Here is a 144,179-nt window from a genome sequence, read left to right as displayed (position 1 = left end):
TATGCTATCCTGTCATCTACCCTTCATTCAATTCCTTAAATAGTATTGTTTTTATTTAAAAACAAAAGGTAACACATTCAGAAAAACTTTGTTGAAGCAGAAATCTGAAAGAAGACAAATTACTGGGTTTTGCTTGCTTTGGGCACCAGAATTTGGGCTCTGAAGTACAGGTAGGCTATATTCAGTTCAGTGACTGAATAACAACAGTGTGTATAACACTACCTACATGGATTATCTGACTTGATCTTCACAGAGCCAACAAAAGCTTACCTGGAACACCCTGAGCCCATGGTTTCTAAAGGCTGATCCATAGAATGGTTCTGGGCTGGCTCATAAGAATCACCAGGGAAAAATTTTAAAGTACAGATCATAAGACATGATCATCTGGATTCAGATTTCTTAGATTAAGGGTAAGATGTGAAATGGGCATTTTTTACAAACTTCCAGATGACCCTGATGCACTAGAGTTGAGTACATTTATAAGAATTCTGGATTCTGATATCCAATTTTCACTGTTCTACATTTATTACATGGTAATCCCTGCTTATTTAACTTATATGCAGAGTACATCATGAGAAACGCTGGGCTGCAAGAAGCACAAGCTGGAATCAAGATTGCTGGGAGAAATATCAATAACCTCAGATATGCAGATGACACCACCCTTATGGCAGAAAGTGAAGAGGAACTAAAGAGCCTCTTGATGAAACTAAAAGAAGAGAGTGAAAAAGTTGGCTTAAAGCTCAACATTCAGAAAACTAAGACCATGACATCTGGTCCCATCACTTCATGGCAAATAGATGGAGAAACAGTGGTAACAGTGTCAGACTTTATTTTTTTTGGACTCCAAAATCACTGCAGATGGTGACTGCAGCCATGAAATTAAAAGACGCTTACTCCTTGGAAGGAAAGTTATGACCAACCTAGACAGCATATTAAAAAGCTGAGACATTACTTTGCCAACAAAGGTCTGTCTAGTCAAGGCTATGGTTTTTCCAGTGGTCAGGAATGGATGTGAGAGTTGGAATATAAAGAAAGCTGAGCACCGAAGAATTGATGCTTTTGAACTGTGGTGTTGGAGAAGACTCTTGAGAGTCCCTTGGACTGCAAGGAGATCCAACCAGTCCATCCTAAAGGAGATAAGTCCTGGGTGTTCATTGGAAGGACTGATGCTGAAGCTGAAACTCCAATACTTTGGCCACCTGATGCGAAGAGTTGACTCATTGGAAAAGACCCTGATGCTGGGAGGGATTGGGGGCAGGAGGAGAAGGGGACGACAGAGGATGAGATGGCTGGATGGCATCACCGACTCGATGGGCATGAGCTTGAGTAAACTCTGGGAGTTGGTGATGGACAGAGGCCCGGCGTGCTGCGATTCCTGGGGTCGCAAAGAGTCGGACACGACTGAGCGACTGAACTGAACTGAACTGAATAACCACTACCATGGCATTTCCATAATGTATTCAACAGGACACGCTTTCTGTCAGATATAAACAATCAATATCTAAATAAGGTTTTATATTCAAAACGTTTGAGAAACACTGGGTTTAAATAAAGTTAGACTGCTTTTTTTACTTCACACAACTCTACAGTGTATTATACATCTCCACCTGGGAGGATATGATTGGAAGTATCTCCTAATTTATTTGATCATGGATCCTCTTTTTGGTGTGTCCTATCTAAACAGAACTGGTACTCTGTAGAACACAGGAAACCATCTTAACCAGAGTGATGAAGAAATAGTGTCTGGGATGCAGCTGCTTAGATCCTCTCCTATGAGCCCAGGTATTCCTGTCCCTTCTCCCCTCTTTCTCTACAGCATTGCGCTGTCTCCTTTCCCCAGAGCCCCTTGTGTCTGACTACAGATAGCCCTCATTCTTGTTCCACGGACTTGTTCATGTTGAGGATTAAATCCACACCATTGATTAGCATGAAAGTCTCTCTCCCTTCTAGTCAGCTCTGCAGTACTGTTGTGGCCATGATAGTTAGAGCTCACTGCATGTGTGTGTGTGTCTGTCTGTCTGTCTCTGTCCCTCTTTCTGTGTGTGTGTTTCTGTTTCTCTGTGTGTGTCTCTCTCTCACTGGAGGGCACGTTCTTTCTTCAGGTATCAGCATTCTTGCTGAAAGAGTAGTGGGAAAGGGGTCCTCCATTTGAGCTTCTCCATTACAATTCTTGCTCGACACCATTAACACCCTCAAATAACCACAGGATATTACAGTTTCCCTTCTTTGTGGCAAATGCTGTATGGGTAAAGCTAACACAGCACTACAAATGCAAGAACCTGTTCCCCATCAGCCACAATCTCTGAAGTCCTAGGAGGATGCAAGGAGACTTTTTTAGAATTTGGTATTCTTCACCATTACAATAGGACTCAGCCAATATCCAAGTCAGAAATAAATTTTACATGGAATTTATAAGTTCTAGTCCTTTCCCAATTCTACTCCCTTCCTATCACCATGGCAATTCATGAGACAAAGAGAGATTAGAGAGGTTTCTGATCCTATCTTGACCAGAGGTCCTTATATTACTTTGATGATGAAAACAGGTGGACACTACACATGAAAAATGTATATTCCTTGCATTTCCTAATCCTAATACTCCACAAGTATCTAATGTAAAGAATCAGAAGAGAAGGAAAAAAAAAATAAAGCAACACCCAGCAAAACCATCATGCAAGTGTACAGTCACTCAAAACCAAGTTGCCCTGGGGAGGGAAGGTCAGATAATAAGAGAGAGAGGAAATTTGAGAGCTTTTTACCCCTCAATGCTATTTTAATATCAGACCTCGTTTTGATGATTATTAGTGCTCTATGTGATTGATTCATAATTACACATAAAGAGAGTACAAGCCTGGCCTAAAATCAAGGTCTGTGAAGTCTGGGTCACCTCAGAATGGCAGTGAATGTTGACCCATGTGGCATCACCATGGTGACCACACCTCAAACTGTTCTTCCAAGGGTGACTTGACAAGGATAATAACAGTGCCATTAACAAAACTCCTCTAGGGGCAAATGGAATTGATGACTTAGTTGTAACTGCTGAGGACAGATGAAACCCTAAGGAGAAGACAGGAATTGATCTTCCCCAGCCTTTACAAGTGCTTATTATCCCTAGGTCTTTACATTTCTCCAAAGTGGAACTCACTGCCAGGTAGTAGTGATTAGCCACTGGAACTGGAGGTGCTTTCATAATTAAATATTTCTGAATTTCTGTTCCTTTGAATTCCTATATGTTGCAATATTTTGGAAGTGGCTGTGCCAGAGAACTTTAACAACAGTGAGGACTGTTCGCTAAAGTCCTATCTCTATTCCTCATTTTTTAAAATTGTTCTTTAATCCAACATTGGAATAACCAAAGACCAACGTGTCAGTTCCACGCAGTAAATGGTCATGAAGAAGTGAGATCCATGTTGTCTGGAATATTCAGTAAGCTGATGGCAAACACAAGTTAGGCCAAGAAGTTTGGTAGCATTATTGAATGAACTCAGTCAAATTCATGGAGGAACATATATGTCATTTAACTACAAACTAATCAATAAAAATTTAAAAATATAGGCCCTGCCCCCAGCACTGTGTATAGATAACTACAGTATGCTGGAGAGATGATGCACTTCTCAATTTCTGGGTGTGGATGCCATGTGAATGCACCAGTCAGCTCCCCTGTTGGCATGAGCACAGTCGATCAACAGCCCCAGCTGCACCCCTCCCCTCGGTATCCACCACCATGTCTGCACCAAGGTCATGCTTTCTTTCCCCTGGGCCCTCCTGAGTCTTGGTTCCACGTGGCAGAGGGCCTAGTGTAGGTCCATCTCGTAGGAAATGAAACTCCTCTGATGGGTGACAGGTTGGAGAACTCTTCATTGATTTGGTTGGCACACTCTTAATTAGACACGTAATGAACTCAGAGACTTTTCTGTCAAATTCTCCTCCTTTTCCCTGTCCTTCAAAAGTTTCTTAACTGCCTCACAGTCTGAAGAATTCCCCACCTACTCCAGCTTTCTCCCCTTTATCTTTAACATACATTTTCCCCAAAAAAATTCTCCTGCAAATCTGAACCCATTCTGGTGACTGCTTGTCAGAGAATTCAAAGTGTTGCAGAGAATTTACATGAACTAGTCAACATCTGAATAATTATTTTAACACCTTGAAAGTCTCTTTTTGTATACAATCTTTATTGGATCCATGGAATTATTTGTGAAGTTTTCTTGAGATCTTTCATGAATACAGAATTTCTTCTTCCTTAAATGAGTAATAATACTCTACCAGTGTCTGTGACCACACGCAGACATTAAGAATAAGCTGTTGGATTATGAGTGACTATATAAAAATAATGTATCCTGCCTGAGGACAGTCTTTGGATTAAACCCTCTGGCTAATTCTGTTATCTTGAAACATAAATTATGGGAGTAGGTCTGGTCTTTACAAGGATATATCCTGCCTGAGGACAATCTTTGGATTAAACCTCTGGCCAACTCTGTTATCTTAAAATGTAAATTATGGGAGTAGGTCTGGTGAGGTCTTCACAACCTCCAGACATTCTTTGGATTCACTGGAGAGTATATAACTCCATTGCTAACACTAGCAAAGGGGTACTCTTTTGCCCCCTTCTGATGCCTATGTCAGAAGCTTTCTCTATCTCCTTTATACTTTAATAAAACTTTATTACACACACACACAAAAGAATAAGCTGTTGTTATTCAACAAATATTCATTTCAGTAAACACTGAGTCACTTCCATGCACCCAGTGACACAGAGTCTGTGCTTGACCAAACTTTAGTCAGGCTTCCAAACACTTCTCGAAGCCTCATCTGTGTACTCCTTGTAAAATTCCGTTTAAACAAGAACTCTACTAAGTCATTTTAACAAGAACACCCCACCCACCCAATATTTGATAAAGTTCCTCATCATCTACCAACCACCAGGTGGTATCTGATCACCCTGGCTTATCTTCCATAAGACTCCTGTTATACAGGTGTAGCCAGAATTCCACCTTGCTCTTGATATTTTCCTTAGGGATTTTTCATCCACTGACCCCCATCCTAAATTCCCACTTGCCCATGCTCTATTCAGAGGTGAGCCCAATCTCTGTTCCTACTGCAAAATTCTATCAATGTGGCCCCTATATTTGTCACAACAAAACTAAATAAAATCTGCCTTACCATCTTTAACAAAAGCCATGAATAATTTCTTTTCACTGTCTTTAACACCATCTCTGTGCTGGACTCTCTTGGCAATACAGCCATGAGCAAGATGGAATTGGTACTTGCCCTAAAGGACTCACAATAAATAAATAAATAAACAACATATGTATATATGTATGTGTGTATATATACATATACATATTCTCAAATTTTAAAATTCTAACTAGGATAAGAGATACTCAGGAAAAGATTAAGGTGTTATGGTATTTTTTTAAAAAAAAAAGGTGTTATGGTATTAAAGAGGAGTCTAGGGAACCTACCTTTGAGAAATGACTTACAGAAGGCTTCTGTAAGACCTTACACTGAAGTTTGGTTCAGGATGAGCGGACATCATCTGGCTAAGGGTAGTCGAGTTAGTATTGGGGGCAGAGTGGTGCCATTAAGTAGATAAGGAAGGAGGAAAAGTCCTTAGGCAGGAAGCAACTGGAAGCATCCAGAGAACTAAAAAAGAATCAGTGAGCTTCGGAAGAAGAAAGTAAACAAGAGGAAAGCACCTGATAAGGCTGGAGAAAGGCAGATGGTGTGACAGTGCTTCTTAGCCAGAGGAGTTTCCAAGATTTACTTATATATCCCTTCAAAATAATGATGAAAAACTATGTACCATTCACCAGGTGTTAATTCACACCTAAGTTATTTCATCTTAAGTTTGCATGGTTGCTGTAATAGGGTAGTCAGGTGTATGTATGTATGTGTATATATATATATATATACACATATATATAATTTTAGCAAGAAATTGAGGCCAGAATACCTCAAATACTGGAGAATGAAATGGCAACCACTCCAGTATTCTTGCCTGGGAAATCCCATGGACAGAGGAGCCTGGCGGGCTACAGTCCATGAGGAGGTCACAAGAGTCAGACATGACTTAGCAACTAAACCACCACCATCACACATCAAATATAGACTTCTTCATCTTCTATATCTCCATACAATGTATGTAATGAACTTTATCATTTAGAATAATGATCCAGAATTTCTACAAGATCTTAAATTATCAAACATTTCACCATGTTCACTTAAAGTGAATATAAACTTCAATTGAGAATTTCAGTAAAGATTGTAATAAAACAGAGTTTCTGGATAAGAAAAATTTACATGGCTGCAAAGGATTTGATTTTTGGTATGTTGTAAAGTTGACATTTTAAAATAACGGAGTAATTAATATATCAAAAATATATAAATACCAAAGCTATTAATACCCAAATACTATGCATTGAAATATATATATTTATATGAACAAGCTGATCGTTAACACTTGTTGATATTGTAGAAATGTTGTATCATTCTTTATTCTCCTTGAACTTGTGTTTCCATTCCAGCTTTCCCACAGAATATCTTCTGTAAAATATTTTCATTCTTGAAAATCTTTTCCTGATGCAGTTTCATCTTTCCAGAATATTTCCTCCTAGACTGAATCATGATTATAATTATTACTAATATAGAGTTTAACAAAAGCAATATAATATAGATTTTAAACATAAAAGAAAGAATTTAGAAATTCTTTCATTAATGGAGTAGATGAGAATTTTTTTATCTCGATACATGTTTTAGTGGATGAATATTACTTATTGCTACAATGAGACTGGGTTCAGTAACAATTATAAAGTGTTTTTTGTGAGGTCTGAGAATCTTTGTTCACATATATAAGTAGATGGAATTGGAGAAAAATTTGTTATAGAAATATTCATCTCTGAACATCTTTTACTTTATATTCCAAAACCACACAATGGCACATCTTCAAATATTACTTTTGTGATCCACGAGTTAACAACTCAATTAGACATTCCTCAATTTTGTTGAAAGCAAAGAAACAGAAATCATCCTGAATTGTGAAGAGATTTGTTACCTATCATTAGAGACATCAGAAAGTTTTTTCTAAGACTGATCAAATAATTAACTATATCTCTTAAGCTTTCATTTAACATCATTTCCTATAGCCTAAGAACAAGTTGGGAAAACTAAGACATTGTTAATTATATTCAATATTGTTAATATATATTGCTTTTGTTAAACTTTCAATAAATTGACAAGTCTTCAGCTTGCGTATTTTTAAGAAAGGCATTAACAAAAGTATATCAAGAATACTCATCACATAACCTAATTATCAAAACTATTTCTCACTGTCAAACCAATAACCAATAAGCACCTGACTCTATTTTTCATTTCATAAAACTCTGCCTTCTGAATTTTAATTGTTGGTGTATAGGTAAACAAATCCTGGAGTTCTGCCTGAGTTTGTCATCTGGATATGAGAGGGGTGTGGACAGCCTCTGCTCTAGGAGCAAGGCTAGATATGAAAATTTTTGAACAGGTATCATATTTATTGTACTATGTAAGTGTAAAGACATTTACTGAGAACTTATAGAAATAGGCATTTACAATAAAATATTTACATTATTATTGACATGTTATATTCAACTAGGAATGCTTAATGATTAGGTTGATGGCATAGTTACAGGGTATGATCAAATAGAAAATCTTTTTAGATTCAATTCTTTAAAGTGGGAAAGGACAAAGGATGAAATGGATGAAATATTTATCATCTGCTACATGAAAAAGGCTGCAGTAGATTCCTGTGTGGTGATCAAGAACAGGGAGAATTTTTCATCACCTCAGTTCAATTTAATTCACTCATAAAACATAGTTAGTTCTCACCCAGCACTGCATCAGTATTGCATACAGAATAAGCTATGGTCCATGTCCTAGCAGAACTTACATTTTTACTGACTGGACAATACATATCCTTACCAATTTGAAATTTAAAAGGTACAGAATACATGCTATCCTCCAAAAGACAAAAGGAGTAACTATGAACCTGTATAATTAGGACAGGCTTCGGGGACCTTGATCTGTGCCTTGAATGTTCAATGGAAAGTCAGCATTTCAGGCAGAGGGGCATATATAAAAAAAAAAAAAGACTTGGAGATAGTTCAATGATCAATGAAGAAAGCAAATAGGCTGGTATGGTGGCTTTTGATTGGGAAACAATGTAAGTGGCTTACAAGGAGCCTGAAGTGAACCCATAAAGATGGGCTTGATTGTACAGGCAGTGGACAGCCATAGGAGCTTGCTGTACCGAGGAACACAAAATACCTTCTGTTCTGTAGATGAGGCTGTACAAGTGGAGAAACCAAAGACAGCTAAGAATGTACTGCAGTAAGCCAGGTCTCTGGTGGTGATAGCAATAGTTATGGGTGATGGATCCAAAGGGCACCAAATTGTAACAATTTCCAATCCCAGCTCTGCACTAGCTGGCTTAACAATCTTGGACAAGACACTTAATCTCTGGACCTTTGTTTAATAAAGTATCTTTGAAGGTGACAGCAAGCCAAGAAAAATGGACCAAACAGATAGAGGTCTACGACCTTCCTGTCTTCCCTTGCTTCAACCAAATCAGACTCAGCAGTAGCAACAGTGAGAGTGGTAATTTGGGGGCTTCCAGGTATCATTCAGAGAAAAGGTTCTGTTACTTAAATAAGTCTTGAAAAAACTGGACTACAGAAATTTTCTTCTAAGACATAAAAATCTGTGATTCTTTGAAGGATTTTCTTTTTAAAAGAGAAAACTTAGAACTATATTTAATATCTTGTAATAAACTATAATGGAAAAGAATCTGAAAAGAGCATATATATATTCATATACATATGAATATATGAATCACTTTGCTCTACACCTGAACCTAACACAACACTGTAAATCAACTATACTTAAAAAAAAATAAAAAGAAGATGACTTGATAGGACATGGTAACTGATTACATAGAGAAGGAAAGTATAAAAGATCTCAAAGAAGATCTAATAACTGGACAATATTAAGTAATAATAATCAAAAGGAGCAAGAGTAAGTTCCTGGGAGAAAACATTCAGTTTTGCCTAGAGCTTGAAGGAATAAACTAATATAAAAATAGGTGTTTTCCCTTCAAATATGTTACATCTCAAAGTAGATCTTTCTCTATAATATTCAACATTCAAACAGAGAAAACTTATATTCTAAACATACTTTAATATACTAGATATGATGCATTTTATTATTAATTAAAAATCAATACAATCTCCAATTAAAGATAAATTTTCTTTAATGTGTATTGAGGCAAAACGCTTTTGCTTCAGTAATATAGGTATTTGCATAAACCTTTCAGGCTTAAATTATTGGCTTCTGTTTCCCACATTTAAACAAACTCACAATCTCACAAAGTATTTTTCTCTTAAGATAATTCTGTTAACAAAAAAGGAATATTAATCTGACATATCCTTTTTTGAAATGTTACCTTTGCCCTGGGTTTTCATACTATATTCTAGAAGGTATAATATAGTCAAAAATGCTTTGAACAAGTGGAACTATAATCCTTCCATATGTAAAGTCAGCATATATTTTAATTTTCTTTCATAATCAACAGTATCACATGCAACTGGGAACAAAAGCTGCAGGGAACAAAGTGTAATGGATCGTGATGACTGTTTTAGAACAGCTTGAACCTCCTTAGAGCCTACAAGAAGGCTATGTGAGCTGAATTCAGAAGTGCTGAAAATGGATTTTACTGCAAGCTACACAGGTTTGGGGGCAAATATGCTTTTTTTCAAATATTTTTTTTTATCACTTATAACTATAGAAAGATTCTCAAGCAAAAGGATCATATCATGCCAATGAAAAGATGTTTTACTCCCTCACATTCTTCCATTTTATGTATTTTTTTTCTTAACAGAAAGCACACACATAATTGCACACAGAATGATTTCTAAACCAATATGTTTTGTTCCAATTGCTCACCATTAATGCAATAAATTGTGCATTTTCTGTCATTTTACTATGTGCTATTGTTCTTGAGTCTTATGAAGGGAATTATTACTGTTACAGCAAATAAATTAGATTTCAATGTTTTGAGGCAAAAGAGGTCAAAGAGTGATTTTGATTCATTGTCTCCCTCTTCTAAATGTATCATACTTACATTTGAAATAACTGTATTAAGCACAGAAAGGAGGAAAGAAGAAAAATGTACCACATTTCCATCCTATTCCAGCTTTCAATATCCTCAAGGGATACTGCCCTTGTCCTACATCCTGGGAAGTAATTCCCACTGAGTTCAGGGTCATTATGTTCAGATTAAACTCTTCAAGGTACACTCAGCTTCAGCTTAATGAACAGAAGCCTCCCACGTCCCAGAAAATCATGTCTTTTCGGTGAGACTGGATGACATCCTTCAACTCCTCACTGAGGGATTACAGGAATATGTATATGAAGAAGACTAAGGACCAAGGAGATGTGACATTTGGTAATGCTGTTCTGCCACTAAGGTGATCCCTCCCCCCAGCCTATATCACCTGCCTAGGAACCTGGCATGCTCGAACGGAATCTTTCATCAGGAGAGAATGCCACTGTTAAAAGCTATTTGGTTGTTTGAGAATCATGACACACAGAGATTTCACAAACATTAGTTCATTATTTTTTTCCTAGGAAAACAACAGAAAACTCTCTTAATTAATCTCATGTCTACTAATCCTGCCTTTCCAGGCAGAATCCTCATACTCCCATTTTTTTCCCCTGTGTCGTGACTCTCTAAACTATTTCTTATAGGAAGACTCAAGCAAACATTTAATGGTGCAGAACAAGCAAGGCAGCTCTCTCTGCAGTGTACCCCATCACAATAAGAGTGTGCTCTCCATGACTCAGAATGAATCAGATGGAGAGAGAAAAATAACAGCACAAAACTGCAGCTTAAGAAATAAAGGGCAACCTGTGATCTTAAGAAAGAAGACTGCACTGCCGATCCCAGTTACCCAAGAACTAGTTGCCCAGGCTTCGACATTCTTCAAAGAACAGGTAGAACGTACGGCAGGTTTCTCTTCCAGAGGAAATCAAAACTTCCTGTTGTTTAAACACACTCTGGAAAAATCAATCATTTATCTCTGTTCTCCCCAACTATGTTGTATCAAGAGCAGAGGTACATGTCAAAAACCTGTTCTTTACATTTGTATTTTTTATTGCCTCAATGTTCTGCCCTTTGTACTAGAAGTTTATTAGGTATACACAGACAGATACACACACTCAAACACAAAATGCATATGTGTGTTGTATATGTGTGTGTGTGTGTGTGTGTGTATATTTGCATTTCAAAATATTGGAAAGGGTAAGTTCTTCAGGTTTTACACCTACTTTCCTTTTCATTATTTCTAATCAAAACACAGGAAGTTCTTCACCAGGAACAGCCAGCAAATTTGCTTACATGTAATAGCACCTAGCCTGCACTCATCCATACCTACTCTCTTTCTACTAGTTACTGGAATCTTCCTTCCTTCCATCCTCCCTTGGGGGCTTTAATTTGCATTTCCTTCATGACTAAAGATGTGAAGCATCTTTTCATGTGCTTTCCTGCCATCCTTGTTGACGTAACTGTTCAAATCCCTTTCTCGTTTTCAAAAGTGAATTGTTTGCTTTCTTCCTGTTGAGTTTATACATTTTTAAATATATTCTGGATAGAAATAGCCAAGCAATTGAATAATTTTCAAGTAATTTTTCCATGCTATGACATAATTTTCATTCTCTTAACGGTGCCTTTTCAAAGAGCAAGTATTTTTAATTTTGATGAAGTCCAATACACTGATATTTTCCTTTTATGGGCCATACTTTCTGTGTTATGTTTAAGAACTCTTTGCCTATGCTTAGATAATGAAGACTTTCTTCTGTATTTTCCTCCAAAAGTTTTATAACTTGACACTGAAATCTACAATAAGTTTTGAGTTAATTTTTGTATGAGGTACACTACACTCCCTTTTCAGTTGCTCAGGCCAAAAATTTTGAAGCTACCTCTAACTTCTCTTTATCTCTTATACCCACTTCAAAGCCATTAGCAAGTTCTACTATTCTCCCTCCTCACCAGTTCCACATCTACAACTCTGTCCCCACCCACTTTTACCTCATCTGGATTTCTACATACGCCTCTTAATTAATCTCTATTTTCTGACCTTGTCTTGTACAGTTTATCCTCAACACAGCAGAAAAGTAACCTTTTAAAGCCTCTAGTACCTCCCATTTCTACACAATCTGCTCCTCCCTTTCCTTTTCTGACCACATATCTTAGGCCTTTACACTGCCCCCTGACAGGCTTCCTTGTGCTTTTTTGACCATGCCAAGCATCCTCTGGTCCCTTGACTGAAACATTCCTCCACCAGGTAGCTACATGGCTAATTCCCTCACCTCTTGTAAGACTGCTCATATATCATCTTTCCCATAAGACCTAAAATTTCCACCTGCTCCTTGTCACCTACCAGCACTCTCAATCACCCTCACCTTGCTCTATTTTTTATTTTCCATAGCACTTATCATCTCCTGATGCATCTCCTAAGACACCTATTGATTATATCTACTGTCTTACTGTTTGCCACCAGCCCTGCAAGAAAATAACCTCCATGAAAGCAGAGCTCCTTGTTTTGTCTACCAACACGTCCCATGCACACAGAAGTGCCTGGCAATAACAAGGATTCAGTAAATCTTTTTTTGAATGATAGCATCTCAAATTAAATTAGTGATTCTCAAAGTATGATCTACCAGCTCTTGGAGATTCCCAGATCCTTTCAAGGGAACTACAAGGTCAAAACTATTTACATAATAATTCTAAGTGGATATTTGCTGTTTTCACTGTATTGACATTTGCACTAATGATGCAAAAGCCATGAGGGTGAAGCTGCCGTTGCCTTAGCACCAATCAAGGCAGGGCACCGAACTGTTCTAGCAGTTGCTGCGTAATTCATTGCCATGCAGTCAGAGTTTAAAAAAGCCACCTTTACTTAAGAATGCCCTGGGAGAATGCAAACTAGTACAGCCACTATGGAAAACAGTGTGGAGATTCCTTAAAAAACTGGAAATAGAACTGCCATATGACCCAGCAATCCCACTTCTGGGCATACACACTGAGGAAACCAGATCTGAAAGAGACACGTGCACCCCAATGTTCATCGCAGCACTGTTTATAATAGCCAGGACATGGAAGCAACCTAGATGCCCATCAGCAGATGAATGGATAAGGAAGCTGTGGTACATATACACCATGGAATTTTACTCAGCCGTCAAAAAGAATTCATTTGAACCAGTCCTAATGAGATGGATGAAACTGGAGCCCCTTATACAGAGTGAAGTAAGGCAGAAAGATAAAGAACATTACAGCATACTAACACATATATATGGAATTTAGAAAGATGGTAACGATAACCCTATATGCAAAACAGAAAAAGAGACACAGAAATACAGAACAGACTTTTGAACTCTGTGGGAGAAGGTGAGGGTGGGATGTTTCAAAAGAACAGCATGTATACTATCTATGGTGAAACAGATCACCAGCCCAGGTGGGATGCATGAGACAAGTGCTCGGGCCTGGTGCACTGGGAAGACCCAGAGGAATCGGGTGGAGAGGGAGATGGGAGGGGGGATCGAGATGGGGAATAAGTGTAAATCTATGGCTGATTCATATCAATGTATGACAAAACCCACTGAAATGTTGTGAAGTAATTAGCCTCCAACTAATAAAAAAATTTAAAAAAAAAAAAAGAATGCCCTGGGAAAAGCACTGAAGGTTATTAGTTATCAAGCCTAGAGTACATTTCTTTTTAATATTCTATGTTACAAAATGGAAAGTACTCATAAAGCATTTCTGTTGTACACCAAAGTACAACAGCTGGCTAGAGGAAAAAAATACTTGTGTGAGTATTTAAGCTCCAAGTTGAACTATACATCTTTTTTTCAAGGAATTCCATATCATCTTGAAAAGACACTGAAAAAGTATGGTTATTCAGATTTGGGCACTGGTGGACATTTTCACTTTGCTTTCTAGTCACTTTAAAGAAAAGAACACAGCATTTGCTGCCAATCACAAACTCAGATCATAGGAAAAGCTAGAGAATTCCAGATAAACATCTATTTCTGCTTCATTGACTATGCTAAAGCCTTCGACTGTGTGGATCAAAACAAACTGTGGAAAATTCTTAAAGCGATGGGAATAGCAGACCACCTGACCTACCTTCTACAAAACCCATATGCAGGTCAAGAAGCAACAGTTAGAACCAGACATGGAACAACGGACTAGTTCCAAACTGGGAAAGGAGTACGTCAAGGCTGTATATTGTCATCCTGCTTATTTAACTTATATGCAGAGTACATCACGCGAAATGCTGGGCTGAATGAAGCAACAAGCTGGAATCCAGACTGTGGAGAGAAATATCAACAACCTCAGATATGCAGATGACACCACCCTTATGGCAGAAACCAAAGAGGAATTAAAGAGCCTCTTGATAAAGATGAAACAGAGAGTGAAAAAACTGGCTTAAAACTCAACATTCAAAAAACGAAGATCATAGCATCTGGTCCCATCATTTCATGGCAAATAGATGGGGAAACAATTGAAACAGTGACAGATTTTATTTCCTTGGGTTCCAAAATCACTGCAGATAGTTACTGGAGCCATGAAATTAAAAGATGCTTGCTCGTTGGGAGAAAAGCTATGACAAACCTAGACAGCATATTAAAAAGTAGAGACATCATTTTGCTGACAAACTTCCATGTAGTCAAAGCTATGGTTTTTCCAGTGGTCATGTATGGATGTGAGAGCTGGACAATAAAAAAGGCTGAGTGATGAAGAACTGATACCTTCAAAATGTGGTGTTGGAAATGACACTTGAGAGTCCCTTGGATTGCAAGGAGATCAAACCAGTCAATCCTAAAGGAAATCAGTCCTAAATATTCATTGGAAGGACTGATGCTGAAGCTGAAACTCCAATACTCTGGCCACATGATGCAAAGAACTGACTCATTGGAGAAGACCCTGATGTTAGGAAAGATTGAAGGCAGGAGGAGAAGTGGACGACAGAGGATGAGATGGTTGGATGGCATCACTGACTCAATGGACATGAGTCTGAGCAAACTAAGGGAGATGGTGAAGGACAGGGAAGCCTGGCATGCTGCAGTCTATGGGTTTGCAAAGAATCGGACATGACTGAGCAACTGAACAACAACAATCTTTGAAAATAAATTAGAATATTGGAAATTCATATTCTGCACCATGAGCTTGTCAGCTTCCCAATACTTCAATTTTTTCTTATTTTACTTCTCAAATGGTAAATCTAAATAGATGTAACATGCATAAGCAAAAGCTCTTTGGTTTCTTCGATAATTTTTAAGAGGGTAGTTCAGTTCAGTTCATTGCTCAGTTGTGTCCGACTCTTTGCAACTCCATGAATCACAGCACGCCAGGCCTCCCTGTCCACCACAAACTCCCGAAGTTTACGCAAAGTAATGTCTCTGCTTTTTAATATGCTGTCTAGGTTGGTCATAACTTTGTTGGCAAAGTAATGTCTCTGCTTTTTAATATGCTGTCTAGGTTGGTCATAACTTTCCTTCCAAGGAGTAAGCGTCTTTTAATTTCATGGCTGCAGTCACCATCCACAGTGATTTTGGGGTACTAAAAACAACAAGTTTGAGAATTGATGATTTGTCCCAATTATTATGTTACCGTCCTTGTGCTGTACAACCCTAACCCAAGAGTATGTGACACAACAGAATACACCCAACCCTTGCACTTTCACACTAGGACCCACTGGCACTCCAAATCATTCATTTTTGTTGTACATATAAGGGTTGTTTTTAAGGTAGGGCCTCTATAACTGAGATCATTGCTCAGTGGGAGGGAGAGGGACTGGTGATCAGGAGAGGCCAGGGATTTGCTCTAAGACTCACCAACCCCAAATGAACTTTTGAGATTTCTAAGGCCAGACATTATTTGATACCTCATGATTTTTGGACAAATTCCCAAGGGAATTTTAGCAAGCACCATTTGATTTACTGTATAGAGTAAATATTGCAGATCAACAAGTGCTTTTCACGCTTGAAATTCACCTCAGACCCTAATTCCCTAGCCTTGGAAGGAAAGCTGCACATACAAAATAAAATAATAAAAGAATATATATACATACACATGTGTATGTACATATATATATATTTTTTTTACATATATTCACTCTCCAACATTTGAAAACTAATTTGGAATTGGAGGTTAGGAGACAAAAATATCTGAATATCTGTCACCACTGGGCCCACTGAGTTCCCCTGGAAAAATAAGATGGAATCTAGATCAAGTTTAACCTCTTCTTTTGTGCTTAGACTAGTTCCACATACCTCTAGGGAGTCATACGCAGAGGCCTTAAGAGTTTCCGGTACAGAACTGCCACACCAACACCCCAAGTCCACACACACTGCACTGAGGAGCTGCTCCCCGCACCTCAATACAACATGGCCGCGACCAGCACCTCAGTCGGAAGTACTGAGACCAAAGCGCCTGCGCCGCGGGGCGAGCGCCACAGCCCTCTCCCCCGCCCCCGCCACAAGAGCTCCTCAGGGCAGCCCCGCGGAGGGCTTGTGTGGAGAGGGTGTGCCCAAGAGCCAAGCTCCTGCCTCTCCAATGCTAAAACTTTCGTTTCTGAACCGGACTAGATCTTGTCCTACTGGAGTGAGTGACACTGGGCAGGAGGATTCTTGCTGGACTTCGACTCAAAACAGTCAGTGACACATCCAGGAGTAATTTTCGTTTCTGAGTGCTTAGTCGCTCAGTCGTGCCTGACTCTTTGTGACTCACTGGACTGTAGCCCACCAGGCTCCTCTGACCATGGGGTTTTTCAGGCAAGAATACTGGTGTGGGTTGCCATTTCATTTTCCACAGGATTTTTCCGTCCCAGGGATCGAACCCGCATACCCTGTGTCTCCTGCATTGCACGTGGATTCTTTACCGGCTGAGCCATCCAGTGAGTTAGCATAAATATTAACCATCCTTTCCTCTCAGGGGTGTTGTAATGCAAGAGTCATTGAAAACATTTGTTATAAAAAGATGCTCCGACAAAAAGTTTCCCACTACATGAGACAGAATTTCTGCTTATCTGTACTTATCTGCTTATCTGTTCCCATAGTTGAACATCATCTTATAAAGACAATATGAAGTTTTTGTAAATCTGATGCAAAGAACTGACTCATTGGAAAAGACCCTAATGCTGAGAAAGATTAAAGGTGGGAGGAGAAGGGGACTACAGAGGAGGAGATGGTTGGATGGCATCACCGACTCAATGGAAATGAGTTTGAGCAAGCTCTGGGGAGTTGGTGATGGACAGGGAAGCCTGGCATGCTGCTGCCATGGGGTCGCCAAGAGTCGGACATGACTAAGCGACTGAACTGAACTGAGTGTTTGACTTATAATATTTTTCAGAATTATTACTCTATAATTTTTAAAGTTGTCTGATTTGAGGGAGTGGAGTAAACTCACACTAAACAATCAATTTCCTCTTGTTTATCCTATCCTATCTGACTATTCAAGAGATAAGAAATTCAAAATGGCAGTAAACCATTACAAAAATGGAGACAAGGTTGAGTTAGACAATTCACTGGATAACTTATGTGAGAAATAAACCACAGGTAAGTAGAATGTAAGGGTTTCCCAGGTAGCACTAGTGGTAAAGCACCGACCTACCAGTGCAGGAAATATAAGAGATGAGGGTTCGATCCCTGGTTGGGAAAATCCCCTGGAGGAGGGAGTGGAAACCTACTCCAGTTTTCTCGCCTGGAGAATCCTATGGACAGAGGAGCCTGGTGGGCTATAGTCCATGTGGTCACAATGAGTGGGACACAGCTGAAACGACTTAGCATGCACACACACAGGTTGAATGTGAACCCGTTGAACAGCAATTAAGTTTTTTTCTCCAGAAACATTATAGACTAATGTTTCCAGATGTTAGTATAGTTAAAGTCATAATTGTCTCTTAATTTGGTGAAAGGATTTCAATCCAGACTGGAACCAGAGTATATGAAGCAGAAAATCTCATGCATGGACCCTCAGGAAAATGAAACTTAATAACAGGAATAATGATTTCCCCTAGAAGCCTGATTTATAGAGGAATGGAAACTTATTTTCTGACCAATAAACATCCACCAAGAGTTTCTCATCCTACTCAAACCAATGGACTTACTGCTTGGACCTTGGCTGGATGACCTACTCTTTATATACCTTTTCCATAAATACAGTCTGCCCCAAATCCTCAACAGACATGCCTAAAGCTAGCTACAATTTGCATATCCTGAATTACAATTCCCCTTTTATTCCAGAATAAACTCTATGTCTGGCCATTTAAACTTGCCTCAGCTTACCTCTTTATTTAGGTTGACAATTTGTTCTCAAATGCAAGTCTACACATCATAGCATTCTCCTGTGATGGTCTCCAGCTGGAGGGGACACTGTTGGTGGCCCACCCACACCTTCTTACCAGCGTCACTTCAGTGCATACAACCTGTTAAATTGATTAAGCAAGGAGGCCATTAGACTAAGGCTTTAATGCCTTGGCGGCCAGCATAGGCAAACCAAAACCTAAGTCTGTAACGATCTCAAGGTTATGAAATGGAAACCTACAGATGACAGATCACAAACAGCCAAAAATGCTTTAAGCCATAGCCAATCAATAATGTCCTTAGCTTGCTTCTCTGCCTTTCTCCATAAAAGTCCGTCCTCCAGCTCCAGCTGGAGTGGTTAGAAAACCACTTGCAGTGTCATTGCCATATCAATTCTTTGATTAAACTCTTACTTTTAACAGGGCTCAGTTTATCTTTTAACATGACTTACTTCCACCTTACCAGGACCCCCATTTCTGTCCCTAAGGTCCTTCTCCCGCAACTTATGCACACAGTGCCCCACGTGGGCAAGTAGAAAGTACAGAGATGCTGGCATTTCATCAACTTCATCAGTAATCCTCGAGATTGCGGGGACTCTGCTGGCATGGGCTCAGCGGTGGACTGAAATTCAGTTGCCCAGGGCAGGGATGGGGAGGGTAACTACCTCAATAAACACAGACTCTTTTGACTACCTTCAGCTCTTTCTCTCAAGCCCACGTGACCCTGCCTTCACCTACCAATTAAACTGCAGTCAGTCCTCCTTCAATTTGAGGGGATTGGTTTTAGGACCTCTGCAGATTCCAAAATCCACATATGCTCAAGTCCTTATATAAAATGGCATAGTATTTGCATATAACCTATGCACACCCTCCTGAGTACTTTAATTCATCTTTAGACTGCTTATAGTATCTAATACAATGTAGGGGCTTCCCTTGTGGCTCAGCTGGTAAAGAATCTGCCTGCAATGCCGGAGACCTGGGTTCAATCACTGGGTCAGGAAGATATCCTCCAGGGATCTTCTCCAGAAGGGAAAGGCTACCCACTCCAGTATTCTGGCCTGGAGAAGTCCATGGACTGTATAGTCCGTGGGGTCACAAAGAGTCAGACACAACTGAGCAACTTTCATGCAAAAACTAAACTAAACAAACTTTGGGGGCTTCCCTGGTGGCTCAGACAGTAAAGCATCTGCCTGCAATGCAGGAGGCCCGGGTTCGATCCCTAGGTCGGGAAGATCCCCTGGAGAAGGAAATGGCAACCCACTCCAGTATCCTTGCCTGGAAAATCCTATGAATAGAGGAACCCGGTGGGCTACAGTCCACAGGGTCACAAAGAGTCAGACACAACTGAGTGACTAACACACAATACAATGTAAATGGTATGTAAGTCATTGTTGACCTGCAGCAGATTCAGTTTTGCTCTTGGGAAGTATCTGAAAATTTTTTCAAATATTTTCCATCTGAATCCATGGATAGAGGGCCGACTGTACTTTTATTGAGTCTTTAAATCTCAGGATCTGCTTCGAATACAAGAGACAAGCAGAAAAAAATAAAATGCCAAGTTTTGAGTGAGCCAACCAGGTTCATCCCACACTTTTAAGTACACAGAACATCCCCCCACATCTTTATGAGGTATAGTTGAGAAACAAGTATATAAGGTGTGCAATGTGATGATTTAATATTTGTACATACTGCGAGTTGATTACCACAATCAAGTTATTTAACACATTCATCACCTCACACAGTTACCATTTGTGTGTGTCTGTGTGGTGAGAACATGTAAAATCTACAGGTTCATCAAATGTCAAGTTTATAATACAGTATTATTAACTATTAGGGGCTCCCCAGGTGGCATGATGGCAAAGAATCTACCTGCCAATGCAGGAGATGCAAGAGATGCAAGTTTGATCCCTGAGTTGGGAAGATCCCCTGGAGAAGGAAATGGCAACCTGCTGAGGTCCAGCCCCGGCAGGACCAGGAATACCCAAGGGATGAGTGGCGTCGGCGAAGAAGAAGACAGACAGACAGACAGACACACAGACGGTTGCGTGGAAGAGGTAGCTTTTTTTTATTTTTAGGATAGCTCAGTTTTTAGAGAATGAATGTTACCTCCCCCTTAAGTCACCACATATTACATCAGACACTGGTTTGTGCTTCCGTCAATATTTTTTCCCCATGTTTTTCCCCTAAGCATTCATCTAGAATGTTTCCAATTACAGGGTTTATACTTAAATGTCCTGTACATAGTCTTCTTGCCTCAATGGCCTAACATTCTCACTCTAACAAAAACAATGTTCCACAAATCTCAGGTATAGTGTAAATTCTTTGGACAATAAAACAATACATGGGAAGGGTCACAGTAACATGTTTGACATTTCTGAAAATAGTACCATGAGAAAAACCTGATATTTTTCTTTACCTGAAACCACAAAATCTCAATTTACAACGATTAACCATTAAACAGCAAAAACACCTCTAAAAGAAGCAAAGCACCTCTATTAATAGTAAGATAATGGCAGTAAAGCTGGTTAATATAAATCTCCTTTTAAAATCCTATATACCCCATTTTCTAATTTTACAAAAATACCCGTAATATCCCGTGTTGTTTAAAGAAAGGGAAACGATGAACAAACAGCAGCAAGGAAATAGCAATGATGAAAACCCTTTCAACCAAGGAGCAAGTAAACTAAAGCAGTATATCTACTTCTAAATCTAAATACCTCTACTCTTTTCTATTCTAGAACATTATAATCTTTTAAGCAAGCAGCCAAACTATACCTGCGGCCTTTTCTTCTTTGACTTAATGTTTATGGTCGTGTCCTGAGCCAGAGCAATCATGAGCATTTCAAAAAGGCTTGGACTTTTCCAGCGAGGCCTTATTACTATATATTATTCTTTCTAAAAATTAATAGAGAGCCCAACAACAGTAAGACAGAAGGAAGAAAGGGACATACCGGGCCCCTGGGACAACCTCGAGGGGAAGAGCTGCCTTGCAGATTCCTTTCTCGTCCCGGCGGCTCCAGAGGGGACATATTGGGCCCCCGGGGCAGCCCCATGTGAAGAAGAGCTGCCTTGCAGATTCCTCTCTCGTCCCATGACTTTGTCACGGACTGGGTGCATCCCGGCGGCTCCCAACAGCAACCCACTCCAGTATTCTTGCCTGAAAAATTTCATGGACGGAAGAGCCTGGAGGGCTACAATCCAAGGGGGTGCAAAGAGTCGGACACAACTGAGCAACTGAGAACACACACATTATTAACTATAGTCACCAGGTCACCATACTGTACATTAGGTTCCCAGAATTTATCCATCTTGTAACTGCAAAATTTTAAAGTACACAGATCTAGTCCAGTAATGTACCCTGTCTCCAGAAGCTAGGCTTTTGCTATGTTTAATTAACTGGGAGACCTATAGGAACAAAATTGAGAAAACCTGTGATTATTAGCCCTTGACTCCTGCATGAAAGCATTTAGAGTCTCCCTTGGGCCCCTCTTCAAAACCAAAATGCCAAAGAATGTAAACGAAGCTAGTGAAGGGGTCAGCAAGTCTATCAGGTTCCCTGAATCAACCCTCAATCTTCCTGAGTTGAAATGGATAGGTTAGAAGCAAATGGGTGTGGGAGAGTGGAGGACAGGAGGAAAGAGGAGGCAGACTCGCCTTTGAGAGTAGGGCCCTACATTTCTATGTTGCTCCCTCCTCTGATCTCCTTGGTCTCTATGAATTTTAACAGATTTCAAGGACAACATCCCTGGATGAACTGATGTGCCTGGTTATCACCTGTAGGACACGTAGATTATATTCTATATGTTCTACTAAGATGACAGGAAATCTAATATTACATTTTTGATTGAAGTATAGTTGACTTATAATATTATATTAGTTTCAGATGTGCTGGGCTTCCCTGGTGGCTCAGATGATAAAGAATCCACCTGCAATGCAGGAGACCTGGGTTTGATCCCTGGGTTGGGAAGATCTCCTGGAAGAGGGCATGACAACCCACTCCAGTATTCTTGCCTGGGGAATCCCTACAGACAGAGGTGTCTGGTGGGCTACAGTTCATGGGGTCGCAAAGAGTCAGACATGATTAAGTGACTAAGCACATCAAGTGTGCTACATAGTGATTCAATACTTTCATAGATTATACTCCATTTAAAGTTATTAGAAGACATTGGCTATATTCTTTGTGCTATGCAGTATATCCCTCTAGCTTTTTAAATTTTATACATAGTAATTTGTACCTCTTAATTTCCTCCTGGATCTGATCCCTCTCCCCAAGTTTTAAGTTTAAAAAGAGTATTTTATTACTTGTTAAAAGAAAAAGGGCAGCTCTTGAAGACATAAGCTTGAGGTGTTTAGAAAACTTAATCTAACACATTCTTCCCCCCAAAGTCATAGAAGATATTTATATTGTGCTCTAAGATCATATTCCCTCCATTTTTTTTCATTTCCTCTTCTCAATTAAATATTTTTAAGCAAGTCAGTAAAGCCCCTGTGTTTCACATATAATATTAATCTAAGTGATGTTTGGCAAGTACTATTCTAAATGAGCAGTTTTGAAACAGAAGGTATTTTACTCACAGTTGCTCATAGATAATCAGTATATACAAACAAAAGCCTACAAATATTGTACCCCTGTCACAAATAATCACAGACTTTAAAATACCAATTTACCTTAATTGTCCAAGCAACTCATGAAAATTCATTGTCGGGGAGAAATGAAATGAGCCAAGAGAACAATGTGTTCTTTGTCTTTTACCTCAATTATCTTTATGTAATTCCTAATTTTGTGATGAGACATTTTAGAATCTTGATTGCTTTCTTAAAACTTTGCTGATTGACTCAGTACATGCCAGAAGTTCAGCTGAGTATTTAAGTACGCAGGAAAGAGAGGTTCCAGTAAATTACTTATAAATCTTAACTTGGAAAGATGGCAATCTTCTATATCTTAATTTTGATTGTAATTACAAATGCATTGTGTGTTCACTCTGTCATGTCCAACTTTTTGCAACTCTGTGGACTATGGCCCATCCTCTGTCCATGGGATTCTCCAGGCAAGAATACTGGAGTGGGTTGCCATTTCCTTTTCCAAGAGATCTTCCCAACCCAGGGGTAGAACTGACATCTCCTGCATCTCCTGCATTGGCAGGTGGATTCTTTACCACTGAGTCACCTGGCAATTACATAGGTGTATATATTGGTCAAGTCATCAACCCACATACTTAAGATATGTTAATTTTATTATAAATTATATATTAATTTTTTATTTAAAGAAAGAGTATTATTGAAAATGGATGCACAATATCTTTTTTACCAAAAAAAACCTTTTTTTAATCTCAATGTCAGTGATTCCATTCTCTGACGACCACTTCCGCCCATTCCCTCTGTGTATTACCTATGCATTGACGCCAGCAGGCCTTCCTGCTTTTCATTCTCCCTCACCTACCTGTGTCCTCCTGTTCTCCCTTATGGCACTAAGAGTCCTTTGTCTATCTTTAGAATCACTCTCTTGATTCCCTCACCATTTTTGCCCTGCACTTCAACTGGCTAAACAGTATCCCACACTAAATTATTCTACCTGCTCCACACCCACACCTACTCAGCTGAACATGGTTGGAAAGAAACCACACAACTAGGATGACTGAATTCATTTTAAATTCATGATGCTATGGTGGCCCATGGTACTACCAAATGGCCTTGGTTTCTCCTCTGCCTCACTTTCTTCAACAGTTATTTCTTATATTCTCATAAATAATCCCATGCCAAGGCTTTCCCATAATAAAGAGGGATTCTGTAACTAGAAGAGAAAGGGGGTACTGGTCAAACAAAAGCAAGTCTTCTATTTTGCTTTACTAAAAGACTGATACTTTGCTAAATTACCCTTTGATATCAAATTTCCTAGTATGAACATTAAAATTCCTAGTTCTGAACATTAAAATTATTCCCCCCTTATTTTCTTTTCTTCAGGTAAATTTCTACTTATTCAGCTCCTCCCAATCTACACTAAAACGTCAGAAAAGAACATTTTTAAAGGACTCAAAACCACAAGGACAAAGAAAAAAAGGAACAATTGCCGCATAATTTTGAAAAAAAGGGACAATTGCAAAATAATAGATAAATGGGAAAGAAGCTAAAGAAAGCTCAGTCCTAAACCAATAGTGGAAGAAGCCAAGAAGAAACTGAATAGGTTTGCAGAATCTGCAAAGATTCTGGAATTGGCAACATTAGGTCCTCTATTTCCTTCTTATTTATAAAAAGCATTTTACTTATAAATATTAAAATGACTTCTTGTTAACTCAGTTTTTGTTGCTTTATCTCATTCGTTGGATCTTTATCAGTTCCAGATTATATAATATTGTATTATATTATGATATTGCAGTCTTTCTTTTTTCCTTTCTTGGTTTCATATAAAACTTTCCCTGGACTTACAAAGCAATAAAGTTTTTACAACTTTTCCCAAAATTTATGCCTAGGAAAAAAATGAAAGTGTTATTTGTTCAGTCATGTCTGACTTTTTGCAACCCCATGAACTGTAGCCCACCAGGCTCCTCTGTCCTTGTGATTTCCCAGGCAAAAATATAGGAGTGGGTTGCCATGCCCTCCTCCAGGGGATCTTCCTAACTCAGGGATGGAACCCATATCTCTTACATATCCTGAATTAGCAGACAGGTTCTTTACCACTAGCACCACCTGGGAAACTCCAAGAAAAAAAGAGTATGTTCTATTATTCCTTGTTTCTATCAGGATTTTTTAAGTGACAAACAACAGGGTCCACCTTGGAAGGTTTAAATGGAAAAAAAACTAATTAAAGGCTGTATGTATCTCATGGGCTTCCCAGGTGCCGCTAGTGGTAAAGAACCCACCTGCAATGCAGGAGTCATAATGAGACATGGGTTCAATCCTTGGATTGGGAAGATCTCCTGGAAGAAGGCATGGAAACCCACTCCAGTATTCTTGCCTGGAGAATCGCATGGACAGAGGAGCCTGGCAGGCTACAGTCCATTGGGTTGCAAAGAGTCGGACATGACTAAAACAACTTAGCACTCATGCATGTGAGCACAGGTAGCTCACAGAAGCATCAAGAGGGTTTGAGAACCAAGTTTGGATGCTGAGTAGACAGGACCAATGCCCAGTTACTCTGCAGTGGCCACTGCAGCTCAGACACCCCTGGTACCACTGGTTGGTGCCTCCGCCTTGACTTGCACAGATGTTGTCCAGCTCATGCTGGTGATGCTCAGTAGATGCCAGAAACTCTGCAGCGATGCCCCTATAGAATAGAACCCAATACTACTGTTGCCATACTTTCCAGATGACAAGTTCTACAAGCCTCCTTTCTCCATTGCTCGCTGCTGATCAAAGTCATGTGCAAGAGCATCTGATTGTTGGAATCCAGGCCATATACACCAGTGCCCTTACAACAAAGGAACCTGGCAAAGTTAGTTTTCTGCTTCAACCTGGGCAAGTGGAACTCATAAGACAGGACTGCCGGGAGCCAGCACACGAGATCCCACGCATGACAAGGTCGTGAGGAGAAGACCTGACAAGCAGGGCAGATCAGGACCTCAGGGATTTCAAAAAGCTGCCCCAGCACTCACCTTAAAGATGATCTCTGTCTTTCTGATGCTTGCTATATTAGACTACTCCCTAATTTCTGTGACACAGGTAGACGGCCTTCCCCGATCTCTCTCCAAACAGAATCAACTTAGAACTTTAATCAGTATGTCCCCCGGACGGTGGTATCCTATAAGATTATCCAGGATGAAAGGAGTGTTTCAATTTAGACCCCTTTGCTGGCATTCTAGCCTGCTTGGCAAATGCATACTAATGTACACAACTGCCCACAACACCTTAATCATGAACAGCATAAAGAACCTGATCTCACTAAAGGCCCTAATAGGCACAGAGCCCTTCAGGGGGTGAGGAAGCCCTATTAAAGAACACAAAAATATTACTCTAAAAGTGGTTATAGTTAAAGATTTAGAAAAATAAGAGTTCAGAATTGTTAATTTTAATCAGGAATGCTAAACAGGGATTGCCTCACCGGAGCTGCAGAGTCTTTGTGTGGTAAACCTTTCAGATAAATTTAACTGATAACTTCTGCAAAAGGACTGACCTTTGTGTTCATTAAAGAATAGATTACGGGAAACAGCTTTGCATTCACCTAGGTCATAAAATGTCAATAGGCCCCATGGCCAGAAGATAATGTACAAGACCCTCATAAACAAAGAAGTATGCAGAAAACACCCTGGTTTCGTGAAGAACAAGTTGATGTAATGTTAAACTATCTTCCCCTTAGAAATGTACTAACTTAGGGTATAAAAGCTATGGTAAAAAGTAAAGATTTGCCAGACTCTGCCAGACTCTGCACCCCCTGTCTGGTCGCTCTCTCTCTCTCTCTTTCTCTCTCCCTCCCTCGCAGACTTGGCCCTATCAGTGTCCTCTCTGTCGCCAACACCGCCAACACCGTTCATCCTGAGGGTATCCCCTGGATCCTGCCGAGGCTGGACCCTGGCACAGGACGTTTTCAAAACATTAGAAGAATGTTCATAAGATGATAGGTAATCAGAAACGCCTTAAATAACAAATGTCCACAATAAGACCTAAAGGAGAGATTTCTCTCTGTTGGTGTGGCTTCCTATATCTTATAATTGCAACAAGTACTCAGAAAACCAACCGAAATGTAGACATGATAATAACTTGCCAAGCATTGCAGAGTGTCCTACTTCATGAAGGAATATGGTAGATACCAGAATAATCCAATTATCCTTCATCCCACTATATCCCAAATTCAGAGGCACTTCAATTATAATCCCAACTTTAAGACAATAATACATGCATGGAAAACATTTTGCAGAAATCATTCATTTGCACCAGAACCCAACCATTTTATAACTTGAAAAAAAAAAAGCTACTTCTTAACAATCAGATTTATCTCTTAATTTTTGATAGGTAGCATAGTCCTGACAACTTGAATCCCAAATAATTGTGCCTTTAACAGCTATTCTCGTATTTAAAAAATCAATAATAGTAATAAATTTCAATATGATCATTTCTATTCCCTTATGTAACACAAACATTTGCTCTTGTTCGCTAGGATACATATTTATTAATTCTCTGTGTACCTGTTGGCAGCACAAATAACAAACTTCCTCTTTTCACTTTTCTCTGTCAGCAGCTATCATATAAATCACACAGATCTTGGAAGCTCTGATTAAAATATAGAAAGTCGAGTTCATTTTTGCCTTTTGTGTTATATTATTGTCAAATGTTTTCTTTGTAAAATCACTGCATTGTTTTTCCTCATACATTAACCCTGATGGCCACGCAGCCTGGGTCACACTGCCACCTGGCGTGACTGGGACAAACTTCCTTCCCTTTTGTAGAAGATACCCAGCCGGGACAGCTTTGCTGAGTCATGTCGCAGGCCGAACTTCCTTCTGGAGTTTGTTTACAAGGAGAGAGGTTTACACCAATAGGCAGCACAAATCCTTTTATAGAGGAGGGGGAAACCGTACATATTCAGCATTTTTAATTCAGCAAGTGTTTAGTTAGGCAAGGTAAGGTATTTATGCAGGTAAGGTCTGCGCTTAATCCCACAGGTGACCCAGAACTGAGGAAGGCACAAACTCTGTTCCAGAGGATTTAGCAACACACGACAGGATACAGTATGAGTTAGCCGTGCAAAGTGCACAAGCGGGGAAGAAATCACAAGAAATGATACAAAAACAGAAATGGACTTCTTAGAGAACTGGTGTTTGGAACAGGCATTGAAGGAAATTTGGGTGTTTATGGGCTGCGACAGGAAACTGAGGAGAAAGGAAAAATACCTACTCAAAGTAACAAAATGATAAATTAAAAGCCCTTTTTATGTATTCATTTAAAAAAAAAAGACTCACTTTACTTTTATTTTGACATTCTATCATAGACAAAGTATAGAAGAGAAAATTTTTAGTTTTCACAGTCACTTGTGATTAGAATTTTATTATCAGAAGAGTGAGTTATTTAAATAGAAATACTGAAAGATTTTGCTTTCCCTGAAAAGTAATTCTTAAATGACAGGGTTGGATAACAATACTTCCATTAAGTTTTCTTCAAACCTCTTTTACATCCGAAAAAAAAAAAGACAAAAACCTTCCCATACAAATGTTCCATAATTTTAAGACAAGATTATTTACATTTTTCAAAAATTTAAATTATATATTTATCGTATTTATAATATTATATATTCCCTGACCATAAATGAATTAATAGTTATTTACTTTCAAAGCTTTTTATGAAAACAGTGCTTGAGGAAATGACTTCCCTGGAGGCCCAGTGGTTAGGATTCAGTGTTTTCACTGCTGGGGGCCAGGCTCAATCTCTGGTCAGGGAGTTAAGATCCCACAAATCCAGCAGCTGTGGGGGGTTGTACGGTGGGGGTGGGGAGGCCCGGAAGATGCTTGAGTAGTCAATGTTCCTTGACTTAGAAATTCAGCATAACCATTTCATTCCCCCATTTACTTACATGGTAAAATTAATACTTTTATACTTCACACATTTCTTTCCACAGCTTCAACTGAATTTCAATTATTTGAATTATAGACTAGGCAGATCTATCATGATATTTAGCAATCTTGAATTTAAAATTTGATTTTATAGAACAGCATGTTCTTAACATTCTCCTTTTAGAATTCTGAGGTGTTTACATAAATTTTATAACTGTTCAGTGTCATAAAAATAAAAAATGACTTGAATTTTTACTAGAATAATCTCTAAATACATGTCCACTAATCTTGAAAAAAATAATGATTTATGTAAGTTGAATAATAACTGCTGCTGCTAAGTCACTTCAGTTGTGTCCAACTCTGTGCGACCGACCCCATAGGCGGCAGCCCACCAGGCTCCTCTGTCCCTGGGATTCTCCAGGCAAGAACACTGAAGTGGCTTGCCATTTCCTTCTCTATGAATAATAACTAAAGCAAAATGATTTTAAGTATAAAATTCTATCAACCATAACTTTTAATATTTTATTTTATTATTTATCTTATTTATTTATTATTTATTTGGCTGCACTGGGTCTTCATTGCTGCTGACGGGCTTTCTCTGGTTGCAGCCCCAAGCAGGGGCAACTCTTTGCATGCACGGGCTTCTCATTGCAGTGGCTTTTCTCATTGCAGAGCACAGCTCTAGGCACAAGGGCTTCAGTAGTTGTAGCACATGGGCTTCAGTAGTTGTGGCTCATGAGCTTAGCTGCTCAGCAGCATGTAGAATCTTCCCAGACCAGGGATCAAACCTCTTTCCCCTGCCCTGGCAGGCAGATTTTTATCCACTGTACCATCAGGGAAGTTCCTCAACTCATTACTTTTAAAAATGAACTTTCCACTTTTATATTAGCAGAATTATACATACACACAGAGACACACACACACCCATATTTTAAGGTATATGATAGAGCATGCTTTATATAATATTAGGATTACATATCTTACATATCTTAAATGGATAAAAATGACACTTGAAGAATATTATAAAATCTCACTTTTTAATATCATTTCTCTTCTAAGAAATAAACAATCTTCAATTGACCTGGTTTTACTCATTTGCTTTTTTTCTTACTAATAAAAATTCTAAAATGCAAATAGCATTCTAAAAAATAATTCTATACTTTAGAGATAAATATACAACATTGTAATATGTAATAGTGGTTAATACGGCATCACATTTCCCCATATATAATCAAACTAAATTTTTACTTCTTCTCCCATGACTTAATTATGCAGAATTTTGTAACAACTAATAGCAAAATATACGTTAAATGGTCCAGCAAATTGTTTGATACATAACAATTACTCAAGTACTTTTGGGGTTGAATATTCCAAAATGTAAGAATCTGCCCTTACTGTTTGAGTGGAAATTACATCTGTTATTAATGTAACATTTTACTATTTTGTAGTAAGTAAGAAGCTCACCTCAAACCTAAATTATCTACCCAAGAGTCGTCTATACGTGGGTAGGACTGGAGGTGCTATGAGGTACAGCATCAGTAGTATCAGAGTTAAAACTTAGGTAGCAGTGATGTGTGCTCTAGCCAGGAATGAGCACTCTGTCTCTTTTGGTCCATAGAACCCTCACAAGAATCTTTGAAAGTAAGTAATGTTATTGCCCCATTTTGTGGTTCCGACAACCAAGACACACAAAGGTTAAGTAACTTGCCCAAGGTCACACAGCTAGTAAGGGGAAGAGCTGGGTTCAAATCCAGGCACCTTGTCCTGGAGCCTTTGAGCCAAACTACTATTCTAGAATAACAGGAGTGTTTCTAGAAAGACCTTTGAAGAAGTGCTAAGGGAGTCCAGGTGCAGAAAAACTTGCCAAGGACAAAAGGCCAAAGTGAAAGGAGAAGTGAAATTTGGAGTGTTGCCCGTGATGCATTCTGTGCAGAGTTGTACGAGGGTTCTAGGAAACGAAGTCTCAAATAGAATAACTTCAGGGAGTTGAAAATCAGTCTGGGTAATGGTAGCTGCTGTACCAGTAAACATCAAATTTCAGTAACTTATCACAGTAGCAATGTATTTTTTAATTGTGATAAACCATACATAGCATGCAATTTACCATTTTAAATGTTTTAAAGTGTACAGAAAATGTTGGGTTAGCCAAAAAGTTTGTTTGGCTTTTTCCGCAACATCTCATGGAAAACTAGTTTTCTTCCTTATAGAAGAGTCCGAGGCGGATGTCCTTTTCCTTCCATCCTATACTGTGACATTGCCTGAGGTCTTAGAGCCAGCCAGAGGGAAAAAAGAGAAAAGAGGCACGCCTACTTCTTAAACTCCTTGGCCTGACGATGATGTACATCACCTTCCGTTCACATTGTGGGCAACCAGTTCCAGAACTCCACTGAATACAAAGGCGGAGCAGGGAGTTCAGAAAAACATTAAATGCCTATGCAGAGACTTCTTGGCACTAATTCTACACAATGGAATTCTGGGAGGCAGATAGCCATCTCTTCCAAAGGCTCCTTCACTGAATTCTCTCCAGTCACAGGGCAATATCAGGAAGTACTACCTGGGAACCCAGGTAAAAAGCATTGGGCAATAGATACAAAAGGATCCTTGCCACTTTATGGGGACTTCCCTGGTGGTCCAGTGGCTAAGACTCTGAGCTCCCAATGCATGGGGACCAGGTTTGATCCTTTGTCGGGAAACTAGATCCTACAGGCCTGCCGCAACTCAGAGTTTGCATGCCGCAATTAAAAAAGATCCGAAAGGACTCAATGAAGATGGAAAATCCTGAGTGCTGCAGCTAAGACTCGGTGCAGCCGAATAAGCTAATTAATAAATAATATTAAGGCTCCTTTCCACGTTAGCAGAGAACCTATTGTCTTTATCACATGAAAGCCACCATCTTTTTCCGCATCAACAGGCGGGCCCCTAGCAACTCTGCCCGCAACAGGGCCAGTGCATTCAGCAAAGACATTGGCAATTTTGACCGGCCCTGTTTTGCCCTCGCTGTAGCAGAACGGCCAGCAGTGCCTCGGCAGGGGTCTGAGGGAGCAGAGCCGCGGGGACAGGTGGGTGTGGGGGTGACGGCACGCTGGGCGGCCCCAGTGTCTCTGGGAAATGTGAGGTCTCAGCAGCAGGTCATTTGAGGACGGGGATGGTGGAGGCAGGGGGAGAAATCCTGAGTGAGAAAGGAAGAAAATGGCAAAATCCTCCATAGTACCTGACAGGAGGCTCTTTGTGACTCAGAGAAACCAGCTGACAGGAAGGCTTTGTCATCAGGTTGGTGGGGACCAAACAAAAGAAATATTATGGAGATCTTGGCTTTACTCCAAGGCTGCTGTGGGCTTGAAACTACAGCTCTGAAAAACCATTTCTCAGAGAAAGGTCAACATATGAGTGATGAGACGTGGGAAGTATCTGAACTTATCTGGGAGCCAAAGCTGAAGAACTAGTCTCCCCAGAAGCCAGTTCACAGCTTCTATGATGGCAGCTCTGAGGCAAGGGACAGACGTCTGACTAAAAGCTCTTGGAAGGAAAAGCGGTGACACGAGCTGGCTTTCAGGATCACATATCTGTCACAAACGGGATGAACTAAGACCTGGTGCAACTTAGAAGAGGTGGCGAAAAGCTGCACTTCAGAAGACTGGATTTGCTGGGGGTTGGACGTGCCACAGGCAACTGAGAAGAACAGAGGAAACTGGGATGAAGAGAGAATGGAACCTCCAAGATTCAGAACACCAGAGATCTCCTAGGTGAGCAGCTATCAGAACTGGGGCTCCACAGTCTTTAGTCTGGAAAGGTATCTTTGGGACTTAGGAAGAAAATGAACTTCAACCTGCAGAGGATCAGATACGAAGCTTGGAGTGTCCAGGGCAGAGCCATAGAAATATCTGACTGACAGGCTGGGAAAGGCTGAGACTTGCATCCAGAGAGCATGCGGCTCACACAGGGGGCAGGACAGGGCAAAGTGTGGCCCCCAGGCCCGCAGCATCACGGCACCTGCAAGCTCTTTTGAAATGTGAGTTCTTGCCTCCCTGCCCCCGCCCCTTAGCCCACTTAAACAGAAAATCTGAGAGTTAAAGCCCAGCAAACTGTGTTTTAGGAAACCATTCAAGTGATTTTGATGCTGGCTAAGCATCTCACATGCTAGTAAAGTAATGCTCAAAATTCTCCAAGCCAGGCTTCAGCAATACGTGAACCATGAACTTCCAGATGTTCAAGCTGGTTTTATAAAAGGCAGAGGAACCAGAGATCAAATTGCCAACATCCGCTGGATCATCGAAAAAGCAAGAGTTCCAGAAAAATATCTTTTTCTGCTTTATTGACTATGCCAAAGCCTTTGACTCTGTGGATCACAATAAACTCTGGAAAATTCTTAAAGAGATGGGAATACCAGACCACCTTACCTGTCTCTTGAGAAATCTGTATGCAGGTCAGGAAGCAACAGTTAGAACTGGACATGGAACAACAGGCTGGGTCCAAATAGGAAAAGGAGTATGTCAAGGCTGTATATTGTCACCCTGCTTATTTAACTTATATGCAGAATACCTCACGAGAAACGCTGGGCTGGAAGAAGCACAAGCTGGAATCAAGATTGCCGGGAGAAACATCAATAACCTCAGATATGCAGATGACACCACCTTTATGGCAGAAAGTGAAGAAGAACTAAGGAACCTCTTGATGAAAGTGAAAGAGGAGAGTGAAAAAGTTGGCTTAAAACTCAACATTCAGAAAACCAAGATCATGGCATCCGGTCCCATCACTTCACGGGAAATAGATGGGGAAACAGTGGAAACAGTGACAGACTTTATTTTTTTGGGCTCCAAAATCACTGCAGGTGGTGACTGCAGCCATGAAATTAAAAGACGCTTACTCCTTGGAAGGAAAGTTACGACCAATCTAGACAGCATATTAAAAAGCAGAGACATTACTTTGCCAACAAAGGTCCATCTGGTCAAGGCTATGGTTTTTCATGTGAGTTGGAATATAAAGAAAGGTGAGCACTGAAGAATTGATGCTTTTGAACTGTGGTGTTGGAGAAGACTCTTGAGAGTCCCTTGGACTGCAAGGAGATCCAACCAGTCCATCCTAAAGGAGATCAGTCCTGGGTGTTCATTGGAAGGACTGATGTTGAAGCTGAAACTCCAATATACTTTGGACACCTCACACAAAGAGCCGACTCATTGGAAAAGACCCTGATGCTGGGGGGGATTGAGGGCAGGAGGAGAAGGGGACAACAGAGGATGAGATGACATCATTGGATTGCATCACCAACTCAATTGACATGGGTTTGGGTGGACTCCGGGAGTTGGTGATAGACAGGGAGGCCTGGTGTGCTGCGATTCATGGGGTCACAAAGAGCTGGACATGACTGAGCAACTGAACTGAACTGAACTGAGGGGATCTGAAAAAGGTGGAAGGGAAGAGGGATATATAATGAAAATTAGTATCAGACTTAAGATAGACTCCCAATAATAAGCAATAAATAGAGCCTTTAATCAGGGAATCCCCTTCTGCTTTTACTCATCCTCCCATAGATTCTGAAATAGGAGACACATTAAGACACACACACAGTCTGTACACAGTGAGACTAGTATTTCAACTCACGAAGTATTTTGTATGAGACGGGCACTCACAGATGCTCACAAGGGCTAGGAGCAGGGAAGATCCAGGTATTATCTTAGAGCAGAAAACATTGATCTGTTTCATGCTACTTTCACCATGTCTTCTCTCCTGCCATCCCCCCATCAATTCCCCAGGCCTTCAGCAACATTTTTGTGTGGCCTTCTTCCAAAAAAGTGGATCCTTACACCCACCATATCACCCTTTTTCTTTCTCATCAGCATTCAAGATAAGAACACAATAAAATTTTTGTCATTTGGTGTTATTTCTCCTCTTTATTACATCTACTAGTATTGCAAAAGTGTTGTTTTCTACTTTTTTTTTTTTTTGGCTTTTGAACATTTCAGCCCTATTATGGACTCAAAATGGAGCTGACCTTGAAGTTAAAAAACAGTTTTATTTTTTTGGTAGAAAAATGCATTTCAACTACAAACAATAAATTTGCAGCTGAACTTTAGAACATGTGCATAAATAGAGGTGGACTGATTGGCATGAACCGTCACATACAAACTGGAACAACAAGAAGAATCTATTCACACGGTACTATCAAGGAGATGAAACGAAGTCTATGGCAACAGTGTTCAAATCTGCTTTGAAATACTGGCTCTAGCTTCTCTCCCCTTCCCTTCATTAAAATTAAAAAAAAGGGGACAGGAAAGAAGGAAGGCAGGAGAGAGGGACAGAAGGAGAGAATCATAATTTAGAACTGCACAGATTTTCAGATCTAAATAGACATTTCTCCAAAGAAGACATACAGAAAGCCAAGAGGAACATGAAGAGATGCTCAACATCACTGATTATTACAGAAACGCAAGTCAAAACTGCGAGATATCCCCTCACACCAGTCAAAGTGGCCATTATCAAAAAGTCTACAGATAATAAATGCAGGAGAGGGTGTGGAGAAAAGGGAATCCTTCTACACTGTTGGTGTGAATGTAAATTGGTGCAGTCACTATGGAAAATAATATTGAGATTACTTAACTACCAAAATAGAACTACCATATAATCCAGCAATCCTACTCCTGGGTATATATCAGCAAAAGATGAAGACTTTAATTTGAAAAGATATAGCGGCACTATTTACAATAGACAAGACATGGAAACAGCCTAAGTGTCCATTGACAGATGAATGGATAAAAAAGGTGTGGTAGACATAGATTGAAATGGAATATTACTTACCATAAAAAAGAATGAAATCATTCCATTTGTAGCAACGTGGATGAACCTAGAGATTATCACACCAAGTGAAGCAGTCAGAGAAACACAAATGCTACATATCACTTATATATGGAATCTAAAAAATAGTATAAATGGACTTATTTACAAAACAGAAACAGACTCACAGACACAGAAAACAACAAGATTACCAAAGGTGTTGGGGGGTGGAAATTAGGAGTATGGGATTAACAGGTACACACTACTGTATATAAAATAGGTAAACAGTAAGAACCTACTGTATAGGACAGGAAGCTACATTCAGTAACTTATAATAACCTATGATGGAAAAGAATTTTACAAAGAATATATATGTATAACCTTATCATTTGGCTGTTTACCTAAAACTAAAACAGTACTGTAAATCACCTGAAGGTGAAAGTGAAAGTCACTCAGTTGTGTCTGACTCTTTGTGACCCCATGGACTATACAATCCATGGAATTCTCCAGGCCAGACAGAATACTGCAGTGGGTAAGTTGTTTCCTTCTTCAGGGGATCTTCCCAACCCAGGGATCGAACCCAGGTCTCCTGCATTATGCTCTAATAAAAAAATTATGGATGAAAAAAACAATTGCACAGATTCCTATCACTGAGCTGAATTACTCTCATCTGCAATCTACCCTCAGAAGCCCTAATGACTCAAGAATACAGCATCTGTATAGTACTCAAAATACTAGTGGGACTCAGTAATAATGTGCTCTGAAAAACTAATTAATCTACCTCTCACAGTCTTAGATTGTTTTATCAGGAGAAAGAAATGCTAAGGATAAAGAAGTTTTTATTTGACTAGAGGATGCTAACAGAGAGATTCAAGGGCATGTCTTCATAATTAGGAAGAACAGAAGGCAGATAATGAGGGCTAAGAAATAAATTCCCTTCTGCCATTAAAAGGCCAGGGAATGCTGTGTCACAAAATATAACTATGGATTCCAGGAAATAAAGATATTCTGAATAAGGTCTTCCATTCAGTTCAGTTCAGTTGCTCAGTCATGTCCGACTCTTTGCGACCCCAGGAATCGCAGCACGCCAGGCCTCCCTGTCCATCACAAACTCCCAGAGTTTACTCAAACTCAAGTTCATCGAGTTGGTGATGCCATCCAGCCATCTCATCCTCTGTTGTCCCCTTCTCCTCCTGACCCCAATCCCCCCCAGCATCAGGGTCTTTTCCAATGAGTCAGCTCTTCGTGTGAGGTGTCCAAAGTATTGGAGTTTCAGCTTCAACATCAATCCTTCCAATGAACACCCAGGACTGATCTCCTTTAGGATGGACTGGTTGGATCTCCCTGCAGTCCAAGGGACTCTCAAGAGTCTTCTCCAACACCACAGTTCAAAAGCATCAATTTTTCAGCGCTCAGCTTTCTTCATAGTCCAACTCTCACATCCATACATGACCACTGGAAAAAACCATAGCCTTGACTAGACAAACCTTTGTTGGCAAAGTAATGTCTCTGCTTTTTAATATGCTGTCTAGGTTGGTCATAACTTTCCTGCCAAGGAGTAAGCGTCTTTTAATTTCATGGCTGCAGTCACCATCTGCAGTGATTTTGGAGCCCAAAAAAAATAAAGTCTGACACTGTTTCCACTGTTTCCCCATCTATTTCCCATGAAGTGATGGGACCAGATGCCATGATCTTCATTTTCTGAATGTTGAGTTTTAAGCCAACTTTTTCCACTGTCCTCTTTCACTTTCATCAAGAGGCTTTTTAGTTCCTCTTCACTTTCTGCCATAAGGGTAGTGTCATCTGCATATCTGAGGTTATTGATATTTCTCCCGGCAATCTTGATTCCAGCTTGTGCTTCTTCCAGCCCAGCGTTTCTCATGAGGTATTCTGCATATAAGTTAAATAAGCAGGGTGACAATATACAGCCTTGACGTACTCCTTTTCCTATTTGGACCCAGTCTGTTGTTCCATGTCCAGTTCTAACTGTTGCTTCTTGACCTGCATATAGGCGTCTCAAAAGGCTGGTCAGGTGGTCTGCTATTCCCATCTTATTGCACTACAAATCCCCGCCCTGCACAGCGCTGCTGTAATGCCTCGGTGGCGCCCACGGTGCCCACCACCTCCCTTCATCTTCGCTTATAGCCAGTCTTCCTCCCTCTTCTCTCCCTCAGTGAAATGTGTTCAATAAATCCATCTTTTTGGCTCTCAGTGTGCACAGGCATTCTAAACAGATTGTGTAGTCCGACTACAGAACCTCTATGTGGGGACATGCACTGTGAGCCAAGTGCCCAAAAATAATCTACCATGTTCTTTGCAAACCTTCCTGCTGAAACTCAGATTTCACCAGGTCACAGTGTTTTAGAGCATTGTTTCCAGAAGGCCAGTACTCATCGTTCACGAGGAATGGACCTCTCTGGAGACGCGTGCCTCTGTCATCTGTGGAGGTTAATTTCCTATGTCAGCCACTTATAACCTGGGGAAACAAAGCCCAGCCTGAGAGGCTGTGACAAAGGCAGGTTCATCTGAATGGAGGAGTAGATGATGAAAAAGCAGGGAGGGAAAATCTGTGAGCCAGCAGTCTTGTTGAAAAAACATCCACTAGGCTAGCTGTGATACATCAAGATCCCGGGGCACACCATGGCAGTCTCACCCAGTATAACCTTAGCAAGGGTTCTAACTCTGAAATCTCTCCCATCTCCACCCCCTGTTCCTTTTCCCTGGACCTCTCTTTATTTGCCACTTTCTCCCTCTCTCCAGATTTGCAACTCAAAGAAAGCAATTCTTTATATACTCACCCTTCAGGTCTCAGCCACAATGTACTTTATCATACAGGCATTTCCTCCTGATTTTTCCTCACTTCAAACATAATTCATAATTATGAATTTGTGAGGGGGGTTTGTTGTTGTTAACTCTGTTTTTTCCAGTTAGACTAAGTTCCATGACAGCAGAGTATGTCTGTTTTGCTTACCATTCTATTCCTAGTACCAACAGAATGCTTTGTACATGATGACTGTTAGATAAATACTTGTTGAATGAATAAATATACAGGGTTCAAGCTGGCAATTCACTTTTCATGGATTTCTGGGAGTGCTAGTCTCCTCTCTTTGGCTCCCCCTGTAGGAACCTTGGAAAAGAGTCTGTTGTAAATTAATAACATAGAGACAGGTTTGTTCTCTCTTTTAAATTCAGCTTCATGGAAGAGTGGTGATGGCTTACCCAACAATTTTCTAAGAAAATCTGCCCCCAAAGAGATAGAGAAGAGAAACATGGAGCCAAGTACAGGAAGGCACGGGGATAATGAATCAGAAACAATTACATAGTAAGGGGTCACCACATGGCAATTCAATTTAAAAACAGATTTAAAAAAAAAAACAAAACAGATTTTTGAACCAGTTGTGAATTTGTATCTATCAATAGGAATTTATCCTTTATAATAAGCATGGAAAAGATGGGGGGGGGGGACAAATATAGCTTGTGCCAAAGAAACTGCTGGTGCTCTTCTTATTTCATTGCTTGCATAAATAGAATTCTGACTCTACCCACAGGTAAGTAGGTGGGATCCAGGTTATGCCACTTCTATCTACAGAAAAAGAAACGGATACCTCATCCTCTAGGTGCCACAGGGAGCCTGAAAATTCACCAGAATCTCATTACTTGCCCTTCAGATTGGAACATTCCCTTTGCCATGTGGATCCTAACGTACCTCTAGCTATTATGCCAATACAAGCTGAAAGGCTAGTTTTTTTATGTGTGCGTGATAGGTATTTTAAATATAGTACGTCATTTAATCCCCCTACAACCCTATATGTGGATAGCATTATCCAAGGTGACAGTAAGTAGGTGATATAACCAGGATGTACTTAACGATGACTCTAAGGGCAACACTCGCTTCGCCAGAAGGGCTTGCCTTGCAATCTGACACGTTTGAAGTCATTAATATAACCTAGACTAGCAGTTTCGTAAAGTGGGGTCCGCAGACCCCTGCAGTCATAATCACTGTTGGTCTCTGTTAAAAATTCAGTCTTGCTCAAGACCGAAGGAATCAGCAGGTGGCGGGGTTAGTGATTCTGTCGTGGGGCACCCGAGGAAGGAGACGACTCATATGCCTGAGGACCACACGCACAGACTACGGGCACTGTCGAAAAGACACCAGTATTCCGCTCTAGCTGACTTCAGTCCTGCTTGACAGTCTAACCAAATCGGGTCTCAAGGTTGTCCGGTACCCGGCAGGCCAGAACCGCACTGACCCCGGGCTTCTGAACGCGGGGCGGAGCTACCTAAGACTCCGCCCTCTCCGAACCAGCCATAGCCAGGCTGCTGCTCTACCGAAGCAACTTCATTCCGGCTGCGCCCGTCCCCGGTGCGGGGCCCCGCCCCCGACGCGCGGACCAATCATACGGCAGGTTGCTGAAGCTCGCGGCCAATGCCCGGGGCCGTCTTTACTTCCTCTTTGCAGTTTGAAACTGTCAGGTTGCTGCTGGGGAAGCTGCTGGACTCGCTGTTGTTGCAGCGGCGACGAGGGGAGAAGACGCGGAGCGGGGAGTTGGGGTTTGCAGAGCGCCTGGGCGGTGGGTAAGCGGCGCCCCTGGCGAAGGCTCTGGAGTGGGGTTTAAATAGCCCCGGCCGGGTTTGTAGCCCCTGGGGATCGGACACGACAGGGTTGGGGGCGTCTTCGGGAAAGTAAGGCCCTTGAGCTGCTCTGCGGGACGGCGAGATGGAGAGGTTTCCCCTCCTCGGCGTCGGGGAAGAGAGGGCAGGAAGGAAAGTTGCCTGAAGTGTAATAACGGTATTGCAGCTGTAGGTTCGGGTCATTTAAGACGTATGGGCTAAAATGACCGTGTGTGACTCTTTAACATTTTGATGTGACACAGGGGTGAGAGAACTTGTAGCCCTGTGCTTGCTCGCAACTGCTTTTTCCTCTGCTGTAGTCCGTGGCGTGGGGAGGGCCTGGCGCACCCCCTCTCCTTGCCTGCAGTTAGGACAGGTCAAGGGCGCAGGGACGTCACTCAGCTGCCAGCTCCCACGGTAATTCACTATTCCAGTGCCTCTTGGGGGTTAATTTGAATTCCTGGACCCTGCTTCCGTTAACAGCCAGGTAATTACCAAGATCTAATTTGACTTATTTGGCCATAGACAAGCGCTCAGAAATTTTTATCTCGTGATTTCTGAGATCTTGGGTTAGAGAATTCTGAAAATTTGATTATCTGATGTGCATCTGCTTTCCATCAAAGCAAGTTTCATTTTTCTCCTTTGTCTCAGAACTAGAAACAATAAGGAAAATGGCTACTGTTGTAGGGTTTTAGATAAATTGTCAGACTTTGATGTCATCAAAACAGGACAGATGGAAGATTTATAGCATATTTTCTAAAAGTACAGCATTTGTTTTGTGTCTGCAGTATATATATTAAGAAACTCTTTTTGAGATGTGACCCCCAATCCCAACCCCCGTATTACCAGTACCCCCAATCCCAGGCCCCCTTATTACCAATCTTCAAACACATCCTAAAGGAAGAACTGAATGGAAATAGAAAGGACAAAGTTACCACAGTGGTGGATTTGAGTCCCTTAAAGCAGCCTGCCTTCTGCAGAGGCATGTGCTTATTTTATCCTCCCTAATTGGCTTAACTAAAGTCACTCATGCTGAGATTTAGTTTACTTATCTTGTGTCTACACAGTAATGCTCACTGAATACAGTTAATATTTCCTTTCCATAGTCTAGCCTCAATCTGTGTTTCCATTCTAATACTGCACTTCTACCTGGATCTGCCCTTTCTCCTTCAATTTCTTCATCTGGTAATTTTCAGCCTTCTTGATTAAGACTTGTTTTACTTTCCGCTGAAATTGTCCAGGCAAATGCCCCAGCAACTTCTGATTGCCAAACTCAAGGGATTCTGTCAGATTCTCATCTTCCCTTGGCGTCTGTCCCTGACCACTCCCTCCTGGAGGTTCCTGTGATGCTGTTCTCGGGGTTCTACTGTTCTGACTTCCTTTTCCATCATTTTTGGTTCCTCTTCACTTACCCTTTAAATATTAGCAGTTCTGATTTTAACTCTCTTCTTGTTACAATGGTGGTGGTGTAATCACCAAGTCATGTCCCACTCTTGGGACCCCATGGACTGTAGCGTGCCAGGCTCCTCTGTCCATGGAATTTTCCAGACAAGAATAGTGGAGTGGGTTGCCATTTCCTTCTCCAGGCATCTTCCCGACCCAGGGATTGAACTCAGGTCTTCTGCATTTCGGGTGGATTCTTTACCGAGTGAACCACAAGGGAAGCCCATCCCAGCTACAGTAGTGGTCCTTAACTTTACTAAGGCTGTAGTACCCTCTGGACACATATTGGAAGATGAGGAGCCTCTTCCTAGAAAAATATGCATGCGCTAAAAATACTGCACACGGTTTGGGTCTAGGGACCTCAGAATAAGAACTCACACTTCTTTTCCTAGGTGATCTTAACCTCTCCCTTGTATCAGCAGTTCCCATTATGCTGATTCCTCAGAATGAATTCCCAAACCTTTACCTCCAGTGCAGGGCTTCCACTTTGCTTAACCCCAAGAAGCACCTTTCACCTTGTAGTCATTGTGGACGGCAGTACTTGGACTTGTGCATCGAATAACTGGCATGGTCAGATACTCCATACTTGCAGCCTCACTTCAGTGCCTTAGAGTCACCTCACCCCAGGAAGTCTGATGATGAGACCATATTACCCTTCCCCCAGTCTACTTATCTTCCTGTATTCCTTGCCTTGGGGAGTATCACCACCATCCATCATTGCCAGCCAGAAATCTGGACCAGAGCAGCAGTTCTTCCCTTTAACCCCTTAACCGATTGTTGATCACAGTCTCAAATTTCCACTGCCACAGCACAACTTGCAGTCATACCTCTGACCCCATTTATCTCCTCCATTACTGCCAGAAGGAACATATATCTCTTGGACTACTGCAGTTGGCTCTCAATTGCTCTCTCTTTCATATCCCACCTCTCAAATCCATCCTGAAAGCTGCCAGAGTGATCGTTCTAAAAGACAAGCCTGATCATGTTATCACTTGTTTAATTAAGACTTTAATAACTTCTTTTAGAAAAAAGATGAAACTTTTTGACATGATGTAATTGTGATCTTTCATGATCTGGCAGCTCCTCACTTTGCCTGCTTCATCCTTAGCCAAACCCTGATCTGTGCCCTTTGCTCCAGCCTCACAAAATACTTGCAGTTCCTGGCATATGTGTCTGCATCTCTTTGTCTTTGCTTATACTGCACTGTTGCCTCACATATCCTGTATCTTTTATCTGTCTTTCAGGTCTCAACACCCCAATCGGCTGTTCCCATTTCTTCACACCCTCCCCGTCCTACCCCATGAAAAAGGCTACTCCAACCTTTCTACTTTGTGCCTCTGTTGTTTTGGGATCTAACAGCACTTTTTTCAAAAGTAATTACTACTATATGCATGCAGAGAAGGCACTGGTGACCCACTCCAGTACTCTTGCCTGGAAAATCCCATGGATGGAGGAGCCTGGTAGGCTGCAGTCCATGGGGTCACTAAGAGTCAGATACGACTCAGCAATTTCATTTTCACTTTTCACTTTCATGCATTGGGGAAGGAAATGGCAACCCACTCCTGTGTTCTTGCCTGGAGAATCCCAGGGACGGGGGAGCCTGGTGGGCTGCCGTCTGTGGGGTCGCACAGAGTCGGACACGACTGAAGTGACTTAGCAGCAGCAGCAGTATATGCATGTCTAGCCCTTCTTGTAGATTGCAGAGACCTTGAGAATAAGGACTTCTTCACCTTAACTTTCTCCCCAAGTCTTGCATATAACTGGTATTCAGATCATTTTGAATTGTCACTGTTTGCCTTTTAAGTAATTTATGTACTTGTCACTAAAAGTACTTATATTGTGACTTATTTTTTGGTTAAGATCTTAAACAGTGTTTCTTTGCATGGTATTAGAATTTGTTGTTCTGTATAATCTTGCTTTTCTTAAAAGAGTATTCCCAAAAGGTCAGTTCCTCAAGCAGAGAATTTACCAAATTGTTCCTTCTCTCTCGGTTCCGTGTCTCATAGGAGAAGACACAGCATCCAGGTGCTCAAACGTTGTTGAACGGCAGTCACACTCTCTTATGCTCCACAGCCCGCGCTGTGGCTTTTTCTGAGGAGCTTCCACTTTCCTTTAGTCGTTCATGTATTTACCTCATCTCCTTGACCACATCATAAGCTCACTACTTGGGAGCTGAGTGTTTTTTTCTTACCCAGTGATTTTTTGAACCCAGTGGGTGTTCAATATGTTGAATGATTTTAACATGTTGAATGATTATTGTTTCCAGGATAGGATGTTATTACACACAAACACACACACACTCATATTTAGAAAGCATTTTATTTTAATTTAAATATTGCAAAAAAATAAACTAAAGTTAGCTTTTACTGTTTTATAGAATTTATACAGAATGTCATCAGACGGGGAGATACGCTCGCCTCCAGTTTTGCAAAAAGACTCCGACCGAGACAGTTCTGTCTCCTCAGATCTTCAGGTAGGAAGACATGTCTAAATTTACTATAACTTATTTATTTCAAGTACATGACAGTATGAGGGAAAACTGGGAATACATTTCTCGTTCATTCATGCCATTTACATTTATAAGTATAATATGTTTATAATGTTTGTAAAATTATAATAATATCAAATGTTGGGAATTATTTTACACACTTGGAAAAATACCTCGCATTGTTTCAATTAACCTTTCAGAAAATAATCATGAACTCTTCTAGTATTCTCTGTACCAGAGCTCCAAACAATACAATGAAAGGAGAAGCTGAAAATCTGAAGAAACACTTTTCTGTTGAAATTTTCTCTTTGTAGCTCTCTCATGAATGTTGCTTTCACTTTAATGCAAATCAGTCTGCTGTGGAAACTATCCAGAGTTCTGGGGCCCTAGACTCCCCAGTGTTCCACTCTTGGTTCTGGCCCCTGCTGCCGCACCACTGAGCTCCCGCTGGTGCCCAGGACCTGGGCAGTGACAGGTACCCCGACTATGCAAGGTGTGGCTCTTATATGAAATGTTTTATATTTCTTTCAATTCTAAATGTTTTATCATCAAAAATATGGATTAAGATTTCTAGAGGAGATTTTGAATGAGAGAATACTGACATGGTGTATCTTGGGGTTTCTCCCTCTTAAGAGGGGAAAAGCTGGATAGTATGTTTATGCCTAAGTAGAGTAAGTGGCTGTTGACACCGTAGTAGATGACAGAAGCTTTAGGGAAATATTTTATGAAACAAATGTGTTCCTTTAATTGAAATTACAGGTTTAGGAATTGGGAAGCTATTAGAAAAGTATCCGTGAGTTTTTACTAGGGTAAAGTGGTCTGGAATTATGACATAGATGTTTCATCCTTGCCTTCCCTTTGAATGGTACCTCTCCCATTTCCTGCTTTCTTTTTAGGTGACAGTGCTTTACTGCATCCTTCATCTTTTCTGTATTCCAACTTCTTCAAAAGAGAACGGTTTAACTTAGGTATACCAGTGATACTGTGATTTATAATTAAAATATTTGGCCTTCATCCCATTTCTGGCACAGAGCTCCTAAAAATATTGGAATTTCCTAACTAGTGAGGAAATGAAGGTATCTTTTGTTACGTTGATGATGTGACTTTTAGACTTCACCCAAGGATGAAGACTGGTTGCTAGGAGAAAGCTAACCATGTGATTAGCTGGTTGGAACTTTCAGTCACACACACTCCCTGACCTTGAGGGAGGGGAGAGGGCCTGGAAGTTGAATCAGTCGCCAGTGGTCATTGATTTAATCAATTGTGCCTATTTAATAAAGCCCCATAAAAACCCAAAAGGACTGGGTTTGGGGAACTTCCCACGGGAGAACACGTGAAAGTGTGCGGTGAGTGGCCTGTCGGGAGAGGGCATGGAAGTGCCATGCCCCTTCCCCAAACCTTGCCCTGTATATCCCTTCCCCCTGGCTGTTCCTGGAGTCCAGCCTTTTATAATAAACTGGTGATCTAGTAAGTGTTATATGTTTCTCTGAGTTCTGTGAGCCCTCTAGCAAATTAGTCAAATCCACAGAGCGGGTCTTTGGAAGCTCTGGTCCGTAACTGGTTGGTCTGAGGCACAGGTGATAACCTGGACTTGCGACTGGCATCTGAAGTGTGGGGCGGGGAGGGCAGTCATGGGGACTAACCCTCAACCTGCGCAATCTGACGCCGGCTCTGCTGGAAAGGGTAGGAACTGAGACACCCAAGTGGTGTCAGAATTGCTTATAAATCAAGCTTCGTAATTGTTGGTTCCAGAACCCTTATAAGACCTTATAAGATGAACACCTTGTAAGATCTCATGTTGTCATTTTTGTCAAGAAACAAAGCTTTATGTCAAAGGAAATCTCTAGAGTAGAATTTTAAGAGATGGAGGGGAAGAATCTTCTAGACATGCCAGAAATCATTCTGTGTTATTGGTTACCTGTGCTTAGAATGCCACCCTAACTGAGATTCTGTTTTTAGTAACCCTCAACTTATGACCCTACTGGTCCTTGACAACAGTTGAAAGCCTGCCCATTTTCCATTACTGGAAACATTAAAAAATATAAATCCTGAAAATAATGTGTAAGATAACATAAAGTAACTATATATACTTTGACATATATAGTAAATATTTAACACCAGACTCTTAATACAAAAGCCCCTTATAAGTCAGTATTCCCCTTAAGGGCATTTTATTACTGTTTCCAACATGTGAATTCTTCATAAAACCATTGATGATGAATGCTGAAGGCTGGGCAACATCTGTAGTACTTACTCTCTTACAATCTCCTCTGATCACAACTCCAAAGTATCAGCCCGTTGCCCTGACCACACTTGGCATGCATGGGTTCAGCTGTGTTTCAGGGTCACATCAGTCCAGCGACTGAGGGGGGAGGCAGAATGACAAGTTTTGGTCATTACTTTAGGATTCTTATCTACCTTAAGGCAGGTTATCTTTGACAGTTAAGAAGATATTACTAAGCTCAGCTCAGTGCTCTGTGATGACCTAGAGGGGTGGAATAGAGGGGTGGGGTGGGAGGGAGGCTTCCGAGGGAGGGGATGTATGTGTTCCTATACCGATGCTGTTTCCCTACAGCCGAAAGGAACACAGCCTTGGAAAGCAATTGTACTTCAATTTTAGACACAGTTAGAGAGAGCAGACTTACAGACATGGGGCTGGGGGAGGGAAGGAAGGAGAGGGTGGGTTGTATGAAGGAGTGACATGGAAATACACGTTACCACATGTAAAATAGACAGGCAAATGGGAGTTTGCTGTGTGACCCAGGAGCTCAGATTGGGGCTCTGTAACGACCTCGAGAGGTGGGGTGGGGAGGGAGGCGGGAAGGAGGTTTAAGGGGGAGGGGACGTGGGGATACCTGTGTCTAATTCCTCTTGATGTTTGGCAGAAACCAACACAATACTGTAAAGCAAATAACCTTCAATTAAAAATAAATAAATTCTTAAAAATAAAAAAAATTATACTCCAATTTTTCTAAAAGGTATGAAAAAGAAAGAGGATATTACTTATTTTTACCCTAAACTAAAAAATAACCCATTTGGCCTGTGTCTGCATATATGAAATGTAAATAATTGTTTAAATGACTAATTTTTTCCATTTTTTTCCCTAAAGTAAGTTAAAATATATATGTATACTGAACACTATTAATGTATACATATTTACATCCCCTTTAACTCATACTGATTGTTGTGAGAACTTAGAAATACGTGTTTGGATCTTTCTCCCTTTTCTGAGGTCAAACTAGGGAAGCCATGAGTTAAAGTCATTGACTGTCCCTTCCCTTCCATTCCTGGAGCACAGTTTATTCCTGTGGTAGTAACCTAACTGAGCAGAGCTGATGTGGCTGCCTCTAGTTGTTATTGCCTCCAGAGGAAGTAGGTTCTAAAAAGTTAATTGATAGCAAAATACTTGGGTGTGTTTAGTTAAATATTCTTACTCACAGAAACCCATAGGGAAACAATACGGGTTGCTAATTTTCAAACACCTATACTGTATCATAATGTTCTTATTAAAGGTAGGGCTCTTTCTTTGATTTAGACAATTGCTGTTAATTCAATTTAGCACATTTCAAGGAGGTAATTTGGAGCATCACTTAGCTCTTCATCCTGATGGTGAGTCAAATAATAACACTTATGACTAATGAAATGATGATAATGGAATTTTCTGTATCTGAACTTTTTATGGGGAAAAATTAATATTAAATGATAGTTTAGAGCAAGACACTTCATATGCCTTTAAACCTTCCCCCAAATCTTAGTGCAAAGACGTTCTCTAGGTCCATGCCATAAGACTCTTTGAGGGGCTTTAGCTAGCTGCATGCTGCAACTAAAAATCCTGCGTGCCACAACTAAGACCCAACGCAGCCAAAATAAATAAATTAATTTTAAAAAAAAGACTCTTAGAAGTCCTTAATAGGAATATATGTTGCCTCAGTGACCAGCCCCTTTTGAACAGAGACTAAGTTCCAGTACTGATAGAATTTTTTTGATTTGGCTAAATAAATATCTATCTGTGTCAGGAAATTCCTTTTTTTTTTTTTTAAACCTTGAGGCATTTTCCTGTAAGGCCTACACTTGGTGACCTGCCATGTTTTCATCCTCTTTTCTCATGTTGCCAGCAGGTAGAACTGAACAGGTTGGCATCCGTGTTCTCTTTTTCACTTTATTACTCTTTCTCTTCCAGCATTTCTCTTGCACTCTTTCCATGTTTGTATATGAAGAGACTCAGGGTGGTTGTAGAACTGGGTGGGGCAGGGGGCACCAAGAGCGAAAGCTACTTTTCATCCCTAGACCTCCCCACTGTCGAGTCTTTGGGAGCAGCATCGTGGAACTAAGTTCCAAACAGGCGGCGACATGACTGGGTCTTTTTCTCACCTGCGAGCAGTTGCCAGTTGAGAGAAGGTTCTTCTGTGTCATAGATGCTGATAGGCTCCAGGAAAGTGCCCCAGGTAATCTTTGTGTCACTGTTTTAAATTGACACGCTGAAGGAATAGGGGTACTAAAGCTTCATCACCAGAAGAAATCGGGGTAGGTCTATTTGTTGCATTTTCTTGCTTGTTTTTAAGAAATTTCACTTACTACGAGAGAGTAAGTAAATGACGAATGAAAGACATAAATCCCAAGTACCTATTTCTTTCTATTGTTTAGGCATACTGTTTTGGAAACTGAAGTAGAGAACATCTTTGTGACCATTCCTTTACCAGAATGTCCATTGTGACAGGGATACACTGCGTTATTTTTTGTTGACTTTTCACAGGAAGAGTATGAAGAACTGCTTCGTTACGCTGTAGTGACTCCAAATACTGAAGCAGGTGCTTCGCAGCCATCTCATTCAAAGGGAGAAGCAGTGCCAGATGTTAAAATTCCTACTATAATTGATGATATTCTTCAAAATCCAGGTTATGTATATTTTTCGAGATGTCCCTTAATTTAATATGTTACTGAGCTTTTTAATTCTGTTGACTTATGATAGTGAAAACACTTCTCTAGTGCTTCTTCTCATCAGCAGTGTATATCTGTCATCTGGGGAAGAGTTTACATTTTTAAATGTTTTTCTTGGCTCTTATATGACAGTTGAATTTTTATTTGAAATTCGTTTGACTATTTTATGAAAAATCATAAAATTAAAGCAAACACTGTGGCAGTTATATGTCTCTTAGTGAAATGTGTTGCATCTCTTTCAATACAATGGTTTTATGCCAAGAAACACTGGAAATGAAATGCCCAAGTCCCCAAATTAGAGATAGTCTATAGATAGCCCTCAGAACCCCTTAAGTTCATAACCACGTGCTCGGACTTTATCAGCAGTATTTATCTGGGCCTGGAGGGCTGTCTGGATTGTCACCACAAAGTTGGACCCACCTGGGAACTGTGTTGCTGACACTGAGAACTAATACAAACCAGGATGTGTATTGATAGATGAGTGAGTGAAAGGTGGAGAAAGGAGGATGAAGTTCCTTTTACTATCTGTTCCTTACTCAGTACAAGATCCCAAACAGCTCGCTCAAAATGAGTGTTCTTTCCAGGGGCACAGACCACCCTCCTGGATCGGCCCTGATAACGAGCAGTTATTAGCAGCAAGTAAACCCCAAAGACCCTCCTCCGAGCGCACGGCGCAGCCAGCCCAGCCGCAGGCTCTTAGGCACCTCGGGGGCCACAGCCCTGGGTCTGTCGTTCTCTCCCTCCGTAGACGTGGAGTTTCATTGCTTCTAGCCTACAGCACCGAATCAACAAACAGGACCAGAACCTCAAAACATGTGTATTTCTTCTAACACTGAAACATACTAGCACTGAGCAGTTTCTGCCCAAATTTTGTTGATCTTCAAAAGATAAGACCTTTGAATTTATTCATTCACTATGAGTGATCTTGACATGTTTTAATTACATGCACTTTCTACTGAGCAAACCCAAACCCAAACACTCTCCTACAGCCTCACTTGGGGCTTTCCAGGCGGCTCAGTGGTAAAAGAATTCGCCTGCCCATGCAGGAGACATGAGTTCAGTCCCTGGGTTGGGAAATCCCCTAGAGGAGGGAATGACAACCCACTCCCATATTCTTGCTTGAAAAATCCCATGGACAGAGGAGCCTGGCAGGCTGCAGTCCATGGGGTTGCAAAGAGTCGGACATGACTTGAGTCCACACGCACACATGCAGGCAGTCTTTAGGACCTAAGGATGCTGGTCTTTTCTAGCATGTACAGTATAGTCAAGGCTGTGGTTTTTCCAGTAGTCATGATGAATGTAAGAGCTGGACCATAAAGAAAGCTGAACGCCAAAGAATTGATGCTTTTAAACTGTGGTGTTAGGGAAGACTCTTGAGAGTCCCTTGGACTTCCAAGGAGACCAAACCAGTCAATCCTAAAAGAAATCAACCCTGAATATTCATTAGAAGGACTGATGCTGAAACTGAAGCTCCAGTACTTTGGCCACCTGATGTGAAGAGCTGACTAATTAGAAAAGGCCCTGATGCTGACAAAGATTGAAGGCAGGAGGAAAGGGGATGATAGAGGATGAGATGGTTGGATGGCATCACTGACTCAATGGACATGAGTTTGAGCAAGCTCTGGGAGATGGTGAAGGACAGGGAAGCTGGTGTGCTGCAGTCCATGAGGTCGCAAAGAACTGGACGGGACTGAGCGACTGAACAACAACAATAATAGTATTTGCTTATGCTCTGCCCTTTCCAAAAAGTGTTTGAGATCGACATGCCTAACATTCAGTGAATTTAGACATTTTTATCCATACATAGACTTAGAGGGAACTTCGTAAATTTATCACCCCATTCTCTTTACTCTTGGTATTGCCATTGCTTGGTGTAAAGAAGGTTGTGTTGAAGCTGGCAAAGTATCTAAGCCTCTCACAAAGCCATCCTTGTGAGGTTTCTTTTCCAGTTTCCTTTTTGCCGTGTATTGACTAAAGGTTTCTGAGGTAGAAGTAAAGAAGTCCCCATTTGGAGGGAACCAATGTCACTTAAGTTTTAGTAGAGCTAAGGAAAAGCAGCAGGCCCTAGAAATGTCCAGTGTTGTAGGACATGACACTTATACTACATCAGTATGAACTGAATGCCACTAGTAAACTGAAGTCTTTTTCATCCATATTTGTCGGGTGAATTAAACTTATTAATGATGCAATAAGACGTTTTCAAGTCTCACAGTTTTTCCTTCCTTATTCTTTGTCTTAGTTTTCCTGTCCCTAGACTACTGTATTTTCCTTGTTCTAAAATCTTGCTTATGCACAGCTACCTTCTTCAATTAGGTATGTGTGATTAGGTATTTTATATAAGACTGATTAGGTTTAATTAAAAGAAAAACCTCTTTCTTTTCATCAGGAAATAGCCCTGCAGTGAGAAAAACAAGGATGGAAGTTGGAAAAGGATGTGATTTAAATACTTCAGTTCATTCAAAGACAGATGGTATGACTTTTCCTTAGCTTGTTTTTGTTACTGTACAACATTGTGTGCTTTGGTGAATATTATCCAGGTAGTAAGGGGAATAATTTCAGCATATTACTTACTGCAAGGATTTTTAAATGCTATATGGGTAATTTGTTAAGCAGTACTTTTGAAAATAATTGTATAAGATGCTCAGTACCCTTAAGACAGATTTAATGCATTATAATGTGTGGCATTTTTTCTTAAAACTGCTGGATTAGAGCACAGATTAGATTACTCCAACTTTTCTTTTTTTCTAGGGTCATCACCAGCATCCCCAAGGAAGCCACCTCACCCGGTCATGGATTTTTTCAGTTCAAATCTTTTAGTTGACTCTTCCTCACCAGGGTCTAATTCCAGTCCTATCGATGCCCATGAAATAATTGTGACTGATTTTGTTGTTTCTGATGAAAACCTTCAAAAGATGGAAAATGTGCTTGATCTTTGGAGTTCAGGTCTTAAGGTATTACAGTTGTTTAATATGTAATGTAGCAGTTTTGCTCAAGTTCACTGGTTATTGTTTGTTTCTTTGAATTAAAAAGTTAAAAACAAAACAAACTGTAGTTGCCAAAGATCAGTCCAGTGTTGTAAATCCGGGCTTGTCGGTCGTTACTGCCCGTATGAATCACCTGGGGATTCTGATAAACTGCAACTTCTTAGTCAGTCCTGGTCCAAGATGGAGCACTGCTAACAAGCGCCCAGGTGACGGTTCAGAAGCCATACTTGGAATAGCACAGTTTTGGATAGCTGCTGGAACAGCTCTGCATTCTCCACTGAACTTCTCCACTATTTTGAATGGCTCAGCCTGTGTGTGACTGCGAGAGACGCTTGCTGAACCTTTCCCGCATCATGCCTATGACTCACGGAATTGTCTCGTTTTATATGAGGCATAAGACCCAATCTTAGCAACATGTATTCATTTTATAGCCACTTATAGCAACCACAGGGTATAACTGATAAATTGATAAGAATTTTTTTTTTTTTTTGGTGATGTTAGTGATCCCTAAGTAAAACAAAGTATTCCAGAAATGGCAGTTTTTCTGCAGCTTAAAATATAGTGGAGAAAACGACAGTTTTTCTGAAACATAGCTTGAGAAAACTAAACTGAGTATTCACATACACGGAGAAATTATGGTCATCAGAGTTTTGTGGCATCTATATTTTCTCCAATATTTGAAACCTTAAATTCTAGAAGTAATCTTTTAGTATAATTTTTCTCCATGGAACAGGTTTCATGCTTCTAACCATGGTGTAAGTCCACTGAGGTAGTACACCACCAACCATTTAAAGACTGTCATATGTTCAGTTAACCCTACTGTTATCCCTGCTGTTTTTTGATAATGTGATTATTTGGTCTTTTTGCTTATGCCTGTCAGTAGGGTAAAAATCAGTCTTAGCAATTTATTGTAAGGTGCCCATTGTGATCAATGATTTGGAGGAAGAAAGCATCAACTCTGATGGTTTCTACTGTTAATCTCTGTCTAAATACCATCCCAGTCCAGTGGCTTGACCTCAGGCATGGTCCTACATTTCCTTTTTCTCTCATCCACCTTAATACGGATATTTAAGTCCTTGACTTTATTTGTCCTATTTATTAATGAATGAGACCTAAAAAATTTTAATGACACTTCAGTTCAGTTCAGTTGCTCAGTCGTGTCCAACTCTTTGCAACCCCATGGACCACAGCACGCCAGGCCTCCCTGTCCATCACCAGCTCCCAGAGTTTACCCAAACTCATGTCCATTGAACCAGTGATGCCATTCAAGATTTCATAAATGTAACTTAAAATGGGAGAAAAAAGTATGTACTTAGTATGGTGTGTAAACTAAGAAGAGCTGTGGCTTGCTGAACATACAAACATTTTCATTGGTGGATGTTTTTTTTAGTAGCTCTTATGTTGAATACTTGTTTTGAGTTTTTAAATTTTTTTCTTAATTTAAGCGTCATTTTATGAAGCAGCATTAAGGAGCAAACTACTTAATTGTCAGCATATTTATTTTTCAGACAAACATCATATCTGAACTAAGTAAATGGAGACTGAATTTTATTGACTGGCACCGAATGGAAATGAAAAAAGAGAGAGAGAAGCATGCAGCAGATGTAAAGCAACTGTGCAGCCAGATCAACAGCTTGAAGGAGCTGCAGAAAACCTATGAAGTCTCCATTGGGAGAAAGGATGAGGTCTTCTTTTCCGTACTGCTTTTTAAGTGAGAGTCAGTAAATGTCTTGCTGGTAATAAATGCCAGGAACTGAGTGTTTAGATCGTACCAGACACAAAGGGAAGCTCACTTCCGAAACTAGTAGGAAAGTAGATGCATAGAAATAAGCTTTATTCTTCATATTAACTGTGCTAGGATCATGTCATTTTCTCTTGGCCACCACGTTCAGTGTGCTGTAAGAGTGCTGTATTGAGTGTGGGAACACTCTTTTTTTTCTTTCCCATCTTTTCTTCCTAACCGCCCTGAAGAGAATGTCGGGGATCCAGCATTACCCACATTTTAAACCATCCTTTTGGAGGGGTATAGATATCCCACATTCTATCTGTGATACGTCTTTATCCATTCATTAAGTCCTTTCTTCATTATGTTGATAAGCACAAGAGCACTGTTTGTTTTGCTTTCTGTTAGCCTCTTAAGAACTTGAGAGTAGGGTTCAAGTCTGTGCTAATCTGGGGCTTCCCAACAGCACCTTGAACAAAGCAGATGGGCAGCAAACCGATAGCTCTCCCAGGAGGATGGTGGCTTTCAGAGAACAGACACCTCGGCTACTTGTCTGCAGGTGCACCCTCACTATTTTAGTGAGCTAGAGAAGATTGTGGTTATTTTTTAAATATACTTTTTCAGAGTGTCATAGGATGCAGTGTAAAATCAGTCATTTTACATAACTTGCTTTTTTGAAACAATGATACTAATTTCAGTCATTTTCTATATTACCCTCAAACTCTGTCCTACAGTTTTAAAATATTTTATTAGATTTTTTTGTTTCAGAGTGTATCACACAAAAAGAGTATACATGCATATCTAGTTTTTGAAAACAAAGTGAACAGCCATGTGCCACTACACAGCTTAATAGAATATTACTAGTATCTTAGAATCCCTGCCCTTTTCCACTTTTGGAAATTACTTAAAGAACCAGAATAAATATCTCTCGGCAAATATGCCTAGTTTACTAAATCTCTTTTAATGGGCCCATTTTAGATATATATTTCAATTATTCAGTTCTTTATAAGAGAATATTATCTCAGGATTTAAAAGCCTTCATAGATTTTTTTTTTAAGAACAGTAATAATATCACTGAAAAAGTACATTAAAATTAAATATTAATTATTTACTTTTATGATTTTGTTCAATCCAGAAAATCATTAAACATTTATTGAGGAACTTCTAATCCAAGCTGTTAAAGGTACTTAAGGACTAGAAAGATATTTTAAAACTGGTCTCTGCCCTCAAGTCTAGTGAATAAAAACATTTTGTATACATAGCAAAACTCTCAAATGTATGATGGTTTTTCTTGAATTAAATGCCAGTGATCATATTAATTTTCATACACACATTTTATTGATTATTACCAGGATACACATAATGAAGATTTCTTTCCTCTTTTGTTCCCTTTCATTCATTGATAAGTAGTGTATTCACATGGGGAAGTTTTTTGGTCTTTGTAAAGATAATGAGGTTACCTGGATGAATACAGTTTTGATCCATAAGTATTCTTTCTAGCATTTTTTGATATATGAAAAAAACCATTTTACTCATTGCTGTTTACAGGTGATTTCTAGCTTGTCTCATGCCATAGGCAAGCAAAAGGAAAGGATAGAGTTGATGAGAACATTCTTCCACTGGCGAATCAACCATGTCAAATCGAGGCAGGATGTAAGTGTGAAAAACAAAAGCTGATTGATACTTATTAGACTTCTGAACTCAGAAGCATTTAGAATCACATATTAGAACTCTTGTTCAAGTCAGAGAAAGACTTGTTTTTTAATAAGTCAAAATGAATTAATTTAATGTTACTCTTAATTTAAACTTGAGGTTGGTACGGTTTGGGAAAAAAATACTTATATTTTGTAGATTTGTTGATATACATTTTCTACGTCATGGTAGGTTAAATACAGAGTGTACCTAAATTACAGATGTCCTGGTGATAGAACCCCTTTAACAAATTTGACCTCAGATTTAATTACATGAATTTATCATCTTTAGCATATCGTATGCTCCCTCTATTGTTTCTACTTCTAAAATGCCTGAATATATCATCTTTAAAGAGGCAGTACTATATTTATACATTATAAAGTTGCATAAATGTTTGTTGTGTAATTTGCCTCAAAAAGAATTTTAAAAATCCATGTCCATAAAACTCTGTAAAAATTGTTCTTAGTTTATATATAATTTAAACTTGAATATCTTTTAATTAAGTGAGCTGACTCAGTATATCAGTGTAAATATAAATTGAGAATAGTAGATTATTGTATCAGAAGTAGAAAAGTATGAAAGTATATATGTATCCCACAAGAAGCCAAAGACTCAAGAATGTAGGGGATGGAGATCCGTACGTATATATGCATTTTATTTATGATAATCATGTGAGTCATGGAGTAATCTTTATGCACTTAGTTCCAAGAAGTATATTTAAGGAAAAGGCTGTTACTGTCATGGAGTACGATTTCTCCTTTAAGAGTACTTCTTAGTGCTTTCCTTTATTAACCTCAGTAGATTAAATCTACATTAACCATATTTAAAAGGGCTATTTAAAATTGAGTCATATTTTGAAGGTTATTTATTGGGTGACGTAATGATAATATATTATGTTCAAATGTTAGTTGCAAGAGTTTAAGTTGCCATCATTTTTGAATAGAAAATTTTTTTAAGAAAATTAGAAATGCTTCTTCAGGAGACTTTAAATTCTTTGATAGAAGAATAGCATGTGTTCCTACTAGGATCATTTTACTATAAATTATGATGGCAGAGTGTGTAAACTCACCTGCTTATGGTGGTGGCCGCCGAGCTGGAGAGAAAGGGCCGTCTCGAGCCACACCACCACCCTTGCTGCCATCCAGCTCCTAGTCCTGTCCTCAGCCAGGTGATCAGATTCACAACCAAGATAGCATGGGCAAGCCACTCATTTTCTTCCATCCGTTTTTTTGTTTCTCCCCTGCCTTGATGAGTTGCATAAAGCCATGATATAATGGATAAGAGCTTAGGCTCTGGAATGAGGCAAGGCTGGCTTTTCGCTTTCTGCCTGTGTGACCTGGGCATGTCACTTAGCCTTCTAAGCCTGTCCTCCCATCCGCACATGAGAAGAACATGAGTACACGGTATGAAATGCTGACGCATGTACCCCGCTTACCCCACAGGGCGAGGTTTTGTATTACTACTGCCAGTATATTTACCAGTCCACTGTGTTTTGAGTCTGTGTATTACTTTCATTCAGGTTTATGAAAGTAAACTAGCTGACCAGTATTTTCGGCGAACTTTACTGAAGAAAGCCTGGAGAGGCTGGCGGGCCGTAGTACAGAAGCAGTGGAAGGAGGTGGTGGAACGAGCTTGTCAAGCCAGAGCTGAAGAAGTCTGTGTCCAGATTTCCAATGACTATGAAGCCAAAGTTGCTCTGGTAAACGTTTTTTGCTTTATTTTCTCCTTTTTAAATAAAAATTAAGAACTTGGGTAGCCATCACTCACTGGCGAAGGAACCTGTTTCTCCAGTTTGATTCACTGTGGTGTGGGTTCAGGCAGACTGCTGGGAAGGGGCAGCACTGAGTCAGACTGGCAGACTCACTTATTCTTTTAACCGGTTATAACTTTGACCTCCAGACCTGTGTACATCTCTTGTATGTACGTTTCTCTTGGAAGTGTAAATCACCCACAGGTCATTACGTCTCTAAGAAAGCATACTTCCTTGGGCTTCTGCTGGCCTTTATTGAGCTATAAATAAAAACAAAAATGTTTACACCCGTGGCTGATTCACATCCATGTATGGCAGGAACCACCACAATATTGTAAAGTAGAAAGTGAGGTCGCTTAGTCATGTCCGACTCTTTGCGACCCGACCCCATGGACTGTAGCCTGCTAAGCTCCTGCATCCATGGGATTCTCCAGGCAAGAATACTGGAGTGGGTTGCCCTTTACTTCTCCAATTGTAAAGTAATTAGCCTCCAATTAAGTAAGTTAATTTTTAAAAGAAAGTTTATCCTTATGTTATTTTAAATAAACTATGGTTTTATAAGTTTGATATAAAGCAGTTGCATATAAATTGAAGTTATTTAGACTTATATCAATAATATAACATTGTTTCCATGTGAAAACATTTGAGACCCAAAAGGAAAATAAACACCATTTTGAAGAATGCAGTAGGCCTCTTGAAATCAAATATTAAAAGGAAAATTTTTTTCATCATTATAATACTAAATTCTTAAAGTTTTATTATGCAAATAACTTTCTGTGATTGACAGTGACATGCAAAAAAACATAGTCCCTTTAGATTTGGTCAATGGCAAAGTGTTGTACCTAAGGCCACTTTGCACTTTAAATTCTATAGATAACACTTATCTAAAAAAAAAAGAAAAGAAATCAGTTACTGTTGCTAGCAGGATATTTTACTATCCTATATAAAAGTATATGGTAAGAAATAATAGCCTTTTGTATAATTAGAGTACACCAGTCCTGATTGAAGCCAGTATGAAATTCTCTTTGTTTAAACCTTGACCTTATAGTTAGGAATGAAAATGTTGTGTTGATGGAGACACTGGAGGTAAAATGCATCTTTTAAAATAATTTGAGACTCAGCGGAAGAGGTATATGCCAAAGTGATTTTAGTATTTCATATGAAAATAACTTCACAGTATAAGAAGTCTCTTTTTTAAAACAATAAATTATATTCTTCCTTGTAGCTCAGTTTTTTTTCTTCTTTTTAAAAATTCTCCTGATTTTAGTTATCTGGAGCTTTGGAAAATGCAAAAGCTGAGATCCAAAGGATGCAGCATGAAAAAGAGCACTTTGAAGATTCCATGAAGAAAGCTTTCATGAGGGGTGTGTGTGCGTTAAATCTTGAGGCCATGACTATATTTCAGAACAGAGGTGATACAGGTTAGTGTTTTATTTAAGATTCTCTGCCTACTTTCAAAAAGGATTTGAGATTTCAGTGATTGGTGTGGTCTTCAGTACTAATTTTCTTATCCAGTATCTATCCAAACACTATTTTTAATATCATAATGTTATATCCAGTTTTAAATCTGCCATGAAAATTCTCTCAGTCATGGTTACTTACAGTATCTTATATCTGATCCAGTAAACTGTTAACTATTTAGGCTCAGTGTTATAATAATGCTTTGAATATAGAACATTATTTTAAAGCTCTTTTAACTATAATGGTTATGCCTTTAAGTATAAAATTTCTTTTTTTCTAAGTAGCCAAATACCTTGGACTGTTTTGTTGATTAAATATTTCTTGTCTATTCATGGTTTCCCTTTTTTTTTTTTTTTTTTTTTTTTTGGTTTTCCATTTTTTAAAAAAATTGCTTGTCTTCCAGTGTAAGAGAGGCCTCAACTAAAACTCATTCCAACAAATATAAGTATAGGCTTATCTATAGAAGTCAACTAAAACAACTCTGTGTCAAGAAAAGTCCATGTATTGGTTCGAATCGGAATGGTTCTTATCATCTGCATGACATAGAACAGCTTTGCCACCAATTTACAATGAGGCCTATTTTGCTCACTGGGTTTTAGAAAACTAAAATTTCTTCTGTGTGCAAAGAAGATAATATAAATCTTCACTACCTGCTTTATAGCAGGTTCTTGTGAAAATGCAATGAAATACAAGCGCAAGTGCTTTAAAAGACAAAAAACACTAACATGTAAGAGGATAGTAATGATATAATTGTTGCAGTCTTAAGTCAGCCTCATAAACTTAATGTATATAAATATGTGAACATTTTTACAGTATTTTTAAATCCTGTTTGAAAATCAGATTATTCATCAGTGACACGATTTTATTTTGTAACATCATTAATATGATTTCAGTCCTGTGAACAACTTGTCTGTGCTTGTTATGCCCTCATTTTCAAAATATCAACAAATATTTTTTATTTCAAATGCATGTGCTGTGGATGGTGGTGAGTTCAGGCAAGTTGTTTTCTTTCTAAAGCAGTCGTGGCGTGTGGCCCCCAGGCAAGTTAGAGACTTAGACACATAGATAGACCCTTGAGACTGAATCTTATCTTGCTGATATCCAAATGAGTACTTGATTTCTCCAACAAGTGGTCTTTTAATTGAGTAGTAATGCTGAAAACAAATGTACCATCTCCAGCGATTGAAGAGTCTGCTTTCAGTTGTTAATTGTTAGCAAGTTGAATATATTAAATTGAAGAATTTAATTATCTACTTATAACAACAAGTACTGGGTTTCACAAGTGCAGTGAGAACTTATAATCATTAGCACTTGCTATGTTCAATTACAAGAAGTCTATTTAACATAACCTACCTAAGGTTGTGAATTGACCTAGGGTACAATGTTTTACCACCTTAATATATTTACCATCTTAAATTTTTAAATCCAAATACAGCAATGTCTCCTACGGGCAAATATCCATAGCAGGATTTGGAGCAAATGTATTCTGATCATTATACAATGTGACTTATTTTGCTCCTGTTGCCTTTGAGTCTACTGTCATCTATAGCTAATGCCAGGTTCTGGAATCTGAGAGGTTTTGAGTGGCCTTGTGCTTTGTTTATTGTAACAATGGAAGAAAAAGATGACGGGAATAGTAAGACACCCGTCAGCAGTACACTCTAGCATCGATGAAGCTACCAAAGGCAGAGTTCATTGTAATCTAATGCTGGGCTTGCTCTGTGATACTTGAGTCTTGTGGCATTTTAATAACTGCTGTTAAAAGAGAATTTTTTAAATTCTCAAGAGAAAAGAAAATTATTCCTGGTCCCCTGAAGATAATTGTTAGAAGTTTCTGTGAGGTAGACAAAATGTGACAATACAAATGGCCTTTAAAAGGATACCTGCCAATTTTTAAAGTAGTTTCAGGAACAGTAGAAAAATACTTTCCAGCTGAAAAATGTGTCCAGTTAAAGTTCAAATAATTACAATACTGGTTCCACACCTGATAAGTCTGCCACCCACCTAAAAGTAGACAATCAGAATCACTTTCTATGAAAAACATGTTAAAACTTAGTGTGTATGTGTGTTTTCAAAGCAAAAGCAGTATTTTTATATTGAATTAGTCTCTTCAAATTATTTCAAAGGACCCTAGGTATTATAATCCTCATTAAACTTTGTTAATGAAGTAACTATTGCTCAGTTTTATATAAAGATATTATTAAGACAGGAACTTACATAGTAGCCCAAATTTCTAGATGGAAAGAGGACAACATAGAAAACCATTTAAACATAGGGTTACATAATGCCCTCTATTCAAATATTCTGAGACATCTCAGTGACTGAATATTGAAATCCTCACCCTGATGTTTGATATCAGGTATATATGGGCTTCCCTGGTGTCTTAGATGGTAAAGAATCCGCCTGTGATGCAAGAGATCTGGGTTCATTTCCTGAGTCAGGAAGATCCCCTGGAGAAGAGAATGGCTACCCACTCCAGTATCCTTGCCTGGAGAATCCATCCACTGAGGAGCCTGGCAACCTAGGCAGCCAACTCTTCCTGGGGTCACAAAGAGTCAGACATGAGTGAGCGACTAAGCACGCGTGCATATACAGTGTCAAATGGAAATTTTAACCAAATCCTCATACTGAGAGGGGAAAAATCTAGAATAGGACCCTTCATCCTAGCTTCTGGAAGCTGACATTTTATATTTCTTTGATCTAAGATTAAGTTTCAGTTCTGAGAAAAGGTTACTATATATGTGTCACTAAAATCAGTTGTGTACAAATATGCTCTTAATTCATGACATACAATCTACCTGCAAGAATTCATTTCTTCTACAGTATCAAAAGTAAAGATTTTAGTGTTACAGACTGATTTACTACTGTTTGCTGAAAAAATCAAGAATTAAAAATACATTGGTTTTTAAACCACAAGTTGTGAGTGACAGGGATGTGTCAGTGTAGGCTAATCGATTGTAACAAATGTATCGCTATGGTGCATAATATCCATTGTAGGGGAGGTTGTGGGTGTGTGGGAACAGGGAGTATATGGGAACTCTCTACTTTTCATTCAGTTTTGTTGTGACCCTAAAATGTCTCTAAAAATAGTTTATTTAAAAAAAATTCATTGGTCTTGTTAGAATAGGAGTGATAGGTGGTAAATGAAGAGGGTATGGTGATTATCAGAAAATTATTCTAAAGGTCTAAATACCAGGCCATTTATCGGGATAGTTGTAGGAAGTAATGGAAAGAACATAAATCCTTAGGCACACTGTGACCGTATTATTGTAGTGGTTATAAGGTCCCAGGTGAGTACCTAATTTTTTTTTTTCACGTAAAAGCAAATCACTCATTAACTCTCATGTGTTAAAGTGGTCTGAAGTCTTTAATGGTTAATGCTGACATTAACCAGTCAACACTGACATACTGTATTCACTGAACCCTATTAACGTATCCAGTGATGACCAAATTTTAGCAATGATGGATTTTCCTTGTTGGGAAGATAAAAGCAACCTTAACTTGGGAACATGTTAATGGAATTAACGCCTGGTTTCTGGGAACAGATTTCACGACCACTAAAAGGGACGAGTACGGCCCTGGTGTTCAAGGAAAAGAGCCTCCTCCTGCTCACGTGGACGCTGCCGCGGGCGCAGTGCCGCCATCCCCGCCGGCAGCGGCCCTCGGAGCCACCTGCGCGGCCGCGTTTCCCTCGGCGGCTTCCGTCACCTCTGCCGGCGCCACTTCCGCTTCCTCAGTCCACCTCCCCGTGTCTGCTCCGCATGGCGCTGGGCTGATGGCTGCTGCTTCTGCGCAGGAGGAGACGGTCAGTACAGTGAATGCAGGTGCCTCTGCTGGGAAGAGCGCTCCAAACTTGTTTGTGTAATGGGTATTTTGCACTCTGAACATATTTTCCCATGGAGAAAAAAGGTCTACATGGTCTTTAGGCCAATCCACAGAAAATATTTAATATACAAATTAACTAAAACATTAATTTATAGTGAAAATAATCCCTGACAATTCTGTTACAGTAGTGATAATTAAACAAAAATGAAGAACGTTTTAATTTTAAAGGAAAGAATGTTTCAAGGGTTTAGGAGGCTAGTGACTCTTCTGTATATTTTCTGTTCAACTGTCTGTGTCAGTCACTCAGTTGTGTTCAACTCTTTGCGATTCCCATGGACTGTAGTCCGCCAGACTCCTATGTCCATGGGATTCTCCAGGCAAGAATAGTGGAGTGGGTAGCCATGCCCTCCTCCAGGGAATGTTCCGGACCCAGGGATCAAACCTGGGTCTCCCACATTGCAGGCAGATTCTTTACTGCCTGAGCCACCAGGGGGGCCTTCCCTCTTCATGGATGCAGATACTAATGCTACTCTGTAGTGACTCCACCTTAATTTGATTAGGTTTTCAGTTTTCATTTATAATTGGAATGAAGATAGCAATTGTTTTTCCTAAAGTCACTAGCTGCTAATAGAGGGGTCCATAGATGGGGAAGAGTACTGAAGGAGGATGGAGTATTTGTGGGAAAATTTACCTGAAGTTCAATTAATCAAACTATTTATCTGCATATCGTGGGTCTGACTTTCTGGGCTCCTGTTGTTAAACCTGTGTTCTTCAGTGTCTCTCAAAGGGCATAAGGATACCAGCCAAGTTTATCAGACTCAACTCTGCAGGGCTTTTTAAAAAAAAACCCTGCTCTGGCTCGGATCTGGCACAAAGGCTCTATAAAGCTTCTATAAAGGCTCTATAAAGGTTCTATAAAGGTACTGGGATGATTCTGATTTGCTTGCCTCCCTCTCCTCCCTGGTCCTAACCACTTACATGAAAGGAAGAAAGATGGCCAAGTAGATTTTAGGTTTTAAAAGAGTTGGATTGGAGGTGCCATAGTGCTAGGCAGCTCTCTGTAGCTAAGGGAACATGTTGAGTCAACTGGACAATTAGTCATCTGAAGTATTCCTGCTGACTTGAATTTCTGCCTTTTGGAAGCTACTAACTTTAGGCGGAAATTTTTAAAATCTATTTTTGCAAATCTCAACATATTTTTGCTCCTCATTCAAAGAGGCTTAAAAAAAATATGACTTAAGAGAACTTTGAATGTGTCGGGGAGTTTTTATTTAGAAAGACACTAAAATTCTACTGGTATGGGTTCAGCTGTGTTTATTTTTCATGATTACACATTTTGAAGTGAGATCCTATACTAATGATCTCATTTAAATAAACATGGTGGTTTGTCATTCATATGCATATCCAGATAACACACAAAGCTAGATTTTTCAAAATTCCCTTCTAACATATGACTACAGGTACATTTGTACATCTGGGTTTGTATCTGAATCTGAATGTGTGTAGGAAGAACCCAGTGAATGAGTCTATTTACCACCCTTTTTTGTTACTTTTTGAAACAATTTGGTTACCTGAGGTAATTTTTAAGTCTTTGAATCCTAAAAAAACACAATATTAGGTAGACCTTTTTCTTCCCCCATCCCTCCAACTACTTTCTGCTCCTTCAGAACAGTCACGCATTCCATTTCATTGATGTAAGTACAGCTTTTAGAGAGAAAGGAGAATGACAAACTAATCTGTAAGTATCATCCTAGTTTTCTTCCTTTTCTGTTTAATTAAATACTCAGTTCAGTTCAGTCTCTTAATCTATCTGACTCTTTGCAACCCAATGAACTGCACCATGCCAGGCCTCCCTGTCCGTCACCAACTCCCAGAGCTTACTCAAACTCATGTCCATCGAGTCGGTGATGCCATCCAACCATCTCATCCTCTAAATTAAATACTCAGATTTACCTCAAATATGTTTTCTTGCTTTTGGAAAGAACCGTAATGACAAAAGCAGGAACAAATACATTACTTGGATTACTTACCGTGCGTGAAACCATTGTTGCTGGACACAGGAAAAGAAGAGAGATTTGTGATCCAGGACTTGGCTGTCTTTCTCTTCATTTGAATCACAGAAACTTCCTTTCCTTCCAAAACTTTTTCCAGTCTTCCTCAGTATTTCCAGGAGCTAAAAGGGAGGTGTGTGTAGAAAGTAAACTGCAGAGTATCAGGAGACAAATAACTGAAGAAGGGAGGAATACCATTCTAGTGAAAGAATGTCTTCATCTGTGAAATTATTTCGTTTCTGCAGACATCATCAGTGTGTTAATATATCAGAATTTCATGAAGAAAATAATTTTCAAAAAATATATGTGCTCACTTTGACAGCACGTATACTGAATATGTGCTGTTTAGCAAATGTACTATTGTAGTTCACGAAGTTGAACAATAGATGGCACTTTACTTTTTATAACTCCAGTTGAAATAATTGGAAGAGTTTTAATTGGATTTTCAGCTGTTTAGTAAGGTTTCTCTTCACTCTTATCTAAATGGAAAGTGAAAGGCTAGCCTTAGTCTGCTGGGGCTGCCCTCCCTGTTTCATAAATGAGGAAATTGAGGGCTAGGGAGAACAACTTGCCAGTGGACACAGTTACTAATGCAGTTTGAATTCAGAGTTTGAAAGTCTGGCTTCAGAGACCTGTACTCTTGAGCAATAATCTGCATTGTTTCCATGTCAGATACTAAAATACAAATATTAGAGTTTTCTAAATATGCCATTTCCCTTCTTTCTTACTCCTTTTGATTTTTGCCCAGCTGATGGGATTAGTTGATCATGAAAAAAGAATGAGTACATGTATGTGTTACTCCTGGTGTAAATGTAACCTTTCTGGAGTATTGTCCAACTGTAAGCAACAAAAGCTGTAAAATCTGGCATTACCTTTTGATATGATCATCGCATTTTTTGCAATACACTGCAAATAACTCTCAAAGGAAAAGGAAGACCCAGTGGTTAGGATTCCATGCTTTCACTGCTGAGGGACTGGGTTCCATCCTTGGTCGGGTAACTAAGATCCCACAAGCCACAGAGTACCACCCCCACCCCCCGCCAAAAAAACACACCCTATTCATGAAGAAAAATTGTATTAACAGTGCCATAAGGAAAGGGGGAAGACACAAAAGCATATGTGTAATGGTAGTTTATCCATAAGGGTCAGTTCATTAAACAGATTAGCGGTTCTGAAGAATAGGGATTGTCTGGGAAGGGAGATGAGTTTGACTCTAAAGAAAGGACAGTGTGAGGGAGAGCCTTGTGATGATGGAACAGTTGTGTATCTTGATCGCAGTGATAGTTACAGAAGTCCACATGTGATAAAGTGACATAGAACTATATCCAGACATCCATGCCAGTATCAATTCCTCGTTTTGCTACTGTAACTATACAGTAATTATCTAAGGTGTAATCATTGCAGGAAACTAGATGAAGAACACATAGGACCTCTGTGCTGTCTTTGCCACTTCCCATGAATCTATAATTATTTCAAAATAAAGTTTTAGAAGTTCCTAAAATCCTATAAAAGAGTCGGTATACCACGGTTAAAGGGGTATTTGGAATGGTTGGTTTTGTTTTGCTTTTTGTCTTATTGTTTAAAAAAATTTTCCCCATGTTAGAGTTGGTTGAATATACAATTATTTTAAGTGCCTGTGTATTTTTAAGTTACAGAAGCGAAAGTACCATAGATTTTGCCATAGATTTTCTGCCAACCAGGTATTTCTTTTATAGTATGGGCCCAGGGCTGTGACATCAGCGCAACAGAAAGCTGGGAGAACAATCACGGCCCGGATCACAGGGAGATGTGATTTTGCTTCAAAAAACAGAATCAGTAGCAGTTTGGCTATAATGGGAGTTTCTCCTCCCATGAGCTCCGTTGTTGTGGAAAAACATCGTCCGGTCACAGTGGTGAGTCTGCTTTTGATAACTTTTTGTCACAAAACCTTTTTCCTGAGAGTTGATAGACTAATAAGCACTTAAATGGCATGTTGAGGAGAAGATCAAAATCCACGGTGCCTGGTACTTGTTCTGCCTTTACTATTACAGTCTTTATATACTTACAGTTACATCTGCTTTAGTATACACCTTTCCTATTTTAAGAGATTAATTTCAGAAACGTTGTTTCTTCTCAGTTGTATGCTGTGTGTCTGTGAGTCTCTCAGTCCTGTCTGACTCTTTGCAGTTCCATGGACTGTAGCCCTCCAGATTCCTCTGTCCATGCGATTTTCCGGGCAAGGAGACTGGAGTGGGTTGCCATTCCTTCTCCAGGTTATCTTTTGAACCCAGGTCTCCTGCGTTGCGGGCAGATGGTTTACCATCTGAGCCAGTAGGGAGTGAGGGTGGGGGCTCAGCCGGGATAGTATAAAAATTATCAAATACAAAAAGTAATCTGATGTGTTGATGGCCAAAAGGGTAAATATATAAATGATTTCTCAATAATTTTTTAAAAAAGACAAAAACTGTTTACTCATTAACTGCTATCCATATAGCATATTTTTTACCCTAAGAAAAACTTAACTACTTTTATGGTGTTTGATTTTTGCTCCTTTTTTTTTTTTTGGAAGTCTTCTTCCTACTTTTTCAAATACAATTGTCAACATATTTCTAACTTGGGGAAAAAAATCAGGTTGCAGTAAATTCATGTGATGTAAAGAAAAGTACATGGAATTTAAGTAAAAATAAACAAGAAGACCTGAGTTAATGCCTTAGTTTTGCTACTTACTGCCTTTGTGATCATATACAAATCAAAAAATATTTGAGCCTCCATTTTTTTCATGTGTAAAACAGTGGCAATAAGAGCACTTAGCTCCTAGAGTTAACTGTCAGGATTCAGGATTAAATGAGGTAATGTGAAAATTAAATGAGCTGTATAAAGGCACTTTGTAAACCGTAAAGCCATAAGCAAATTTAACTTAATAAAAATTACTAGAGAAGGACACATGGGAGATCTTCTGTTATTTCTTACAATCATACATGTGTCAACGATTATCTCAAAAAGTTTAATTTCTAAAAGTTATGAGAACACATCCCTAGAGAGAAACAAGGGTTGATTTTATTATAAAAGAGAATGCCCTCTATATAAATTTTCAGTCTTAACATTCCTGTCTACTTAATATGTAAAAAAAGATGTAAGGAATGATTGTAAATCCTTTTCTTTGTGAGTACTAGATTGTTGCTAGATGATTAAGTCAAAAGAAGCTGGATTGATTGTTTAAATTTAGCCTCAGGTATAGTGCAATAGTGAAGCTACAGACTGAGATGGAAGTACCGAGTCCAGACTGAACACATGGAGGGTGGAGAATCATCTCAGCCTCTGTAGGTCGGACAGACTTTGAAAGGCCTTAGGTGACTTCTCTACATATTTTTGAAAATGTGAGCTTAGTTATCAAAGATGAGAGGAAATGAACTCATTTCTGTTTTTATCAGCACAGTACTCTTGCCTGGAGAATCCCATGGACGGAGGAGCCTGGTAGGCTGCAGTCCATGGGGTCGCTAAGAGTCGGACACGACTGAGCAGCTTCACTTTCACTGTTCACTTTCATGCATTGGAGAAGGAAATGGCAACCCACTCCAGTGTTCTTGCCTGCAGAATCCCAGGGACAGGGGAGCCTGGTGGACTGCCGTCTATGGGGTCGCACAGTCAGACACGACTGAAGCGACTTAGCAGCAGCAGCTGCAAGATGTTTATAAAGAAATGTCCATTTGTAAGATAAGATGTAAAGAGAGCACATGTGTTTATTTTTAATTCTGACAAACTGGCTTTGTACTGATTGGAGTGATACTTTACAGAAAAAGAACCAAGAAACTAAAGACTTAAAACCCCTGTTTGATATTAGCTGCCTTTTGTTTATTTAGTATGTCCAATGACTCTTCAGTAATTGGCCATGAATTAAATAGCCATAAACTGCTTCCGTTATTACCTGCTTTGGATTGTGTAACAAGCACAGTGGCTGTCCTCCGTACTATTTTTCATCTTATTCTGGGATCCCAGGAACTAGGACTGTCAGAAACAGTTACTTACTAATAAACCATTCTCCAGACTTGGGACACTGGCGCTCCACCTGCTGGGTGATTGCTTGCCCCCGAGGCTGCTTGGTTCCATGCTGTGTTTTGTAGACAGGATGCCAGGCGCCACGGTCTGCTTCTGCAGTTGTCTTGCCCGTCATCCCTTAGGAGGAATGGCTCTTTGGTTATGGTCAGATCTGGTGGTTAGCAACTAGAGTTTCATACCATTTGCAAGAATCTCCCATTTGTAGTGGTTATCCAGTTATTTATGTACAAAGAAACATTTATATAAAAGACTTTAAGAAAGGAGGTTATTTTTTATTTCTTTAAAGAGGAAATCTAATTAAATGGAATCTGACATGAGGATATTTGTTTCAAGAGGTTTTGTCCATTTCCTAAGCAAAAGCTGTATCATAGAGCTTTTGAAATGCACAGTGAATATTTTGATATGATATGTATAATTTTACGTCAAGTATTTTAAAGATGACTTTTCTAAAAGGAAGACCCTAATAAGAATCTACATGTACTAATGTTTGTTGGGTTAAACTGTAGATGATGAAATAATATTGAAATAATATGTAGTAATATAATTTTATCGACTTGTTTAAAGTATATTTTTGCTTTTTCAGCAAACCATTCCTCAAGCTGCTGCAGCAAAATACCCGCGGACCATTCACCCTGAAGGTGGTACCTCGGCTTCCAGGTCTCTTGGAACCAGAACAGCACACACCCAGTCTCTCACAAGCATTCCGTCCATAAAAGTGGTTGACTAAAATGAATATGTTCACATAGAGGTCTTCTAATTCTTCTGGCTTTACCAAGAATTAGAAGTCTTTAATTTTTAAAATTTCATATTCTTAGAACATTATGGATATATCATGTTCATTTTTTCAAAGTTACAAGAGACTTTTTCAAGCTGTACCATCCTTTGTAACTATATGTAGAATTATTTTAATGTTATTTTTTATTTAAGCAATTAAGTAAAACTTTTTTAAATTAAAAAAGAAACTGGACTTAATTTTTTTTAATAGGTTCAACGTGTCACTGATTATATCAAAGTATATAAATCCTGTTTTTGTAAAAGTCTAAGTCATTTCCAGTGTTACCAAGTAAACTTTGAAAGAGAACTCAATTTAAAAAAATTATTTATAGTAATAGAGACTAAGGTATTATTTGAAAATTTAAAAGATAAAAGCCAAGAGTAATAACACCACAGAGTTTTTTTGTGACTTTAGTATATTAGTCCTCATTTTTCTAGGATTCTAACAATTAAAAATAGGGGGAACTAGCAATACCTATGAATAAAATTTTTAATGTTGAAAGAGGAAAAACATTTTACTAGCACAAAAACAGTCACAGAAACATCAGAAAGAAGTTTCCTTGTAGAATGATCCTATTTCTAATGTTCTTTCCCACCTTGTTGAAACTCTACCTCTGAACCCTTTTTTGCTCTGAACATGCAAACATTTTCCTGTGATGGCATAGCCCTGGACAATTCAGCAGACCTTCCAGGCCTGGCAGAGACTTGTCCATGGCTGGACGAAAGGAAGAAACCATCTGGACAAACAGATTTAGAACAGAGACCAGGCTTCTGACGGTTTTATTGCTGGCTGACTGGGTTATCTTGAGCCAGACACTTAATGGCAGGATCCTCATCTGTGAAATAATAAGATCTACCTACCCCACCTCTTTCCCAAAGTACTTAGGCTTACATAAAAATGAGCGGATTCTGAAGAACTTGTGTAGAGCCTAGGTTTCTGTATCTTTCCTACAAGTCTGTGATTTCAGCCTCTTTCCGTCCGAACATGACCTAGCCCTGTACTCTAATTTACCACTGGAAATACAGTTTTTCTTGCTGCCTCATGTCATAATAGGACTAGAGAACAAATGTGAGGTCAGTAAACATCCCATGTTCTAAAGGGCACACCAAGGCTTTTTTGAACTATAAAAGCATCTGGCTGTGTCTTAAAGAGTATTCACCAGGGAGACCCAAAAGAGTATTAGATCCTTCTTATGCAATAGTATATGATCCTCCTCATACTTACTGTGGGTTCTGGCCAACTACAACCAGCTTCTGCTGTGGCAAGCGGCTCTTGGTTTTCAATAAGCGCAAACCCACAACACCTCATCTGCTGCTGCCTGCACCACAGGCCTATTCCTCCCAGGCCTCCCCTGCCCACCCAGAGAGTCGAGACTCCTGAAGTCTCCGCTCACCCGCAGCATGGAATCAGCACCTCATTGGGGTAAACACCCGTTCTTAACTTTCCAAACCCTGTATAAACTGTCCATCCCTGAGGTCAGTCAGTAAGTTGTACTTGACACCAGGTGTTGGCCAGTTAGATAAATCACGCTGGTCTCAGCTCTCCCTCCCTCCTTCCCCATCTCACTTCCTTTTTCCTTCACTCCTGCTTCCTTGGATTTGCACTTCTGAGAAAAGCAGCGACTCATTACTTTGGTCTTGGGCTCTGCTTTTTAAGGAACTTACATGACAGCTAGGGATGGTCTTCAGTATCAGCCACAACCACATAGACTAATGTCAATATTATGAATATTGTAATTAAGAATATTGTAAGCATCTTTTAAAGCTTTAAACTCTAGAAATTGTATATTGTCTGCAGCACCAAGTAATTAGTATTAGCCCAATTCAACTTAAATTCAACAATTAAAACACTTAAACAGTAAAAATATGTATTCATCTTTGTTTATTACTGCATTAAGAGGTTACCCAGATTTTGAAGCATGGTCTGTGGAAACCACGGTCTCAGGTGGCAACAATGCTTTAAACTTTTTAGCATCATGTGAACATATTACCTGTTTAAAACCTATTTTAAAATTTAAATGTACCATATACAATCAGCATGAGATGAAATGTAGAACTATAAATTCATGATATAATAACTGGACTGAAATTGCTCACAATTTTATTTCTGGCCTTACAGACTTAGAGTCAGAATTTGATAATGGAGAGCCTTAAGTTATAATGAATAGGTACACATAAGCTGATAGAAATTGATACTTGATTTCATATTTCAGAACTTTCTCAGATTATAAAAATAATGCATGGTCAATATGAAAAAAAATGGAAAGTACCAAATCACCTGTAACTACATCACCAAGAGATTAAAAAACATTGGTGCATATACCTCTGCTTTTAAGTAAAATGTTATATTACATATAGGTGTTATTTAAAGGCAACAGCTACCAAATTTCCAAAGCAAGTTTCTCTTGTGGACTAGAAATAATAGTTCATTTCAGTACTATAAATACGAGGTTAGGCATTTCACAGGCTTTCTCCATCATCACATAACTTTACAGAAGAGATAGGCCTTTCCCCCAACCTATGGAGAAGGAAATTAAAGATCTGATAACTTGAATATTAGTCCAAAGGCTCACAGCTAATAAATTGCAAAACCATGTCTGTCTGTTCTAAAACCCTTGGTTTTCTTCATATACCATAATGTTCCCACTATCATAATTTTTAAAACATGATATACAAAATCTTAGATTATTCTATCACTAGATAAGCTATCAGGTGTTGCATCAAATGACAGAAATGGGAAAATCATATACAACTTTCTTTAAGCAAAACCAAAATTTTTTTGACTTCAGTGGTTGGAAAGTATAATACCATTTCTTCATCTGTTAGAGAATCCTGTCACTGCCATCTTCATATTTGAAAGGAAAATCAATACTACTGCTGGAAGAACTTGATGACATTTAAAGAACTGAATTTAAGAGGACTGCACACTGAATGGAAAATCATTTTAGTTTAATTTCTTTAGGCATTTTGCACATTTCTTGGGCCTTGAGTCAGCTTCACTTTTAAATTGACGAATCTTTCCTGGAAAAAAATCAGATAACATGATTAATAGCTGACCTTTATTAAGCACTTGCTACAAGTCAGGCACTATCACTCAATCCCACAATGGCCCTTTGACACAGACGCTTTTCTAGTTAACAGCTGAGAACACTGGTGAAGTGAGTTCTCTAGAGAACTTGCTCAAAATCATACAGCCCATTATCTGTTGGAGTTGAGCTATAAGCTCACAGTCTCACCTGGAGTGCATGCCCTCCCTCACCCACTGCAGTGGGCTGCCTCTGAGAGTTCTTGCGGACACTTTCATAGAAACAAAATCCAAAGCGCAGGGAACAACCCAGAGCTAGGAGGATAAGACCATGGAAGGTAGACATCACCCATGCACTATTCCTTTGTACCTACCACTGCTTGAAACAACACTGGATTCGCAATCTGCTGTGCTTTCATGTTCTCAGTTTCAGGTAAAACTGCACCAGCGAAAATAATGGCTGGTGTCCCTGTATTTTGCTTGAATGGTTATTACATGAATGATAAGTAACACCCCTAATATGCTGATAAGGTTTCAAACCATCTTCCCTGACAGTACGGTCCCTGGTAGAGTGCTTTTTAGCAGTGATCCCAGCTGGCAAAATAATAGCCCATCAGCTCTCTTCTCTCAACGCAGAGAGAACTTCTTCAAACACACGAACCTGCAGTTCCCAAGAGGAAGAGGCATTCTGTGCAAGACCATTCTCAGCTGTGGGGCACTGTCCCGTCACCTTATGAGACGGCGCAGCTCTCTCGCCCACCTCCCATCCCACACCCACCATGCCCCCCCACACAGAAGTTCCCCTCCACTTCCCAAATGCCCAGCTGGGGAATGACCCTGAACCGCCAGGCCGACAATGGGACCAGAATGACTAAGTCACCAAAGGGGAAGCTGCGTGTTCGGACGCCCTGCTGGGACTGCCGCGGCTCAGGGGAGCACTTCTGCCAACTGTCCTTGACTGTTTTAAGCGAGCAGCAGTTTCCACCTGTTTGTTGAAAAGTCTAACTCACCGGCTGGTTCTGGAAAGTCCGTGCGCACTGAAAGCTCCTCATATAGGTAGGTGCTTGACCGGCGTGGCCTGGGTCGCCAGGGCCCCGTGCAGCCAAGTGAGCAGAGCCCTGTGGCCGTGTTCGAAGAAGCTCTCCTTTCGTGAGCCAAGCACAAAGGGCAGATGCTGACGCCTGCTTCCGGGGAACTCAGTTCTGACTCGATTTCCACATAGCTGTGGTTGCAGGTTCATTCCCCCTCTGGCAGCTGTGAGACAGGAAACCCAGTGCATGAAAGCCCTTCCTTCACTGGTTCTTCTAGGGGGCACCAGAGTTTGGAGTTCTTGTCATGCACCTACCGTGCTTAACACGGATCAAAGCTGAGGAGGAGAGGGGAGGGAAAATCTTAAAGCGATGTGGAGCTTTTTCCTCAACGTTCAGGTGGCACTGAGATAGGCCAGTGCTTCTGGTTCAGCCAGTCTGGAGTGAGGATCTGCAGGTCAGTAAGTTCCCAGGTCCTGCCGCTGCTGCCCGTTGACCGCACCCTGAGCAGCCGGCATGCACTCACCTGCCAGTCCAGCTTCCAGAAAGCTCCTCAGGTGGAAGCCTGCAGCTCCTGGCCAGGCAGGACTCTCCACCGGGCACATCTCAGTAGACATTCTACCCCTAAGAGGTGTTGGAGGAAGTGCTGGGTGTGGAGATGAGAAGCCATGGGCACTTCTGCCTACAGGTCACAGTTACAAACCCCTGCCAGATGCTGAGGAATGGGGGGCCCAAGCTCTGGGGAGGAAGTCTGCCGCGTTGACTGTTAGACGGACAGGCATTTCAGGGGGAGCAAACTATTCCCATGAAGAAGGTACCCCTGGGTGAATCCGGCGCCCCTCATTCTCCTGCAGCCGCCAGACTGATTTCTGTTAAATACCATCATCAACATGTCATTCCTTTGCTCAAAAGCCCACCAATTCCTGGGCTTCCCTAGTGGCTCAGTAAAGAATCCACCTGCAATGCAGGAGGTCGAGGTTCAATTTCTGGGTCAGGAAGGTCTCCTGGAGAAGGAAATGGCAACCCATTCCAGTATTCCTGCCTGGGAAATCCCACGGACAGAGGAGCCTTGCTGGCTACAGTCCGTGGGGTCACAAGAGTCAGACACGACTAAATGACTAAGCCACCGCCTTCACCACCAATTCCTTCACGCCAGCTACAGCATAACTGGATTGTGACTGTTACTATTGATACTATCATGCCAACCCGAGTATCAGCTGCATCCAACATGCACCACAACTTACAGAGCTGACGTATGGATCCCCTCACAGCACTAAACACATTCTAGGCACCCTGTAATGTGTGAATGCAATACATCAAAACCCTTATCCTGACAGCAAGTACTACAAAGGCATAATGTATTTCCAAATCAATTTTTTAGGTCAAGAGAAATTTCCAGAAGGCAACTCCATTTTTCTGAAGCCTGCAGAACACTATATGCCTAATTAGCAACAAGGAGAAAATCTTAGCAATACAAAATAAATCTTTTTAGAAACTGTAGTCAATATTCAACATTTTCAATGCATTATCTTTCTTTTTTTCCACATGAAAATGTATCCTTAGAATTAGAAATAAGAGTGCCATAATGTACTTGTGTGTGGTGTAAGTGAACTGACTGCCTCTTGCCCACATCGTCTGGGCCATGCTGACCTGATCACTGCTCTTCACCGGCTCAAGGAGGCACTCCTCTGGGCATGTGTAAAGTTCCGCGAACGGGCCAGCCTCTGCCGCTCATTGGCCTTCAGCTGACAGTAAGCTGGGTGCCGGAGCAGACGGCGAATGTGCCTGGTCTCCAGGCTGTGATCCTGCCTGAACGTCAGAGTAGAGCGGGTTGATGTGTCCCTTGACGTTCTCACTCTGCTCCTAGACTGAAAGGAACCTTATCGGATGATTTCAGAGGTTTTCTGCTGATTGCCTCATTTCAGAGTATATATGAATTTATTTTTATCAGGTGGAATCCGTAAGGTGGTAACCAAGACTACGCTTTCAACATTAACTATAACTGGATTAATTTTTTTTGTCATCCAAAATAGAGACAAACGTCTGAAACAACAAGCTGGAGCCTGTCTGACTCCGGAAGCGTGAGGCCTTTTCCGCGCTGTGTCCCACACCTCTGCCCCAGCCTGCTCACTGCCTCCAAGGAAACAGACGGGGTGCCTTGGCTGTGGGCATGTCACCACAACAAACGCATCTCTAAGGGCCTTACTTCCAACCAATATCACTTTTTCTTCTTTGGGGTGTTTAATTTTCTCCTGTCAACATTTCCGTGGGGCCCAGATTGGATATATTCTTTAGGAGACCCCATAATCGATGCGTCTGTCCCTCCTGCTCTCTGATGGCTGTGAGGAGAGTGGACGGGCACCCCGACTCTCAGGGCTGCAGAAGACAGGGCTCCTCCTTGGTGTGTGCAATACAACTGCACTCCAGGTGCTATGGTCACGTCTGTAATACAACTGAACTCTAGGTACTACAATCACTGTGTGCGTGCAATACAACTGCACTCTAGGTAATACAATCACGTTGTCTGTAATACAACTGCATTCTATGTAATACAAATACGTTGTGTTATACAACTGCACTGCATGTAATACAATCACGTGTGTAATACAGCTGCACTCTAGGTGATACAATCACGTTGTGGGCAATACTACGTGTATTACAGCATTGCAGCCAGGCTCAGTCCAACAGCACCGTGACTGGATTGATGCTTGTTTTCTGACTTGTCAAAGTTCCCTTTGTCCCTTTTAAGAATACACACACACACACACAGAAGAAGATCCACCAGAGTCCTAGAGAATCCAGCCAAAACAGCTGGAGGACATCACCAAGTAAAGCAGAGGTCATGGCTCCCTATGACTGCACCTGTCACGCACGTGCCATCAGGGCTCCAGACAAGCCTCCCCCGGAGGGAGGGAATAAGGGACACCAGGACTCACAGCCCACCAAGAGGTCTCCTTCCCCCTTTTACGTATAGTGACTTCTATTTTTGTCTTTCTTTTTAATAAAAGTGAATCTTAGTGAAAGATACTCTGAACAGCAGTCTGGAAGTCAATGCTGGGGCAGGAAGTGGACTAAAAGGGTATGGGAACCTGGTTTTCGAGACCTACGAGAAGAAAGTGGGGGGGGGGGGGGCTTGTGCCCCAGCCTCCAGCATGGGCCAGCCTGCACCCTCACAGCATCAGTACCCTCCTCCGGAAGGTCCACAAAAACTCCCAGGAAACTTGGCAGAGGGGCACGGCAAGACCTTTCTCTAGCATCTGGACTTTGTGAATAGAAGCTGGGATAGGAATGGTAGGAATGACTGGCTCATAATTGTTTAAGGTTTTAGAACGCAGGGTCTTTTGCACCCCAGCCTTTCTCTACCGAGAAGAGGTAAGGGTGGGGGTGGCGGACTCCAACAAACAGGAGGAGTGCTGGCTGTCCTGTTTCTTTTCTCCTCATCCCATCTCCTGAAAATGTGAAATCGAAGAAGATGAAAACCCCAAACACCACCAATTAAAGGGAAGGCTACAAAATGCCTCTGCTCTCAACTCTGCACTATAGCACTTTCATTTCTCTGGAAGCATGCCTGTGTGTGCATTCCAGGATTGGGCCGGGCCTTCCTTCAGGCTGCCACAGAAAGGGCCAGGGATTTGGAAAGCCCAGGTCTTTTTCAACAGGCAGTGGAAGCATTAATAGCTCGTCCGTAAAGCACTGACCTATTTGCAGGAATAACATAAGCCAAAACTGGTGGAAATTAAAATAGCACAGGCCAGATGTTAGGAAGCTCCCATTTGAACCATTGAATTTAATGATGGATGATTAGGTGGTTAGGTAGTTGAGTAAATGGATATGAGAGAGAGAGGGGTAATTTCAACAGTTTCTCTAATCTTCTCATTAGGAACCATTTTATATTAGACCAGGATATAAGCTTCTTTAATAACAGAGTTTTAAATAATAAAATAGCAATAAATAAATTTGGTTAAAAAATGTTAAGGATACATATTAAAAAAAAAAACACAAGACCTCCTCCTACTCCAGACTTCAGGATCCCAGTTTTCACCAGGGGTTAACAACTCTTAGCATTTTCTGTGGGTCTACATCACCAGCTATAGACGTGCATTATTTATGATTTTCAAAGTTCATCTAACTCTTCCATCTTAAAGTTTGGCAAGGAAAGAGGCCTTATTCGTCTGGTAGAAAAATGATTTATTCTCATCTAGGAAAAAGAATCTAAAAATGCTAACAGGAATTAAAAATAGAACCAGTGAATATTCCTATTTTTAAAGAAAATGTGAAAACAACCATTTAAGAAACAAGCAAAAAGATGGAACCTGGGAAAGTCATCCTCAATAAAACATGGTGATGATCTAAGAAAGTGAGAGTGAGGCTAGACCAAGAGGAAGAGGAAAAAGAAGATGGAATAGAAATCAGAGGGAAAAGGAGAGCGATTAAACAGAATTCTAATTGTCAAGCGTTGTCAACTTTGTCAAGTTTGTTGTGTCTTAGAGGCAAATAAGAAAAGTCTGGGGAGGACAGAGTGGACTCTGAAATAATCCCCATGTACCAGGATTATTGAGCCAATTAAACAGTACTGTGAGCAAAGAGGCAAATCAGTGCATTTTGCCCTAAAAGGCCTTAAGGGGACACTTCTCAGCATTGGCAAATTAGACATCCTTCCGGGCATGAGGTTCCCTCAGGGGAAGAGGGACTAGGACCTAAATTCTGGCTCCAGCCTGTTGGACCAGGGATTCAGTCTAGGACAGGAGAGGGTGGTTGTCTAGTAACGAAATCCCTGCCCAAAGGAATTGAATCTTGGTGGGGTGGGGGGGGTGGGAATTCTATCGAGATGCTGCATGAGTAGCAGCTATCAGAGGGAATACTGATGCAAGAAGGCAGAGGAATGTCCTGGTGACCAGTTTTTGTATTCTTGAGATGAATAAGGTTTGCATGACCATTGCAGAATACTTGAGTACTGAACAGCCAGCACAGTGGCATGTCGCAAACTGCAAAACTCTAAATAGGAGTAATATCTAATAAAAATATAAAGCAAAAGATTTTATTTTAACATCTTTGAATTTGGGATTCCTAAGGTATCTGAATAATCACTGGCTGCTATTTCAGCTCTTCTATCCCCACCTAGCAAAAGCTTCACCATTTCTGTGCAGCACACAAAAATGTCAAACGTTTGAGATGTGGATAGGACTGACCTTTACTAATGGTCATACTCATTTTCATTATTGGTTTCTTACTAGAATACATATATCCTCAGTAGTATAGTTCATCAGTGCTAGAGTAAATACTTGTGTGAAAGTGTTTTAATTGTTTCTAAAAAGTAACTTACACAAACCTACCTGGTTTGCCATCTTTGGGTATTTATATTTTGTGGGCTTGTAGTTAAAAACAGGAAGAAAAATTGTGTCCAAATAACGTAGTACTTAAACTTTATATCATAAAGCCACATTGAGAATTGCTGTTGATTTAATGCTTTCTGAAATTTAAATAATGCAGCCAAATAAAAGACAAAGATACAAAAACTAAATACGAACTTCCCTACCAGGACTGATGGCCCAGATGGTAAAGAGTCCACTTGCAATGGAGGAGACTTGGGTTCGATCCCTGGGTCAGGAAGACCCTCTGGAGAAGGGAATGGCAACCCACACCAATATTCTTGCCTGGAGAATCCCAAGGACAGAGGAACCTGGCAGGCCACAGTCCATGGGGTCACAAAGAGTAAGACATGACTAACCCATCCGAATGACACCTGACCACTTAGTAGAATGGGAGTCTGGGAACTTCCAGGGGGAACCATATCTAGCCAGAGACTGTGACGGCAGGCACAGCCAGCAGCGTAGACGGGCCTGCTTGGCCCCACTGAGCCTACTCTTCTGCTCCCACCACTGCGGCTAACACAGGATGGAGAGGAGGAGACGCAGCTGGTCACGCCACGGACGGAACAGCACAGGACGAGAGGCGTGAAACCACACTCACAGGGCCCTGGCCACTGGGGAGAGAAAAAGAATCACACAGACCGCCCCTCCCGCCCCGTCAGAAGAGGGGGTTGGAGAAGAGGCCTCTGCTGAGCTGAACTGAGCCTTCCTTACCTCTCTCTAGGCATAGTGCCTCTCAGCTTTGGTAAGCACGTCCATGCGGAGACTGCGGCTGCTCCTTGCGGCCACAGCCAGGGCAGTCTTCCCTTGCTAAAAGCCAGAAATCAAAGTGTCAGACAATGTGGAGTACTGGTGAGGAGCTCTAGCTTTGGAATAAGGGGCCCTGGATTCAAATCCTGACTCTACTGGGGAAATTACAAGACGCTTGCTCCTTGGAAAAAAGCTATGACCAACCTAGACAGCATATTAAAAAGCAGAGATATTAGTTTGCCAACAAAAGTCCATCTAGTCAAAGCTATGGTTTTTCCACTAGTCATGTACAGACGTGAGAGTTGGACTATAAAGCAAGCTGAGCACCGAAGAATTGATGCTTTTGAACTTTGGTGTTGGAGGAGACTCTTGAGAGTCCCTTGGACTGCAAGGAAATCCAACCAGTCCATCCTAAAGGAGATCAGTCCTGGGTGTTCATTGGAAGGACTGATGCTGAAGCTGAAAGTCCAGTACTGTGGCCACCTCATGCGAGGAGTTGACTCATTTGAAAAGACCCTGATGCTGGGAGGGATTGGGGGCAGGAGGAGAAGGGGATGACAGAGGATGAGATGGTTGGATGGCATCACTGACTCAATGGACATGATTAAGTAGTCATCAACCTACTTAAGTAGGCTCTGGAAGTTGGTGATAGACAGGGAGGCCTGGCATGCTGCACTCCACGGGGTCACAAAGAGTCAGACATGACTGAGCGGCTGAACTGAACTGAACTGTGGCAATCCACTCCAGTATTCTTGCCTGGAAAATCCTATGGATGAATAGCCTGGCAGGCTACATCCATGGGGTCACAAGAGTCGGACACGACTTAGCAACTATACCACCAACATTGCTTCCTTGTGGGGAAAATGTGGGCTAGTGCTCAGCTTCCCCAGGTCTCAGTAACTTCCCCTCTGTGTAGTGGCGAGGGGCAAGTGTGATAACACATATTGCATACTTAGAACCGCTTGTGGCACATGGTAATGGTCTAAGAGATGCTAGATGTTGATAGTGTCAAGAGCTGTGTCAATGGGGCAAGAGAAAGGATTGTGGCTTAGGGACCCACCATCAACAGGTGATTTTTTTATACACACGCTATCAATGAGAACCCAAGCATTTCTCTAAGATTGGCAGGGGTCACTCTGGCTCACTGCACTGGGAAGTCCTCAGCAAATAAATAATATGATCACACACACTTCTCCTCCAAAAGCTAACTCCACCTGTGGCACAAACGTTAGCTAATAACCCATGCCCACTTCCCCCACCAAATTGCCTTTCCTCCTTTCTTCTAAAAGAGATCTCCTGATTTTAGCTGGGCATTTGGCCACCGGAGTATTTCCCTAGCCTCTCTTACCCTTTGGTATGTGAACTAAGTACTGACCAGTGGCATATAAAGGAAGCAGCACATGCAACTTCTGGGAAGCATCCTTACAGAGAAGAGGGATGTCATTCCCCTTCCTTCCCTCCTCCTCCCCAAGTGGAATGCTGACGTGCTGGCAGGAGCCCAAAGAGCCATGTTAGATCAGCAAGTGAAGGCCACCTACTGAGGAGGGTGGAGTAATAAAACAGCAAAGGGATGAATTTTATTCAGAATAAATATCAATCATGGTAACACTAATATAGAACTCAACTTCCTGGACTCCTATCCAGAGATTTTTCTATTATATCATACCACCTCTAAACAAAGATGAGGGGTTAGAATCTTAACCAAATCATTCATGCATGCTCAGTTGCTAAGTCATGTTGGATTCTCTGTGACCCTATGGACTATAGCCTTCCAGTCTCCTCTGTCCATGGAATTTTCCAGGCAAGAATACTGGAGTGGGTTGCCATGCCCTCCTCCAGGGGATCTTCCCGACCCAGGGATCAAACCCCCATCTCCTGCATTGGCACATAGATTCTTCACTACAGCGCCACCTGAGAAGCCCTTGGAATGACCAATAAAGGCTGTTCTAGACCTAATTTGGGGGCATAAATGTCCTTGGAGCCCATATGGCACCTCACAAATTACAAATGGCATATCTTTGTCAAGGTGGGTATAGTTCACAGTTCCCCTAGATTTTGAGCAGTGCCTAAGCCACACATCTATACTATTTCCCCAAGCAAAAGATGCTGGTTCTCATTTGCTTTCCAAAGGACCCATGGAAAATCTGCTCAGGGATCCTGAAGATAATCAAAATGAATGGTCAGAAAAAACCTCAGAAGGGACTTCCCTGTATGTCCTGAGGCTAAGGCTCCCCGTCCCCAATGCAGAAGGCCTAGGTTTGATCCCTGGTCAGGGAACTAGATCCCACATGCCACAACAAAGACCCAGAACAGCCAAATAAACAAAAAAAAATTTTTTTAAAAAGAAGAAAGAAAAGAACGAACCTCGGAAAGAAGTTCCAACCTCAGAAACCCATGTTTCTATGCTCAGAGATCCAGAAACTTATCCTGATAAGTCTCTCACATGTCTGAGTATTTGTGAAATGCAACTCCCACCAATTCAAATGATTTGTCTGCTAGTCCAGACACTAAGACCCAGGTGAACCTAAAAATTAGAGCTGAAAGTAATCAGCCTCTAATCAAAAGAGACAGTAATGAAATTAAGAAGAACTTCATTCTGCAGGCATTTAGCAAGCATCTAATTGTATGCTATCTAAATTCTGGCTTGTAAAGCCGTCTGAATCACCATAATTAGCCTATTTTGGGAAGGCAGCATTCTGAGAGCCAGAGGTTTCAAGCTCATAGGAAAACCTTTGCAGGGAGCATGGCTGGAGTAGAAATGCAGATACTTGTGCTGCTGAGGGTACGTGGCCCTCTGGGAGCTTTGTGACCCTGAATGCTGAGAGGACAGGGAAAGTCAGCTTTACCCCCAAACTTGGCTCCTTCTTTCCCATCCAGTGTGTGTGTGTTAGTCACTCAGTCGTGTCCGACTCTTTGTGACCCCACGGACTGTAGCCTACCAGGCTTCTCTGTCCACAGGATAGACCAGGCAAGAACACTGGAATGGATAGCCATTCTTCCCGACCCAGGGATCGAACCCAGGTCTCCTGCATTGCAGGCAGATTCTTTACCATCTGAGCTACTAGGGAAGCCAGACCAGACCTTCATTCAGTCTTAGAAACAGTCACTTATCTTTGGTAAAAATCATGGGAACAGGGAGAAAAGAGAGTTTTTCTTCATTAATTACATATGTCCTGGATGCCAACTAGGCACCAGACCCGATGAGAAAAGAGGGAGGAGGAGAAAGGAAATCTGGAAAACAGATCATGAGGCCCAGGAAACTGTGGCTTTTGCTTTGAAAAGAGAATCGAGCTATAGCAGAGACATGTTCACTGGAATATTCAATCCACTTGATTAGGGGCCCAACGTAAGTTTCTGTCCAATGCTATGGATTCTCTACTCACCAGACTGCCCTGGAGGTGTTGTTGACGAAAAAATAGAATAAAATACGAAAGAAAGCATGAGAAGCTACTAACGCTAAATGTTAACATTGGGCTGGACGAAAGTACCTTTGGGTTTTTCTGTAAGATACTGTGACAGAAAAACCTAATTGAACTTTTTGGACAAACCAACACTAACACTAAATGTTAATGGAGTTAATGAGCCACCACTGGTGGAATTTCACCTAAGGGATGGAAATACGGCTGGTTTTGTTTTCCTCCCCTGTGCTTTTCTATGTTTTATAAACTGTATACTTTATGTTCAGAAAAAGAAAACTGACATACAGAGACAAGTAAAATAACATTCCACCACTTCAGAGTCCACAAACATGAAATGTGTGGTCTTGAAATGGACTAGGGAGGATGCAGGCTTGCAATGGGAATCAGGGATGCCCTGAGCTCATGACCAGTGACGGTAAAGACCTAGAAGGAAAAACTGCAACTTCTAGAAGTGCTGGGGAGCCAAGCAGCCAATAGCTTTGGCTTTGATGCTCAGCCTTGCCTCTTACAATGTTGATGTTTTACAACATCAAAAACCTCCCATGTCTTCTCTTAAAAACTGGGATAATTTCATCCACCTCACAGAAGAGACGCAAGAATTGAACTAAGATGTGATTGTGAGTGAGTGTGAGTACCTAGCAGAGCTGCCACACAATGTCTTCTTTTATATCTCTTCAGGAAAGCTGGGGCCTAACAGATGGTCACCCAAACCCCTCCATGGTTGAGCCTGTAGAATTGCATCACATGCAAGAAATAAAGCTGTCCATCTTTAAAAACAAATATACAATATGGCTTAATGGTGCAAGCAACCCAAATGTCCACTCACAGATGAGCAAAAGGTGGCATATTTACAAGGGAATATTATTCAACCTTAAAAAGGAAGGAAATTCTGATACATGTTGCAACTTGGTTGAGCCTTGAGTACGCAGTCACAAAAGGGAAAATACCATAAGATTCCACCTAGATGAGGTACCCAGAGCAGTCAAATTCAGAGACAGGAGGTAGAATGGGGCTAGGAGAGGAAGAAATGAATGGTATGGTTTATAGAGTTTCAGTTTTGTAAGATGAAAATGTTCTGGAGGTTGGCCATATAACAAAGTGAATGTTCTTAACATTACAGAACTGGACATTTAAAAATGGTTAATGGAGACCTCCCTGGTGATCTGGTGGTTGAGATTCCATGCTATCAATGCAGGGAGCGTGGGTTTGATCCCTGTTCAGGGAACTAAGATCTGACAAGCTTCCCAGGTAATGCTAGTGGTAAAGAACCCACATGCCAGTGCAGGAGGCATAGGAGATATGGGTTCAGTCCCTGGGTGGGTCGGGAAGATGCCATTAGGAGGGCATGGCAACCCACTCCAGTATTCTTGTATCGAGAATTCTATGGACAGAGGAGCCTGGTGGGCTATAGACCATAGGGTTGCATAGAGTTGGACACAACTGAAGTGACTTACCCTAAGCATACAAGGATAATTTAAATGCCCATGAGTTGGAAACTAAACAAATGATGTTGTGTTCTTACCACAGTCCATTATGTAACTGTAACAAGAGAAGAAACTCTCTCCAAGTGCTTATATACTTATATATAAAGTATACTGCTTTATACTGGCAAGGGGAAAAACACTAATGTAGGACAGCGTGTTGTCCTTCAGTCCCTCAATCAGGTCCGACTCTTGGCAACCCATGGGCTGCAGCACGCCAGGTTTCCCTGTCCTTAACTATCTTCCGGAGCTTGCACAAACTCATGCCCATTGTGTCGGTGATGCCATCCAACCACCTCATCCTCTATCACCCCCTTCTCCTCCTGCCTTCAATCTTCCCCAGCACCAGGGTCTTTTCCAATGACTCGGCTCCTTGCATCAGGCGGCTAAAGTATTAGAGCTTCAGCCTCAGCATCAGTCCTTCCAATTAAAATTCAGGTTGATTTCCTTTAGGATGGACTGGTTAGCTCTCCTCACAGTCCAAGGGGCCCTCAAGAGCCTTCTCCAACACCACACTTCAAAAGCATCAATTCTTCGGTGCTCAGCCTTCTTTACAGTCCAAATTTCACATCCATATATGACTACTGGAAAAATCATACCTTTGACTAGATGGACCTTTATAGGCGAAGTAATGTCTCTGCTTTTTAATATGCTGTCTAGGTTGGTCACAGCTTTTCTTCCAAGGAGCAAGCGTCTTTTAATTTCATGACTGCAGTCACCATCTGCAATGCTTTTGGAGCCCCCCAAAAAGAAAGTCTCTCACTGTTTCCACTGTTTCCCCATCTATTTCCATGAAATGATGGGACCAGATGTCATGATCTTCATTTTTTGAACGTTGAGCTTTAAGCCAACTTTTTCACTCTCCTCTTTCACTTTCATCAAGAGGCTCTTTAGTTCCTCTCTGCTGTCTGCCATAAGGGTGGTGTCATCTGCATATCTGAGGTTATTGATATTTCTCCTAGCAATCTTGATTCCAGTTTGTGCTTCATCCAGCCCAACATTTCATATGATGTATTCTGCATGTAGGTTAAATAAATAGGGTGAAAATATACAGCCTTGATGTATTCCTTTCCCAATTTTGAACCAGTCCATTGTTTCATGTCCGGTTCTAACTGTTGCTTCTTGACCTGCATACAGATTTCTCAGGTGGCAGGTAAGGTGGTCGGTATTCCCACCTCTTAAAGAATTTTCCACAGTTTGTTGTGATCCACACAGTCAAAGACTTTGGCATAGTCAATAAAGCAGAAGTAGATGCTCTACTGGAATTCTCTTGCATTTTCTATGATCCAACGGATGCTGGCAATTTGATTTCTGGTTCCTCTGCCTTTTCTAAATCCAGCTTGAACATCTGGAAGTTCTCAATTCACATGCTGTTGAAGCCTAGCTTGGAGAATTTTGAGCATTACCTTACTAGTGTGTGAGATGAGTGCAATTGTGCAGTAGTTTGCGCATTCTTTGGCATTGCCTTTCTTTGGGGTTGGAATGAAAGCTGACCTTTTCCAGTCCTGTGGCCACTGTTGAGTTTTCCAAATTTGCTGGCATATTGAATGCAGCACTGTCACGGCATCATCTTTTAGGCTTTGAAATAGCTCAACTGGAATTCCATCACCTCCACTAGTTTTGTTCACAGTGATGCTTCCTAAGGCCCACTTGACTTTGCATTCCAGGATGGCTGGCTCTAGGTGAGTAATCACACCATTGTGATTATCTGGGTCGTGAAGATCATTTTTGTATAGTTCTTCTGTGTCTTCTATCTTTTGTGAAATGGACCTAAATTGGAGAAACCTTGTATCTTGAGTATATGTGCTGCCGAAGCGAGCACTAGAAACCTTGTATCTTGATATTAACATCCCAGTTTTAATTGAGATAAGTTGTTAATAATTTTTATCCTCAACAATAAAATATACATTTTAAAATACAAATTATTTATTTTTTTTAAAAAGATGATAAATTCACAAGGTCCAAGAATTTACAAATTAGTAAAGATTTTCTAGTAAACATTTCCCATCCACCCCTACCCTCTATTGTCTGGCTCTCATGCTATCCTTGCCATACATACCCATTATCATAAATTTCTTCTCTTCTTTCCAGAGTTTCCTTATGTATAAACAGAAACATAAATATATCATACCCTTAGTCCATTCCTCCATCCTTTTTTACAATAGTATATACTTATATTGTCTTAGATGTTGAGTGCTGCACTCAATATGCCAGCAAATTTGGAAAATTCAGCAGTGGCCACAGGACTGGAAAACATCAGTTTTCATTTCAATCTCAAAGAATGACAATGCCAAAGAATGTTCAAATTACCATACAATTGCACTCATCTCACATGCTAGGAAAGTAATGCTCAAAATTCTCCAAGCTAGGCTTCAACAGCATGTGAATTGAGAACTTCCAGATGTTCAAGTTGGATTTAGAAAAAGCAGAGGAACCAGAGATCAAATTGCCAGCATCCGTTGGATCATAGAAAATGCAAGAGAATTCCAGTAGAGCATCTACTTCTGCTTTATTGACTATGCCAAAGTCTTTGACTGTGTGGATCACAACAAACTGTGGAAAATTCTTTAAGAGGTGGGAATACCGACCACCTTAACCTGCCACCTGAGAAATCTGTATGCAGGTCAAGAAGCAACAGTTAGAACCAGACATGAAACAATGGACTGGTTCAAAATTGGGAAAGGAATACATCAAGGCTGTATATTTTCACCCTATTTATTTAACCTACATGCAGAATACATCATATGAAATGTTGGGCTGGATGAAGCACAAACTGGAATCAAGATTGCTAGGAGAAATATCAATAACCTCAGATATGCAGATGACACCACCCTTATGGCAGACAGCAGAGAGGAACTAAAGAGCCTCTTGATGAAAGTGAAAGAGGAGAGTGAAAAAGTTGGCTTAAAGCTCAACGTTCAAAAAATGAAGATCATGACATCTGGTCCCATCATTTCATGGCAAATAGATGGGGAAACAGTGGAAACAGTGAGAGACTTTCTTTTTGGGGGGCTCCAAAAGCATTGCAGATGGTGACTGCAGCCATGAAATTAAAAGATGCTTGCTCCTTGGAAGAAAAGCTGTGACCAACCTAGACAGCATATTAAAAAGCAGAGACATTACTTTGCCAACAAAGGTCCATCTAGTCAAAGCTATGGTTTTTCCAGTAGTCATGTGATGTGAGAGTTGGACTATAAAGAAAATTGAGCGCCGAAGAGTTGATGCTTTTGAACTGTGGTGTTGGAGAAGACTCTGAGAGTCCCTTGGACTGCAAGGAGATGCAACCAGTCCATCCTAGAGGAAATCAGTCCTGAATATTCATTGAAAGCACTGATGTTGAAGCTGAAACTCCAATACTTTGGCCACCTGATGCCAAGAACTGACTCATTGGAAAAGACCCCGATGCTGGGAAAGATTGAGGGCAGGAGGAGAAGGGGACGACAGAGGATGAGGTGGTTGGATGGCATTCACCAACTCAATGGACATGAGTTTGGGTAAACTCTGGGAGTTGGTGATGGACAAGGAGGCCTGGCATGCTGTACTCCATGGGGTCACAGAGTCAGACACGACTGAGCGACTGAACTGAACTGATTCTAATCCTGCCTCTCAAGGCTCACAGCCAACAGGGAGGACTCAGCAAGCAGCTCAGTTAAACAGAGTGAAGTCCATGGACTGACCTTGTCAACAATCTTCAAGTTACAGCCAGCCTTCAGCAGGGTTTCCACAAGTTCCACATTTCCAAGATCAGCAACTACATGCAAAGGAGTCTGCAGCCTCTGCCATGAAAAATTTCAAAAATATAATTCAGCATGTTAAAGAGAGAAGAGAGTTGCATAATAAAAAGACAAAGGGAAAGCAAAGGTGTCCTCCACAGGCATAAGGGAAAACAGATAAGCTAACTTATTTTTAAACAGGAACAGGAGACATTCATTGCTGTTATTTATAACAATGAAAGATTGAAAGGAAGTTACATGCTTAATAAGGAGACTCATGAGATAAATTATGGTATATGCACATATGGGAAAAGTAGGCATCACAAATAACTTCTTAAAATAATTTCAATAAGGGACACCTACAGTAGTAATTTCATAGAGATACAGTGAAATGGTGTGTCGAGGAGGCAGGAATAAGGAATTACTTTTTAATGAGTATGAGTTTTCAGTTTAGAAAGATAAAACTCTGGAGACAGTGTGAGAGTTATGCACATGGTCAATATGCTTAATGCCACCTAACTGTACACTTAGAAATGGTTACAATAGTTAAGTTTTATGCTACATCTATTTTGCCACAATAAAAAATAATTTCAGAGATTTGTAAAAATGGAAAAGTGCTTGTAACATTTAAAACCTTAGGGAAAAACACTCTCTGGCTGAGCTCAATTTACATATAGAAATAGAGGAAGAGAAGAAATTGCATTGGTGATGTTAAGAATGATAACATCTAGATGGAGGGATTAGAGGTTATTTTTACTGCCTTCTTGATGCTTTTCTCTATTATACATTATAGTGTATAAAAGGAGTGTCAGCTTTTAATTCCTTTCTGAAATAACCATTTTCCCACAAAAAGGACAAGAGAGTCTCAGAGAAATAGATGAAATCACAAGAAAGTCACCCGTCTTACACCTCCCACCAAAAGAAACTCTGATGTGAAGGCACTTCTAAAACGTTAGCACGGACAGGAACACTGGTTGTGATCTAGCCCCACTCCTACACCAGGGGGACGAAGCGACTCTCCCAGCGTCACACAGCTGGGCAGAAGCATCTAGTCCAGGACTCTTCCTCCCAGAGCACAGGGCCAACCTGCTTGGCATGTTAACAGAATTAATATCAAAAAGCATTCACTAAAGACCCACTTTTACGTGGCAATGCGCCCCTCTGGAGGCTCATTATCTAAGATATGGAAAAAACACTGACAGACTGATTGAAAGTCTGTACCAACATGGAACAGAGACAAGTGTCACACACCAAATACTCACAAAACCTCCCAATGGCAAAACTGCTAGAAGTCCAGAGGGCAGGAAATGCAACCTAAATATTAAGAGAGCTCTCTTTCTTTGGGGGGATTAGAACCAAATTGTAAGTTTTTTAGCTTATTTATGTCTCCTTACTTTTATACACTGTGTGTATTCCTAGTCTAACAAAAACCATCAGTGATGAGGAGTTTGACACCCTGGATGGCGGTCTAGCAAGCCTCATTTGCTGGAGTGGAGGTAGCCAATTCTGGTGAAACCAGAACCACTTGTGAGTTCTGTCCTTGTGGAGAGAAAGATGCTGCCCATAAGAAAAGATCTGGGGCATTAACATATCTAAACACACATGTATGTTTAATAACAAGGGGGATTTCTCTTCCCCCACACTTTTGGGATAGTAGAAGACCAGGGAGGAGAATGGTCCCTGGGGAAGGAAGGGACGGACAGGGAGTTAAGTCCCCATTCAGCTCAGGGCACCAGTGACCTCACAGGTTGGAGCTGGAGCAGAGATGGGAATCAGTGCTCTGGCTTCACAGATGAGGAAACCGAGGACTACCCAGTGGGTAAGTTCAGGCATCCTCACCAATCATGGCCACTCCTGACCTTGGAGGGGGCAGCCAGGAAGGAGGGAGAGGTCCCGAGGCTCATGGGTTAAGACCCCTCTCTCTGAGAGTTTTCCTTCCCACTCCTGGCCTCTGGAAGAGGGCAGCCCGTCCCACAGCGAGGCCCGGTGCAGACAGCACCCACCCCCATCCTCTTAATTCTTCCACCTCAACATTTCCATTTCTAGCCAGTGATGGATGCCTTCTACGGAACATTTGATTCTGCTCCAATGGACTGAATTCATGGTGATTTTTTTTTTAAAAATTTCAAGAGGTCTCTTTTGCCTTATGGTCTGTCATACAAAGCTTCCTTCTGGGGGAAAAGTGTTCTCTGCCAACTACAACATTTCACACTGGGGGAGCAGCTTTTGATTTAAAGAGGCTCTGGCAATTTACCTCCGAGCTACTGTTTATCTATCCAAAGCACTGGGCCTGTTAAATGTGAACAGTTTAATAATGCACTGGCTGAATCCCAGTTGTGCATTTGAAAAAGACAAAATATGTGTGTGCAAGTGGGAGTGAGGGTGAGAGGAGGAAAAGGATAAAAAATGAATGTGCCTGTTCCTCCCAGGAACCTCGAACTTGATCAAAACCACCCTTAAACACACACTGAGTTGAAACAAGAAAACTGACTCTCCAGGTTCTGACTTGCTGGCTTACCAGATTTAAGATATCAGCGTCATGCCGTGCACTTAATAAGCTGTTCACCACTGTGACATGGTTGTTGAGAACAGCTAAATGAAGAGGGGACACCTTCGGCTGCAGAAACAAATGACAATTTCAAATTCAAAAAATTCTGGCTTCAACATTCAGATAAAAAAGTGACCCATTTCAGCAGATAACCCCCTGAACACTGACACGGCCCAGCATGGTGGCGAGTCCTTCAGTAAGTCTTCAGCAATCACTTGCCTGCCGAGGTCGCACAGCTAACATGCTCACCAGCAACCCCACCTCCCGCATCATTTATTCTAGAACTTGATTCTGAACACCTACTATAAGCCAGGCTCTCTTCAGGATGCTAGGGGTTCAGTCAGAGCCTATGAATGGATGAAATCTATGGTTTTTCCAGTAGTCCTGTATGGATGTGAGAGTTGGACCATAAAGAAGGCTGAGCACTGAAGAATTGATGCTTTCTAACTGCGGTGCTGGAAAGGCTCTTGAGAGTCCCTTAGACAGCAAGATCAAACCTGTCAATCCTAAAGGAAATCAGACCTGAATTTTCACTGGAGGGACTGATGCTGAAGCTGAAGCTCCAATACTTTGGTCATCTGATATGAAGAGCTGACTCACTGGAAAAGACATGATGCTGGGAAAGATTGGAGACAGGAGGAGAAGGGGATGACAGAGGACGAGAGAGTTGGATGGCGTCACTGACTCAATGGACATGAGTTTGAGCCAACTCTGGGAGATAGTGAAGGAAGGCAAGCCTGGTGTGCTGCGGGCAATGGGACCACAAAGAGCCGGACATGACCGAGCGACTGAACAAGAACAAGGGGTTCAGTGGTGAACATGGCCCAGCCTCAGGAATCGTTCATCAAGTAGGGAAAGTGACATTGATTTTTTTTAAGTCACAAAATAAATATACGGTTACTAATTGTGTTAAGTACCTTGGAGGAAAACTGCAGAGTAGTAAGATAGCATGTGTGCGGGGGGGCTGAGGGCCAAACTTGCCAGAGGTCAGAAAAAAGCTTTCCTGAAGAATTGACATCTGAGCTCAAACATGAAGACTAAGAAACTACTGAATAGCTTAACTGCGGGACTTCTCAGAGCCTTCAAAGAGCTAAAGTGCAGTGGGAATAACCACAATAGCAGTCATATTCCATATTTCCTAACTTGCCTTGAACTAGGGCTTTTTCTCCCAATGTTATAGCCATGCTTTCCGGGAAACAGACTCACTCAGAAGGACAGTGCAGATAGTGGAGTGCAGTTTATTACACCGGCGGGCCCAAGGCAGAGTCTCCTCTTAGCCAAGGACCCCGACCAGCATTTGTGAAAATCTTTTATACCCCATGTGTCCAAACCCACTACCCCAATTCCCTTGAGACTTACATAAACAAAGGAAGGGTAAATACAACCACAATAATCCCATCATTCACGTGTTATGTGTTCAAACAGTCAATAATCAATAAGCCTGCAGTTACATTCCAGATAGTTAATAACTGACAAGCCTGTGCTTACATTCTGATAGATAGTGTCCGGAGGCAGGGGTGATTAGTGTCTGTTTTCTCTTCTTCAAGATTGCCCTGCCCAGAGGGGGGTCTTATCCTTCCATTGTCATTCCCACAGGCGCTAAGCACAGAGTTCAGAGTCCACTGGAGAGGTGGCCGCGCATGATCAGCACAGACAGGCCTGAGATGGAGTCCAGGCCCTATGAATTCCTTCCTCACCTAGAGCGGGTTGGGGGACTAACACCCCCTCACCGAGGGTACAGTCCATGCTCAGCCCTCCCGCGGGTGCAGTCTGACCACCGCGTATTCGCCAAGCCCCTACAGCCTGCTTTCCTCCCCCTTTGTGGCTAAAATGCCTGTCTTCCAGCCACGCGCTCAGTCACCTGCAGCGCAGGCTTCTCACCAGCTCTGCCAGGCTCAGTGCCCCCCTGCACACTCACACACACAGCCTCTGGCTGCCTCACTCCTACCCAGCTGCCCCTGGCCCCGGGGGCTCCAGAGAAAACACCTCCCTGGGGGTAGAAAAGGCAGCTGCAGGATGAAAAAAGGCGAGGAGGACACAGTTAAGGTGTGAGAGTCAGGTGAGGGGCATCTAGAGGGGAGGGGCGGGGTTGGGGCGCAGGGAGCGGATGCAGTGAAACCGTGTGGACCACAGAAGCTGGCTGAGAGGCTGAGGGAGGGGAGAGAAGGGGTGCAGATGCCTCGAGGGTGGGTGCAGAGGACGGGGCACGGTGCCGCTCAAGCAGAGACATGACGTTAGTCAGCATCGGGTACGCACATACAACGCGTCCTCCCAAGGGTACTACTACACACTCACGTCCCCAGTAGTTGAGTTCAGTTCAGTCGCTCAGTCGTGTCCGATTCTTTGCGACCCCACGGACTGCAGCACGCCAGGCCTCCCTCCATCACCAACTCCTAGAGCTTGCTCAAACCCATGTCCATTGAGTCAGTGATGCCACCCAACCATCTCATCCTCTGTCATCCCCTGCCCCTCCCACCTTCAATCTTTCCCAGCCTCAGGGTCTTTTCCAGTGAGTCATTTCTTCCCATCAGGTGGCCAAAGTATTGGAGTTTCAGCTTCAGCATCAGTCCTTCCAATGAATATTCAGGACTGATCTCCTTTAGGATGGACTGGTTGGATCTCCTTGCAGTCCAAGGGACTCTCAAGAGTCTCCTCCAACACCACAGTTCAAAAGCATCAATTCTTCTGTGCTCAGCTTTCTTTATAGTCCAACTCTTACATCCACACAGTTAATATTCTCATATCCCCAGCAGTTAATACTGTTTAAAACACTAGGCTGACAGCTTTTCAGTCACAACCACCCCAGCAGTTAGGTCTTCTATTCCACACTTTACATACTGAGAGAGTCAGTTCCTAGGCAGGTTGATAAAAAGTCCGGGTCCCTGAGGAGGAGAAAAGGGCCTGGGGCTCTCAAAGAGGAGACAGGGGTCTGGAATTCTCAAGGAGGAGGAAATGACAAAGTCTTTTTTTTCTCTCTACATTCCATAGTCTTAGTCACATAAAATGTTTTTGCTTTAAGCCCAGAACTGATGATAACACAACAAACAACTCAGTTTAAACTCTGTACTAAGGATTATATAACAACAATGTATCCTGCTTGAGGACAGTTTCTCCTTCTTGAAAACCTTCTGACTAATTCTGTTATCTTAAATTGTATATTATGGGAGTGGGTCTGGTAAGATCTTTCTATTGTTAGTTCTAATCCTGTCATCTTAAAATGTAAATTGTGGGAGTGGGTCTAGTAAGATCTTTACCACCTTAGACATTCTTTTGATTCACTGTAATAAGTAATTAAAAAGTATCTAACTCCCTTGCTAACACCAGCAAGGGGGGCACTCTCTATCCCCCTTCAGATGTCTATGTCAGAAGCTTTCTCTGCCCCTTCTTATACTTTAATAAAACTCTGCTACACAAAAGCTCTTGAGTGATCAAGCCTGGTGCCTGGTCCAGAAGCTCAATCTTCTTCTTTGGAGATCCTGAATCACCTAAGCTATCAATTCGAGACACAGAGGTTAAATCACCTCCTGAGGCATCTGAGCTAGGAGGTGGCAGAGAGAGGATTCGAACCCAGATCTTTCTGACTCCAACATCAACACCAGCCTCCTTCCCACAGGGGTATATGGATGGAAGAAAGATACAGTGATTGAGCAAAGAACCCAGCAGTACTCAGAGCAGGAGGAAAGGAGGGGCAGATGGGACCTAAAGCTGTGTACATCAGACTATCCAAGGGTGAGCATGGGCAGTCAGAGACAGATGGGGTGGAGGGGCAGGCTTTCCATACAGACCTCTTCTGCTCTGGGAGGGCCTGGTTTCTATGACACCAAGCATGAAAAAAGAGAACAGATCCCTAATCCCAGGGACATAGGGAGGGCCCTTCCTGCTGGGACTACCAGCCTTGCTGTGACCCCAAAACCTCCTGAGAAACAGGAGGCATCCTTGGATAGACCAGGCAAATTCAGAGCTTCTCATGCCATTCTCCAGAAACTACCAATCCTGGTTTAAATCACATCCCTTCTCTCCAGTTAATACAATAAATAGTAATGGCTTAAGCAAGATCAGAGGAAAGAATATTCTCCCAGGAGAAATGAAAGTAGAGTGAAAAATAGCATCTAATTCCAGCACAGATGGCCTTTGTTAATTTTGCCAGGGCCAACTTCAGAAAACCTAAATCAGTACAAATGACTGACTTTCAAAAGAAAAACAAAATCGGTCAGCAAAGGGGGAAAAATAATCCTTCTCCTGCCTATTAACAGCAGCTTCATCATTTTCCCAGACTGATAAATTTAATACAAGAATGGCCATCTCCAGACACATGAGAAAGTTTAACTGCGGCAAATATAAATATTTAAAACACAAAGATTTCGTTTTGTTCAGGAACTGCAACAACTTTCTAAAATTCAGCCCTCGGATTCTATTTCTCATGATTAAAAGTCAGTCTGCAAAAGGAGTTGGTCAGCCCTCCCAGAAAGAATTCCTCCTTTGTGATCACCGTTCCTCCCCTTCCCCTCCCCAGTGTATCTGCAAGCAGCATCTTACAGCACAGCCAAGCCTCAGAACTGGGATCCAAGTCCATGTTACCTTAGACTCACTTCCATCTTCTGGTGCAGATCAACGTTCTCACTGAGAAGAAAGCTGACAAGTGATGCACGGCCGTTCTGGGTTGCACTGATATTGATCTGTAAGAGACAGGTGGAGAGAAAAGGCAGGGAGGGATTCCCATTAGAATCCAGCATGCTTTCTGGTGTTCTTCTCATGGTTATCAATGAATACAATGAAACAGTATGACTCTTTTAAAGAGAAAATTCAATGTGCTTCTGATTATTGGGCAGGGGGGTGGTGCTCTTTGTTGCTTCTAGGTGAAGAGTCAGGTCCTAGGCATGCCTCAGGCAAATATGAGCTAAAGCCAGGAAATACGAAGTGAACTGGGGCCAAGACTTCTCTCTATATACCCAGCTAACCCTCTCCTTGAGCCCGAAGAGATGAACTTGGTATTGGCCCCAGAAATGCCTCAACCCTCTCATTCTGACTATTTACTAGCTACTGTCCCCTTGCAGGCACCACCTCATAACAGCATGAAAGTGTTAGTGGCTCACTTGTGTCCAACTCTTTGCGACCCCACGGACTGTGGTCCACCAGGCTCTTCTGTCCATGGAATTCTCCAGGCAAGAATACTGGAGTGGGTTGCCACTTCCTCCTCCAGGGGATCTTCCTGACCCCGGGATCAAGCCCACGTCTCCTGCGTTTCCTGCATTGCAGGGGGATTCTTTACCACTGGGCCACTTGGGAAGCCCCTGATTATCCTGTCCTCCTGCAAAAGTCCTTGCAAGAAGAAAAGCTTGAAGATAATAGCGTATGGTTCTAAGCCACTGTGCTTTGAATTGGTTGGTTATAAAGTGATAGGCAAGTGGAACAAATACTCGCAGGATTGATACACACTCTGACCAATGGGAATCTAGCTTGAGCTAAATGCCTAAATGACTTTGAATAAATGGCCTCTCAAGAATGGGCCTCTATGTCTTCCTCTGCGACAATAACAGAACCACCTATATTATTAGTTTTCCATTGCTGCGAATAACAAATCACCACAAATGTAAGTGCCTTAAACAATACAGATGTATTATCTTACAGTTCTAGAGGTCAGAAGTCTGAAATGAGTCTCACTGAGTGAAAAGAAAAGTCCTATAGGGAGGCCTTCAGGAGAATCCATTTCTTTGCCTTTTTCAGTCTGTAGAAGCCACACACACCCCTTGGCTCTCAGCCCCCCTCCTTTACCTTAAAGTCAGCAATGGGGTGCTCAGTCCTTCTCATGTTACATCCCCCTGACCTCCTTGCTGGCCTCATCCTTCTGCTTGAAAGGACCCTTGTGATTACATTAGGCTCACCTGGATAATCTCTTTGTAGGGTCAGATGATGATCAACCTTAATTCCCCTTTGCCCTGTAACTTCACAAACTCACAGGTTCCCAGGATCCTAATGTGGACATCTTTGGGGGCTGTTATTCTGCCAACCACACCATCCTACCTCTTTTTCTCAAATCATCACAATACTTGGGAAATACATGAGCTAGTAAAGGTGTACAATGATCTTAACTATCATCTCAATTAAGCCACAAAAATTTATTGAGCACTTATTATGTGTCAGACCCTATGTTAGATAGTGGGGGTGTGGACATGATTAGACTGACAACATCTCTGACGTTACATTCCAGTAGGGGTGGACAATCAATTGATATATAGGTCAGTAGACTGGTAGATCAATAAATCAACAGATTTAGAATAAATCCATCTATTAGAATCTAGATATTATTAGAAGAATAACATCAGCTAGTGGCAATGAGCATGCTAGAGTGAGAAGTGAAATAGCGTGACTGGATGATTATTTTCCAGTGAGTGATCAAGAAAACTTTCTTGGATAGGGTGACATCTAGACTGAGATCAGAATGGTAGGAATTGTCCCCTAATGGAAGGATCTGATACAGAAACAGGTTTGTAAAGAGCCCAAAGCCAGGAACCCAAAGAGCTGTAGGGGCCTGTGGCATTTCATCCCCAAGACACAATGGGCACAGAGTGTACGACCTTCAGACTTTTTAAGCACCAAAGAAATATTTGAAATCTTAAAAAAAAAAAAAAGCTGGTTCCAAAATACCAAAAGATAACCACAAAATTGAGTTGAATAAATATTTAATCAACATAGTCATACTTCATTGATTGTTAAATGCAATATTCATAAAGTATTCATTACACTGTAAACAATTTGTAGGTTAAATTTTTTCACTTCCCTCAAATTTTCAAGTATGGGCAGAGTTCTAAGAAATCAATCATAAATTAGGGTGGTCTAAAAGTGCTACAGTCAATATGTCAACAAACTTGAAAAACTCAGCAGCGGCCAGAGGACTGGAAAAAGTCAATTTTCATTCCAATCCCAAAGAAGGGCAATGCCAAAGAATATTCAAACTGCCATATAACTGTGTTCATTTCACATGCTATCAAGGTTATACTCAAAATCCTTCAAGCTAGGCTTCAACAGTACATAAACTGAGAACTTCCAGATGTACAAGCTGGGTTTAGAAAAGGCAGAGGTCAAACTGCCAACATCCACTGGATCATGGAGAAAGAAAGGAAATTCCAGAAAAATAGCTACTTCTGCTTCATTGACTATGCTAAAGTCTTTGACTGTGGATCACAACAAACTGTGGAAAAATTTTTAAGAGATGGGAATACCAGACCACTTACCTGTCTTCTGAGAAACTTGTATGCAGGTCAAGAAACTGTTGTTAGAACCGGACATGGAACAATGAACTGGTCCCAAATTGGGGAAGGAGTACATCAAAACTGTATATTGTTACCCTGCTTATTTAACTTATGTGTAGAGTACATTATGCAAAATACTGGGCTGCATGAAATACAAGATTCCCAGGAGAAATATCAACAACCTCAGATACGCAGATGATACCACTCTAATAGCATAAAGTGAAGAGGAACTAAAGAGCCTTTTGATAAAAGTGAAAGAAGAGAGCGATAAAGCTGGCTTAAAACTCATGGTCCAAAAGACTAAGATCATAGCATCTGGTTCCATCACTTCATGGCAATTAGAAGGGGGAAAAGTGGAAGCAATAACATTTTATTTTCTTGGGCTCCAAAATCACTGTGGATGGTGACTATAGCCATAAAATTAAAAGATGGTTGCTCCTTGGAAGGAAAGGTATGACAAACCTAGACAGCATATTAAAAAGTAACCTCTGAAAAAAAAAAAAGTAACCTCTGCCACTCTGCCAACAAAGGTCCGTATAGTCAAAGCCATGTTATTTCCAGGAGTCATGTACAGATGTGAGAGTTGGGCCATAAAGAAGGCTGAGCGCCAAAGAACTGATGCTTTTGAACTGTGGTGTTGGAGGAGATTCTTGAGCGTCCCTTGGACTGCAAGGAGATCCAACCAGTCCATCCTAAAGGAAATGAGTCCTGAATTTTCATTGGAAGGACTGATGTTGAAGCTGAAACTCCAATGCTTTGGCCACCTGATGCAAAAAGCTGACTCATTGGGAAAGACCCTGATGGTGGGAAAGACTGAAGGCAAAAGGAGAAGGGGACAGGAGAGGATGAGATGGTTAGGTAGCATCACTGATTCAATGGACCTGAATCTGAGCAACCCCAGGAGCTAGTGGAGGACAGAGGATCCTGGCGTGCTGTAGTCCATGAGGTGGCAAAGTCGGACATGACTTAGCAACGAAACATAAAAAACAATCATATCCAAAGGATTGTAAACAAATAAAAAAGCCTTTAAAAATAACTTACAACAAAAGAAAAGATGTATTTGATGTGGCATATGGGAGCCTTTAAAGTTATTTGATAAGATGTGAGGAGTCAGTCAGTCGTGTCTGACTCTTTGCCAGCCCATGGACTGTGGCCCACCACGCTCCCCTGTCCATGGGATTCTCCAGGCAAGAATACTGGAGTGGGGAGTCATTCCCTTCTCTTGGGGGATCTTCCCAACCCAGGGATCAAACCCAGGCCTCCTGCATTGCAGGCAGCTTCTTTGCCGTCTCAGCCACCACGGAAGCCCTCCCGAAATGTGTAGTTCTTACCGGCTACAAAAGTCTTCACTGGATCCTGAGGGATAGGCAGCCTCGCCACACAGCTCAAGTGGAGACAGCCTCCATGAGCAGCTAAGTCCATAATCTTTCTCCAATTACCTCCTCAGAAATGACTCAACTTTTACCCCCACCCCTTAGTCGGGGTGGGGCTCAAAGCAAGCTCCTGGAGACCAAAACTAACCAGTGTCAGCTGCTGAAGCTTCTCCAAGATCAAACAGTAATCACCAACAGATGCGAAAGCAAGATGCGTCTAACAGGACCCGGTGTGTGTCCACGCTGCGGGCTTCCCCCTTCACGCCGCTTGCGTCCCCGAAGTCTTTATGGCTGGGCAGACACAGGTATGGACAGCGATGGGGGATGAGGCTGTTGATCCAGGAAGTGTGCGAATGAACTCGGGGAGGTGGCGGGGGGGGGGGCACTCAAGATAATGTAAAAGGCGAAAACATGGACTTAGGACAATTTCCAGGCTGTCTGGATGAGGTATAATGATATGGACACCTTGGAGCCTGCAGTCCTGGCAAGGCGAGGCGAACACGGAGCATGCGAAAGGCATTACGGAGCAAAACGCTTTGGAGGGCCAGATAACGAAGTACAGGAGGGAGGCGCCCAGCAACGGAACAGGCCAGGGGAGAGAGCCGGGGAGGGGCGTGCTGATGCGGGAGGCCTTTCCGGGGCCCTTCTCAGACCGGCTGCAGACTGGGGACAGAGGGACACCTGGGCATGACAGGAAAATGTGCCGAAAATATTCTGAATTCAAAGTACGCTGACTATTTCCCGGCCCCGTGAATTCTTAACTTTACGCTTTTTAATATGCTATCTAGGTTGGTCATAACTTTCCTTCCAAGGAGTAAGTGTCTTTTAATTTCATGGCTGCAGTCACCATCCACAGTGATTTTGGAGCCCCCCAAAATGAAGTCTGACACTGTTTCCACTGTCTCCCCATCTATTTCCCATGAGGTGATGGGACCAGATGCCATGATCTTAGTTTTCTGAATGTTAAGCTTTAAGCCAACTTTTTCACTCTCCTCTTTCACTTTCATCAAGAGGCTCTTTAGTTCCTCTTCACTCTCTGCCATAAGGGTGGTGTCATCTGCATATCTGAAGTTATTAATATTTCTCCCAGCAATCTTGATTCCAGCTTGTGCTTCTTCTGGCCCAGCGTTTCTCATGATGTACTCTGCAGAAAAACTTAGTACCAGTTAAAGTTAACATTTAAGCTTTTGAAAATGAATTGCTTATACACTGTGATATGGAGACGTCTCCAAGATATGTATACACTGACAATTTTAAAAAACGAGGTGCAGAGCAGTATATACATACACACAAGTAGGTACATAGGTATATATATGTATATATGTATACATATATGTTTATATATATACATACACACTTGCAGAGAGAGAGTGAGCTACTATTTATGTGGTGTCAGTATGTGATCATTTTTCAAAAGAATGCATGGAAAATTCCTGCAAGATTAAATAAATCATTAATACTATTACTTCTAGGGAGGTGAAATTGGGATGGGAAGTTGGAATATGATAGTTTTCATCATATACTCTTTGGTGCTTTTCAAATGTTTTGTTAGCTTCATTACAGATTAAATTAATTAGAAAAATAGAAAAAGAAAGTAAAACCCTTTGAAGATAAGACTAGGGCAGTGGCTAGTAGCTTAAGCCCTGAGCTCTAATCCTTGAGCTGTCACTGAATAGCTGTATGACCCTGGATAAGATTCTTAACTTTCCTAAATTCTAATTTCCTCATCTAAAAAAATGAAGATTGGGAAATTCCTTGGTGGTCCAGTGGTTAGGACTTAAGTGTTCTCATTGCCAGGGGCCCAGGTTCAATCCCTGGTCAGGGAACTAAGATCCCACAAGCCACTCAACATGGCCAAACATTTTTAACTTTTGAAAAAAATGAAGATCAGTATTAAAGGATCTCCACACCAAAGAATTTTGTATTTAAAATAAGGCATCATCCTGTCTTCTATAGGCTCCAGAATAACCACTTGGCTTTTTACACTATTTTTTTTCCAGCATCAACTGTGTATAAGCCAGGTACTCAGTTCAGTTCAGTTCAGTTCCTCAGTCATGTCCAGTTGTTTGTGACCCATGGACTGCAGCATGCAAGGCCTCCCTGTCCATCCCCAACTCCCAGAGTTTACTCAAACTCATGTACATTGAGTCAGTGATACCATTTGGATGGTATCATCCATCTCATCCTCTGTCATCCCCTTCTCCTCTTGCCTTCAATCTTTCCCAGCATCAGGGTCTTTTATCAGGTGGCCAAAGTATTGGAGTATCAGCTTCAGCATCAGTCCTGCCAATGAATATCCAGGATGCATTTCCTTTAGGATGGACTGGTTGGATCTCCTTGCCGTCCAAGAGACTCTCAAGAGTCTCCCCCAACACCACAGTTCAAAAGCATCAGTTCTTCAGTGCTCAGCTTTCTTATACTCCAACTCTCACATCCATACATGACCACTAGAAAAACCATAGCCTTGACTAGATGGACCTTTGTTGGCAAAGTAATGTCTCTGCTTTTTAATATGCTGTCTAGTTGGTCATAACTTTTCTTCCAAGGAGTAAGCATGTTTTAGTTTCATGGCTGCAGTCACCATCTGCAGTGGTTTTGCAGCCCCGCAAAATAAAGTCTGTCACTGTTTCCACCATTGCCCCATCTATTTGCCATGAAGTGATGGGACCAGATGCCATGATCTTCATTTTCTGAATGTTGAGTTTTAAGCCAACTTTCTCACTCTCTTCTTTTACTTTCATCAAGAGGCTCTTTAGTTCCTCTTCACTTTCTGCCATAAGGGTGGTGTCATCTGGATATCTGAGGTTATTGATATTTCTCCCGGCAATCTTGATTTCAGCTTGTGCTTCATCCAGCCCAGCGTTTCTCCTGATGTACTCTGCATATAAGTTAAATAAGCAGGGTGACAATAGGCAGCCTTGATGTCCTCCTTTTCCTATTTGGAACCAGTCTGTTGTTCCATGTCCAGTTCTAACTGTTGCTTCCTGACCTACATACAGATTTCTCAGGAGGCAGGTCAGGTGGTCTGGTATTCCCATCTCTTTCAGAATTTTCCACAGTTTATTGTGATCCACACAGTCAAAGACTTTGGCATAGTCAATAAAGCAGAAGTAGATGTTTTTCTGGAACTCTCTTGCTTTTTTGATAATGCAACGGATGTTGGCAGTTTAATCTCTGGTTCCTCTGCCTTTTCTAAATCCAGCTTGAACATCTGAAGGTTCATGGTTCACATACTGTTGAAGCCTGGCTTGGAGAATTTTGAGCATTGCTTTACTAGCATGTGAGATGAGTGCAGTTGTGTGGTAGTTTGAGCATTCTTTGGGATTGCCTTTCTTTGGGATTGGAATGACCTTTTCCAGTCCTGTGGCCACTGCTGAGTTTTCCAAATTTGCTGCCATATTGGGTGTGGCAGTTTCACAGCATCATCTTTTAGGATCTGAAATAGCTCAACTGGAATTCCATCACCTCCACTAGCTTTGTTCATAGTGATGCTTCCTAAAGCCCACTTGACTTTGCATTCCAGGATGTCTGACTCTAGGTGAGTGATCACACCATCATGATTACCTGGGTCATGAAGATATTTTATTTCTTTGCACTGATCACTTAGGAAGGCTTTCTTATCTCTCCTTGCTATTCTTTGGAACTCTGCATTCAAATGGGAAAATCTTTCCTTTTCTCCTTTCCTTTTTGCTTCTCTTCTTTTCACAGCTCTTTGTAAGGCCTCCTCAGACAGCCATTTTGCTTTTTACATTTCTTTTTCTTGGGGATGGGCTTGATTCCTGCCTCCTGTACAGTGTCACAAATCTCCATCCCTAGTTCTTCAGGCACTCTGTCTATCAGATCTAATCCCTTGAATCTATTTCTCACTTCCACTGTATATTAGTAAGGGATTCGATTTAGGTCATACCTGAATGGTCTAGTGGTTTTTCCTACTGTCTTCAATTTCAGTCTGAATTTGGCAATAAGGAGTTCATGATTTGAGCCACAATCAGCTCCCGGTCCTGATTTGCTGACTGTATAGAGCTTCTCCATCTTTGGCTGCAAAGAAAATAATCAATCTGATTTTGGTATTGACCATCTAGTGATGTCCATGTGTAGAGTCTTCTCTTGTGTTGTTGGAAGAGGGTGTTTACTATGACCAGTGCTTTCTCTTGGCAAAACTCTATTAGCCTGCTTCATTCTGTACTCCAAGGCCAAATTTGCCTGTTACTCCAGGTGTTTCTTGACTTCCTACTTTTGCATTCCAGTCCTCCTTAATGAAAAGGACATCATTTTTGGGTGTTAGTTCTAGAAGGTCTTGTAGGTCTTCATAGAACCGTTCAGCTTCTTCAGCATTACTGGTCAGGGCATAGACTTGGATTACTGTGATGTTGAATGGTTTGCCTTGGAAAGGAACAAAGATCATTCTGTGGTTTTTGAGATTGCATTTAATTACTGTATTTCAGACTCTTTTGTTGACTATGATGGCTACTCCATTTCTTCTAAGGGGAGAAGTATATCTACTACTGTCCACAGTAGTAGATATAATGGTCATCTGAGTTAAATTCACTCATTTCAGTGCATTTCGTTCACTGATTCCTAAAATGTCGATGTTCACTCTTGGCATCTCCTGTTTGACCGCTGCCAATTTGCCTTGATTCATGGACCTAACATTCCAGGTTCCTATGCAATATTGCTCTTTGCAGCATCGTATTTTGCTTCCATCACCAGTCACATCCACAATTGGGTGTTATTTTTGCTTCAGCTCCATCCCTTCATTCTTTCTGGAGTTAGTTCTCCACTGATCTCCAGTAGCATATTGGGCACCTACCAACCTGGAAAGTTCATCTTTCAGTGTCCTATCTTTTTGCCTTTTCATACTGTTCATGGGGTTCTCAAGGCAAGAATACTGAAGTGGTTTGCCATTCCCTACTCCAGTGGACCACGTCATGTCAGAACTCTCCACCATGACCCATCTATCTTGGGTGGCCCTATATGGCATGGCTCTTAGTTTCATTGAGTTAGACAAGGCTGTGGTCCATGTGATCAGATTGGTTAGTTTTCTGTGATTGTGGCTTTCAGTCTGTTTCAGTCTGTCTGCCGTCTGCTGGAGAAGGATAAGAGGCTTCCTGATGGGAGAGACTGACTGTGGGGGAAACTGTTCTGATGGGCGGGGCCATGCTCAGTAAATCTTTAATCCAATTTTTTGTAGATGGGTGGAGCTGTGTTCCCTCCCTGTTATTTACCTGGGGCCAAACTATGGTGAAGGTAATGAAGATAATGAAGATAATGGTGACCTCCTTCAAAAGATCCCACGCACGTACTGCTACACTCACTGCCCCCAGCCCTGCAGCAGGCCACCACCGACCCACGCCTCTGCTAGAGACTCCTGGACACTCCCCGGCAAGTCTGGGTCATTCTTGACAGCCTTACTTTCATAATAAAGAAAAACTAAACAAAACCTAAATGGCCAGGAGCTAAAGAAGGGTTAAAGGCATTTTGGGCAGACACTAAAAATACGCATGCATAGGAACACAAAGAAAACTGGAAGGAAAACATATCAGATGTTTATAAGACAATCCTTTCAGTGTAGAGAAAATATGAAAATTGCTATTTGTGTTTATTTTTATCTCAGTCTTTAAAATTTATATTTCTGGCATATGTTTTATAATATATTTGTTGTAGCCAAGCGTTTCGGGAAACAAACTCACTCAGGAGGACAATGCAGATAGTGGCGGGCCCAAGGCAGAGTCTCCTCTTAGCCAAGGACCCCGACCAGTTTTTGTGAAAACCTTATATACCCTAAGTGTACTTGCTCAAACCCACCTCCCGAAATTCCTTGAAACTAGTCTGGACAAGGTAAAAGATGTGATCAAAGTTAACCCATGATTCATGTGTCATTAAGACTAGATAAACAGTGGACATTTATCAATAGGCCTGTGGTCATATCCCGATAAACATAATGGAATTTACCACTTTGTTCTGTTACAGAGATAATTAGCATATTCTTTTAGGCAACGAGAGTCCAAGTACAAGTCCTGTGGCTCTTTTATCTGGGGGGTCTGGTTTCCCATTGGTCTGCCACTTCTATAGACACGGGCACAAAGTTCAGAGTCCATTGGGAGGGTGACCATGCGTGTAGCCTGATGTTCGTAGCCTGATGTTCGCATTCGCAGCCTGGCCTAAGACGGAGTCCAACTCTGTCTGTTTCCTCCTTCATATTGATTTAATGATAAATGCACCTGTGATAAGGTGCATGCTCACATTTTCTTTCCTGATATGAGTTTGCTACCGGGAATGTTTAGAGAGCACCACACTCAAGCCTAGTCCTGTGAGTCACTCTGGCAAGAGCCTGTGTCAGCAAACAGAGGCATCCGGAGACTGTGTGTACATTATGGGCTTTATCCAAAGGGTTAATAGTATCACTACACACTTTGTGCAAATGAAATCTACCACAGTCTACAATTACAGTTTGTTAGACTTAAAGACTTTTTTTCAATGTGCCCTGACTCAAAAATAGCTAAAAGGTGGATTACATCCAGGAGCACACATTCCCGTGGTAAAGCATTAGAACAGAAGAGGGCCGGCATGACTAAGACTTTAAATCCTATGACTGTAGGGCTGGCTCTCTATATTTGTGAAGGCCAGTCAGGGCTCAGATTTGTGCTAGGTGACTCAAGTTCTCCTTGAGTTTCTCACACATCATCCATAACTTTTATTCAAGAAGATCAAATTCCTAGGATCTTCATAAAGTTAAACCAGTTCAGTCTGATCACCACTACTATGAAGTCCAAGAGGACTCCACTCACCTGGGTCTCCAAACAGCCAGCTCCCAGGCGTGGACCCAGAGGTTAAAAAGTGACCTCCCAAGACTATACTTTCAGGGATCATTTCTATAGTTAGTTACTAGAGAAGTTTCTCTGATTGTGTAGAGCATCCGAAACCATGAGGAAGAGATGCAGTGTTCTCTCCTGAGCGTGAAGCCGGTCTTTGGTGTTGCTTTTGCAGCTGCTATTGGCCATTGATGATCGTTCTTCTCTTCCTTTGGAAGAGTAAGAGGGAGGGAACACCATCTGAGTGGGGGAAAAAAAAGGGGAAAAAAAAAAAAGTGACCTCCCAGAGCAGATGACTCACGAGTCTGCCTCCACAGCCGCAGCCTCTCCACTGAACTCCAGGCCTGGTTTCTACCTGCCCACCGCCCCTCACCTGATAAACCCCTCCCGCGGGTGTCTCAGGGAGAACCCGCCCACTCCCTCCTGACTGAGGCGCTCAGGCTCCTCTCCTCCTCTCACCCTCCACTCTCCACAGCTCAGGGATGGGCACCCCACCGTCCTGGGAGTCCAAGCAGAGAGCTGGCGGGGCAGAACGTCTCCCCTATCCCTAGCCCCTGCTCACAAACCCTGTGACCTCCACCTCCTCCTCCCGCCGCATCCTGTTTGCTGCCCCGGGGAGCCTGGGTGAGGTTCCCAACAGCCCTTGCTCCAGGCGCTTCCTGTCACCTGAAGGGACTCCCCACCTCCCGCTTTCCAGGTACCAGTCCCCCCTTCAAAGCGCAGTGTCAGTGTCCTGCGTCTGCCCAGGATGGATCCCGCTGTACGTGCTGCCTGAAGCCCTCCCGGGCCTCTGTCGCCAGCAGGTCAGAGCCAGCTCTGCTCCTGGGAAGCTCGGCCTCCACCCCACCCCTCCTCGATTTCGCAGCTTCATTCCCGGCACTTACCACGCCTTTTCAGGCCTCAGCTCCCTTACACGGGCTCTGTCCCAAAGCCTACCCTGGTGTCCTCCTCCGGTTTCCTGGTACCATGTTCATTAGAATGCCCAGACCCACGTGATGTATGACCTCGTCTGGGAGGTCTGGTATTTCTGAAACAGATTTTCCTTTGTGTTCCCACTGCACACTGCATGTACATCTGTTAGTGTATTTAACCCAATATAATATTTATTGTTTGCCCTTCTTGCCCTGTAGGCTTCCAGAATAAGAAAACACTCTACCTAGCAGGGTTCAATCAGGGTTCAGTCACTAAGTCATGTCTGACTCTTGGGGACCCCAAGCACTGTAGCCTGCCAGGCGCCTCTGTCCTCCAGTGTCTCCCAGAGCTTACTCAGATTCAGGTCCATCGAGTCAGTGATGCTCTCTGTCTCATACTCTGACCATCATCCAGAGTACACATTAAATATGTTTTGGTGAATAAGTGAATGGATTAACAAATGAACTGCTGTGAGTTACTTTAAAGAAAAAGGGAGGAATCTTTCTGCATCACCTTTTATACCCTCTGGGCTTCCCTTGTGGCTCAGCTGGTAAAGAATCTGCCTACAATGAGGGAGACCCGGGTTCGATCCCTGGGTTGAGAAGATCCCCTGGAGAAGGCAAAGGCCACCCACTCCAGTATTCTGGCCTGGAGAACGGGGGTCGCAAAGAGTCGGACACGACTGAGCGACTTTCACTTCACATCGCACCCTGTGGCACAAACACTTTTGTTTGCCTCTTATTCCTTTCTCGAGAGCTGTTCTTCTCACTCTTCCACTTCTGCACCCCGTGCTCAGCTGTAAGGAGCCCCTGCGCAGACCTCACTGACCTCATCTATTTCTGGTGACTGGGTGAGCAGCACTGGACCACAGGGTTGTGCCCACGCTTTGCTTCGAGGTGCAGAGCTGGGCTCCCCTCCCGCACAGAGAACCCCCTCAGGAGAGCGTCCCAGGAACACGCCCGCCCACGGGCAGGGCTTCAGAGCGGCTTCCCGGGCAGGGGCCACATTGGATAAAGCTGTGGCTCGAGTACTGGCCACGTTTTCCATAGTTTTAGGTGAAATTCATATTTTTTAAGTTTTAAGTTGAAAATACATAGCTGTTTGAATGAAAAGGGAACAAACCATCCTTTTTTTTTTTTAACTTTGCTGCTAATTGGCTAGTAACAAGTGGAATAATACAAGTAATTATATATAACTTTTGGGAAGGCAAACTGTTGCAAGATTTCTGAGAGGTAGTTTTAGCAATATCATACGGAAAGATTTTACAACATGCAGAACTCTCTGACCCATACTTTCACATCTAGGAATTTCTCCTAAAAAAAAAAAAAAGCATCAAAGATGTGCAGAAGGACATGCATGTCCACTCGGTGTTTCCTTCCCTGGTCAGGTGGGCTGGAGTCCCCAGCAGATCTCAGGGGAAGAACAGAGCAACTGGAGCTGACAGTGGAAAATTCCATGTAGTCCTTTGATTTCAGACATTTATGGAGCAAAATTGGTTATTCGGACAGTCCACTGAAAGAGTGGGTTGATTTCATTGGGATATCCCATGATCTTTCCGACTGTAGTAACAAGTGAAGAACTCAAATGCTCACCAAAATGCCATTGCCAAATCTATACCTCAACTGTCACTTCCCTTTCTCTAGTCCTTGGTGAAAAAATAAAATTCCATCTTACCTTGTCCTTTTCTGTAGTATGCAGATTAAGGAAGATAAGTTTTTCTATCATTCGATGTGGCCCCTCTCTGCTTCCCAAAGAAATGGTTTTCTTCCCTTCTGAAAATCAGTCACAAACTCCAATGTTATTACACACTTATTGAACACACAAGACAACTGGCAAAGTGGGGAGCATTTTGAGGAGGGCAAGGAGGCCAAGGCGGTGATTCTGGTCATGGCATTCTGGGCTCTTCTTAGGGGAAGGTCGTCACAACCTCTTTCACTTCAAACCAGATCCAGTTCTGAGTTTTTGTGCCAAACTCCAACAGCACAGAATCATTTTCATGGGGGCAGGGAGGTACGTTTAGACATGGTCCTTCCAAAGCATCTGGGGAGGCCCCACCTCACAGCCAGACAAGATTCCATTTAAAAAGAACATTTTAACTAACTTTCTGCATTTATGGAACAGGTCTTTCACTCAACTATTTATTGAGAAGCTGATTTTGTGCCAGACCTCATCTGAGTCACTTGCATATCACTCAGTAAGCCTTGCCTTACTGATAAAAATGCTTGAAGGAGAAATTCTCCAGGGTTTAATATTTACATGACTCATTGAGACATGACATTGTATCAGCTGCTTCTTTCCAGGCCCTCCCTGGTTGGTAATGCGGCTTTCCTGGTGGCTCAGACGCTTGCTCATATACTTATCTCTGACATTCACCAAGGATCAACAGGAAAACTCTTGAGAACAGGTCTGTATGATGTGGGATGGAGAAATTAGGAATTATCCAGAGAATACAGATTAAGAGAGATGTTTAGGTGTGATTTGTTAGAGAGGAAAGTTCAAGGGTAGAATCTTCTGATTATGGTAATTTCTCCAACTTTTCACGTTGCAAAGGGAGACTGCATTTTCGATAGTCAAAATGTCATTTGGCTATCAAAAGAACTGTGAAACACCTATAAAAAAAACTCAATTTTCTAACCTGAGATATTTAAAAGAAGGAAAAGAAGTTGGGGTGGCCAACTTGGTAGGCAGCAGAAGTATTTTTGTCAACTAAAGAAAACATTCACAAATTGGCCTGGTATGTTGTTAACCAAAAGCTTAGTAAGATGTTTGAAATGTTAAAAGCAAGACGCAAGACTCTTTATAAGAAGTTCCCAGAATCTGAGACTTGTTATCTGATCTCCTGCTAATGTAAGATAATAAAAAGATAATGGTCACTGTTTGCTTGAGATAATAGCTTATGATTCTCCAAAACTTAAAGAAAAAGGAAGGAAAAGTGCTAAAATAATAAATGGCTTCCAAAAAAGTATGTATGGATCAGTCCTATGGGACTCTATACAAGCTGGAGTAACAACCAGGCACCAAAAATTCACCTTATTTATATTTTTGAGCCAGATGTGTTGCCAATTAGACCTGTATCTCTAGCCCTTCAAAGTCTGAAACCCTGCCCTCATTGAATTACCAAGAAAGGACAAAGGGAAAAGATAGAGACTGCTTGGGACCCTCTCTTGCCACTTGTGAAATTAGATCCCTAATTGGAGATAAAGGTCTAGTCTTGAGCCTCAAACTGCTGTTTAGTCACTAAGTCATGGTCAGCTCTGTTTGAGCCCATGGACTGTAGCCCACCAGGCTCCTCTATCCATGGGATTTCCCAGGCAATTATTGGAAAAGGTTGCCATTTCCTTCTCCAGGGGATCTTCCCCACCCAGGGATCGTCTCCTTCATCTCCTACTTGGCAGGTGGATTCTTTACCACTGAGCCACCTGGGAAGCCCCAGGAGCCATCAACAGCTTTTGGGAAATGACAGAATGAGCGTGTCCAGCTTATACAAATATCTGCAAACAGTGCCAACAAGGGTCCATATAAACCAGTCACAAAAAGAAAGATGAGAGATGCTGATTATATGCTAGATGAAAACATTTAGTCACACATTCTTACAAATCAGTCACTCATTTATTCAACAACTATTAACAATTATTCAGCATTTATATATATATATATATATATATATATATATATATATACACACACACACACACACATATATATGTCAGATATTGTGCTAAGCAAAAGTGGCCAAGATAAAAAATATAACACCCTATCCTCAGGAAGCTCAGAGTCCATTAAGAAAGATCAGCACATATGCAAGTGATTATAATGAAATGCAATAACCAAATTGGTGATGTGTGGGGGTATGTAACTCAGTTTGAGTTTGTGCCTGTGGTTGGGGAGGCAGGTGATAAGAAACGGTGGCTAATGCCCTGAAACAGAGGAAAAGAAGTCACTGCACTCAGAGATGCCCAAAGTATGGCTTCTCCTCTGGCATTCACAATTCATCTGCAGTTCCTCCAAGTCCAGATGCAGCTTACCAATCAGGAGTCACTTTTATCATAAGCAATGCTGCTTAGTAATAGTTAATATTGTACTTCTGTCTTGTTTGTAGTGACACAGAGCCAGAAAGTTAACTAAGGTTTAAATTCTCACGCAGAAAGGAAAGGCGTTTTGTTAGCCCTTTACGCACAAAGGGCATGAATAACACATGATGGTGTTCTGTCTGCAAGTGGACATTTGCTGCTTGTGTCTTTGCTTTTCCTTGGGAGAACCGCTCCCCTGCCCCTCTCCCGGCCAACACACACAAACACACACACCCATTAATTTAGTCCACTTAATGCTATCAATGGCCAGGCTTTACCTGCCACGATCATATAACCCATGGTCACAGGAATTGGTTCAGTATTGGGCACATGTTTCAGGCAGGGCCAAACAGAATTGTTCCTCTGATTTCTATATGAACATTTGATGAGGGAGAAATGTTCTTTCTTATGAATCAAAACCATAACAATATTCATAAGAATTTAAACTTGAGGTTGCTAGTAGCCATCCTTCCCACTATGTGGAGAGTATACTTATCAATAATGCCAACAGAGGGACTTCCCTGGTGCTCCAGTGGCTAAGACTCCACGCTCCTAGTGCAGGGGGCCTGGGTTCCATCCCTGGTCAGGGAACTAGACCCCACATACAGCAACTAAGAGTTTACATGCTGCAAGTAAAGATCTCACATGCTGCAAATAAGACCCGGCGCAGCCAAATAGGCAAATAATTTTTTAAAAATGCCAACAGAGACAGCCAAGAGTTGGAGGGTGAGTTGAATCTAGCCATGCCTGCAGCCAGTGAGATACACCCTCAAACTCTTTAGTTAGGAGTTCATAAACTACCTTTAATGTTTATTCCAGATTAAACTGGATTTTTGTTACTCATAATAGAAAGAATTCTCACTAATACATATTTAGCAATCTGGGGACAAACACTGCTGGAAATATTAGGAGTCTGTTCAACCTTAAAATGGCCTCACTCTTTTAACCCTGGTTGCTACAAAGTCTTGCATTTCTGCATGGTTAAACAAAGTGACAGAGGACCCACCCACAGAGAAAGTCTAGACCGATAAGAAGCGGGAGGTTATCAAAGATAAAATATTTTTCCTCCCTAACAAAACAGCCATTGCTTTGAACTTTGGATGCTCTTTAAAAAATGTTATCATCAAGAAAAAAAAAAGTGAAAGCCAAATTACACAAAATAAGGACATTTAAAGTAGTCTGTATCTTATAAACATATCAAAAAGTAGCATAAAGAAAGACCAGGCGGCAGTAAAATGAGACACAAACCTTTTCTCCCATCTCTCGTACATATTCTAAGCAAAATAACAAGAAGTTTAAAAACGCGAGTTGCTTTTTAATATATTTTATTATGTCTACTTTCATTTTTTAACCACCCAACCCTTTTAAATTATGTTCAAGTGGGCCTCTATCCAGTGCAGCAGTCTCCAAGGATGGAGACTGCCCTCATTGTAAGGCAGGAAGATTTTCCAGCCTGGAGGACTGTGGAGCCTGGTGTCAGCGTCTCAGGCTTCAGATCCCAGACAACCACAACTCAGAATCCTGAATCCCTTTCTTAATTAGCAGAAATAAGAAGGGTTCAGAATTTCTGTTCCTTTTTTTTCCTGTATTAGCTTAATGTGTACTTAACCTAATATGTCTTAATTCAATGCATTTAAATTGTTTGCACACGAATAAGTCTGAGGAGTTGCAGTTATTCATTAGAAATTATTTTTCATTTTTAAGTTTACTGCAGGGTTATTTGACAAGTTGAGTAAAAGTTTCACAAACAGCCATTAAATGGGCACCCAAAGTCCAACCTGACCATCCTTTCCCACACAGATCCCAGAGAGGGTGTCCTGAGGGTCTCCGGGAGAGGAGGCCGGTAGAGGCCAGCACGAGGTACCCCGGTGCCTCCTGGGCGTATCTTCAGCATGAAATTCCCCTTCACCCTGCTATGAGGGATTCACGGCTGAATTCAGCAAAGGGGAAAAGCAGTGGGTCCCTACATAACTGGATATTTGAGAGAGAAAAAGAACATTCAGCAAAAAGTGCTGGAAGAGCAGTGCGTTGCTTCTGAAGTCATGGAACTGCTGTGAATGGGCGCTGCTGAGTCAGTTCTCCCCAGGTGAGAGGCAACAGGTTTGATGAAATCTAAGGCTGTGAGGTGTGGACCGCTGGCCCACAGAAGAAACTGTCTTCTCAAATCCTCATGCTCATTATCTCCAGTCTTCTGAACAAGGATGGGTTTTTTTGCATTTGGACCTCTAGAGATTTCCTGTAAATGTTCCTTTAAACCAATGGAAGTTCCTCTATTTACACAGCTGAAACCAACCTAATGTTGTACCACCAGACTTTGTAAATATCCAAAGAAACATGAGTGGCCTCTGAGGCCGTTCCCTTTATTGTCCCTCCCTCTCCAAACATTTTGGTCTGAGTACTTATTTTCGATCACTAGGTGGAAGTCACACATAGAGTCAAAATATCTAGACTACTTAACCCATAACTTCTCCTGGCTGCTCTAATCTCTCTCCCCTGGAGGGATAACATATTTTTTAGAGCTACGGAGTTGGGAGAAACCTTAAAATATTTCCCAGTGCCCTCCATCTCTGCCCTCCTACCCAATCTCTTCTGGGCCTACTTAAATCCATTTGATTAATAAAAACCTCCTCCCTGTTTGGCTTTCCTTGTGAGCTTTTGGAGTTCCCTCCAAGGCTAATGAGAAGGATTACTAACTCTGGGCAGGTATACAGGCTCTCAGTCACCTTCTGTGGATAAGAAACTGGGCAAGAAGGCCGGCTGTGAAGGTGGAGCAGTCTTTTCCATTCAATGCATTTCATGAGCACCACAATACCTTTAAGCAATTACAGATGCGATACCCAACAACGAATAAACGGACCCTGAGCTCTGGATCCCGGCTCCTACTGGCTTTGGCTGATATCCTTGACCCCACTCACAGATCGCAGAAAAAGGACAGACTCTGTCTCTCCCATGGATGAATCCAGGTTTCTTTAGGAATGGGACTCAGAGGCTCTTCTCTCCCTAGATGACCCAGGGGACCCATGATTTGCTCATTCTGCACATGGTTCTCAATGCAGCTTCCTTTTAGGATCTCTCAGCTAACACCTGGCTCTGCATTGTCAGGGCTCCTCAGTCTTTTCCCCAACAAATACTCAGCGTTGCAGGGAGAGGAGTGGGACAGGCGAACTCAGCGCCAGCTGAAGAGATAACAGACAGGAAGGCCAGCAGAAGCTGCAGAAGTGGGAAGGCTCCCCGTAAACCTGCTTTGGTCATTGAGCCTCCTCAGCCTGTCTGATCCTCCCTACACACATCTGTCTCCCGTGAAAGCATCCAGAGCCCACTGAAAAGGAAGACAGTCCTGTGTCTCATATAAAACCGGCTGTGAACACACATCTGCTGAATTGAATTGAATGGAATTCAATCGTAGGCCACACTCCTAGTTAGCATGGATCAAACTGGGATGTCTGACTTCTTCATCCTGACATTAAATGTGTTTGATGATGGTTATCAGTTTGAGGAAACCAGACAGTGTTTTACCCTATAATAACTGTTATAATAACTACCATTTAGTGAGCACTTACCATGTGCCAGGCTCTTTGCTAGGTGCTCTATAGTCATTAACTCATTTAAGCATCCCGGCAATGGCTGCTTTGATGTTGCTACATGGGAATGGCTTAGGGTTGGTGTCTGATTGGAAAGGGGTGGTAGAATGGCTTGCCATTTTGCTCACAGACAGACGTATCTGTACATAAGATTGAGGAAGTATAAAAATCATTTACATCAAGGATTAGAGAAATTGCTGATAAAAAGAGACATAGAGGTTAAGACATCCTTCAAAATCATGCCTTGGTGCTACCATGAAATAAGTTTTATTATTCCCATTGCACAGAGGCAAACACTGAGGACTTCAGCAGTTGGAGGACTTGCTAAACCCACATATTTAATATATGGCCAGAACTCAGCCCAAGTCTGCCTGCCTCCAAGCTATAAAATGTATAGTTGCTCAGTCGTACTTAGAAGAAGTAAAAGAAATTTATAGACGTCATTTGACAAAAGTGTTTGTTATTATTTTTAAGACTGAGGTAAAAAAAAAATGTGTTCCTAAAAAAAAAATGTGTTCCTAAAAGAGATGAAATAAAATGAGTATTACTGATTAACTTCTAGAGAGTCTTCAATGGAGAATGAAGTTCAACAGGCACAGTGAAGAGGAAGTCCCATTTGAAATCCAAATGCCAACCCCACAGAGGATACTGCCTTATGAAAAGAGCCTAGAAAGGGCTATTCCCTAGCACGTGGGCAATGCCCACGGTCCTCTGCGAGGGGAGACAGTACCGCACGGTGACTGGAGTCACCAGATCTGAATTCAAACCTGGCTCTGTCACCTTCCAGTTTGGGCACCTGAGACCAGGTACTTAGTCTCTCTGAGCCTCAACTTCCTCAAATATAAATAAAAATATTTCTTCATTATAGGATTACTATGGGGATTAATAGGATAAAGTATTCATTCAGCAATGATTTGTTAAGCATCCATATGTGCCAAGCTCTAGACCTCTCACTGAAATGTGTGGACACAGCTTCCCTTTGGGCCAAGCACACCAATAAACATTCAATAAGTGGTACGTAGTTGTTTCAGTCATGCCCAACTCTGCGACCCCACGAACTGTACGTAGCCCGCCAGGCTCCTCCGTCCATGGGATTCTCCAGGCAAGAATACTGGAGTGGGTTGCCATGCCCTCCTCCAGGGGATCTTCCCCACCCAGGGATCGAACCCCCGCATCTCTTATGTCTCCTGCATTGTGGGCAGCTTCTTTACCACCAGAGCCACTGTAGCTGTTAATATTATTACCATGCTTCTCATGAAAGGACAAAAATAGAGACAAACATGGTGCCTTTGCAGTATACTCCATGGCTCATCGCAGCACAGCCGTGGGCCGAGCACATTCCCAGAAGGCCAGGCATCACAGAGTAAGACGCAGACAGCCACACAGCATGGGTCCTATCCACCCCGTGGCCAGGATGAGGGAGTAGAGACCGCTTCTTCGTTACTTCCTGCCTTCCCCACATGCAGGAGCCAAGGCCGCCACCAGCACCGATAACGGCCCTCTTCTCTGTGGTCTGCCAGAGTGAGGGAGGAGTCAGCCACAGGGCCAGGTCCGTCTGTGCCGGCTGCTCTGGCAGTTCCAGCAGGGACAGGAAGACAGTGGAATTTAGTGCGGTTTATTTGAGACCCACAGCTGACACACCTCATCAGGCTGGTCCAGGTCTTCCAGGTACAGATCTTGAATGAGGTGGTCCACGATGTGCATGTTATCGCTCTGAGCTACAAAGTGGAGGGCATTCACTCCATCCTAAAGAGAGCCAGGGGAGGGGAGGTAATTACTCCGTAACCTCCCCCTCCTGCACGGTGAGCGAGGGCTTAAGTCTGGTGTGATCCACATACCTACCTGCCTCTCGGCTCTCTGGTCCGCTCCAGCTCTAACCAACATGAGCACGCTCTCGAAACTTCCAGAACAGGCTGCAAGATGAAGTGTCAAGCCATGCTTCCTCTAGAAAAGAGAAGAAAGGAACCCATCACTTGAGTGAGCCACCACACTCTCTCAGCCAACAAAAGCCAGGTTAATACCTAACTGCTGAAGATCAAGAGATGAGAGAGTTCAGTATTCAGCAAAAGTGATATATATCATACATACAAAGAAAGTACACAAACAATAAACATATTAGAAGAAAATTTAGATTATAATGTATAGTGTTTTGATTCAAAAGTTATAAAAGGAATAAGTTGATAAAGTCAGTAAACAAATGATAGATTTTTAAAATGTAACTTAATATAGATAAATGGTTACTTTCTATAATATATGAAGTATCCTTACAAATCAACAAGGACCAAAAAAGGGACTCTCTTAAGGTATTAGTGCAAATGAAACCATTTCAGTTTAAACAATCTGGCAATATCTATTAAAATTTTAAATACAATCAGTAATCCCACTGCTGGGACTCTATCCCATGAAAATAAATTTCTAGACCTGATGTTATATAAACAAGGTTATTAATTGCAACCGTTAAAACTGACAGTAAGGTAAATGTCCATCAATATGGGAACACTGAACAAATCAGGGAACAGTCACACCACATCATGTAGGCACTAAAAATAATTAACTAGGGCTATAACAATTGGAGAGATTTCCATTAGGTAGCTATTAAATGTGGAAAATAAGATGCAGAGAAAATATAGTACAATCCCATTTTTTATAAAACAAGCAATGACCAAAAAAACTCATATGTGTTTATGTATGTATTTATGTCTATTGTAAGTGGGTAAGTAGGTGGATAGATAGCAATGTGGATATGATTATATGAGCAAGAGGAAAAGTACAGAAATAAACACACAGATCCTACATTACTAAATGTAGTTACTGGAAGAGGAAGCTATGCAGAAAAAGAAAAACCAGAGAAGACTGAAGTTATAAAAAGAATTCTACTTATATATAAATTATTTAAAATACACTCTCTATATAAAATCATGTAAGTGTGTGTATACACATATGTGTGCATTAGAGAGGCGGAGACTGCTCAAGACCTACTGACCCGCAGTGATGCTGGGGGACTAGACTTGTACACCAAATGAGCAGACAGACAAGTGTGAAAGGAAATAGCTAGAGTCAACACTGGCTATCTCAGGGAGGAGGGAATGAAGGGCTATGACTCGGGGAAAGTTGCGGAGCCCTAGGCCCCAAGTTAAAGAAGTCTACAGAGCAGACATTGTGAGCATGATCTGTAGACTAAAACAAACTGACCTCAAACTCTGTCTCAACCACTTCCAAACATTGCAGTCTTGCTCAGCTTAGTTAACCCTAAGCCTCGGGATCCTTATCTGTAAGTTCATGTGTCTGCTTTTCTATTTCCTTTTATCCCTGTCAAAAAATCTATGAATAAGGTCTAAGGATCTAACGTATAATGTGGTGACTCTAGTTGATAAGACTTTTATACAAGTGAAATTTGCTAAGTGCATAGAATGTACATGTTCTCACCAAAAAAAGAAATGAGATGATGAGTGTGTTAATTAACTAGATGGAAGGAATCTTTTCACAATGTATACACACACTGAATCATCACTATGTACATTTTAAATGTATCACAATTTCATTTGTCAACTACACCTCAACAAAGCTGAAAAAAATTTTAAATAAATCTCTTTTAAAATGAAGGCAAACAACAACAAAAACAAGAAAACCCACAGGGTTTAAAGGGGAAATGAGACAGGTACCCATCACTCAAAAACTCTGTCACTGATACATTTTCATTTTTTAAAAATATAGGACCCTGCTCTGGACTGAATGTTTGTGTCCCTCAATAACTCATATGTTGTCTAATCCCCAATGTGATGGATTTGAAAGGCATGCCTTTGGGAGCTAATTAGGTCAGGAGAGTGGAACCCTGATGAATGGGATTAGTGCCCTCATAAATGGACACGGAGCTTGGCTCCTCACTCTGCTCTCCACTGACAGTGAATAAAATCAGAAGTGGCTCTCACAAGACACTGGAAGTGCTACCATCTTGATCTTGGAGTCTCCAGTTTCCAGTTCTGTGAGAAATAAATGTTTGTTGTGGAAACCACCCAGCCTATGCTATATTTCTTACATCAGCCCAAACTAAAACAGACCCTAGTAAGGGGTCGCAGAGTCGGACATGACTGAGCGACTGAACTGAACTGAACTGAACTGAATAAAAACAGTGGTACAATTGTACATTAAATGGTTAAGTATTTAATCCAATAAACATGGTACTACATACAAAACAAATCATCTATAACTTCTGTAAATGTGCCTTCCAAAAAGTAAGCCTTCTCAGAACATCTTATTTGCCTCTTGTAATCAATTATATTTGTAAACCTGGAGGACAGTTTGATAAACGTATAGCATACAAATCAATAAACAAGGAATGAGGTTCTGTGGGGGCCTCCCATTTTGAAGTGTATAAGCCTTTTAGCAGTAATTTGGGCTGCCACTGAAACTGCATTATGTCTTCTCTTATTCTCAGTAAAGTTCAGGTATGGAGAAGAAAAAAAAAACAAGCCCCAGATTACTGAGATATATACTGGGAAATAAGCAGGGTGACAATATACAGCCTTGATGTCCTCCTTTTCCTACTTGGAACCAGTCTGTTGTTCCATGTCCAGTTCTAACTGTTGCTTCCTGACCTGCATACAGATTTCTCAAGAGGCAGGTCAAGTGGTCTGGTATTCCCATCTCTTTGACAATTTTCCACAGTTTCTGGTGATCCACACAGTCAAAGTCTTTGGCATAGTCAATAAAGCAGAAATAGATGTTTTTCTGTAACTTTCTTGCTTTTTTGATAATCCAATGGATGTTGGCAATTTGATCTCTGGTTCCTCTGCCTTTTCTAAATCCAGCTTGAACATCTAGAAGTTCTTGGTTCACGTATTATTGAAGCCTGGCTTGGAGAATTTTGAGCATTGCTTTACTAGCATGTGAGATGAGTGCAATTGTGTGGTAGTTTAAGCACAAGCTGGACTCAACATTGCCGGGAGAAATATCAATAACCTCAGATATGCAGATGACACCACCCTTATAGCAGAAAGCAAAGAAGAACTAAAGAGCCTCTTGATGAAAGTGAATGAGGAGAGTGAAAAAGTTAGCTTAAAGCTCAACATTCACAAAACTAAGATCATGGCATCCAGTCCCATCACTTCATGGCAAATAGATGTAGAAACAGTGGAAACAGTGGCTGACTTTCTTTTTTGGGCTCCAAAATCACTGCAGATGGTGATTGCAGCCATGAAATTAAAAGACACTTCTCGGAAGAAAAGTTATGACCAACCTAGACAGCATATTAAAAAGCAGACATTACTTTGCCAACAAAGGTCCGTCTAGTTAAAGCTATGGTTTTTCTAGTAGTCATGTATGGATGTGAGCATTGGACTATAAAGAAAGCTGAGTGCCAAAGAATTGATGCTTTTGAACTGTGGTGTTGGAGAAGACTCTTGAGAGTTCCTTGGACTGCAAGGAGATCCAACCAGGCCATCCTAAAGGAGATCAGTCCTGAATATTCACTGGAAGGACTGATCTTGAGGCTAAAGCTCCAATACTTTGGCCACCTGATGCGAAGAACTGACTCACTGGAAAAGATCCTGATGTTGGGAAAGATTGAAGGCGGGAGAAGGGGACGACAGAGGATGAGATGGCTGGATGGCATCACTGACTAGATGGGCATGAGTTTGAGTAGGCTCCAGGGTTGGTGTTGGACAGGGAGGCCTGGTGTGCTGCAGTCCACGGGGTCACAAAGAATCAGACACAACTGAGCATCTGAACTGAACTGAAAGCAGCTTTGAGAGCAGATGTTTGTATTATCCTCTGAGCACCACCTGCCCTCCACCTGGAAGCCTTTGTCCACATCTGGAGTAAGAACTTCCATTTACCTCATCGGCCTCTTCCCCAGACTTGGAGGTGCTGCCCACACTGAACCAGAGTCCTCACCTCTGGGTTATGCAACTGATCCTCTGGGCAACCATTTTATCCTTACAAATGCATGACATAAGGTCAACCTGGGAAATAAGCAAAAGCCTAAGTCCTGCTGGTAATGAAAAAACAGTTTTGTCACCAAATACAAAGAGCACAAGACATGCATATTCTTTAAAGAGAAAATGAATACTGTCAATGGAAACAGTTTGTGTGTATGTGGAGAAAAGATAACCCAAGTGACCAGAGTTCCCCCTTACAATAATTATGCTCTAATCTGCTGCTGCTGCTGAGTCGCTTCAGTCGTGTCCTACTCTGTGCGACCCCACAGACGGCAGCCCACCAGGCTCGCCCGTCCCTGGGATTCTCCAGGCAAGAACACTGGAGTGGGTTGCCATTTCCTTCTCCAATGCATGAAAGTGAAAAGTGAAAGTGAAGTGGCTCAGTCATGTCCAACTCTTAGCAACCCCATGGACTGCAGCCTACCAGGCCCCTCTGTCCATGGGATTTTCCAGGCGAGAGTACTGGAGTGGGGTGCCAATGCCTTCTCCGCTCTAATCTGAGTGCCAAGGAATTGATGCTTTTGAACTGCGGTGTTGGAGAAGACTCTTGAGAGTCCCTTGGACTGCAAGGCGATCCGACCAGTCCATCCTAAAGCAAATCAGTCCAGAATATTCATTGGAAGGACTGATGTTGAAGCTGAAACTCCAATACTTTGGCCACCCAATGCGAAGAGCTGACTCATTGGAAAAGACCCTGATGGTGAGAAAGACTGAAGGCAGGAGGAGAAGGGGATGACAGAGGATAAGATAGTTGGATGGCATCACCGATTCGATGGACAGGAGTTTGAGTAAACTCCGGGAGTTGTCGATGGATAGGGAGGCCTGGCGTGCTGCAGTCCATGGGGCAGCAAAGAGTCGGACACGACTGAGTGACTGATCTGAACTGAATCCATTCTACCAAGTGATGGGCTTACCTTATCAGCAGTATCCACCCTGACCTTGTGATTAAGCAAGAAATCCACAGCAGATAAAGGATTTGTCCCCACTGCAAAATGCAAGACAATGTGGTTCATCTGAGGAAACATAGTTTGTGTCTTCAGTCATCTGATTGCTATTTCGCGTTCTTAAGATTCCTGATTCTTGAATGGCCATAATTTTTTTTTACCAGATGTTTGTGTTTTGATTATCTACTCTTTACCTTGTCTTTAAAAGCAGTGAGTTTCACTTCTTCTTTTCCTATCTGGATTCCTTTTACTTCTTTTTCTGCTCTAATTGCTGTGGCCAAAACTTCCAAAACTATGTTGAATAGTAGTGGTGAGAGTGGCCACCCTTGTCTTGTTCCTGATTTCAGGGGAAATGCTTTCAATTTTTCACCATTGAGGGTAGTGCTTGCTGTGGGTTTGTCATATATAGCTTTTATTATGTTGAGGTATGTTCCTTCTATTCCTGCTTTCTGGAGAGTTTTAATCATAAAAGGATGTTGAATTTTGTCAAAGGCTTTTTCTGCATCTATTGAGATAAAAAGAATTCATTTGAATCAGTTCTAATGAGATGGATGAAACTGGAGCCCATTATACAGAGTGAAGTAAGCCAGAAAGATAAAGACCAATACAGTATACTAACACATATATATGGAATTTAGAAAGATGGTAATGATAACCCTATATGCAAAACAGAAAAAGAGACACAAATGCACAGAACAGAATTTTGGACTCTGTGGGAGAAGGCGAGGGTGGGATGTTTCGAGAGAACAGCATCAAAACATGTATATTACCTAGGGTGAAACAGATCACCAGCCCAGGCTGGATGCACGAGACAAGTCCTCAGGCCTGGTGCACTGGGAAGACCCAGAGGGATCGGATAGAGAGGGAGGTGGGAGGGGGGATCGGGATGGGGAATACATGTAAATCCATGGCTGATTCATGTCAATGTATGACAAAAACCACTACAATATTGTAAAGTAATTAGCCTCCAACTAATGAAAATAAATGGGAAAATAAATAAATAAATAAAAGCAGTGAGAACTATATCCAGCATAATCTTACATTTCTCTACTATTAGATAACATCACAGAATTTAGCAACCAACTGGAGTGTATACATCAAGCTGAAATCCACTGTATAACCTATGACTGATTATAACAATATAATATATTTCAATTAGAGTGTAAAAGCTATATTTTTCCTGTATGCAACCATTAATAATGGTAGGATATATTGATAATGCATAACAAAAAATTTTCCTAGTTCAGTCCATATGTGGCTCTTTCCCCTGTAGTTTTATGGACTTTAAATTGTATTGAATGAAACAAATGAAGAAAGAAAGAGACAAAAAGAAGAAGGTGGGGAGAGAAGGAAGGAAAGAAGGAAAGACATACACAGATAAAAAAGCATGACTGTCTTTTGCTTCAAAGAAAAGCCAGCTTGGGGCTCCCAGGCTGTCTGGAGACACTCTGAGGTGCTTCAAAGGATGCTTTGCTTGTAAGTAAAACACATGTCATATTTCCCACATTCTGAACATTGATTTTGCTTCCAAAAAATTTACTATCCTTTGCTTCTCATTAATAAATTATTGCAAAAATATGAGAACTGCTTAAACATCTGATTTCCTTAGTAGCTAAATCGGTGATAAACTAAGTTTGACAAAACATGAGTTACCCTTGCTATTGTTTGCAGTCTAGAGCTATATTCTAGTATGCCCAATTTGGGCTTGTAAACTCCCCTTTAACTTTATTTGTGAATAAGGATGCAAACCAAGATAGCATCCAAGATAAGTCAATAAAACCACTTCCATTTTTTTTTTCATCTTTGTCATCACCGATTTTAAAGAACTCTACAAGCAACCATGTCAGCAATTTGCTGTAAACAGGACTAAAAAAGATGTCATTAGAAACTATAATATAATTCATCAGGAGTTTATAATAACTTGCTACATTGGCTGTTAGTTTTAGTGTATTAAGTACTTTTATATAAAAGTATGGTTTAAAATATTAGAAAGTTATATGGAAAAATTTTCAAATGGTTATTGAAAGGTACATTGGAGGATCTATTTCCTGCTGTTTAGAAAAATGATTATTGCTTTACTTATCCAACAGTTAATCTACATATTACCTCCAAAGATCCTTGCTTATTTCTTTTGCTCCCTTCCTTTCTTGTTTCCTTTCCTCTTTTTTTGTTCCTAAAATTGTTCTGCTGCAGAAATTTGCCATTTTTCTACTCTTTCTGGGATGTCTATGTATAATGAATAGGATATCCACACATAACATATCAGACATGCACACAATATACACATATAGACAAATCCCCTCACATCCACACAGGCACAACTGCTAAATATCCTTCTACTGCACACCTCAGTTTCTATGACTCACTGCTTGGAACAGATCCAGGTTTTGTAGAAGGTGAAGTTTACACTTTTCAGGAGCCCTCTTTAAAGCCAGAGTCAGAAAGTTTAACTGATGGCAGTTTAAATTTCTTCCTTTTTCAGATTTTACAAAACCACATAACAATGGAACACACTGCTAGAGCCCTCCACGTTCCTTGGAAGGATCTGCATAAGCAGGTCACTTAAAGTTTAGGCTTCATTTAGCATCAAACCCACCTCTGCCATCCCCACCTTGAAGCACTCCACATCGTCCTAAACAGACACAACCCCAGTCTGTTCACTGATGAACCGTGCCTTGTGGGGCTGTCAGGAAATCTCCACAAGGCCAAGCAGTAGGCAAGCCATTTTTCTGGCAGTGGGACTTCTCCCCTAAACCCAGGCACTGAAGAACAAGTGAGCGCTGGGTCTCAGGAGAGGCCCCTCTGCCTAACAGGCAGATGTACTATATTCCACAAGCAGTAAAAAGCAAAGCTGTACTTGCCTTTGGATTTTAAATTTGGAAGGCTCCAACCACAAGGCGCATCACTGATGAGAAAACAGTGATGAACTGTGTAGCAAAAGACATTCTGCCTTTCCAGAATGTGTGAGGCCAAAGTGATCCACAGGCTATGACCCAGGACCAAATCCAGGCCCATAACCTTGACATCTGGCTACACTGCCCACCCATAGGCTTAGCACAGCTGCATATAAAGACTCTGGGCACGTCCCCTCAGATTAGAGCAATTAAAACACCCAGAGCCTCCTCTACAGCTTGATTCCACTATTAGCTTAAACATTCTGGAATTGCCAACAAAAGAGCTCCCCCTCATCTCATTTAGCAGAATCGATTTTATTTTTATTTCAGTTGTACTGTGTAAACCCACACTGCTGTCACTTGTCACATCTGTGATTTCCACTCACATTGTTCACAGCATTAACATTAACCTTCTTTTCAAACAGCTTCTCCGTAAGATACAAATTATTGCTTTTAGCAGCATGCTGGAAGCTCCTCTCATTTGGCAGCTCTGAAAGCAAGCAAGCAAGCATGACTGGGAATCGAAGAGGGTTGAAGAGAAAGCAAACCTCACGTGGCAAACCTTGGAACTAAAAACCTGAAACAACAGCCTTGAGCCTTTCACAGTCTGCTATTTTGGATGTGGGGACTTTGCTTCAATATTTTATAAAGCTGTATTATCAAGATTTCACGTTCTCCTCACACTGCAAGTGTTTTCTCAGCCTTAAACATCTTCCTATCCCAAACAAAACATTATTCTCAAGGACCACCCTGAAGTCAGCAGTGCAGTATATAGCTCTAGGAGGCTGGAGGGTGGCCACTGACTTCTCAAGGGGCGTTGTTTATAAAATGTTTGTACAAGATTAGGCAGGGAGGAGCCCAAATACTCTGTACAAGCTTACAGAGATAAAATTGTTGTCTGCGGGGAGGGGGGATCGGGATGGGGAATGCGTGTAAATCTATGGCTGATTCATATCAATGTATGACAAAACCCACTGAAATGCTGTGAAGTAATTAGCCTCCAACTAAAAAAAAAAAAAAAAAAAAAAAAATTGTTGTCTGCAGAACCCTGCGGGATGCCAGGCCTGCAGAAACAAAACCATGAAAGGCAGCACATCATATCGTCATGAATGAAGGTTAAAAGGGACGAACATGTTTTATTTTCATTTACATGAAAGGAGATAAAAGAAGATTTTCACTTTTACTAGAAACATTAATATTACTATACACTACAAACAAAAAGTTCCCTGGTGGCTCAGATGGTAAAGCGTCTGTCTACAATGCGGGAGACCTGGGTTCAATCCCTGGGTCAGGAAGATTCCCTGGAGAAGGAAATGGCAACCCACTCCAGTATTATTGCCTAGAAAATCCCATGAATGTAGAAGCCTGGTATCCATGGGGTCGCAAAGAGTCGGACACGACTGAGCGACTTCACATTCACAAACATTACAGGTCACATACATAATACATACTTAGATGGCAGGTTTTATTAAATAGCTTAGAGAAGCTTCCAGGATTTACTGAGTTGTTTGTTTGTTTCTTTGTTGTTATTTTGGAATATAAAGGGGCTGAAAAGGGATTTCCCTGGCAGTCCAGTGGTTAAGACTTCCTGTTCCCAGGGGCCCCTCCCTGGTCAGGGAAGTAGATCCCACATGCTACAGTAAAGATCGAAGATCCTGCTTGCTACAACTGGAGAGCTGGCGAAGCCAAAGAAATAAGTTGTTGTTGTTGTTTTTTTAATTATAAAACTTTTAGAAGAAAACACAGGAGAAAGCTTCCTAAACTGGGGTTATGCAAAGAGTTCTGTTTTGCACATGACTCCAACTGCATGACTATAAACGAAAACAATAGTACATTGGACCTTAGAAAAATTTCAAGCTTTGCTCTGTGAAAAATACTGTTAAGAGAATAAAAAAGACAACCTACAGATTGGGGGAACATATTTGCAAATCACACATCTGACAAATGACTCAACAGTAAGAAAACAAAATCCAATTTAAAAATAGGGAAAAGACTTCAATGGAACAAAGAGGAACCAAAGAGGATATATAGATGGCAATAAGCACATGAGAAGATGTTCAGCATCATTACCTATCAGGGAAATACAACTTAAAACCACAAGGAGATACCAATACACAGCTGTTAGAGTGGCTAAAATTTTATTTTATTTATTTATTTTTTCATAGCAATATTTTCTTTTTTTTTTCATTTATTTTTATTAGTTGGAGGCTAATTACTTTACAGTATTGTAGTGGTTTTTGCCATACATTGACATGAATCAGCCATGGATTTACATGCGTTCCCCATCCTGAACCCCTCTCCCACCTCCCTCCCCATCCTATCCCTCTGGGTCTTCCCAGTGCACCAGCCCTGAGCACTTGTCTCATGCATCCAACCTGGGCTGGTGATCTGTTTTACCCTTGATAGTATACTTGTTTCAATGCTATTCTCTCAGAACATCCCACCCTCACCTTCTCCCACAGAGTCCAAAAGTCTGTTCTGTACACCTGTGTCTCTTTTTCTGTCTTGTATATACGGTTATCGTTACCATCTTTTTAAATTCCATATATATGCGTTAGTATACCGTATTGGTCTTCATCTTTCTGGCTTACTTCACTCTGTATAATGGGCTCCAGTTTCATCCATCTCATTAGAACTGATTCAAATGAATTCTTTTTAATGGCTGAGTAAAATTCCATTGTGTGTATGTACCACAGCTTCCTTATCCATTCATCTGCTGATGGGCATCTAGGTTGCTTCCATGTCCTGGCTATTATAAACAGTGCTGCGATGAACATTGGGGTACACGTGTCTCTTTCAGATCTGGTTTCCTCGGTGTGTATGCCCAGGAGTGGGATTGCTGGGTCATATGGCAGTTCTATTTCCAGTTTTTATTTATTGTTGGTAAAAATACCAACAATACCAGATTTAAGTTCCTCTCTCAGGGCGTCAAGGCCTTGCCTGAACTGATTCTGTGTACCACCCCAATCTCATTTGCTCTCCCCTTCACTCCCTAATATTCAAATAGTCTGGTCTTACTCCACTTTCTTTTTCTTAAAATATTTATTTAACTGCACCTGGTCTTAGTTGCTGCACGCAGGATCTTCCCTTGCAGGGCACAAAATCTCAGTAGTACATGCAGAACGCCGAAATGCTGGATCTTAGCTCTCCCACCACAGATCGAACCGAGTCTCCCACATTGTCAGGAGGATTCTAAACCACTGGCTCAACAGGGAAGTCCAGCTTTTTCACTCTCCTCTTTCACTTTCATCAAGAGGCCCTTTAGTTCTTCTTCACTTTCTGCCATAACGGTGGTGTCATCTGCATATCTGAGGTTATTGATATTTCTCCTGGCAATCTGGATTCCAGATTGTCCTTCATCCAACCCAGCATTTCACGTGATATACTCTGCATATAAGTTAAATAAGCAGGGTGACAATATACAGCCTTGACGTACTCCTTTCCCTATTTGGAACCAGTCTGTTCCATGTCCAGTTCTAACTGTTGCTTCCTGACCTGCATATAGATTTCTCAAGAGGCAGGTCAAGTGGTCTGGTATTCCCATCTCTTTAAGAATTTTCCAGAGTTTGTTGCAGTCCACACAATCAAAGGCTTTGAAATAGATGTTTTTCTGGAATTCTCTTGCTTTTTCGATGATCCAATGGATGTTGGCAATTTGATCTCTGGTTCCTCTGCCTTTTCTAAATCCAGCTTGAACATCTGGAAGTTCACAGTTCACATACTGTTGAAGCCTGGCTTGGAGAATTTTGACCACTACTTTCCTAGCGTGTGAGATGAGTGCAACTGTGTGGTAGTTTGAACAGTCTTCGGAATTGTCTTGCTTTGGGATTGGAACGAAAACTGACCTTTTCCAGTTCTGTGGCCACTGCTGAGTTTTCCAAATTTGCTGGCATACTGGGTGCAGTAGTTTCACAGCATCATCTTTTAGGATTTGAAATAGCTCAGCTGGAATTCCATGACCTCCACTAGCTTTGTTCGTAGTGATGCTTCCTAAAGCCCACTTGACTTTGCATTCTAGAATGTCTGACTCTTGTTGGCAATCACACCATCATGATTATCTGGATCATGAAGGTCTTTTTTGTATAGTTCTTCTGTGTATTCTTGCCACCTCTTCTTAATATCTTTTGCTTCTGTTAGGTCCATACCATTTCTGTCCTTTATTGTACCCATCTTTGCATGAAATGTGTGAGGCTGCCAGAGTTAATACCGTGACGGGCGGCCTGGACCTAAGTTTTAGCTTCCCCCGAAATGGTAAGATTCCCTACCCCCATCAGGTAACCTGGAGCCAGCCAATCAATATGCGCCCAGTAAGAACAAAGGGAGAGCTGAAAAGCCCGCGAAAGTCTGTACCGATAGAATTACTTTGCAAACATGTAACCAATCCGCTTAAGCCAGCTACTAACCGCTTTTGCATATCTTATAAATTTGTGTACCAAGCTTGAGCCAGGGCTTTTCTGACCCTGCACCACTGTGATGTTTGTGGCAGAAAGCCCTGGCTCGAGACAGTAATAAACTTCCCTTTTTTGCGAGTTGCATTGTCTTGGTAGCCTTCTCTCTTCCCGCTCGGGGATTCGGACATCGGGCATAACATTTGGGGGCTCGTCCGGGATCCCTTGACAGGGAGAAGAGAACGCTTACAGGACAAAGGGGAAGGATAAATAATAACACCGGTGCTCAGGAAGCAGGGGGAGCAAGCCGGCGTAAGGCCAAGGCCAGCGGACGCGCTGGGGGGCAGCCGACTCCGCGAGAAGGCTTTTTTATAAAGGGGGAGCAAGCCGGCGTAAGGCCAAGGCCAGCGGACTCGCTGGGGGGCAGCCGACTCCGCGAGAAGGCTTTTTTATAAAGGGGGAGCAAGCCGGCGTAAGGCCAAGGCCAGCGGACGCGCTGGGGGGCAGCTGACTCCGCGAGAAGGCTTTTTATAAAGGGGGAGCCAAGCCGGCGTAAGGCCAAGGCCAGCGGACGCGCTGGGGGGCAGCCGACTCCGCGGGAAGGAAAGTTCCTCTCCCGACCCCGAGCCTGGTGAACAGCGGACGTCATTCGGTAAGGTGAATCTGCTACCGGGAGGCAAGAAAATTCAGGGGGCCCGAAAACCCAGCGCTGTGTCGTCGGCCGACGTTTGTTTGTCCGTGTGTTTGTCTTTGGCTCTCCGTGTTTTTGTGTGTGTGCCGGCATTGTCTCTAGTCTCGTTCTCTTCTGGTGCATCGTTCTTTCTCACTTCTGACTTATTCTCTCTCTTCCTTACCGTTTATTCTTTGACCATGGGGCAGGGAGAATCTACCCCACTTTCTCTCATGACTGACCATTTTTCGGATGTCAGGGCCAGGGCCCATGACTTGTCTTTGCTAGTCAAAAAAGGTAAATTAATAACTCTTTGTTCTGCAGAGTGGCCCGCCTTTCAGGTTGGATGGCCTCCGGAAGGCACCTTTCAACCGTCCATCATACAGGCTGTGAAGGAGAAGATTATGGCTCCTGATCCCTGGGGCCATCCGAGTCAAGTCCCCTATGTCATGGTCTGGCAGGATCTAGTAGAAAATCCGCCTAAATGGTTAAAACCTTTTGTTTACAAACTTCCTAGTTCCTCCAGTTCACAGGTCCTGGTGATGGAGACCCCCCCGGAGGAAACCAAAAAGAAAGAGGACCCAAAACCAGTCCTTCAGGAATCATCTTATCCAAACCTGATAGATCTAGAAACGGAGATAAGGCCTCCGCCATATGTGCCCTCCTTGCAATCCCCTCCGAGGAGAGAAGCTCCCACAGGTGAACCGAGAGGATTAAGAGGGCCAACGGGAACCGACCGTGAGGGGGGACCGGCATTGGGGACCCGGGGGAAAACTAAGGGAGATAGGGGTAAGCAAGACCCTGGGGACCCAGAGTTACCTTCATCCACTGTTCAGGCGCTCCCCGTCCGAGTGGGACCAACTAACCCGGACGGAGAGCGAACCTATCAGTACTGGCCCTTTTCCACGAGTGACCTGTACAATTGGAAGACCCAAAACCCTCCTTTCTCAGAGAAGCCCCAAGGCCTCATTGACCTCTTAGATTCCATTTTGTTTACTCATAATCCCACCTGGGATGATTGTCAGCAGCTGTTGCAGGTGCTCTTCACCACGGAAGAACGGGAGCGAATTCTGGCAGAGGCGCGGAAACGGGTACCAGGGGTCGACGGGAGGCCAACCGCCCAGCCTCATCTTGTGGACGAGGGGTTTCCTCTGTTGCGGCCTAACTGGGATTTTGAGCGGGTGGAAGGTAGGGAGCGTCTCCGAGTGTACCGCCAGACTCTAATGGCTGGCCTGCGGGCTGCAGCAAGAAAGCCGACAAATCTGGCAAAGGTAAATTTAGTAAGGCAAGAGCCCACTGAAAGCCCGGCAGCCTTCCTAGAGAGGCTGATGGAAGCTTTCAGGCAATATACACCTATGGACCCCCAGGCTGAGGAGTCACGCGCTGCAGTTTTGTTAGCGTTTGTGAATCAGGCAGCCCCAGATATTAGGAAGAAATTACAAAAGGTAGAGGGATTGGGAGAACAGACAATACAGGATTTACTGAAAGTAGCTGAAAAGGTATTCAATAATAGGGAGACCCCAGAAGAAAGGGAAGAGCGAATTCGGCGGGAGGAAAGGGAATTAGCGGAAAAGATCAGGAAAGAAGAGAGGGAACATAGGGCGAGGGAAAACCGGAAGAACCAGAAGGAGCTAGCCCAGATTCTTTTTGCGGGGTTAAAGGCCGGAACAGAATTGAGGGAACCTCGAGACCCCCGGACGGGAGAAAAAGAAAAACCAAAAAGGCAGGCCCTAAAGAAGGATCAGTGCGCCTACTGCAAAGAACAGGGGCACTGGAAAAACGAGTGCCCTAAGAGGGACTCAAGGAGAGGAATGACCCAGAGAGAGAAAACCCCCCCCGGAACTCGAGTTCTATATGCGGGGGAAGACAGTGACTAGGGGAGTCGAGACTCGGCACCCCTCCCTGAGTCCTGGGTAACCATACATGTGGAGGGGAAACCCGTTGGCTTCATGGTGGATACTGGCGCCCAACACTCTGTTTTAAATCAAAAACTGGGACCAATGTCTAAGAAAGCCAGCTTAGTGCAAGGAGCCACGGGGACAAAAAGATATTGTTGGACCACAGAACGGAAAGTAAATCTAGGGACCCACCAGGTGTCCCATTCGTTTTGGTGATACCAGAATGCCCAGCCCCTCTACTTGGAAGAGACTTGTTGACTAAAGTTAATGCTCAGATCCATTTTGACCCAGGGGGAATGTCAGTCACGGATGGACTTGGACAACCGATACATGTCTTGTCCCTAGCCTTAAGGGATGAATACAGACTTTTTGCGCCTAAGCCCTCAGAGACCATAGCACTAGATGTACAACCGTGGGTCCATAAATATCCATTGGCCTGGGCAGAAACAGCAGGAATGGGACTAGCTAAACAGAGACATCCGGTCGTCATCGAGCTAAAGGCCGAGGCAGTTCCTGTGAGGGTGAGACAGTACCCTATGAGCCAAGAAGCTCGGCGGGGGATCACTCCCCACATTCGACGGCTCATGGAGGCCGGAATTCTCAGGCGATGCCGATCCCCTTGGAACACCCCCTTACTGCCGGTGAAGAAGCTAGGGGGGACAGATTACAGACCTGTCCAAGACCTGCGAGAAGTCAACAAACGGGTGAGTGACATACACCCAACTGTCCCTAACCCGTATACCCTCCTGAGCAGTTTACTGCCTGAGTACACTTGGTACACTGTGCTGGACTTGAAGGATGCCTTTTTCAGCCTACCCCTGGCAGTCCAGAGCCAAGAGATATTTGCCTTTGAGTGGACTGAGGAGGAGGGCCAACCAGTAGTACAATTAACTTGGACCCGCCTCCCACAGGGGTTCAAGAACTCCCCTACCTTGTTTAATGAGGCTCTGAGTGAGGACCTCTACGAATATCGGGCTTGCCACCCAGAGGTCATTCTGCTACAATATGTAGATGACCTTATGTTGGCTGGAACCACAGAGGAAGCTTGCAGCCGTGCCACTGGGGACCTATTACAGACCCTAGGCATCTTGGGGTATCGCGCTAGCGCAAAGAAGGCACAAATAGCCCGGCAAGAGGTCACCTATTTGGGGTATAAGATCAGGCAGGGGCAAAGGTGGCTAACCCAGGCCATGAAAGAAACAATATTGCAGATACCAGAGCCCAAAAACCCCCGCCAGGTGAGAGAGTTTCTGGGGACTGTTGGATATTGCAGACTGTGGATTATGGGGTTTGCTGAGAAGGCCCGGCCCTTATATGAGGGAAGTAAAGAGACCCCAAAGTGGACTTGGACTGAGCCAATGAAACAGGCTTTCCAGACACTCAGACGGGCCCTACTAGAAGCCCCAGCCCTTGCCCTGCCTAACCCAAATAAGCCATTCCAGCTGTTTATAGATGAAAAGCAAGGAATAGGAAAGGGGGTCTTGACTCAACAATGGGGACCATGGAAGCGGCCGGTAGCATACCTTTCGAAGCGATTAGACCCGGTGGCCGCTGGGTGGCCCCCTTGCCTTCGCATCATTGCAGCTACAGCCCTCCTGGTCCGCGACGCTGACAAGTTGACGTATGGACAGCAACTCTCGGTTTACACCCCCCACGCCGTGGAAGGGGTTTTAAAGCAGCCGCCGGGTAAGTGGATCTCCAATGCCCGCTTGACACACTACCAGGCCTTGCTGCTCGATGCCCCACGGGTGCGTTTTCAGACCCCTTGCTTCCTAAATCCGGCCACGCTCCTACCCAACCCAGAGAAGGACAGCCCTCTCCATGATTGCAGTGAGATACTGGCTGAGGCCCTGGCGGCACGAAAAGACTTAACTGATGTACCCCTAAGCAACAGTGAGCTAGTATGGTTCACCGATGGGAGCAGTTATGTGAAAGATGGGCAAAGGAAGGCAGGAGCAGCCATAGTTGATGATTCAGGGCAGACGATATGGGCTGAGACACTACCCCCAAACACTTCTGCACAAAAAGCAGAATTGATTGCCCTAATACAGGCTCTGGAGCAAGCCAAAGGGAAGAGAGTCACCATTTTTACTGACAGCCGATATGCTTTCAGCACTGCCCATATTCAAGGTCCCATATACCAAGAAAGGGGATTTCGGACAGCTGAGGGAAAAGAGGTCAAAAATCTGCCTGAGATTCGCAGGCTCTTGGAAGCTGTCCAACTACCCCGGGCAGTAGCTATAGTACATGTCCCCGGTCACCAGAAGGGAGAAGACCCTAAGGCGCTGGGCAATCGTGCTGCTGATGCGGCCGCTCGAGAAGCGGCTAGCCGGGACTATGCCGCCCCCATATTAGCCGTGGGACTTCCACCCCCTGGTATGGGGACCTTGCCACCAGTTCCCGAATATTCCCTCCCCGATCTCGCCTGGATCAACAAGGATACCACCCTCCAGAAAGATGACCAAGATGGATGGTACCGAGACCAAAACAACAACCTGATCTTGCCTGCCTCCCTGGGTCGTCACCTGTGTGAACACCTGCACACAACTACACACTTGGGAGAAAAAAAGACCCTAACACTTCTCCAGATGGCCTGCCTGAGGTTCCCTCGTCAAAATGTAACTGTACGAGAGATAATTCAAGCCTGCAAAGCGTGCCAGCTGATGAGGGCGGAGAAGAAGCAGCACTCGGGAACGAGGTACCGAGGGGAAAAGCCAGGGCAACATTGGGAGATAGATTTCACCGAGGTAAGGCCAGGCAAGTATGGGTACCGCTATCTGTTGGTACTGGTAGATACCTTCTCGGGGTGGGTAGAAGCTTTCCCCACTAAGGGAGAGACAGCAATAGTGGTTGCTAAAAAGATCTTAGAGGAGATAGTGCCTAGGTATGGGCTGCCAGTGACTATGGGCTCTGATAATGGACCTGCCTTTGTGAGCCAGATTGTACAAGGGCTGGCCCAAGCTCTGGGGACGAAATGGAAGTTACATTGCGAATATAATCCCCAGAGCTCAGGACAGGTTGAGAGAATGAATCGGACCCTAAAAGAAACTTTGACAAAGTTGGCAATAGAGACTGGCGGGGACTGGGTGACCCTCCTCCCCTTTGCACTCTTTCGGGCACGTAACACCCCTTATAAGCTGAATCTTACTCCTTTTGAGATTCTGTATGGAAGACCCCCTCCTGTGTATCCTATTTTCGAAGGAAAATGTCTGCCACCCCCTACTTTGGGACAATTCCAGCAAACTCTGATAGCATTAAGTAAGGTGCATAACCATATTTGGAAATTGATTCGAGAGATACATGAGGGCCAAAACAAGAGGGCCCTCCCCTCACATAATATTGGCCCAGGTGATTGGGTTTGGGTAAAACGACACCAATCTAAAGTATTAGAACCTAGATGGAAAGGCCCTTATGTTGTTCTCCTTACCACTCCTACCGCTGTCAAGGTCGACGGGATTGGACCCTGGGTTCATTGCAATCACGTGCGGCAAGCCACATCGGAAGAACAGGAAAAAGCGCGAGCAGAATGGAAGGCGAGTCCTCACCCGTCAAATCCTTTGAAACTGAAACTTGTCCGCTGGGAGACCTCCTAATTCTCCTGCTGATGGCAGCTCTCATCGACCCAGGAGCGACCAGTCATAACCCCCATCAACCTGCTAAGATCACATGGAAACTCAACGACGGGCAAACTCATGAGCTGCTCAATGAGACCTCAGGAATCCACCCTCCAAACACCTGGTGGCCGGACCTGAACTTCGACCTCTCAAGCCTCTTCGCAAAGCAGGACGGTCTCCATGATAAGTACTATAGGGATGGGATAAAAAACCATAGGTTGGGGTTTTGGGCTTGCCCGGGCTATGTAAAAAATAACTGGAAAACCTGTGGTGGCATAGAAAGCTATTATTGCAGGAGCTGGAGTTGTGTGACCTCTTGTGATGGACCCCAGAGGTGGGATGTCGAAAACAGAGATCTAGTTAGCTTCACCTTCAAGGACCGTAGACACCAGGGGCCTCAGGTACGAGTACGATTTAACCAGGAACGGGCGAAAAAAGAAAACCGCTGGACCTCAGGACTGACTTGGGGTTTTCAGCTCCACGTAAATTGGCCCGGCCCCTACCCAGGCGAGCTTTTAATCATTAAACAGGTTATTGAGCCGGTGCAGGTACATAGTTTAGGTCCCAATCTGGTCAAAGCATTACAGGGGCACAAGGCGACCCCCAAGCCAACCCCCTTCAGACCAAGCTTGCCAGAAACATTTAACATCTCCTCTACCCCTAGCCTCAGAGGCAAACTGACAGAAACCCCTGGCCCTCTGGCTGTTACCATTAGCTCAGCAATTCAGGACCCCCTATGGGCCTTAGTGAATGCAGCCTTTACGGTCTTAAACCATACCAACCCTAATGCAACCCAGTCCTGTTGGCTTTGTTATAATCTTCACCCCCCCTTCTATGAGGCCATAGGCCTCAATGTCTCTTACTACTTATCTTCAGGCCAGAACCCACCCCCATGCCGATGGGAAGAACGCAAGGTTGGTCTCACAATGAATGAAGTTTGGGGACAGGGACTCTGTTTGGGCACAGTGCCACGTGATAAAACTTCCCTCTGTGCCCGGACTATTAGTAACCTACGCTTATATGGCAAAAATTGGATTGTGCCAGAGGTTGGGGGCTGGTGGATTTGTTCACATACTGGGCTAACCCCATGTTTAAATGTGAAGGTTTTTAACCAGAGTCAAGAATTCTGTGTTCTGGTTGCTGTAATGCCAAAAATCTTATACCACTCTGAAGAGGTTATGTACTCACATTGGGACCGAGAATTGCCAAGACAAAAGAGAGAGCCAATCAGTGCGATCACCATGGCAGCCTTGTTCAGTCTTGGGCTGGCAGGAGCAGGGACAGGAATAGCTTCACTATCTCTGCAAGGCCAAGGGTTTTCTTCCCTACGAGCCGCCATAGATGAAGATATAACTCGCATAGAAGAATCAATCAGCCACTTAGAGAAGTCTCTGACTTCCTTGTCTGAGGTGGTCTTGCAGAATAGGAGAGGATTGGACTTGATTTTTCTCCAACAGGGTGGGGTCTGCGCGGCTCTGGGAGAAGAATGTTATTTCTATGCAGACCATACAGGAGTGGTAAGAGAATCTATGGCAAAAGTAAGAGAAGGGCTGGCGCAACGAAAGAGGGAACGGGAGGCCCAGCAGGGATGGTTTGAGTCTTGGTTTCAACGCTCCCCCTGGCTGACCACCTTAGTTTCCACCCTCCTGGGCCCGCTTATAGTGCTATTATTAACACTCACATTTGGCCCTTGTATTTTAAACCGGCTAATGTCATTTATTAAAGAACGTCTAAATACCATTCAGATTATGGTATTGAGGCAGCAATATCAGATGGTAGCTCAGGATGAAGAGAAGGATTCCTCTACAGGAACAAGAAGACAAGGGGGAATGTGAGGCTGCCAGAGTTAATACCGTGACGGGCGGCCTGGACCTAAGTTTTAGCTTCCCCCGAAATGGTAAGATTCCCTACCCCCATCAGGTAACCTGGAGCCAGCCAATCAATATGCGCCCAGTAAGAACAAAGGGAGAGCTGAAAAGCCCGCGAAAGTCTGTACCGATAGAATTACTTTGCAAACATGTAACCAATCCGCTTAAGCCAGCTACTAACCGCTTTTGCATATCTTATAAATTTGTGTACCAAGCTTGAGCCAGGGCTTTTCTGACCCTGCACCACTGTGATGTTTGTGGCAGAAAGCCCTGGCTCGAGACAGTAATAAACTTCCCTTTTTTGCGAGTTGCATTGTCTTGGTAGCCTTCTCTCTTCCCGCTCGGGGATTCGGACATCGGGCATAACAAAATGTTCCTTTGGTATCTCTAATTTTCTTAAAGAGATCTCTAGACTTTCCCATTCTATTGTTTCCCTCTATTTCTTTGCATTGATTGCTGAGGAAGGTTCCATGGTTGATTCCTTCCTATCATTCAGAAATTTGGCTCAAATGTCCTGTCTGCCCTGATCACCACATCTCCTGTTCCCCTGTCACAACCACATCACTCTATTCCATAGTCTCCAAAGCATTTATCACTACCTTAAAATAAATATCTCATTCATTTATTTGCTTATTTATTTCATCATCTATCAACCCCCCACAACCAGAAATTGAGCTTGGGCCAGAATACGCTCTGTCTGCATCTCTACATCTAGAATGTGTATTTACATAGTAATTTCTTGAAAATATTTCTAGAAAGAACGGCTGGCTAGCTGGATGGATGGATGGATGAACTAACTGAACACTATCTTAAGAAACTGATGCTCTGTACCCAAGGCTGGTCTTTGGCAAATGAGGCCATCCCAGCGAGCTGACATGGATGGTGTGCCTGTTAAAAGACTTGATGTCATGCTTAACTTTGAAGACTATTAAACAGCATCCCTCAGTTTATGCTGGAAATTTATTCCCAAGGCACAGAGGAACCCCTCCCTGCTTTTAAAACTGAAGTACAGAAAAATTAGGTGCCTTATTTGAGGTCACACAATAAATTAGTGAAGGCGCAGGCTGTAGGAGATAACAGCACACAAAACTCTTTCTTATTTGTAAAAGGGCTGAATCATTTCTTGGAAAATCCTCTTCCTTAATTTGAAAGAGGAACACTTTCCTTCCGCCTACAATGCAGGGTTAACCTGAAATAAAACGTTCTGAGAAACGTGAGCCAACCCTTGGGAGGGTGTGGATCCCAAAGCTGAAACCCAGCCCACGGAGGGCGGAGGGATGAGGATGGGCTCCGGTCCCTGGGGCACCCGCAGCTGCTCAGCCAGTTCCCCCGGCCCGCCCCGCGCCGCCCCGAAGGGAGTTTCCAGGCCTGTACCCGGACTTACGGGAACTCGTGTCCAGCCGCCGCCGCCTCCTCCTGCGGCCGCTCTTGCTGGGGGCCCCGGGACAGGCCCATCTCGGGCCGGCCGCCGCGCCCCTCAGGTCCTCCCGCAGCCCCCTCGCCGCCGCCCTGCGCCCGGGGGCGGGCAAACCGGGCTCCAGGTCCCCGAGGCCCGCCCCGCGCGGGCGCCGCGCACCGCAGGGGCCGCTCTCCGCCGCGGGCGCCTCGCCCGGGGCTGCAGTCCTGCCCGGGCGGGGCCGCCTTCAGGTTTGGCGCGCACCGCGCTGGAAGCACCTGTGGTGAGAAATTAAGAGCAAAGTCCCGGCCATGTTTAGGTGGTTCTGAGAACAATTTGGAGAAGACTCTTGAGAGTCCCTTGGACTGCAAGGAGATCAACCAGTCCACCCTAAAGGAAATCAGTCCTGAATATTCATTGGAAGGACTGATGCGAAGAACTAACTCATTGGAAAAGACCCTGATGTTGGGAAAGACTGAAGGTGGGAGGTGGACAGAGGATGAGATGGTTGGATGGCATCACCGAGTCAACGGACTTGAGTTTGAGCAAGCTCCGGGAGTTGGTGATGGAGAGGGAAGCCTGGCGTGCTGCAGTCCATGGGGTCGCAAAGAGTCGGATAAGACTGAGCGATTGAACTGAACTGAATAGAATACAATTCGGAGTTGTCGAGGTTAGCATTATAAAACCAACACCATTGGATCTTCAGTACTGAATCAATTCTAAATGGGCTTCCAGAATTTTCTTTTGAATAAAGTACGACTCAGTTCCCTCTTTGAAAATGGAAAACCTTGGTATCCCATTTTAACGCAGTGGTAACCTACTGGCCTCCCCATCTTGGGTATTCTTTCTTTCTTGAAAGTGAATGTGTTAGCGGCTCAGTCGTGTCCAACTCCTCGTGACCCCATGGACTGTAGTGGTTTATAAAGTAAAGAATTAATAAAATATAGTAATCTATGCTGGGCAATCATATGCCTAGCTAAAATTCAAATAATAAGAAAGAAATGTAGACTAGTGAACAGCCAGGATATCTCCACTGAATCCCTACTGTACATAAACACAATGTGCTTGAATTAGGAGTTAAATTAGAAGTTTAGCATATTCTGAGAGTGAAAAAAAAGCCTCAGAACAGAACTAGATTTGACCCCAGAAGTGACCCACCTCTTTGGTACACACACACACACACACACACACACACACAGATGAGTGATGTTAGGAAACATTGTCTATGGTTTAGTGAAAGGAAAGAAACTGGTGAAAGCTGAGAAGTAAATTGGAAGGCCAAAGATTAGGCAACTGCTGAAGACTTGACAAAAGGAATAAAAAGAAGTGGTGTTATAAGGGCTGATAGAATTAGTAACAGATATAGGTTTGGCAAAGATCGTGTGTGTGTGTGTTCAGTAGGTATCAGTTCAGTTCAGTTGCTCAGTCGTCGCTGACTCTTTGCGACCCCATGGACTGCAGTATGCCAGGCTTCCCTGTCCATCACCAACTCCCGGAGTTTACTCAAACTCCTGTCCATTGAGTCAGTGATGCCATCCAACCATCTCATCCTCTGTTGTCTCCTTCTCCTCCTGCCTTCAATCTTTCCCAGCATCAGGGTCTTTTCCAAGGAGTCAGTTCTTCACATCAGGTGGCCAAAGTATTGGAGTTTCAGCTTCAGCATCAGTCCTTCCAATGAATATTCAGGATTGATTTCCTTTAGGATGGACTGGAGTCCCTGCAGTCCAGGGGACTCTCAAGAGTCTTCTCCAACACCACAGTTCAGAAGCATCAATTCTTTGGCATTCAGCTTTCTTTATAGTCCAACTCCTACATCCATACATAACTACTGGGAAAACCATAGCTTTAACTAGATGGACCTTTGTTGGCCAAGTAATGTCTCTGCTTTTTAATATGTTGTCTAGGTTGGTCATAACTTTTCTTCCAAGGAGTAAACATCTTTTAATTTCATGGCTGCAGTCACCATCTGCAGTGATTTTGGAGCCCCCCCCCCCCAAATAAAGTAGGTATATACACATATATTTATGTGGTGTATGTACATTTATGTGTATGTGTATGTAGGTATATATGAGTTTGAAATAATAACAAACTTAAGAGACTGCAATTAGACAGAAAGGGTGAAAACTATTTGCCTCTGAATTATCTTTTGTCTCACTGAGCCTTTTGTAGATAGCAACAATTTTAGAAAATAAATTACCTCACACTTGTAGGGGGAACAGTCCAATACTATGATTTACTTAATAAATGAGATCATGTTTTCAATACTCCCTATAATATCATTTGAGTTTTTCTTGAACAACTGGTAGTTCAACTGTGTATGACAAAGCAAAGGTGATTATCCCTTAATAATCCAACAAAAGACAGTTTTTGCCCCAGGGGTATAAATGCCAGCTCTCTGTGAAGTTCACTGACATCCTACCAGCACCAGGGATGCTCTAACATATAATTGCTTTTCAAAATGGGGAAAAAAATCAGCACCAGGTATGCTTTTCACAATGAGATATTTCCTTAAAAAGCATTTTTTAAAACCCTAGGTTACTGGTCATATTTTGAGCCTTTTTCCAAATATTTCCAAGCTACCTAGAAAGAACAGAGTAATAAATCATTTCTAAAATAAGCCACTACCCAAGAAAGGGAAAGAAGTACAGTTCCCTGTTCCTGGAATGCCCATCCCTATGGCCCAGCTTGAGTGCAGCCATCTAAGTCAGCCATCACCCTGTCTTTCCAAAGAAAACATGGCAAGAGAGTAACAGACATCAGTCTTTGGACAAATATTACTTATTCATTTATAGGTCAGCAGATAATAGTTAACGTCTGCAAAGTGCCAGACTTTCTGCTTAGAGTTCAGAGATCAGGAAAAGACAGTCCAGCATCTCTAGCAGCCTACAACCCAGTCGAGAGAGACCACAGCAAAGTCACAGCAAAGAACGCTTCAGAAACAGCGGCACAAAGGAGTGACTGATCAGTTTTCCTACAGCGCAGGGACCATTTCCTGAAAGGGGTCCCTGGGCTAAATGGTGATCCTTGGGTGAATTGTCTTTTGATGAATGGTCATGTATGTTTATTGTGTATGCAGAGGGCAAAGGGGCATTCAGGAAGCGCATTCTGGACAGAGGGAGCAACTGACCACGACACCAGAAGGGAGAAGCAGCTCGGTTTATTGAGGAAACTACAAGCTATGCTGTGTGAGTTCAGTGTTCTTGAAAGTCAAACCCGAGTTTAGTGTGCACCAAAGACAGTGATTTGTAGGAGCTCATTTGTATTGGCAACCAAGAGCCAGTTGTTAAGTTTTTAGGAGTTTTGTGAGCCGGTTGACATCATGTCAGTAACTTGAAATCTGCCGTGGTATTTGCACATGCATGCGTGCTTAGTCACTTCAGTCTTGTCCGACTCTCTGCCACCTGTGGACTGTACCCCGCCAGGCTCCTCTGTCCATGAGATTCTCCAGGCAAGAATACTGGAGTGGGTTGCCATGCTCTCCTCCCCGGGGGATCTTCCTGACCCAGGGATCGAACCAGTGTCTCCTGCATTGCAGGTGTTTTCTTTACCGCTGAGCCACTAGGGAAGCCCATTTGCACCAGAGAAATCATCATATGCTGAAAATCCTACCCTTCTCAGCTCCCATTGATCCTGGACAGAGTTGAGAGCTTTTGACATCTTTTGTTTCTGACATAATGGTGACATTATGAAAACATCATTTGTGGCTAATGTGCAATAAATGCACAAAGTGGTTTAGAGTGGGAAAAGCTGAGAAACCAGTTGAAAAGTCAGAGTTTAGGCACAGTTTGTTTGTTCAGCCGCTAAGTTGTGTCTGACTCTTTGCAACCTCATGGACAGCAGCGCCTCAGGCACCATTTATTAAATAGCAGATACTTTTGGTACTGAGTTGTCCAAAATGTATATATCCATGCCAATATTACTCTATTGTTGCTGTTGTTAAGTCACTAAGTTGTGTCCAACTCTTTGCGACTCCATGGACTATAGCACATCAGGCTTCCCTGTCCTTCACTGTCCCCTGGAGTTTGCTCAAGCTCATGGCCATGGAGTCAGTGATGCTATCTAACGATCTCATCCTCTGCCACCCACTTCTCCTCCTGCCCTCAATCTTTCCCAACATCAGGGTCTTTTCTATTGAGTCAGCTCTTTGCGTCAATTGGCCAAAATATTGGAGCTTCAGCTTCAGCATCAGTCTTTCCAATTCATTAGTAGTAATACTATGCTATTAGTATATGGTGTTAATTACTACAGCTTTTTAATAAATGTTGATATGTACTAGGGCCTGTCATTCTACCTTGTTATTCTTGGGTCTGTGCTCTTCCATATAAAATTTAGGATCTACTTAACAACTTCTGAGAAAAACCACGAGCAGTTTTGTTTTGAGTTTTACTGAGCTTACAGAATAAGGGGAGAACAGTTATCTTTAAAATAGCTATTCTTCCTGACTAATTTACTCAGACATACTGTTTGTCTTTCAGTAATATCTGGTAGTTCTAAAGTACTCAACAAATTCTGATAGATGACACCACCTCCCTACCTCCCCAGACCCTATAGGTCCCTTATAGGTTTTATCATGAAAGAGATTATGTTTATTACATTTCCTAATTTTCTATTATTGCTGTACAGGAATGCTCCTGATTTTGTACATTGATCTTGTAGCCATAACCTTGAACTCCTTTATTAAATGTAGATTTTTAAAAATACAAACACATCTGACAATAAAGTTTTGCTTCCAATTTTTAATTCATCTTATTTATTGAATTGACTCCAGCAAAATAATAGGATACCCTTGTGTTATTTTTAAGGAGTGCTTCTAAAATTTCACCATTAAATGGTATGATTTATATAGTCTTTTGTAGGTGAGACACAATTTACTAATAGAACCTGCTTTTGTTTGGGTGTAGCAATGTGTCTTGCTAAAAATTACATTTCCAGGTTCCCTTTAATATGAGGAAGCCACGTGACAGTTTGGCCAATGAGATGGAAGTGGAAATTGTTACGTAGAGCTTCCAGGAAAGCTCCTTAAGGTGAACCAGCCTCATTGCCCTTTTATCCCTATCACTTCCTTGTCTTCCTACCTGGAACGCAAGTGTAAGTCTGGACGTGGAAAAGCCCATCCATCTTGTGACCAGAAGCTGCCATGTGAGGCCAAGAAAATTAGACTGTGAACCCATCTTTGAACCACTGAGCTAACGCTAACCAATGCAATTCATGTTTCATGGGAAAACTAGAACTGATTTTTTTAAAGAGACAGATTGGGTTTCTGTAACTCACAGCTGAAATGAAATTCTGATGTGATGCTAAAAAGTAGGGTGCTGAAATAAAACCCAATATACAGAATTGACTTCATGTTTAAGGGAGGGACTTTGAGGAATATGGACACATATCATAGGCTGGAAAGACGGTGACTTGTTTGGAGATGATAAAATACTTGGTCAACTTTGACAGTTTGATACTGGAGAGTAGACCAAATGCTGCTATAGCTATAGCATTAGGGGAAATGTTAGGAGAAAAACTGAAAATGTTGACAAGGGATGGCTCTTTCTTGCTGTGTTCAGCAAAGTCCTAGCAGAGAGAAATGTACTTTTTATCTATTGAGGCAAATACCTGTGGAGACGGAGGAAAATATCACCTCAATAAAGAAAGAAGTTTCTGACATTTAAAAAAAAATTGTCAAAAAAAAAAATAAATTAAAAAATAAAAAAAATTGTGATATATGTCATTTATGAACAAGAGTGTATAAAATATATATGTACAATGTAAACAATATTTTAAAAGTAAACATCCACAGAGTCACCACCCAAGACAATAGAACACTGACAGCATTTCGGCA

The 144,179-nt window shown here is 42.0% G+C and overlaps 2 protein-coding genes and 1 non-coding gene across 4 annotated transcripts; 2 read left to right on the top strand and 1 right to left on the bottom strand.

The window, feature by feature from the left end:
- Window positions 1-40,085: 40,085 nt before the first annotated feature.
- On the top strand, window positions 40,086-71,440 carry POC5 (POC5 centriolar protein). 2 transcript variants are annotated; one of them, XM_043470697.1, is made up of 12 exons: window positions 40,086-40,206; window positions 44,067-44,162; window positions 48,931-49,072; window positions 51,502-51,585; window positions 51,864-52,066; window positions 53,608-53,784; window positions 55,371-55,475; window positions 57,034-57,213; window positions 58,532-58,685; window positions 62,271-62,530; window positions 66,317-66,493; window positions 69,220-71,440. In XM_043470697.1, exons 2-12 carry the CDS (start codon window positions 44,079-44,081, stop codon window positions 69,361-69,363), a joined length of 1,710 nt encoding a protein of 569 aa, XP_043326632.1. In that variant the 5' UTR covers window positions 40,086-40,206; window positions 44,067-44,078; the 3' UTR covers window positions 69,364-71,440. The 2 variants fall into 2 exon arrangements, with proteins under 2 accessions (XP_043326632.1, XP_043326631.1); XM_043470696.1 differs by having other exon boundaries at window positions 40,087-40,210.
- A 7,933-nt stretch (window positions 71,441-79,373) lies between these two features.
- ANKDD1B (ankyrin repeat and death domain containing 1B) lies at window positions 79,374-143,488 on the bottom strand. Its single transcript, XM_043472815.1, is given in 13 exon segments — window positions 79,374-79,642; window positions 88,160-88,258; window positions 90,714-90,812; window positions 95,333-95,419; window positions 107,910-107,950; window positions 107,953-108,004; window positions 108,765-108,817; window positions 108,820-108,862; window positions 116,383-116,487; window positions 116,584-116,685; window positions 138,338-138,384; window positions 138,445-138,627; window positions 143,425-143,488. Coding segments are annotated over 13 exon segments (1,065 nt in total). The 3' UTR covers window positions 79,374-79,552.
- LOC122444492 lies at window positions 106,214-106,427 on the top strand. The gene has a single exon (XR_006270313.1). It is a non-coding gene; the product is annotated as a small nucleolar RNA U3 (small nucleolar RNA).
- Window positions 143,489-144,179: the final 691 nt, after the last annotated feature.

Source organism: Cervus canadensis, chromosome 6 (genome assembly GCF_019320065.1).
Source record: "Cervus canadensis isolate Bull #8, Minnesota chromosome 6, ASM1932006v1, whole genome shotgun sequence".
Taxonomy (NCBI): Eukaryota; Metazoa; Chordata; class Mammalia; order Artiodactyla; family Cervidae; genus Cervus; species Cervus canadensis.
The sequence above is the reverse complement of the archived record's forward strand: the minus strand, read 5'-3'. Positions and strand labels throughout refer to the sequence as shown.

What these genes read in the sequence shown, in the direction of transcription:
- POC5 (XM_043470697.1), top strand. Translation starts at nt 44,079, where the DNA reads ATGTCATCAGACGGGGAGATACGCTCGCCTCCAGTTTTGCAAAAAGAC. An exon ending in AGTTCATTCAAAGACAGATG is followed by an intron (nt 51,586 to 51,863) that starts GTATGACTTTTC and finishes CTTTTTTTCTAG; the next exon opens with GGTCATCACCAGCATCCCCA. An exon ending in AACATCGTCCGGTCACAGTG is followed by an intron (nt 66,494 to 69,219) that starts GTGAGTCTGCTT and finishes TTGCTTTTTCAG; the next exon opens with CAAACCATTCCTCAAGCTGC.